Source organism: Diospyros lotus, chromosome 15 (assembly GCF_014633365.1).
Source record: "Diospyros lotus cultivar Yz01 chromosome 15, ASM1463336v1, whole genome shotgun sequence".
Taxonomy (NCBI): Eukaryota; Viridiplantae; Streptophyta; class Magnoliopsida; order Ericales; family Ebenaceae; genus Diospyros; species Diospyros lotus.
Window position 1 is genome coordinate 5,215,867 of NC_068352.1, and position 144,179 is coordinate 5,360,045.

At 32.0% G+C, this 144,179-nt stretch overlaps 6 protein-coding genes across 7 annotated transcripts; 5 read left to right on the top strand and 1 right to left on the bottom strand.

Annotated features, from left to right (window-relative positions):
* The first annotated feature begins 12,962 nt into the window (after nt 1-12,962).
* On the top strand, nt 12,963-94,176 carry LOC127792334 (uncharacterized). The gene is made up of 2 exons (XM_052322798.1): nt 12,963-13,065; nt 93,648-94,176. The coding sequence occupies exons 1-2, from the start codon at nt 13,013-13,015 to the stop codon at nt 94,174-94,176; spliced, it is 582 nt and encodes a 193-aa protein (XP_052178758.1). The 5' UTR covers nt 12,963-13,012.
* Nucleotides 29,050-75,732, top strand: LOC127791541 (uncharacterized). 2 transcript variants are annotated; one of them, XM_052321474.1, is made up of 2 exons: nt 29,050-29,173; nt 75,042-75,732. In XM_052321474.1, the coding sequence occupies exons 1-2, from the start codon at nt 29,121-29,123 to the stop codon at nt 75,619-75,621; spliced, it is 633 nt and encodes a 210-aa protein (XP_052177434.1). In that variant the 5' UTR covers nt 29,050-29,120; the 3' UTR covers nt 75,622-75,732. The 2 variants fall into 2 exon arrangements, with proteins under 2 accessions (XP_052177434.1, XP_052177433.1); XM_052321473.1 differs by lacking the exon at nt 29,050-29,173 and adding an exon at nt 62,755-62,887.
* An 11,264-nt stretch (nt 94,177-105,440) lies between the features above and the next one.
* Nucleotides 105,441-106,724, top strand: LOC127792335 (uncharacterized). The gene has a single exon (XM_052322799.1). The coding sequence runs from the start codon at nt 105,441-105,443 to the stop codon at nt 106,722-106,724; it is 1,284 nt and encodes a 427-aa protein (XP_052178759.1).
* Nucleotides 106,725-107,286: 562 nt separating this feature from the next.
* On the bottom strand, nt 107,287-109,266 carry LOC127792336 (glutathione S-transferase T3-like). Its single transcript, XM_052322800.1, has 3 exons — nt 109,126-109,266; nt 107,666-108,082; nt 107,287-107,583 (listed from the first exon to the last, which is right to left on the bottom strand). The coding sequence occupies exons 1-3, from the start codon at nt 109,264-109,266 to the stop codon at nt 107,287-107,289; spliced, it is 855 nt and encodes a 284-aa protein (XP_052178760.1).
* Nucleotides 109,267-130,954: 21,688 nt separating this feature from the next.
* Nucleotides 130,955-131,812, top strand: LOC127792387 (uncharacterized). Its single transcript, XM_052322863.1, has one exon. The coding sequence runs from the start codon at nt 131,020-131,022 to the stop codon at nt 131,701-131,703; it is 684 nt and encodes a 227-aa protein (XP_052178823.1). The 5' UTR covers nt 130,955-131,019; the 3' UTR covers nt 131,704-131,812.
* Nucleotides 131,813-142,347: 10,535 nt separating this feature from the next.
* Nucleotides 142,348-143,163, top strand: LOC127792338 (uncharacterized). Its single transcript, XM_052322803.1, has one exon. It carries the CDS (start codon nt 142,348-142,350, stop codon nt 143,161-143,163), a length of 816 nt encoding a protein of 271 aa, XP_052178763.1.
* The last annotated feature ends 1,016 nt before the right edge of the window (nt 143,164-144,179 follow it).

Sequence of the window (144,179 nt, forward strand, 5' to 3'; positions counted from 1 at the left end):
AATCATTACATTTCTGATATGTATATCCAAATCAAGACTCTAATACCAACACACTTAATATCTCAATACTTGTCATCCATACAAATATCTGACAAATGTTTCAGAGTTCAAATTTCGCTTATCGCAAGCTTAATGTTGAAATATATTAGTGATGATACTGGACCGATCACCGAGGTCTGTCTCGAAACAAGTATCTGCAAGGGCGGGGTCTTTAATTCCCCGGGAGAACTCCGACGCTCAAGTCAGTAGAAGAAGAATATCCGAAATGAAAAATCACACAATAGTCAGATGATCCATACCTGTAGAAGTTGACTGCTATTTAAAAATGACATAGAGTATACTCTGAAGAGATAAGATAACCTCTGAGTAATGGAGAAAATCTCGATTGACCGAATCAGCCTCGTTCAAAATCAAATATGGGTTGAAGATCTAGATGACACGTGGCGCATCCTGAGAGTGCCACGTGGCGGCAACGGGTTGATATACTCCGAGGGTAGTATAGTAATTTTGCCCTTAGTAAAATATCCCCTCATCAATTAGGTAGTTTTAATGTCGATTATTAAGGATAAACATCAAAACAAAAATGAATTTTGTAAGTAGATATGAACAGTATTAAGATCTGATATGCATAAATGTAATATAATCGATATCGTGCTTTCATTTAAGTAGAGGTGGACAATCGAAATCATCAAACATGAACTTGCTGGGATTGAATTAGCTTAACGATGTAGGAAAACCTACCACCCTCGACGATCACACCCAAAACTCGGATTGCAAACAAGAAAAAAAAAAAAAAAAAGATCACCAATTCTTCTTCCACAAACAACCAAAATCCCCACAATGATTGAAAAATGTCTTAAATATGATGCCCCAACGGGTTACTGACTCTAGCTAGACTGCCTCGTATAGAATAGGCCAAAAAATAAAACATAACCCAAACAAAAATAACGAAATTGTAAATAATCATAAAAGACAATTTTAAATGGTTGAAACATGACATCAGTAGCAGCTATGCTGCTTGTTCAATCCGGCTCGTCGAGCTACCCCAAAAGCATATATTATGGGCTGAAAACGGATATCGTATGCGAATCTTATGCCCATAATATCGAACATCGACCCTACGACTATATCTTCAACTTCTTTCCATCATCCTTGTCCGATACGCTAACCACTCGATCCACATCACTTAATTTGAATTCAAGGCAATTTTAATGAAATAGTTACATGAGTTTGGCCCACTTCACTTAATATGCGAAGCAACGTGACGGCAAACACAAACATCAATTTATGATGACAAAGTTATGGCAAGTGGAGAGTGGTCAAGCCCTAAAGAGAGTGCAATTTTGTTCACCCCCTTTAACGGGGTGAACATCACCCTCACAAAATTGTGAGGGTGAAAAAAGCAACGGAACGGCATTAAAATATTGATTGTCGTTCTGTTGCTTTTTCATCCTCACAAAAATTGTGAGGGTGATGTTCACCCCGTTAAAGGGGGTGAACAAAATCGCACTCCTAGAGAGATCACTTCCCCAGCCTTTAATGGAACAAAATTTTATGTTTAAACAAAAAGCGTTGATGGGCAATATAAAGATTTGTTTGGTTGTAGAAAATATTTATTTTAATTTTTATTAATAGTTAAATATTTTATTATAAACTAAAAAATTGATTTTTATTTTTTTATTTTTTACTGTGAATTAGAAATATCTTTTTTAATATTCTTTAAATTTTTTGATAACAAATATTATATCTTTAAGATATCTTTAATTATACAATTAGAGTTAAAAATTAAAAAATATTTTCGGAAACTAAACGAGCCTAAAGTTTTACGGAGGATTTGTTTTCGTCTTTGATTATGTTTGAGAATTTTAAGGATTGTTTGGTCGTTGATTTTATTCTTGTTTTTTTTTTTTTTGGCGTCTTTAATAAACCTTGAAAATATGATTATTTTTGTACAAAAATTATATTTTCAAAGTATACTGATTTATATAATTAACAAAAATATGTTTATGTTATTTTCTAAACTTTAGGTATTTTGAGATAATTTATTAAAAATTAATTTAGTAACTACTTCACCGCTTTCAAACATGAATTAGAAATATCTTTTTTAAAACTACAACCAAATGGAAATTAAGCCAAGTTTGGTCAACTGACCTAGTTTTAAAAATTATTTAATTAGAATAAACTTGATTCAAATTGCCCAAGTGTAAAGAACACAAATATATTTTTAAATAATTAAATTATTCTCAAAAACTATATAAAATAAGGACACTTAAGAATTTTATATGTTTCGATAAAAAATATAATCATTCTTTCCCAATATCAGGCCTGGACCTTTCATTAGGCCTATGAGGCGGTTGCCTCAGGGCCCATGAAAATTTGCGTATTTAGGGGCTCATAGATTAGAAATATCCCTATTTGTAAGGGCCCATTACCCAGGCCTAGCCTCCCACCCACTCCCTCTCTGCAAAACTTCGCAGCCCTTTTCCCTCTCTAACTTTCACTCACTGCCCTAGCCCTACCTCTCTCGCTCCGTCGCGCCTCGCCCTCGTCCTTGCTCTCGCCTCTCGCTGCTCTGTCGCAGGTCGCTTGCTGCTTCTTTCTCCTCTTATTGCTCCGTCGCCCATCGCCCTCTTACTCTCGCCTCTCGCTGCTCGGTCAGCGGTAGCTCGTCCTCGTCGGCTCGCCTCCCCCTTGCAGCAGATGGCTCGTTGCTCATCGCTCGCCTAGAAAGTATCGCCTCTCGCTGCTCAGTCCCTCGTGACCGGTGGCTGGGTGCCTCCTACTCCGTCGTTGGTGGCTTGCTGCCTCTCGAATGTACAAGGGTCAATTTTCCCATTTCACCCTAGGGCCCCAAAATCTCAGGTACAACACTACCCAATATCTTTAGTCATTCTCTTTAATGTCTTCTTCTTAGTGTTTTTTTTTTTATATAAATTTATTCTATTTCATCCATTTGTCTTAATTGTAACCTTTTCATTTCATTATTAAGATTGAAAATTTAATTCATGAAAGATGAAACATATAAAATAAAAATTTTGCGACAAAACATGAAACATATTTCAAACTTAACCACATCAAGGAAAGACCTTCTCAAGTTGCCTCCATGGGAAAATGAGATATGTTGGTCCATGAGTGAAGAAGGCTCTTGCTTCCCCTTATTGACTACTTTGAAGCAACTAGTTGATGGAGTAGTCGATAGCCCTTTGTATAGCTTGAAGCTTTGTTATCCATTAAAAAGAGTAGCATTGCAAAAGCATGAAAATAACACATAAGTAACATAGTATTAATGTCTTCCTTTGTATCATCCACTAGATAATATTGTTTGTAGATAAACATATAACCAAGACACCTCTTTCTTAATGCGTTTTGTGAGCTCACCCTTTATAAATGCAAAGAGATAACGACTTTCGTGCAGATCATTCATGTAATCCAATTATAATAGAAAAGGTCTCAACATCCCCTTCAAAAGTCCTAATCAATGGCAAGCAATCTATTCTTTTTTCTTTTATGAAATCCTCGTGAAACTTTTCTCTAGAGACACTTCAATGAGGTTCTTCTAGGTCAACAAATGCATTATTGGCCTTCATTTTTTATCATCATTCAAGGACTACAAGACTATGTTTAGTGGTTAATATCGCGACCCGTGACTCCCCAGCATCAAGAGCCAGTCGTTCACCATGGGTGCCTCTAGGTTCTTGTGGCTTTTTTGATCAAATGACTATGAATGTAGGTGTTTTTTTTATTCAGATCAATGGCTTGTTGAAAGAGTCATATGTTTGTCACTTAGAAAAAATATTTACCTCACATGAGCAAGCAAGGTATTGCAAAAGAAATGCTTAAAATATAACTTTACAATCCTTGAAATATATATTTTGGTGCATATGAACTCACACATTCAAGTTTAGTTCCTCTAGAACAACTCTAATTGAAAAAATTCTATCTCTCAATCTCCACATCCACTACCTCATCCTTTAAAATTATACCCATAGATGCAATCAATTTGCCACTAGTCAAACCAAATTTGAGGAGGAAATGGTAACAATGACATCCTTATATATGAGCAAAATTTAAACATTTATATAATTATGCATAGAAGTATTAAATGTGAAAAGAAAGCATAAATCTTATTGTGAATATATAAGCTAAGTAAATCTATTTTTGAGATAATAGTTTGGGTGGAAAACAAATTCTCACAAAATCGAAAAAAAATGCACAATTTGTCTTGTTTGCTTTAAGTGTTTTGTGTGTTTCCATTTTTCTAACCTTAAAAACAAAGAGTTCATTTCTTAAAAGAAAATAACAAATTATCCTCCTATTTTAAGGATCCATAAATTCCTCAATTTCTATTTACAACCAACTCATAACTCAAATACAGGGCTAAAATTTTGTCCCATAATTATACAACAACGGAAACAAATTAAATATAAATACACATCTCAGGGGCGTTTCCCTACATAATAAGCTTCAATCAATTAGATACAACAATTACAAAATCTAAGCCCCTAATCACAACTCACACTCCAAAGATATTTTCTATCGAGATTGCTCTATACACATAGCCACCTAAGATCGACAAGCCAAATGATCCAATCATGACATTAGCTCCCACACCTAAAATGATATTAAAAACAAGATGATGCACAAGACTCAACAAGCATAATAGAAAAATAAAGGTAAGACTGGGGACAAACCTACCACACTACATACACCCCACCAAATGTCGTGCAGTAAATGATAATGCTACACCATACCATGCATCAAGATGTCCGATGCACAACAAAGATAAATATACCAATGCACATAACCATTCTTGGGGTCCACATAAGAAATGCTCAACCTAGCGCCCAAGTCCTAACATACAAATCTGCCGCAGCCACGAACTGGTTGGCATAGGACACAACACAATCCATATGAGCCCGAGACTCCCACAACACAATCCATACCAACTCGAGGCTCCCATAACACAATCCACACCGGCCCGAGGCTCCCATCACAACCACATACTGAAGTTCCCAAGTCATAGCTATCTGGAGGCTAGGTTCTACTCATAGCTATCGAGGGTCAACTCCATACCATAATCCATATCAAACGGTAACCATGCAATGCAACAAATAATAAATGCAATGGGTTTTACAACATTAATGTGATGACAAGACCTCCATAAGCCAAACATCAGGCCATGCTACGTCTACATAAGAATTCACACAAATGAATGCTCTAATGCATATACTCACCCAACATACACAAGTCAGCACTTAGCAGGCTAACCATGTCATACTAATGCTCACACGCATACAAGCATGATCCCCAATGAATGCAACCCCAATCCCATGCATTGCAATGCCATGTGGTATGTCACATAATGACAGAGCCAGTCGACAGTGACCAAGCATCAGTCGATAATCTGTAACTAGGAACAACCAGTTGATAGTTGTCCTCGGCCCGATCGATGGTTCACTCTAGTGTCACTAAACGGTCAACACGCCACCTTACTAGACGACAGCTCATGCCCCCAGTTATTACGACTCACACCTATGGTAAACCATAAACACAACCAAATCTTGCAAACCCTTTAGGAATCTAGTCTCAAACTGGCTTGGCATCGTTCTCAAGGATATAGGGGCAGTACAACACTCCGTAAGCACTTACCAAATAAAACCCCAGAAGTCTTCTATTTAATTTAATTTAATTTACACAACAAATATCCATAACGCATATAAATCATTTATGGAACCAAATTGGGTTAAGGAAGGCGATGGAATCCGTAATTCAAAAGAGACTCGCAAAGGGAGTAAGGAGCTTACATTTAATTAATTGATTTTGGTATTTTTATGCCCACACATCATAAATCAATACACACTGTAAAATAGTATAATTTAGTAGAAAATTAATAAAATCGCCTTTTAAATTAAATTTCAACCATACAATATTTCTTAGATAATTTTCTTTAGCTAACTAATTAAACCTTGATTACACTTGAGTTTCTCTCACGAATTTCTTCAATTTTTTCTCCATTACACGCTGTTTCTTCTTCTCCAACTTTTCTCACTATTGCTACCTGATTTCATCGCCAAATGCTCCCAAAATCGGGAGTTAAATAGCTAAAAGAAGGAGGCCACTAGAAGCTTCCACATGGCAGCCCAGCACATCACCGCCTCTAGCCTGAAAATGACGCCGTTTTGGGTGACTCCTGCTTGCTGAAAAATTCTATCAAAATACCCCTCGTGCGCGTGCGCGTGCGCCCTAAGCTAGCTGCCTTACTCAAATTATATATACACTACATTAAACTTAAAGAAATCCTTAGCCCACTTTCGAAATTTACATTTAGACCCCATAACTTCTAAAAATTGCCACACACCCCAACTTAATAATAACACTTATATCCCAAATTTCCAACAATTACTTGCCCATTTCTTTTAATACAAAATAATTTAATGTTTCCCTTAACTCCATGAATATTCAATAATTATCTCAAGTACAATAATTATTTCTTCCACTAAATTGTTCAAATTCACACGAATCCAATAGATCACAAGTCACTTCAAATACAGAAATTAATAATTATTAACTATTCCTCAATTACCAAGATGTTACACCTATAAAACATGAAACAAATTACAAACACAAGAAGAGCTAGAAATGACAAAACAACAAGCAAAGCATACAAGCATATAGTTAGAGAACAAGTAATAAGATAGAATGTTCAACATAATTTCATGAAAAGAAAAGAGATCACAAAATAAGAGCACAAAAATTTGTATTTGGAATAACACAAAAAACAAAGGTAAATTGCAAAGAACACTTTTGAGGTTTAGCAAAATTGCAAGAACTTTCTAGACGTTTGAGAAATAGAAATAAACACCCCTATTGTTAAATAAAAGGATAAAAAGATCAATTTGTTGTTCATTCTCTCTCACTTTTTCTCATATTAAAAAATAAAAAATAATAGGTCATACTGGAGCTCACTTCCGTGTCAATGTTGACAATAAACTTATATGGGTTTGAGATGCTATGGGCCCAGAACTAGGTTTATTGTTGGTGTGTGACCCAGCAGATCTGGGTTTGAAGAAGATGGAAGAAAGAGAAAAAAGAGAAAGATAATAATAATAATAATAATAGTAAGTTAGAGAGATGTCGAGGGCAAGAGTGAGTGAAACTTTATCTCAAACCTAGATTTGGGTTTGAAAGAGAGAGAGATAGGGTAAAACAACAAGAAGAAGAAATTAGAGAAAGAGAGTGTGAAATTATTCATTTCTAACCCAAATATGGTATTTTAGTCATTTTATAAAGTTGAATGATGATCAATTAATGGCGGGGGAATTGCAACATATATAATATTAAAGTTTGGTGGGGGAATTGCAACATAATATTAAAGTTTAGGGATACTCTGTATTTTCTCAAATGTTAAAGATATTTTTTTATTATTATCCTAAACATCAGGGGTATCACGTGGAGTTTTTCCAAAAATAAAATGTCAAATTAAAGTTTCATATGACATTTGCTTTATGTTTTCTTTGATTATGCACTAGAATGGTCATGGATTAATAAATGAGTATCATTTACACAATTAAAATTAAAATAATTATGAAAAATTCATAGTTTAAGTCCTGGAGATAAAATTTGTTTGAGCATTTACTAAAATAAGCCTTAATTACCCTTTTTAAATTGAAATAAGTTAAAAAATTTCATATTTGAAGAACATTGAAATAATATATATTTTGAACATTTATTAAATAAGTAAATAGGAGACCTATTTCCATCCTTAATTATGCAATTCTTTTTTAGTGAAATTCACATTGATGAAAGTTCTTTTTGTAACTCTATCTCCTTTCATAGAGCACCTATTATTTTAGAATCATTAGTTTTCATCTAAGCAACTCCCAATAATTGATTCTAAGCTAGAAAATATTTGCTTGCCACTTTCAAGGATTAGATATAGTGTGTAAACCCACAAAATATGGGGTGTTTTTTTTATATTGTTTAAATATAACCAAACAAAAAATAGTGATTAAATTAATATAATTTAATTTGAATCTGTGCTAATTCAGGTTAGCCGAGATTCAATCACCCATTTTTTGCAAACACTTTGTCTTTTAACTCATTGCCTTTCTTGGTTATCATTGCAAATTAACAACCTCTCCTAGATTTCTAGAAAAATCTTTTGATTCTTGGATAAATTGACACTAGATCTATTGAGGAACTAACCCTTAGCTTTTTGTTTCAACCATTCTCGTACACTGACTTTTTGGCAAGACTTTGAATATCAACAAGAAATTAACTTGGCATTTTCATGTCATGAGGCAAACTTTGAATCCTCCGTGTTTATTTTGTTTCAAGTTTAGGTCATTGATTGAAACCCTAACTTTAATTGACAATGTTTTAATAATTTCATTGTATAATATTGGAATATTTTTTCTATTTAACCCCTTTCTTTTAATAAACTCTCATTATTTTTGTAACACTCTAAAAACCCTAACACATACATATATAATCTTTTACATGCACATGGACAAAACATTAACCTTTTTTAAATAAAAATATGACAATCTGATCCTTTTGATTTTGAAGTATGTTACATCATTGGTCACAATAGTCCTAATGATGGTCTCCAATCATCCGCGATCTCCATGAGGGAGACTAAAAATAACTTGATGTTCTCAAGCAATTTAAGGGCTTTGTGATATTGTTTTCTTTTTTTGGATACATGCTATCTTGCTTTATTTGCTACTTTGAGTTGCATCGGTTGGTGTTAAGTTTGTAATATGCTTAAAATTTTTCTACAAGTTACTTTGTTATGTTCTTATTTTTCATGAAATGAACTCCTCTATATTTGAAGGAAAATGATAAAGAAACACATATAAACCTAAATCCTTCTATTCTCTCTTTTTTTCGGTGAAGTCCAAGTCAAAAGAGAGTGAGTTTGGAGAGGATAAGTTAGAGGGCTCTTCATTTGAGGTTGGATCATTCCTCATCAAGGTGGGAAGCTTGCAAGTTTGTGATTTTCTAGCTCCTAAACTCATCCTAGTAAGTCCTCTACCCCCTTTCATAATACACAGAGCATTCATTGGCATAACATGTTGTTGGTTTTCTTATTAGGTGCATTATTGTCACTTTATTTTGTATAAATATCACGGGAGCATGTTGGGGGTTATGTGTGGGAGATCTTAATATGAGAATGACTGAGGTTAGAGGTCACAATCAATAAAGATTAGTGTGGGTTCTTGAGACCAGAATGCTCGAGGTTAATTAGGGGCTACCATCTTTGGAAATCTGGACGTTCTCGATCGTAGAGACCTTGAAAATGTGAATAATATGATTGGAGGTTGCATTTAATGGTTTTTGTACTCAGACTTACTAAGCTTGCAAAGCTCATGATTGCATATCTATCATTTCTAGATACTTGCAAAGGTATTTCGACTATCAGCTGAGCTCGTTAGAAGAGTACCATTTGTAGTTTAAGGTATTTGGTATTAAACCATGATGGGATGCTATTGTTTAGAACTTAAATGGGGTGATTGAAAGTAAGTCATGCATTGTATTATATTTTTATTAGAACTAGAATGTGTTGTGGAACTTTATGTGTAAGAATCATGGGAAAATGATTTTTCTACAATTAGTTTTGAATTTTCTTGTAAATCTTATCTAAATAATCCAAGATGAAATGCGGTGGGGGTATTAGTATGTTTTGGGGAGATATTGTCTTGATGGATCAGATATGGGTGATTTGATGAATCTGGGTAGATTTGGGCCCAACTAAGGAGCTAACAACATTAGAGAAAATAAAAGATGTAAGCAGACAGTTGGTCGAAAGGTGAGTCATGAGTTGTGGTGGTAATGGTGGATGGGGAGATTGGTTATCGATTGCTAGCAATTAAAGAAAGCCAACAATCGCGATGGCTATAGAAGACAAAAGTACGTTCACAACGGCAACTGGAGACGATCGACAATGATTAGAAGGGACGATTAGAGAAGTCAAATAGAAAACGATGGTGACGAAGGTAATAACATTGACAGAGAGATGAGAACAAAGGAGATGACCAAAGAAAATAAGCGAGAGTCAACTCATGATAATCGATCGATGGTAAAGGCAATATGACAGTGAAAAAGAATAGGATTAATGGCAGAGATGGCAGCAAACCAATCGGTGGTCGACGATGACAGCAACAATGGTGGCGGTGACGACAGTCTACTAGCAAAAAAATATATTCTTATGAAATATATATATATATATATTTAATGATTCGACAATATTTTGGTCTTACCTTCGATAGCTACTAAGTGCAGACTTATGATATTATAAAGGATTTGTTGTCGCTCGAATATAACAATAAATTTATTGATTGGAAACGTTATTTTTGAGTTACTTGGAGTCTGTTAAAAAAATAACAACTAGAAGGTATAGAAAAATTCTCGCACAAAAACTTCGATGCTTAAGTCAGACATTGAAGATTTAAATACTGTATTGAAATCAATGTCATAGATATAACTCTTTTGAAACGGTGGCTCATCTATTTACAGAAGAGCATGAAAAATTTCTAATTTATCTATAATTATCATTCTTTTAGAGGTCGCAGTCAATAAAGATTAGTGTAGGATTTCAAGACAAGAATGCTCGAGGTTAGGGGCTATCATCTTTGGAAATCCGGACATTCTTGGTCATAGAGACCTTGAACATGTGAATAATATGGTTGGAGGTTGCATTTAATGGTTTTTGTACTCAGACTTACTAAGCTTGCAAAGCTCATGGTTGCATATCTATCGTTTTTAGATACTTGTAAAGGTATTTCGACTATCAGAGCTCGTTAGAAGAGTATCATTTGTAGTTTAAGGTATTTGGTATTAAACCATGATGGGATGCTATTGTTTAGGACTTAAATGGGGTATTGAAAGTGAGTCATGCATTGTATTATATTTTTATTAGAACTAGAATGTGTTCTGGAACTTTATGCTTAAGAATCATGGGAAAATGATTTTTCTACAATTAGTTTTGAATTTTCTTGTAAATCTTATCTAAATAATCCAAGATGAAATGTGGTGGGGGTATTAGTATGTTTTGGGGAGATATGGTCTTGATGGATCAGATATGGGTGATTTGATGAATCTGGATAGATTTGAGGCCAACTAGATGTTGACAACATTACAGAAGATAAAATAATGAGCAGTCGGTTAGTCGAAAGGTGAGTCAATTGTGGTGGCAATGGTGGATAGGGAGACCGGCGATTGGTTGCTAGCGATTGAAGAAAGCCAACAATTGCGATGGCTATAGAAGACAAACAAACATTTACAATGACGGTTGGAGACGATTGACAATGATTAGAAGAGACGACTGGAGGAGTCAAAGAGAAAACGATGGTGACGAAGGTAATAACATTGACAGAGAGATGAGGACAAAGGAGATGACCAAAGAAAAGAAGCGAGAGTCAACTCATGATAATCAATTGATGGTAAAGGCAATATGATAGTGAAAAAGAATAGGATTAATGGTGGAGATGGCAGCAAGAGCGAAGCGGTGGTCGATGACGATAGCAACAATGGTGGCGGTGACGATAGTCTGCTACCAAAAAAAATATATTCTAATGAAATTCTAATGAAATATATGTATATATATATTTTTTGTTTTTAATGATTCGATAATATTTTGGTCTTACCTTCCACAACTACTAAGTGTAGACTTATGATATTATAAAGGATTTGTTATCGCTCAAATATAACAATGAATTTATTGATTGGAAATGTTGTTCTTGAGTTACTTGGAGTCTGTTAAAAAAATAACAACCAGAAGGTATAGAAAAATTTTCGCACAAAAACTTCGATACTCAAGTCAGGCATTGAAGATTTAAATGCTGTATTGAAATCAGTGTCATAGATGTAACTCTTTTGAAACGGCGACTTATCTATTTATAGAAGAGCATGAAAATTTTCTAATTTATCTAAAATTATGATTCTTTTAGATAATATTTATTCTAATATTTCGAAATCCATTAGAACTATGATTTTTATGGATAACGTTTATCTTAACATTCCAAAATTCATTATAATTAGGATCTTTATGGATAATATTTATTATTTTTGTACAATTTTCGGAGAGATTTTTAAATATTGCAGTTTTCTTATTCGTGATTTGTATTAGACCTTCCCTGATTAAATGAAAATTATACTTATTTTTAGTTTAAAAAATTATTTTAAATTTTAAATTTTTTTAATCTTTTAATGAATTTTTGACTATGACGTATCAAAACTCATTCAGGAGAGTTTTGTTAGATAATAATAGACTATCAAGCACTCAAATTAAGGTTCGTCTTCTACCAAATCCAGTGTCTTTCTAGCTCACTACTGTTTCAGGTATTTGGAAATGCTATGTTTTTTCGCTATAACCAGTAAATTCATAACATATGAAAAGAGAAAAATTAAAACATATTATAAGTAAGAAATAAAAGTATAAGATTAATAATACAAAACAGAGAATATAAGGAATCTAAGAACAAAAACTCTTATAAAACTACAAACTATATAAAATTTTATTTGTAGAAATTGAGAAATTTAAAAATAAAAAGACATATCCAGATAATATTTTAAATCAGACCACCTAAGACTTTAACCATATAAATGTTACCTTATTTGGGTCTTTTGTGGAGGGGAGTTTTGACTTTTTGTGTGATGTTTAAAGTATTTTATGTGTGAATTATTTGCTATGAAATTGATGAACAATAATTTATTGTAGAAAAATATCAAAAACTCCCTGTAAATAACGTGGCAACATCTGCCCATCACACAAACTGCCAAAGGACAATTTTGTCCCCCAAGTAACCTCAAAAAGCAGGTTTCCTGCCGCCACATTCCACGCTAACCAAGGGCATTCTTGTCAAACCATCCACTTCCGCACCGCACCTCAAGTCTCCCCTCTGTATATATAGGGCACCGCCCTTGAGCTTCTACGCCCACCAAAGTCTAGGCTTCTTCTTCCCCATAAGCAACTGTTTGTTTCTTAATTCTTTCAAAAATTAAGCTTACCATGGAGGATCAAGCTCAGTTCCAGAACTCACTGAGTCTGACTCAGCTGATGAGGTCTCAATTTCTGAGGAAGATCACACAGTTGCTACTCTCAGTGTCTGTGTTCTCCTTCATCTTCTCTTGTTCGGAATGGTATTATTCCTTCAAGGCCCAAATGCTGAGCCAAGCTGTGGACAAAAGCTGCATCTTCCTCATCTGTAATGGGATCCTGGTCTTGCTTGCTAAGACCTCTGGCTGCAACAGCCACCCCTTCAAGATGATTGCAGATAGAGAAGCTCCATTGCTGGAGATGGAGGACTCGTTTCTAGACAAGCAAGTCTCAGTGGAAGCTATGGAGCCTTCAGAGAATGCTTTAATAGAAGAAGAAGAAGAAGCTCCAAATGGGCTTCTGGTTAAAGAAGAAGAAGAAGAAGAAGAAGAAGAAGGTTCCAATGGGCTTCTGATAGAAGGAGAAGAAGAAGGGACTACAGAAAACAATGGCTTCCCAGATGAATTGGAAGGAGAAAATGAAGCGATGAGCACAGAAGAGTGGAACAAGAAGTTTGATGAGTTTATAAGGAGGATGAAGGAAGAATTCAGGGTTGGAGCTTGTAAGCAACAGTTAATCATGGCTTAGTAAATTAAACTTCCCTATTTAGGCACTGTAAAATATTAATTAAGTCCTATTATATATATATATAATTATGTATAATGTAACATTAATTAATCAATCATCTTTTCTTCCTCAATCTCTTTCCTCTTTTTTTTTGGCCATATGGAAATCTTCTTTTTGTTGTTGAGATTCAAAGTTTGAACTAAATCTATTTGATTTGAATCGAATAGTATATTTGAACTAATTAGTTAATATTTTAACTTTAACTAGTTTTCTTTTTGGTTTGAGATCAATTCAAAATTGAAAATAAATAATATTATTTATTAATAAGAAATAATAATATAATATATTAATACATAAATTGATTAATTTTTGTTTAAATTTTTTTGAAAATTTTTGTTTGGATAATATATAAATATATATATGCATATTTATGTAATTTTATATTAAAAATAAAAAAATATATAGAATAAAATTAAACTAAATATTCAAAATCAAACTAGACCGAATCCATTAATTAATAAAGAAATGATATATCGCTCGATGTGAGCTCCACCACCACCCACTTCCCCCTCACCCTTCGTACAAGTTCCCCGCCAATTATCCCCACATACACATATATATGTAATTTTTTTTATATTTTGTAAAATATTATTATAATTTATTATCTAAATAAATTATTACTTCTGTTCAGTTAGAATTATAGTTATTTTAATAATTATAATTATAATCATAATTAATAATTTATTTAATTTTTTAATCTTAATAAAATTTATATTTATTTTATTTTTCTTAATTATGTCTATTAAATAAAGGTGTAACTAAATCAATTAAATTATTCAAAAGACTTAACGTGATTTAATTGAGGGAATGACCAAATGGGGGGGGGGGGGGGGGGGGGGTTTAATTGAAGGGGGTCTTTAAGTCTATTACTGTGATCTAGTTGGGTTTTTTTTTTTAAAAAAAAAATTAGTCTTTTCAATTTGAATAATTCGATTAATTTTATCTCTTTGCCTCAATTAAATCACGTCAAATCCCTTTGAATAATTTGATCGAATCGATTACACCCTTGTCTAATAGACTTAATTGAAAAAAATATGAAATGAATATAAATTTTATTATAATTAAAAAAGTAAATACATTATTAATTATAATTATATTTATAATTTTTAAAATAACTATAATTCTAATTGAATAGGAGTTATAATTTCTAGTTCTTCATCAAAGTTACTCTGATTGATCATCGAAACTATAACTCTTAAATATTAATGTTGTTGTATAACTCCACAAATTTCTAATTAGATAGGAACGTAGTTACTAAGAGACTCTAACCTCGCATTCGATAAAAGATGTAATTAGATGTAATCAATGCTATCATGAAAATATGTAATTAGATTATTTGAATTATGGGATTAAGATTATTTATTATTTTATTTAATAAAAATTATGCATACTAAATAAACTTTAAATATGTTAAATAATTTATAAATTATGCACATTAAAAAAATTAATTAAGAAAATATCCATAATTTACTGAAATTTATGTTTATGGTCGAAATCCAAACCGTATGGGCACGTTGCCTTGGAATGATGCTCTTGAAGCAATACAGAGAGGCCACGTGTCAACTTATAAGCTTACGTTAGCATTTAAGTGCTATTAATTTCTGTCCATAGAATTTAGTGCTTTGATTGATATATATAACTACCAATTCTTAATTCAAGCCAAGCCAATACATTACAATTATATATATGGAAAATTGATTCTTTATTAAAATTGTACTTTAAAAATATATTATGATAATTATATTTTTATGCAGGATTGTTGGTCTTGTTTTATCATTATTATTAGAATGGTTAAAACATGTAATACCCTAAAAGTCTAAAGAATGATAGTATATATATATCGAGAATAAATAAGAAAAGAAATAACATTAACTGGATACTTTTTGAACTGAATATAGGTAAAGAACTCTGGAGTTAAGCGTACTTGAACTGAGGGAGCTCAAGAATGGGTGACTCTTGAGAAGTTCGTGTAGACCCAAATGGAGACAATGAAATACCCCAAAAGGGTAGAGAATGGTAATATATATCGAAAATAAATAAGGAAGGAAACAATACTAGCTGAATACCTTTTGGGCTGAATGTAGGTAAAAAACTCTAGGGTGTGCTTAAGATGGGGAAGCTCAATGATGGGTGACTTCCTGGGAAATTCGTGTAGGTCCATCGGAATAAGTTGTTCCGGTCTTTCCTATCGTTCAATGTGAAATTTTACAAAACATCTCAATTTTTTTTTATCAAAATTAAACATATTTTATTATAATTTGGATCAATAAATTTCTTCACAATCTTGATGGTTTCTGGTCGAAATTAGCCAGAAATTTTAATTTCGACCAAAATGAATAGCCTCATTTTGGTCGAAATCCATAAGGCTAGTCATTGAGATTAAAACTTCTAGGTCGAACATAGAGAGGCTTTATATTTAGGGGTGGGGGCAAAATCAAATATTATATATGCATATATATATATATTAATAGCTATATTATATATAATATTAATTATTAAGTGCCTTATATATATAATTCTGAAATAGAATGTCGAAATGCTTCGATATCGAAATAACTTAATTTAGTGAAAAATTCAAAATGACTAATCTTATGTAAAATAAATTTGAGAATAATATTATCATTATACAAAGACCACCAAAAATTTACCATCTTCATTTAAATTTATCAAAAGGAATAAAAACTAAACTAAGACCACCAAACACTGGGGTTAATTACACCAATATTAACTCAACTTTGTATTCTATTACTGTTTGGTCATTGAATTTTGAAATGTTACCTGTTAGTCACTAATATTTCAAAACGGTTACTGCTTAATCACTGAACTTTGAAACGTTATCTGTTAATCACTGATATTTCAAAATTGTTATTATTTAGTCACTGAACTTTAAAATGTTACTTATTAATTACTGATATTTCAAAACTGTTACTGCTTAATCACTGAACTTTAAAATATTACCTAGTAGTCATTGATATTTCAAAATCGTTTTTCACCTGTCACTTGATAGTCACTGAATTTTAAGTTCACGAGTGACGAATGAGGAACAGTTTTGAAATATTAGTGACTGACAGGTAATATTTTAAAGCTTAGTGTAACAGTTTTGAAATATCAGTAACTAATAGGTAACATTTTAAAGTTCAGTAACTAAACAGTAACAGTTTTGAAATATCAGTGACTAACAAGTAACATTTCAAAGTTCAGTGATTAAGTAGTAATCGTTTTAAAATATCAGTGACTAACAGGTAACATTTCAAATTTTAGTGACCAAATAATAATAGAATGCAAAGTTGTGTTATTATTGGTGTAATTAACCCCCAAACACTGTGTAGTAAGTCTTTATTTGAAATATTTGATTCTTTTTATTTGCATCGGCTACACCATTAGTTATTAAATAAGAATAATTAAAGATTTTATTCTTTAATAAATCTTTTTTCTCCTTATCATCAATCAATTTAATTTTTTCACCTTCAACAGATTTATCGTTTATTTTTTCATCAATAATTAAGTTTCTTGAACATACATAAAGTATATATATATATATATATATGACTACAAGATGAATGGGTACTTAGATTTTTGTTATTTTATTTTTAAATTTAGGTTTAATAAGGATACATGGGTTGGGTTTCAAGTCTTTTCAATTTTCAATTCTTTTATAGATTTGAATTGCTTTAATTCAAAATTGAATATTGAATACTACGAGGAGAATCGTGTAAATCTAACAACCTTAAATTCTCATTTTTGGAATTATCGTCCTTGCGCGATCTCTCGTCGTTCGTGTCTTTGATTTCGACATAAGAATAAATTACAGGTGAAGACTTTGTCTCATTGCGCAAGACAAGAAATCAAACTCCCGATCTACTAATGTGAATCCCACCTTATCATGACCCAATCATGACGTAAAACTTAAATTCTCACCCTTAAATGTATGAATATTGTAGAGTAAACAACTACTTAAATAATCAAAAGGGACCTTAATATATATAGTCAATTACCATCTTCATCATGGATATATGGAATTTATAAGAAGAATTATGTCGTAGAGGAGATGTATTATTTTTTCCTCAATAAATAGGGTAAGGTTGAGATTTCAAGAGATATATGGGGTTAGATTGACCTAACCCAACTCATGACTTCACCTACTAGATTAGGCATAATGTTATAATTGTAACTTGTTTAGGATTTATGAAGTTAATGATGCTTAAAATACCATCTAATAATCCTCATGACACCCTTTATAGTAGGGTCATTAATTCCTTTATCCCTTAAACTCAAAATAAAGAAAAGTGATGTGACAGTTCATGTGGAAATGCTTAATTGGTATTACATATCTATGTAAAGAATATAGAAAATAAAATCTATTAAACGCCATTTTATCTTCTTAAGGCAAATACTTCCACATGAGCTATCACATTACTGCTATTAACCTCTACTGATAATAAATAACATTACTTTTCATAATAGGTTCATGGAAATCCCAAGGAGAATGTCTTTAATTAAGAGACTTGAATTCAAAACCACTAAATTTTCTAATGTTTTAAGTTTTTATATTAATTTAAATATATTTATTTTTATATTAATTACATATTCAACATTTATAAATTAGACACAAACACATTAAAACCTATTTTTTTAAATAATACATTTGTTGTGTTCAAGAAAGCGAGACTAAGTCCAAGATAAGCCTAAAAGAAAGGAAACTCAATGAGAAAAACATGAGAGACCTTCTTGACAAAATAATTCTCGAGAGACTCTCACGAAGGCCACTCTTGGATAACTTCGAGAGACCTTCCTGAAGACCCTTATGCAGGCTTTTTCCAAATCTAAGAATACTTCAACTCACCTCCAATGTCTTTGTCTGAAAATTTAGAACATATGATGAGGATACGCTTTTACTTGTCAATTATAATCTCTATAAAGAATGAGTGATTGCTTTAATTGAGGTATGACTATAACACTACTCAAACTATACTAATTTAAGTATTAGGGAGTTCACACGAGAGACACCCTGCACCCTTGACTATCTTCTATTTTATAGGTCTCTTGAATACTAGAGGTTAAAAATGAACACTCTCCTATAATTATAAATTTATTATTGTATTTTGATAATAATAATACTATCTATTATTAATTTTTTTAAATACTTATAATTAATTAATATATTCTTTTTATCACTGAACTTTATAAGCCAAAGCTAATTTTATAAATTTTGTAAGTATCTTGTATAATTCAACTCAAAGCTAAATGGACCTTAAGCTGTCTTTCGGTGGTGGAAGATGTGGGATTTGGTGGGTGATGGGCGTGGGGATACTTACAAGGGACCATGAGACAGTGAGGCATTGATTAAAATTGATTTCCCATTTTTGTCTGCCACTCCCACAGCATTCCGAAGAATCGAACTCCCCTTTGACTTTTGGACCTAATTCTTTCTTTTTATAATTTATTTTTAAAAAAAATATTTTTTAAACATTTTATTTTTCCCATAAGTAATATTTTTACATTAATTATATATATTTAAAATATAAGTATTGTAATAAAAATTAATATTTAATATAAGTATGCAGATAAATTCTTTATGAGTCGAAATTCAAGACTTAACTCCTTGAATAGATATAAATAATTGCACAACTGATATAATTAAATCCACAACTTCACAATATCTCAACCTCTTAAACACTTATGACAAATTATTTATATTTATAAGACTCTAAAACTTTCATAATTAATTTTATTTTCCCTCTTGTGGTGGATGTACTTGTGCAAATAATTGTCATCCATTGCCTATTCTATTCTAGGACAATGATAGATCAATAAGAATTTAGCAAATAATATTAGGTGCTATAATTAGTAGGCCGACAAATCTACAAGTTTAGGTGGAAGAAGAGGTCAATCTACATATAAGTTGGAGTTCACAATGGTAAAATCCAAATTGGTCAATAGATAAGACATTGAGACAAAGCAAACCCAAATATACAAAGATACTATATAATGAAAATTTATGATCATAAACTACGAAGAATTTGAATCATTAATTTCTTGCATGCATCATTAGTTTGCCTGAGTATTTTATGATCATAAAATATCAATGCTTAGTTTAGCACTATACCCATTTACTTTTATATATAACTGTATCATTTTAACTCTGAAACATCCCATCATTACCACACCCATTCATCATTGAGGACAAAGTGAAACCCTACGACTCGCCCTTTACTGATAAGACAAGAACATATTCACCACCAACCATATTGACTACTTCAACCAACTGGCCACAGTAAGATGCGTAGCCTTTGTTGAAAGAGACCAATATGTGTGTATATATGTTGCCAGCTGCTAACACTGCAAGATGTCCACATGGCCGAGGAATCAGCAGCCTCTTTACACTTATGTGGTCGCCAACACCATGGCTTTCCTTTTCATCCCACTTATGTGGATTTCCATTCCAAACCAAAAGCATTGTGGTCTCTCCTGCCATCAACTTAATCTCTTGCTTAATCATTACATTTCTGATATGTACATCCAAATCAAGCCTCTAATACCAACACACGTAATATCCCAACATTTGTCATCCTTCCAAATCTGACAAATGTTTCGAATTCAAAATTCACTAACCGTAAGCTTAATGTTGAAATATATTAGGTAGTTTTAATGTCGATTATTAGGGATAAGTACTGAAACAAAAATAAATTTTGTAAGTAGATATGAACAATATCAAGATTAGATACACACAAATGTAATATAATCGATATGGTGCTTTCATTTAACGAAATAGTTACATGGGTTTGACTCGCTTCACTTAATATGCAAAGCAACACGACACCAAACACAAACATAAATTATGACAACAAAGTTATGGTAAGTGGAGAGATCCTCGCTTACCATAACTAGAAGGATCTAGACAACAAATTCTAATTAAATTATGACAACAAAGGATCTAGAAGGATCCTTCGGGAGAAAAAGAGAAGGGGGGCGGGGGGCGGTGGTGAGAAGATAGAGACATCAAACATATGTAATTGAAAATGACATAACTTCACTTCATTTGGCAATTAGGTTTGGGATTGATTGGAGAGATCACTTCACCAGCCTTTAATGGAACAAAATTTTATGTTTAAACAAAAAGGGTAGATGGGCAATATAAAGACTTGTTTGGTTGTAGAAAATATTTATTTTAATTTTTATTAATAGTTAAATATTTTATTATAAAATAATAAAATTATACTGTGAATTAGAAACGACTTTTTTAATATTTTCTAAATTTTTTGACAACAAATATTATATCTTTAATTATACAATTAGAGTTAAAACTTAAAAAATAATTTCTGAAACTAAACGAGCCTAAAGTTTTATGAAGGATTTCTTTTCGTCTTTGATTATGTTTGAGAATTTTAAGGATTGTTTGGTTGCTGATTTTATTGTTGTTTTTCTTTTTATTTTAGTGTTTTTAATAAAATTTTTGTAAACTTTGAAAATATGATTATTTTTTTACAAAAATTATATTTTCAAAGTATAATGATTTCTATAATTAACAAAAATGTGTTTATGTTATTTTCTAAACTTTAGATATTTTGAGATAATTTATTAAAAATTAATTTAGTAACTAGTTCACCGCTTTCAAACATGAGTACTAGTTTTAAAACTACAACCAAATGGAAATTAAGCCAAGTTTGGTCAAGTGAGCTAGTTTTAAAAATTATTTAATTAGAATAAAGTTGCTTCAAATTGCCCAAATGTAAAGAACACAAATATATTTTTAAAATAATTAAATTATTCTCAAAAAACTATATAAAACAAGGACACTTAAGAATTTTATATGTTTTGGATAAAAAAATATTGTCATATTCTCTCGCTATATCTTTAGTCAATCTCTTTAATGTCTTCCTCTTATAGTGTTTTTTTTTTTTTTTTATATACAAATTTATTCTATTTCATCCATTCATCTTAATTGTAACCTTTTCATTTCATCTAGTCTAATAACTGGGAAAAAGACATCCAAGTTTACAAATGCAAAATATCCTTTGCCGACATTTTAGCTATATTATTATTAAGATTGAAAATTTAATTCATGAAAGATGAAACATATAAAATAAAAATTTTTGCGACAAAACATGAAACATATTGCAAACTTAACCATGTCAATGAAAAACCTTCTCAAGTTGCCTCCATGCGAAAATGAGATATGTTGGTCCATGAGTGAAGAAGGGTCGTGCTTCCCCTTATCGACAACTTTGAAGCAACTAGTCGATGGACTAATCGATAGCCCTTTGTATAGCTTGAAGCTTTGTTATCCATTAAATGAGTAGCATAGCAAAAACATGAAAATAACACATAAGTAACATACTATATAATAATGTCTTTCTTTGTCTCATCCACTAGATAATATTGTTTGTAAATAAACATATAACCAAGGCACCTCTTTCTTAATGTGTTTTGTGAGCTCACCCTTTATAAATGCAAAGAGATAAGGGCTTTAGTGCAAATCTTTTGCACAATCCAATTATAATAGGAAATGTCTCAACATCTCCTTCAAAAGTCTTAATCAATGGCAAGCAATCCATTCTTTTTCCTTCTATGAAATCCTCATGAAACTTCTCTCTAGAGATGCTTTAACGAGGTTCTTCTATGTCCACAAATTCATTCTTGGCCATCATTTTTTATCATTATTTCTCTTATACTTTCTTGATATGGACATCAAGGACTAAAGGACTATTTAGTGGTTAATGTCACGGCCTGTGACTCCCCAACATCAAGAGCAAGTCGTTCATCATGGGTGTCTCTAGGTTTTTGTGGGTTTTCTGATCAAATGACAATTGATAAGTGTTTTTTTATACACTTATTTTGGTCTATAAACTTAGCATTTATACATTCATTGAGCATGATTTTTACTTGATTTTGTTCCATATATGGTTATGTAGATGTGGAGCATGTGTTGAATACACTTGGAGCAAAAAGAGTGATTTTGGTGCATGATGGGAGTGATATAAAGCTTGGAGGCAAGGTCGGGTATCAATGCAAAAGAAAGCAAAAGATTTTCAAGAGCCAAAAAGTGGAAGATGATAAAGCAAGAGGCTAAAGAAGAAGGCTAGTAGTCTTACAGCGAAATGCATACCGCTGTAGGACCGCTGTAAGATTTAGTTTCTGGAGCTCACGGGTCTACAGCGGAATGCATACCGCTGTAGGACTGCTTTAGGAATTAGTTTCTGGAGCTCACGGGTCTACAGCAACAAGCATATCGCGGTAGGGTTTAAAGCTTCGTGAAAAGGCCGTTTTAAGCCTGTTTTAATCCAAATAAAAGAGAGATAGACTCCTTCAAGGTGTATGACTTTGATAGCCTAAAGATGACTATATAAAGACTTATTCTTAAGGGATTTGAGAGTTTTTTTGGGGGGGCATGAAATGGAAGCGGACGAAAGATTGAAGACTCTTGGGTTGTATTTTTCTTTTCTTCTTTAATTCTTTGCTATGGATTCCAACTCTTTTCTTTTTCTTTTGATTGAGAGCATGCATAGCTAAGTGTTTATAGCTAGGGTGAATGATGAAACCTCGACTTCTAATGGTTTGATTTAAAGTTATTTGGTTTGCTATTTTCTTATCTATCCGGGTTGATTGTTTGTTATGTTTATAATGTTGTTTTGATGCTTGATCACCATTGAAACTTATTTGTGATTTGTATTGCTTTCGAGATATTCAATACGGATTAGATATGGTAGCAAACAACGTAGGGTCCGATAATAGGTAGAGATACCGTTATGCCCTATGAAATCATTGTGTGATGATCTCTGTGATTGAATACATGTTTATATGTTCGAAGGTTGACTAGAGATAGTTAATCTCATATATATACATAGAACTGAATGACCATCGAGAGAGGCTTTTGGTTGTAATTGGATTATCGATTTTCAACCTAAGATAAGGAATAACAACACCCGAGTAATGAATAATTGAATCATAGAAGGCCGACGGTGGATTCACTAACCCTAGTGCCTTAACTTTGAGAATTTTTGAATCAAAGAAATTGTTTTGTTTGCATCTTTTATTAGTAAACTAGTTTTCATTACAGTTGAAGTCTTTGTTAATGTGTGTGTTAGGTTAAGGTTAAATCAATTAGAGTAAACATCAAAAGTTAGTCCTCGTGGGTACGACACTCTATTCATCACTGTATTACTTGTCACGGTCCGTTTACTTGCGGGATAGAATTAGCCGGACAACAATGAATGTAGGTGTTTTCCTATCCAGATAGATGGCTTGTTTAAAGAGTCATATCTTTGTCGCTTAGAAAAAATATTGACCTCACATGAGCAAACGAAGTATTGCACAAGACATTCTTAAAATATAACTCTACAATCCTTGAAATATACATTTTGGTGCATATGAATTAACACATTCAAATTTAGTTCCTCTAGAATAACTCTGATTGCAAAAATTCTATCTCCCCATCCAGTACCTCATCCTTTAAAATTATACCTATAGATGCAAGAGAGAGAGATAATAATAATAATAATAATAATAATAATAATAATAATAAAGCTAGAGAGAGATTGAGGGCAAGAGTGAGTGAAACTTTATTTCTAATCTAGACTTGGGTTTGAGAGAGAAAAGAAGAAGAAGAAAGAAGGAATTAGAGATAGTGAATCTATTCATTTCTAACTCAAATATGGTATTTTTGTCATTTTATAAAGTTGAACGATGATTAATTAATGGTGGAGGAACTATAACATAATATTAAAATTCAGGGATACTCTGTATTTTCTCAAATGTTAAAGGTACTTTTTAGAATTATCCTAAACGTTAGGGGTATCATGTGGAGTTTTTCCAAAAATAAAAGGTCAAGTTAAAGTTACATATGACATTTACTCTATCTTTTCTTTGATTATGCACTAGAATAAATTAAAATAATTATGAAAAATTGATAGTTTAAATCATGGAGATAAAATTTGTTTGAGCATTTACTAAAATAAGCCCTAATTACCCTTTTAAAATTGAAATAAGTTTAAAATTTTCATATTTGAAGAACATTAAAATAATATATATTTTGAACATTTATTAAATAAGTAAATAGGAGACTTATTTCCATCTTTAATCATGCAATTCCTTTTTAGTAAAATTCACATTGATGAAAGTTTAATTTTTTTGTAACTCTATCTCCTTAATAGAGCACCCATCTTTTTAGAATCACTAGTTTTCATCTAAGCAACTCCCAATAATTGATTCTAAGATAGAAAATATTTGCTTTCCATTTTCAAGGATTAGATATAGTGTGTAAAATGCACAAAATATGGGTTTTCTTTTTGTATTATTTAAATATAACCAAACAAAAATAGTGATTAAATTAATATAATTTAATTTGAATCTAGGCTAATTCAGGTTAACCGAGATCTAGTTAACCACAAGCCTAATTGGACATATAGGTTTGTTAAAGGGCTCGAACCATAAGGGTCAAGTATATATAAATGAGGGGAAAGGCTAAGGTTTCCTTTACCTTCTACCCATTTTTTGCAAACACTTTGTCTTTTAACTCTCATTGCTTTTCTCGGTTATTATTGCAAATTAACGACCTTGCATGGATTTCTAGAAAAACCTTTTGATCCTTGGATAAATCGTCACTAGATCTATTGAAGAACTAACCCTTAGCTTTTTATTTCAACCATCCTCGTTGGCAAGCACTAACTTTCTTGTAAGACTTCGAACATCAACAAGAAATTAATTAACTTGGCATTTTCATACCATGAGGTAAACTTTTGAAACCTTTTATCTTTATTTTGTTTGATAATGTTGAGTGCTATGTTTCTTACCCCTAGGCTAGAGGTACGTTTAGGTCATTCATTGAAACCCTAACTCCAACTGCCAATGTTTTTATAATTTCATTGTATATTGGGAATATTTTTTCTATTTAACCCCATTTCTTTTAATAAACTTTCATTATTTTTGTAACACTCTAAAAACCCTAACACATACACACATAACCTTTTACGTGAACATGGGCAAAACATTTTAACCTTTTTTTAAATAAAAATATGACAATTTGATCCTTTTGATTTTGAAGTATGTTAAATCATTGGTCACAATAGTCCTAATGACGATCTTTATTCATCCACGATCTCCATGTGGGAGACTGAAAATAACTTGGTGTTCTCAAGCAATTTAAGGGCTTTGTGATATTGTTCTCTTTTTTGGATATATGTTATCTTGCTTTATTTGCTACTTTGAGTTGCTTTTCGTTGGTGTTAAGTTTGTAATATACTTAAAATTTTCCTACAAGTTACTTTGTTATGTTCTTATTTTTCAGGAAATGAACTCCTCTATATTTTAAGGAAAAGGAAAATGATAAAGAAACACATATATACCCAAATCTTTCTATTCTCTCTCTTTTTTTTTTTTTTGTGAAGTCCAAGTCAAAAGAAAGTGAGTTTGGAAAGGATAAGTTGGAAGGGCTCTTCATTTGAAGTTGGATCATTCCTCACCAAGGTCGGAAGTGGGAAGCTTACTAGTTTGTGATTTTCTAGCTCCTAAACTCATCCTAGTAAGTCCTCTACCCACTTTCATAATACATGGAGCATTCATTGGCATGACATGTTGTTGGTTTTCTTATTAGATGCATTATTGTCGCTTTATCTTGTATAAATATCATGGAAGCATGTTATGTGTGAGAGATTTTAAGATGAGAATGACTAAGGTTAGAGGTCGCAATCAATAAAGATTAGTGTGGGATCTTGAGACAAGAATGCTCCAGGTTAGGGGTTACTATCTTTGCAAATCTGGACATTCTCGGTTATAAAGACCTTGAAAATGTGAATAATATGGTTGGAGGCTGCATTTAATGGTTTTTGTACTCAGACTTACTAAGCTTGCAATGCTCATGCATGGTTGCATATCCATTATTTTTAGATACTTGCAAGGGTATTTCGACTATCGGAGCTCGTTAGGAGAGTACCATTTGTAGTTGGAGGGATTTGGTATTAATTAAACCATGATGGGATGCTATTGTTTAGGACTTAAATGGGGAAAGTGAGTCATGCATTGTATTATATTTTTATTACAACTAGAATATGTTGTGGAACTTTCAGCGTAAGAATCATGGGAAAATGAGTTTTCTACAAGTAGTTTTGAATTTTCTTGTAAATCTTATCTAAATAATTCAAAATGAAATGCGATGGGGTATCTGTATGTTTTGGGGAGATATGGTCTTGATGGTCTTGATGAATTTGGGTAGATTTGGGCCAAGATCAAAGCTTGAAGGACAACTAAGGAGTTGATGACACTGGAGAAGATAAAAGAGCTAGCTGACGATCGATCAAAAGGTGAGTCGATTGTGGTGGCAATGGTGGATGGGGAGGCCAACGATCGGTTGCTAGCGATTGAAGAAAGCCGACAATCGTAATGGCTGTAGAAGACAAACTAACATTCACAATAATGGTTGAAGAAGATCGACAATGATTGGAAGAGACGACTGAAGAAATCGAAGAGAATGATGGCGATGAAGGTAATAACGTCGATAGAGAGACGACAAAGGAGATGATCAAAGAAAAGAAACGAGAGTCAACTCACGATAATTGATCGATGGTGAAGGTGATATGATAGTGAAAAAAATAGGATTAATGTTGGAGATGGAAGCAAGACAAGCGGTGGTTGACGACAACAACAACAATGGTGGCGGTGACGACATTCTGCTAGCAAGAATATATATTCTTATGAAATATATATATTTTTTGTTTTTAATGATTCGATAATATTTTGATCTTACCTTTCACAGCTTTTAACTTAGTGCAAACTTATAATATCATAAACGATTTGTTGTCGCTTGAATATAACAATGAATTTATTGACTGAAAATGTTGTCCTTGAATTACCCGGAGTCTGTTAAAAAAAGAACAATTAGAAGGTACGATACAAGAAAATTCTCGTGCAAACACTTTTATACTTAAATCAGACATTGAAAAATTGAATGTTGTATTGAAATCAGTGTCAGAGATGTAACTCATTTGAAATGAGGGCTCATCTATTTATAGAGGAACATGAAAATTTTTTAATTTCTCTAAAATTATGATTCTTCTGATAATATTTATTATAATATTTCAAATATATTAGAATTATAATTTTTATAAATAACGTTTATTCTTACATTTCAAAATTCATTAGAATTAGAATCTTTATAGATAATACTTCTTTTTTTTTTTATAGAACTTATAGGGATTTTCGAATATAGAAGTTTTCTTATTTGTGACTTGTTCGGGATCTTCCCTAATTAAGAGAAAATTATACTTTTTTTAGTCTAAAAAATTATTTTAGACTTTTAGGTTTTTTTAATCTTTTAATAAATTTTTGACTATTATGCTTCAGAACTCATTAAGGAGGATTTTGCTAGAGAATAATAGACTAGACATGGCCAAAATTGAACCGGACCAGCGGTTCGAACCGGAACCGGACTGAACCGGCGAAATTCGGTCCGGTTCCGGTTCCGCAGTTCCGGTTCCGCGGAACCGGAACAACCCCCCCTCCGCCCGTGCAGCACCCCTCCCCCCCCCCCACCACCCCCCTCCCCCCCGTGCAGCACCCCTCCCCCCCAACGGTCCAAAATTGGACCGTTGGCAGCCAACGGTCCAATTCTAATTTTATTAATTTTTTTTTTAATTTTATAATTCCTATCTATATATACCCCTCCCTCCCCCCCTCATTTTTCACACTTTCTCTCTCTCTCTCTCTCTCTCTCAAGTCTCAAGCTATTATTCTCTCAATTTTGTCTCTCATTTAATATTTCAATTTCAATTTCTTCAATCTTCTCATTTTGTTATTTATCAATTTATTCAATTATATTGTTAATTATTTATTACTTGTTACCATATCCAAAATTGAATACAACAATATTTAAAAAAAATTAAAAAAATTCGGTTTGAACCGGAACCGGAACCGTTGACCGAACCGGCTCAAACCGTTGACCGAACCGGTCCAAACCGTTGACCGAACCGAAACCGGAACCGGAACCGAACCATCCCAAACCGCCCTTGGGCGGTTCGGTTCAGGTTCAAAGATTTCTTGAACCGGAACTGGCGGTTCATGAACCGTGGCCATGTCTATAATAGACTATCAAGTACTCAAATTAAGGTTCATCTTCAACCAAATCATTCATGGTTCCAAGTGGGCCCCAACCAATTCTCAATCATTCAGCCTAAAGCCAAGCCACTCTCAAATTGGTACCCATGAAGCTCACTACTGTTTCAAGCCACTCCCAAAGGACAATTTTGTCCCCCAAGTAACCTCAAAAAGCAGGTTCCTGCCACCACACTCCACACTAACAAAGGGCATTCTTGTCAAACCATCCACTTCCGCACCGCACCTCAGTCTCCCCTGTATATATATATAGGGCACCACCCTTGAGCTTCTTCGCCCACCAAATTCTAGCCTTCTTCTTCCCCCATAAGCAACTATTTATTTCTTAGTTCTTTCAAAAATTAAGCTTACCATGGAGGATCAAGCTCAGTTCCAGAACTCACTGAGTCTGACTCAGCTGATGAGGTCTCAATTTCTGAGGAAGATCACACAGTTGCTACTCTCAGTGTCTCTGTTCTCCTTCATCTTCTCTTGTTCAGAATGGTATTATTCCTTAGAGGCCCAAATGCCGATCCAAACTGTGGACAAAAGCTGCATCTTCCTCATCTGTAATGGGATCCTGGTCTTGCTTGCTAAGACAAATAATCTTTCTTTCTATCCCCATCTTTGTCAGGAAGAGAACTCCCACTACCTAAGCTTTCCACGCTTGTTTGTCTCTACGGCAACGTCGTTGTCGCTGGCTTGGCGCCGTGGTTCCTTATCGTCTTCAGTCATATTGGTGAATATCAAATCCGAATTCGTAGCTCTTCAATTTGGGAAGTCATTTTGTTTGTATTTTATGAAGAAAGAAGAAAAGGGAATGAAAAAAAATATCAAAGCAAAAGTCATATATTTTATTCAATTGTAAACTTTAATTTATACAACTAAAATGTAAATTGAAATGAGCATAAAGAGGAGAATAATATGGCATAATATCTAGCCAAAACAACTAACAAATAATATCAGATATTTGTTAATTTATTGGTTATGGATAATCCTATTTTATTTTGATTTCTTCAAACCATATCAGCAGCTACTAAGTCAAAATTCAACACATTTTCTACGTTGTTCGAAGATTCAGATCCGGGTCTCCATTGGCGATATTGTTCATTCGACTCTAATTCTTAGCATGTTATTGCATTGATTCTTACAATTTTCTATCAATTGCTTTGAGGTAGTTAACTTGTTTGGACTACTGCAAATATATATGTAAGGGCCCACTCTCGAATATTCCCGCTAGCATAGGATATTCGAAAGGAGGTCATCACAGAGATGATATAGAACAAATCATAATAAAACATACAACTCAATTTGTTACTAGCAGCGGAAACTAAGTTAAGATTCAATTACACTTCCAATATCTCAAGAGTTCGGGCTCAACGACCATACAAAATAGATAAGAGACTCTAATGTTAACTAACAAAATAAGAGTCATTTCATCTCAAGTCTCACCAAAATGCTAAACAGGATCTTTAAGTTAGGACGCGTCCCCGTACACCACTATCCTTAGGCCTTAGTCCCACTGGACTCGCCCCCAATAATAGCTTTCCCTTTACCTGGAATGGCAAAGAAGATCAAGTGAGCCACAAGGCTCAGCAAGTTCTAGGACAATAAACAATGATCATGAACCGAGAATAAGGTGACACCAAAATGAGAGTAATCCAGAACTCAACAATTGTATACAAGTATCACAATTTAAGAATTGATCAATTCCAAGTTAAATGCATCATGCCACCATGTACTATTTTGAAAATGTGCATATAAATTAATGTTAGTATCAAATCTCATAGGCTCGCAAGCCATCAATTCACACACGCCCAAGTGCATCATGTAAATAGAAACTCACAAATAAATATGGAGCCAACCTGCCGGGCTATGGCCATCTCATCCCGTGCCAGGTGCTCTAGGGTACCCTTTCCTTCCGCGCAAAATAATAGGTGCGCAAAGATAAATAATACAAAGTATCATAATATACACATGTTAAACATGTACGGAACATATCATGCATTCCTTTCCATATATATATATAGAATCCACGGAATTTCATCTCACAAATTATTGTCATACTTATACAAATAATTTCTTCCCATTCACATTATTGAGTAGCTTTTCGCTTACATCAAGCGTACACACGCTACAATAATTTATTCAAGAGTTCATTAAATCGATTACTAAGATTTATAATTTACCGGGTGCATAACAAGTATTCACATATATATATATACACGTATATTATTTATACATATACCTTGAGCTATTAAAATTTAGAACATCACCAACTATATAAGATATTTTCTATTATGATTATAATAGAAATATGTGGCCAAGGATAAGGTGCAACGCAGGGTCATTCCAATGGGCTTTTAATATATTGAATGGCTTGGAATATATATATGGACCTTGAATATTTATGTGGGTGGGCTTGAGTATTTATATAAGTGGGCTTGAATATGTACATAGAATTGCACTCTAATAGTATATATGAGTTTGCTTGGACATCCAGTAGCTTATCTTGGACGTGTGTAGATATATATATATATATATAGAATTTTAAATGGGTTTACATGGAGCATCCAGTGGGTATGGATATATAGACATATGGCTTCCAAATGTGAACAATGGTTGGACTTCACTTCTTTACAGTGGGTACTAATATATGTATATATATATATAAGTGAATGTAAATGGTTTCCAGTGGCTTGAACGTGTATATGTATACATATATATATATATTATATATGAATGTAAATTGGTTGCTTGGGGCAGGGCATTGGCTTGAACGTATCTGTAAATATAAATGTAAATGGGTTCATTTGGGGCAGGCATCCAGCAACTTGGGTGTGTATGTATATAAATATATATATATCTGCAAATGTGGGGTGACCGAACAGAAACAGAGCATGTTGTATATGCATATATACATCTTGGGTGGTTCAAATGGGCAAAAAGGAGCTTCCGGGTGTAACAGTGAGGGGAGAGAGAACCCCACTTGGATGGTTTTATTGATATATATATAGAGAGAGTGAAAGAGAGAGAGCTTCCAGTGAGCAGCTACTCTGCTACACACAAAAGTATATAAGTATGAAGATGTAAATGGGTCTACTGGGGACAGAGCATCTATGGCCGAACTGTGTATGCATATATATTTATATATATATATATGTAAATGTAGATGGGTTGGTTGGGACAAGGCATTCAACGGCTGATACAGCTACAACAATATATATATATATACAAATGGGTTTGCTATTCTGGTTAACGCATTCAACAGAGATGGTGCATATATATAAATATGTGTATATATACATCTCTATATAATTTAGCTGTTATGGATACAATGAATTAAGATTTGCATCCTTATCTACCAAGGAGCCATTCACTTGAAATAAATAGGGCGATCCGAGTCCCCACTGTAACTCAACAATTTTGTATGTATATGCTATTTACCTTACAGCATGCTAGCATGTTGCAAAATGCTAAGAAGTTGAGTACGAAATGTAGAGAGTGTGATAGAGGTTGAGTAAGAAACTTGCCTGATGAAGATGCAAGCAAGAAAAGCTCCACCAGCATAAAAATGGAAGGCAGCAGCGAGATGAACATAAAATGGAAGGGGAAGGTGAAGGTGAAGTATAAGAAGATGCTAGGGAGTGAGGAAAGGAATCAAACAGTGAAGAAAGGAAGGGTGATATGCACTTAAATTAGAAATTTTCTGCACACAGAAAAGCTGTGCAAATTGCACGCCAACTCTGAAATTTTACCAACATGCCCCTCTTCTCATATAATAGACAAAAATATTTAGGGGTTTTATTGACAAATGCTAACTTAATTTATTTTCTTATTTTTATTTTATTTATTATTGTTATTATTATTCTTATTTTAGTTTATTTTTATTACACCACCAATTTCATTATTTTTCAAGCTATTTATCACCATGGGCCTAAGCACAGCCCCATGTACTCCATATATATATATCAAGCCCACTAGGCTTGATTTCCCACCCTGGACAAACCCGTGATCTCGTTAACTAATTAATTGCGGCTCATTACATTATTTCTAAATTCAAAAAAAAATTAGACCCACACACTTATCTTCCGACCACATGAACTATAAAATAAAATTGTTCGACCTAAAATTATTTCTACGCCCTCAAAGAAATTTTATTAAATATTAAAATAATTAGACCTCACATTTAAAATACCATTAAACAAATGTTAAGTGTTAAAACATCTAGACCCACTTTAGGGCCGTTACAATATATCTATTATAGATTAAATAATAGATATTTAATGTATCAATTGCCTAGTCTTATATTTGGACAAAATAACATTTGATAACAGAAGTACTTGCGACTAACTTGATATGATTCTAATAATATATCCATCAAATATCTATTATAGATTAGATGAATACAAGAGTCTTTGTTTTTCTTATTTGTTTTGTGCTATTTACCTTTTAAATCTTCTTTGCTATGAGTTTCATGTATTTGATATGACATTGGTTATTGGCATCTTTTGTTTTGTTTGAACTAATCAAAAGGTCCATCCAGTGAGAAAATAATGACAATTCGGGTTGTGTCGGAAGTGGAATGGTATTTTGATTTATAGCTAGTCATGTGAATAAGTAAAAGATGGCCATGTATCCAAGAGAGAATGTAATAAATAATAGCGGGCAAGCCCCTTTCTCTTTACAGTTAATGAGAACTATTAAAAATTTGAAGTTTTCAAGCATTACAAATAGGTTCGTAAAGTGAGTGTTGGCCATCACCCCTAAGCATTATGGCCCTTTTCGGAAACCTTGGAAAATGTCATGCAAGTTTGGGGAGTAGAAGATGACTTACATGTTCCCCCTTTGCTTATGGTTCTCCTAGTAAAAATTTCCTAGACAACCTTCACTAGCATTTCCATGTCATGATTTGTGTTTCTTGTCTGAACCTGCAACATTGTTATCTGTTGCGCCGCAGTGGCTGCTAATGCCATCAACCGCTCATAATTTATCTCACTTGACTTGCATTTCAAATGCAACTGCTCCTAGTAAAAATAACATTGCTTACATCCAACCTATCTTGGGGTGACTCCATGGAACATGTCACTCCAATCTTGATCATACGAATCAAGCAATCATTTTTGTTACTGGCATTTCTTGAGCGGGTGGTTGCCCTCCTCCTCTCGTTGCTGGTCGAGGCAGCCACTTCTTCTTCATCATTGCACATGCACTACAAGAAATTCTGGATTTAGCGACGGATTTTTAGCGACGGACATTTCCTTTGCTATTTTGCGACGGAACAACGACGAAATTGCGACGGAATAAGAATTTTTTTTTTTTTGTAAAATTAGCAGCGGATTTTAGCGACGGAAAATAATTCCGTCGCAAAAAATAAAAAAATAATTTTTTAGCGACGGAAAAAGTAATCCATCGCTAGAATTAGCGACGGAAAATTATTTCCGTAGCTAAATTTTAATAATAATAAAAAAATAAAAAATAAATTAATTTTAGCGACGAAAACAGTAATCCATCGCTATAATTAGCGACGGAGAATTATTTCCGTCGCTAAATTTTAATAATAATAATAAAAATTAAAAAAATAAAAATTTTAATTTTAGCGACAGAAAAAAATTCCCTCGCAAAAAAATAAAAAAAATAAAAAATAATTTTTTAGCGACGGAAACAATAATCCATCGCTATAATTAGCGACGGAGAATTATTTCCGTCGCTAAATTTTAATAATAATAATAAAAAAAATAAAAATTTTAATTTTAGCGACGGAAAAAAATTCCCTCGCAAAAAAATTAAAAAAATAAAAAATAATTTTTTAGCGACGCAAACAGTAATCCATCGCTATAATTAGCGACGGAGAATTATTTCCGACGCTAAATTTTAATAATAATAATAAAAATTAAAAAATAAAAATTTTAATTTTAGCGACGGAAAAAAATTCCCTCGCAAAAAAATTAAAAAAATAAAAAATAATTTTTTAGCGACGCAAACAATAATCCATCGCTATAATTAGCGACGGGAAATTATTTCCGTAGCTAAATTTTAATAATAATAAAAAAAATTAAAAAATAAAAATTTTAATTTTAGCGACGGAAAAAAATTCCCACGCAAAAAAATAAGAAAAAATAAAAAAATAATTTTTTAGCGACGGAAACAGTCATCCATCGCTATAATTAGCGACGAAAAATTATTTTCATCGCTAAATTTTAATAATAATAAAAATAATAAAAATTAAATTTTTAATTTTAGTGAGAATATTAAATATTTAAATTTGGAATGAATATTTAAATATATAAATATTTAAATTTTATAAAAAATTAAATATACATTTAACCATGAGATGAATATTAAAAAATTAATTTATAAAATTTAAATAAATATATTAATATTAAAAATCATAATATTGCTAAATTCTAACTATATCAATTAATATATTTTATGTGCATAAAATAAAAAAATATTAAATGTATAATAATTAATTATTTTTAATATTTATTAAATGTGTACAAAATGTAAAAAACACTATATTTGAAAAATAAATAAAAAGTTTAAAAATCATAATATTAATGAAATTTTCTTTATTTTAAATTTTAGAAAACAAACATTATTTTAAATTAATTTTTTTTTATAAAAAATAAATAATATATATTTTTATGAAAAAATATCATTTTATTAAATTAAAAAAATAAAGTTTAATCAATTACAAAATGTAGATAAGTTAAAATTCACCAATAATGAGCAATTTTCATTTGAACAACATATGTTGAACTATCTTCAACTATATGTAAAATCAATTTTTTTTTTTTTTGGCGTTATGATATTTAATTTTTTTTTAAATTTACATTAGCTCTATGAAAAATGTATTATAAATTTATATTAAACCCCATCTCAAATTATCTATGCTAAATAAAAATGGTTTGAGATACATCATAAAAAAAAAAAGGAAGACAACTACCTTAACTATTAATCAATAATCACAATTTCACAACACAACAACAATCAACAAATTAAAGCCAACAAAAATATCACAACAATACGAAAACCTAAAAAATAACATACTTTACGGACCCAAAAAAAAATTAAAGTAAAAAGAAATTAAAACTACCGAATAGATGCAGTCTTGTCGAAGCAACGAAGCCCGAAGAAGATTGAAGTTGAAGCAAGAAGTGAGAAGGAAGTGAAGAAGAAGAACATGCAATAAATGAGCAGACAACTAGTGATGCAAATTACTCAGACAACTAGTGATGCAAATTACTGTGAGAGAGAGAGAGAAAGAGAGAGAAAATGGAGTTTAATTGAGAAGGAAAATGGGGTTTAGTGGGAGAGAAAAGGAAGTTTAGTGGGTTTAGAAATGTGGGAAAAGAATGGGAAAGATAAATTTTATATTTAATTATTTAGTAAAATAATACGTCGCAAAATTATAATTTTTTAAAACTATGGGGCCTCTAAAATTTGGAGGCCTAAGGCAGCCGCCTAGTTGGCTTCACTGTGGAGCTGGCTCTGTCTCTTTCTCTTTATAAATAGGAGAATTTTTCGCTAAGCTAAAAAGTTTAAAAATCATAATATATGGACGACATTGTGTCTTATACTTAATAATAATATCATATGTTACTATCTAATATAAGTGTTATGTATAAACATTAATGTTGACCAAGAAAAAAATAAATATATCTGTTTATTTGTGCTCTCTAATTTTGTCTCTGAGTTATAGATGAAATTTAACAATCTGAAATCTACTGTGTTGATCAGATGGGTTTTGCTATTAATATTGTTCTACTCTATAATTGAGAATCCTAAGTTCGGTGGATGTTTTGAATTTTTATTTTTTATATTTTTTTATAAAACTCAAAATTTACCCTAAAAATTTATAGATGTTATGTAGATTTCGTTTAATATAATTTTTATTTATAGAAAAATTAATTTTTTTAATATAACAAACTATTAATAAATAATACAATATATCAAATTAATTTTTAAATAAATATTAATTTTAAATACAATAATTTAAATTATTTTATTATCACATTTTAAATAATTTTAATAAAATTTTATTTAAATTACATTATTTTTATCAATTAAATAATTATTAATATTATTTTTATAAGTTATATTATTTTGTATATAATTAAAATATTAAAAAATAAAATAAATTCAAGAGCGCGGGAATCTTCCCGCGCTCTTTCTTGCCAAATCCCCCCCCCAAAAAATCCCTAATCCCCTCCCTTCCCCCCCAAAAATCCGTAACTCCCCCCCCCCCAAATCTCTAACCCTCTTTGGCTCTCTCACCCTCACCTCTCTCCCTCGCTCTCTCATCTTGCTTCTGCCTCGCCCTCCCCCACTTTCGTCTCTCGCTCTCACTCTCTGCTTCGTTCTCGCTCGCTGCCTCGCTCTCTCTAGCTGCCTCGCCATCGTCCTCGCTCTCGACTCGCCATCGCCTCTCAGTTGCTCGCCCTCACTGTCTCGCTCTCGCTCGCTCCTCACCCTCGCTCTCGCTGTCTCGCCCTCGACTCTCGCTCGCTGCTCGCCCTCGCCTCTCAGTTGCTCGCCCTCGCTATCTTGCTCTCACTCGCTGTCTCGCCCTCGTCTCTGGCTCGCGACTCGCCATCGCCTCTCAGTTGCTCGCTCTCGCTGTCTCGTTCTCGCTTGCTTCTCGCCCTCGTCTCTTGCTCGCTGCTCGCCCTCGCTGTCTCGCTCTCACTCGCTGCTCGCCCTCGCTGTCTCGCTCTCACTCGCTCCTCGCCCTCGCCTCTCAGTTGCTCGCCCTCGCCCTCGTCTCTCGCCCTCTCCCTCGCCCTCGTCTCTCGCTCGCGACAGCTCGCCCTCTTCTCTCGCTTGCTCGCTCGGTCGCGGCTCGCCCTCTCTCGCGGGTTTAATTATTTTTTTTAATTTTTTAGATATTTATTTTACATTTTATGTTAAATTTTGTAAATTTGTGATGTTTTCAGCATTAGTTTTTTTTGGTTTAATTTTTTTATTTTTCCTTCTTTTTTTTTTTTTTGCTGCTTATGTTAAATTTTATAGATTTGTAATGTTTGCTGTTGTGTTTATTCAATGAATTATTAAAAATATTCTTTGATTTCTTTTATATATATTTTTTATGTTATTTTATTAAAAATTTATATATTGTGTTGTTTTCTGTTCATATATTTTTTATGTTTTTTTTGGTGTGTTATTTTATTTGTTAATATATTTTATTTATTTTTAGTGAATTATTAGAAATGTTTCTTAGGATTGTATTTTATTATATTTTTGGTTATATTTAAAATTTAAATATTTAAGTATTAATTTTTAATATTAATTAATTATCTTATTTTTTAATAATTTTATGTTTGTTAGGATTGTAGTTTTTTTTTTCTAACGTGGTGAAAATATTTTTTTAATTTCTAATTATTATTATTTTTTTAGTTATTTTATTTTTAATTTTTTTTTATTTTTTAAGATATGTTAGCGACGGAATGAGACCGTCGCTAACTATTTTTTAATTTAATTTTATTTATTTTATATTAAAAAATAAAAAAAATTAAAAAATAGTGACGGAATATTCCGTCACTAAAATAAATTTTTATTTTTTTAATAATTTTTTTTTGAGAAAATAGCGACGGAAATTTCCGTCGCAAATTTAAAAAAAAAATTATATTTAGCAACGGAATTTTTTCGTCACTAATCCGTCGCTAAATTGGCGACAGATCCGTCGCAAAACTTTTTTTGCGACGATGATTTCAGCGACGGAAAAAATCTGTCGCTAATCCGTCGCTAAATTTATTTAGCGACGGATTTTTGGATTTAGCGACGGAATATTTCCGTCGCTAAATCCTAAATTTCTTGTAGTGATGAGTTTCGGATCCACAATATCCATCACATGGTCAGGTATGGCCATACTGGCAAAGGTGTGGCAAAGGTCGAGTACAAAGTAACAAACAGAGTAACAAATAGTAAACAAGAAAATTACAAGAAGTCACTGAATTTTTTATTTTTTATGATGGATGTGATCCCGTTGCTGAATTTTTAATTTTTATTTATTTTTATTTTTATTTTTTAGCGACGGGGTTATCTTGTCACTAAATTTTTATTTTTATTTAATTTTTTTAATTTTTTAACGATAGGCATAACCCGTCACTGAATTTTTAATTTTTATTTATTTATTTTTGTTTTTTAGCGATGAGCGTGACACCGTCGCTAAATTTTTAATTTTTATTTAATTTTATTTTTATTTTTAGCAACAGACGTGACCCATCACTGAATTTTTAATTTTTATTTAATATTTTTTTAATTTTTTAGACATAGGCGTATCTCCGTCGCTGAATTTTTAATTTTTATTTAATTTAATTTTTATTTTTTAGTGACGGGTGTGACCTCATCACTAAATAATTAAAAAAATAATTAAAAACTTTAGCGATGGGATAACCCCGTCACTAAAAAAGAAAAAAATTAATAAAAAATAAAATTTATTAATTATGTATTAAACAAATATTAAATAAAAATTAAAATTCTTTAGTATGCATATTTTATGTATTTTATTTACAAACCAAAATATGTAAATTGATATGATATTGTAAAATTTATAATAACAAATATGTATTAAACTAATTTTTAATCAAATAAAACTTAAATATTTAAAAAATTAATTAATTATAACATTTAAGTGGTACATTAATTGAGTTAAAAATTTATATTTTTTTTAAGTATTAATTTATGAATTTAAAAGATTTAAAATTTAAAATAAAATTAAAACGACTACATTTAAATTTAGTATATAATTAATATGTGCAGTATATATAATGAGAAGTCTTACAACTCGGACGATCGCGCACACGCGCACTCGCGCGAGGGACCTGGGATCAAAACTAATGAGGGGGGAAATGAGGATGCGCTGGGGGATTAATTCTAGCGTACACTTGGCGGCTTAAAGGGCGTCACTTGGCGCATGGGATTAATTATTTTATTTTTTTAAAATAAAAGTTAACGACAGAACTGTTTCCGTTGCTGATTGAAATTAATTTTAATGTTTAATTTTTTTATTATGTTCCATCGCTAAAATAATTTTTAATTTTTTAAATATTTTTTTATTTTTTATATTTTTAATCAACAACGAAAATTTCCGTCGCTAATTCCATCGCTAATTTGTTTTGTCACAAAATCCGTCACTAAAATTTAGTGATGCCTTTTTTAGCGACGAATTTTGATATTTTAGTGACGGATATTTTCGTCTCTAAATGTTATTTTTATTGTTCTCGAGAACAATTGAGGAGTTGGGAGAGCTTTAGTAAACAAATTTGTTAGTTGATGTTGAGATCCGATAGGAAGAAGCTTGATGTGGCCAGCAACCACTTTGTTCCGAATAAAATGGCAATCAAGCTCAATGTGTTTGGTATATTCATGAAAGACAGGGTTGTTGGCAATGTGCATGGCAGCTTGATTGTCGCAAAACAACAAAACAGGAGATAGAAGAGAAACATAAAAATCCACCAAAATCTGAGTAATCCAAGTAATCTCGCTGGCAGTAGAAGCTAAAGCACGGTACTGAGCTTTCAACTGAGGACCAAGGCATTATGGTTTGTTTCTTAGACTTCCACGAGACCAAAGAATCATCGAGAAATACATAATAATCGGTAACTGAATGGCATGTATCCAAACATGAACCCCAATCTGCATCCAAGAATGCCCGAAGTTGGAAAGAAGAAGAAGCTGAAAAAGATAAACCCTGACCCGGAGTGGATTTGAGGTACTGTAACAAGTGATGGATTGCATCTAAATGGGGCTTGCGAGGATGAGAGACAAATTGGTTAAGCTTATGAACTATGAATGTGATTTCAGGCCAAGAAATGGTAAGAACCGACCAATAAGACGTTGATAGACTGATGGATCCTCAACTAGCTCACCATCATGCATACTTAATTTAAGATTGTGAACCATAGGCAAATTAACAGGTTTACAACTAAGAAAATCAGTATCTTCTAAGAGCTGTAAGGTGTAATGTCTTTGAGAAAGAAATATCTCTCTTAGATTGAGCAATTTCAAGGCCAAGAAAATACCTCAATCGGCCAAGATCCTTTAGCTTAAATTGACTATGAAGAAAAGACTTAAGAGAGTATATAACAGTTAAATCCGAATCAATAATGATGATATCATCCACATAAATGAGAAGAGCCACAAAAGAAAGACCATTGCCTTTGGTAAACAAAGAATAATTAGATTTAGATTGCTGAAAACCAAACTTAATAAAAGCATGAGAAAATTTGGCAAACCATTGCTAGGAAGCTTGTTTCAAATCGTAGATGGATTTATTCAAATGACAAACTAACTTCTCCCCCTGAATAACAGAAACTGAAGGCTTATATCCAAGAGGTAAATTCATATATATTTCCTCAAACAAATCCCCATTTAAAAATACATTATTGACATCTAATTGAACAATGACCCATTGTTTCATAGTAGCTAGAGCAAGCAAAATTTTTACTGTAACAAGCTTTGCAACAAGAGAATAAGTGTCAAAAAAATCCAACCCCTTTTGTTGAGTATACTCATTTGCCACTAAACGAGCCTTATGCCTCTCTATGGAACCATCATCTTTATACTTAATTTTGTAAACCCACTTACAGCTAATGGTATGTTTATCAGGTGGAAGAGAGGTAACAGTCCAAGTGTTATTCAAATGCATGGCATCCAACTCAGCTGCCATGGCATCTTTCCAATGAGCAAATTGGACAGCTTGAAGACAGAATTGAGGCTTAAAATCAGAAGATACAGTTAGAAGGAAAGTGCTATGAGTAGGAGAAAATTGTAATAGGTGAGATAATGTTGTAAATGATATGAGGAATGGATTGTAGGAAGGGGATGATGAGTCAACAAGTTGCAATGGTAATCCTGAATATAAGAAGGAGGAATAATAACACGAGCAGATCTGCAAATAGGTGCATGAACCAAAATATCAGGAGAAGGATTGGGCATGATAGGCTGTCTTTCATCCAGATTATACAACACATTAGGTGAAGATGTAGAAGTAAACAAAGATGGTGGCTCAATAAGATAGGCAAGCAGTACCACATTGGGAAAGGGATCAACCAGCTTATTAGAGGTGGTAATAGAGTGGAAAGGAAAAATATTTTCATGAAACACCACATCTCTAGAAACAAACACAGATTTAGTGGTGAGATCATATAGTTTGATCCCTTAATACCTGGAGGATATCCCAAGAATATATAAGCTATGGCTCTAGGGAAAAATTTGTTTCGATGAGAGGGCAGTGTGGAAGCAAAACAAAGACTCCCAAAAACTTTGAAAAATGAGTAATCAACTGCAGTTTGATACAATAACTGATAAGGAGTATTATTCTGTAAAATAGGAACAGGTTTCCTATTTATTAAAAAAGTGGCAATTAGAATACAATCCCCCCAAAACTTGATAGGAATTCTGGACTGGAAAAATAGTGCCCTAGCTACATTAAGAAGGTGTTGGTGTTCCGGTGTTTCCTTTCCACTACTAAATTTTGTTTAGGTCGTTCAACACACGAAAATTGATGGAGGACACTCTTAGAGGCAAAATATTCAGTGAATTGTAACTCTGGGGCATTACCTGATTTGAATCTTTTAATCACCTTATTAAACTAAGGCTCAACTAAGGAGAAGAACTTGGGAATAATGATCCTAGCCTCAGATTTGTGTCTCATAAGAAAAACCCAAGTAAATCTGGTACAATCATCAACCAAAGTAAGAAAATAGCGATGTCCAGTATATGTTGGTATATGATAAGGACCCCAAGTATCACAATGCACAAGATCAAAAACACATGAGGATATATGATTATTTGAGACAAAAGAAAGCCTTCTTTGTTTAGCTAAAGGGCATATAGAACAGAAATCATGTCTAGCACCATGATAATGCAACTCATCCTTTAAAAGTTCTAGTTTTTGAAAGGATAAATGCCCTAGCCTATTATGCTAAGTATTCTTATCAACAACATGTGCAACAGTAAAGGTTTGAATACATCCCTTATTATTAGTCATCTTATCATCAAGGACATTAAGAAGGTACAAGCCTCCAACCAAATCACCCTTGCCAATCATCATCAAGTTGTGAGTGTCCTGAATAACACGTGCATGAGAAGAGAATTTAAGACTGATGTTATTCTTCCCAACCAATTTACTTACAGATACTAGGTTAAACTTGAATTTAGGAACATATAGAACATTCATTAGAGTAATGTGTGAGCTAAGCTTTACAGTACCAAAGAACTATACTGTTATTCGAGTATGATCACGAAGAATGATAGAACTGTTTTGAATAGGCCTGAACTCAACAAATGATGATTTATTAACACAAATATGGCTAGTGGCTCTAGAGTTTAAAATCCAACACTTAGGACTAAGTAACACATTGTCAGATATAGAGTGACATATACCTGAAATTTGACCAATAGAGTTATTAGGTTCTGTTGTTTTAACCATTGTTAGATGGGAATTCAACATGTTTAGTAGGTGCTGATATTGTCCTGGATTGAAGCACTGCATAAATCCCTGAATTTCCTGAGGATTACCATGACTTATATCAGAAACTTGGCTAACAACATTAAACTTAGCATTAAAATTGGTATGGTTAGGATTAAATTGTTATTTGGGCTTGTACCCTAGGGATATCCATGAAGCTTATAACATTTATCTATTGTGTGTCCATGATACCCACAATGGGTGCATATAGCTATTTCCTTTTTTAAAAATTTATTTTGATTAGGCTTATCCATGCCATGCTTAACAACCAAAGCAATAGGATCAAACACCTTAGAATTAAGAATTGTCCTTTGATTTTCTTCTTATACAACTAGGGCAAACAACTTGTTAATAGGAGGAATGGGATCCATCACTAATAATTGTCCCCTAACTTGTGCATAAGAATCATTTAGTCCCATCAAAAAGGACATCACATATTCAACTTGATAATGTTCAGATAAAGCCTTATTACCACTACATAAGCACCTCCCACACGAACACATAGCCTATAATTGCTAAGTTCTTCCCATAGTCTTAAGTTTTGTGAAATATGTACTCATTGACAACTGTCCTTGACTCAAGTTCATTAGTTCTCTCCTAAGTTGAAAAATTAGTGGACCATTACTTTGTTGAAATCTTTCATTTAAATCAATCTAGATATCATAAGCAGAATCAGAAAAAATTAAACTTGCAAATATCTTTTTTGAAATAGAGTTCAATATCCATGATGTCACCATATTGTTATTCGGAATCCAAGCATTGAGTAGAGAAGTATCACCTAATGGTCGAGTAATCGAACCATTAACAAATCCAAGTTTATTCTTTACCGATAACGCAATCCACATCAATATGCTCCAAGATGCATAGTTATCCCCTGTTAGTGGCTAAGACACCAAGATCAAGCCGGGGCGGTCTGAATGATGTAGGAAGAACGGACTCGTTTCGTTGTCAACAGTAAGATTACTCGAGGACGAGAGATCTGGATATGACGTTGCCATAAGGAGAGAAAGATCAAAGATCAGAGAACAAGAATACAAACAATAACGGAAGAGATCTGGAGATCGCAAGGTTCGCAATAGAAGAAAAAAATAGAATCAAAAAATTTGGAAATAGAATCAATAGATCTAAAAATTGCAAGATTCGAAATCGCGAAAATGAAACGAATGAGATACAAATCTCTGAACAAAAGAGATCGACCAAAAGAAAAAAAAACGACTACAGATCTCTAAAAAAATAGAGAATCGCAAGACTCACGTTGTCGGAGAATAACAAGGCTTCGGAGAAAAAGAAAAAGATTGCAGATCTCTGAAAGATAGAGAATCACAACTCACATCGTCGGAGAAAAAGGAAAAAGGAGATCGAACCTAGGGTTTTCTTTGTGCTCTGATACCATTTCACAATAAAGAGAGGAGATAAAATTATAAAATGCTCATTGGTCTTTCTCTTTATTGATCTTAGCTTAAATACCTAAAACTAATACCATGTTTAATGAATTACAAAATTGCCACTGAAGACACAACAACTAAAATACAAAGTACAAACTAACAAACAGTACAAAGTAACAAACAATAAACAAGAAAATTACAAAATACACTAAAATCTATTATTATATATATAATTTTGAAATGAAACGTCAAAATGCTCCGTATATCTTAATCCAGTGAAAAATATAATGTATCTTCTATATTATTATATAATTAAATATAATATTTTGGTGTTATAGAGCGATGTCAATAAATAGAAAATTTATCATCACATTAAATTTAATATTCATTTAAATTTTACATGAAAATATATAAAAATTAAATTATAACCCTTAATTACCATCTAATGACGTTTATTTAAAATTCTTTACTTTTTAAGTTACGCGTGCACGCTACGATCATATCTATTCTCTTAGATAAGCAAACATGTTACTTTGGTGTTTAAAACTTTGTTAATAAAGTGATTTTGCAAAATGCATTTAATATATTTTACTTAAAAAGAAATAAAAATTCACGCTATTAACATGATTTGAACTCAAGACCTTAGAATAAATAAATTTGAGAATAATATTATCACTGTACCGACACTCATCTACATTTAAATTTACTTAAAATAATAAAAATTAAACTAAGACCACCAAACACTGTGTAGTAAGTCTTTATTTGAAATATTTGATTCTTTTTATTTAATTTGCACGGGCTACACCCTTAGTTATTAAATAAGAATAATTAAAGATTTTATTCTTTAATTGTTCTTATTCTTAATTTTTTTTTATCTTTTTCCTCAGCATGAATCAATTTAATTTTTTCACCTTCAACAGATTTATCGTAAATTTTTCCATCAATAATTAAGTTTCTTGAACATACATAAAGTATATATATGATTACAAGATGAATAGGTACTTAGATTTTTCTTATTTTATTTCTAAATTTAAGTTTAATAAGGATGCATGGTTCTTTTTCAAGTCTTTTCAATTTTAAATTCTCTTGTAGATGTGAATTGATTTAATTCAAAATTAAATATCGAATCATACGAGTAGAATCGCGTAAATCTAGCAACCATGTTAGAGATAACATTAAATTCTCGTTCTTAAATTTATCTAATTACAACTATGTTAGAGATAACATTATATTTTAATTCTTAAATCTATGAATATTATAGGAACCTCAATATATATAGTCAATTACCATCTTTATCATCGATATATGGAATTTATGATCTAACCTAACTCGTGACTTCACCTACTAGATTAGGCATGATGTTATAATTGGCATCTTTCTTTAGGATTCATGAAGTTAATTACACTCAAAATACTATCTAATAATCCTCGTGACACCTTTTATAATAGGGTAATTGATTTATTTATCCCTTAAACTCAAGATAAATATCAGTGATGTAATAGTTCATATGAAAGTATTTAATTGACATTACACATCTATTTAAAAAATATAAAAAATAAAATTTATTGGGTACCCTCTCATCTTCTCAAGGCAAATACTTCTACATGAGTTGCCACACAAATTACCACTGTTCATCTTTACAGGAGATGAATAATCCCAATGATAATGTCTTTAAATAACAGAGTTGGAATTCAAAAACACTAAGACTGCGTTCTCTTTGCTTTTTAATTTTTAATTTTAAATTTTGAATTTATTTTTAATTTTTTGTTTTGATAGTCTATTTTTAGAAAATTAAAAATGAATTCTCTTTATCATTTTGAAAAACTATTTTTCAAAACAAAAAATTAAAAAACGCGTTCTATTTAAAATTTTGAAAATAATTTTTTAATGATATTTTATTAAATAATTTTGATAAATAAATAAATAATTTAATGTGATTATAAATTAATAAATAATTTAATAAATTGAATAAATAAATAAATTAACTTGAAAAAAAATAGTAAGTGCGATCATAATGTAATTATAAATAGGAAGCATTAAAATAAAAATTAAAAATGTGAACTAATATTACATAATGTGATTATAAATTATAAGATTGCATCATTAGAAAATGCGTTTATTTTAGAATTTTGAGAAAAAATATTTTATTTAATGAATTTAATTATTAAATAATAAAATTAACTATTTTTAATAAAATTTTACTATATTTATAAAACAATAAATTTAATTAATAAATTGTTGACATTTGAGTGATAATTGTATTAAATATTATTATACATAATACGTGTAATATACTTAATAATATATTATGTCTTATCCTATATTTTTAATTATAATACAAATATACTATATTTTTTTAATTTTAAATAAATATATAATTTTATTTTCAAAATTTAAGAATAATTCTATTTCTTCCTTCTTTTTTTTTCCTTTTTCTTTTTTAGAGCCAAAACGTGAAAAATAGATTTTGTTTTCCATGTTTTGGATTTAGAGATTGTTTTGATTGAAAACAACCGAAACAACATTTTGTTGTTTTGAATTTTCTTTATAAATTTTTTTCTTATTTTCGAAAATGTATTTTTGAAAATAATAAAGTAAACATATTTTTATTGTTTAAAAAAATTAAAAACTAAAAATAACTTGAAAATAACAAAAAAAACGCAACCTATTTTCTAATGTTTTAAGTTTTTATATTAATTTAAATATATTTATTTTTATATTAATTACATATTCAGTATTTATAAATTAAACACAAACACATTAAAACGTCTTTTTAAATAATACATTTGTTGTGTCCCAAAATGTGAGACTAAGTCCAAGATAGGCCTAAAAGAAATAAACTTGAATAGGAAAGTGTGGGAGACCTTCCTGATAGAATAATCCCAGAGACACTCTTCTGAAGTTCACTCTTGGATACCTTTGAGAGACCATCTTGAAGATCCTTATGTGGGTTTTTTCTAAATCCAAGAATACTTCAACTCACCTCCAATGTATCTGTTTGAAAATTTGAAACATATGATGAAGATACGTTTTCACTTGTCAAGTTCAAAATTTATAAAGAATGAGTGATTTTACCGTCAGGGCATAGGTTGAGCAGTCGGATGATCAATATATCGATGATAATACGGTGGGTTGCGAGTTCGATTCTCGCTCTGCGAAGGGTCAAATGTCCAACTTGCGATTTACCTCCCATGACATAATTGAGGGCACGAGCACCGAGGACTGCGCAAGGGCGTTCATCTCAAGATTGAGTAATTCCTCCAATTGAGGTATGACTATAACATTACATAAATTATACTTCTCTTTGATCTTGTATATTCTTTCATGGAGATTGATTTAAGGCTCACATAAGAGACACCCTGCACCCTTGACCATCTTCTATTTTATAGGTAAAATATTAGAGGTTGAAAATGAACACTGTCTTGCAATTACAAATTTATTATTGCATCTTGACAATAATAATATTTTCTATTATTAATTTTTTTAAATACTTATAATTAATTAATATATTCTTTTTATCATTGAACTTTATAAGCCAAAGCTAATTTTATAAATTTAGTAAGTATCTTGTATAATTCAACTCAAAGCTAAATCGACCTTCGGCTGTCTTTGGGTGGTGGAAGATGTGGGATTTGGTGGGTGATGGGCGTGGGGATACTTACAAGGGACCATGAGACAGTGAGGCATTGATTAAAATTGATTTCTCATTTTTGTCTGCCACTCCGACAGCATTCCGAAGAATCGAACCCCCTTTGACTTTTGGACCTAATTCTTTCTTTTTATAATTTATTTTTTTAAAAATATTTTTTAAGCATTTTATTTTTTCATTAATATTGACGTAACACTGTAAAATTATCAAAATGTTCCTTCAAAGAAACCAAACCAACCTCGCCACGTGTCAAAATTCAGTCCATAAGGGGGATGAGTCACGTCACTCTCCTATGGATCTTCTCCAAATTTGAAGGATTAACTCATGTTTAACTCCTACATCTTAATCCAGAAAGACTCAGGTTAAATTTAATAGATCTATTTCATTTAAATTATAATAGGAGATTTCTTTATCTAATAATAATTAAACTTAGGAATCCCAGAGCAAATCTTGAAAATTCCAACCATATCAGGAATAACTCTAATGTCTTGCTTCTATTAATTTATTTAAAGAGAAGACTTTTATAGGTAATTAAAATTATTTGACTGTACTGTACAGATTATAGATTAGTTTTGTATATATTATATTAATATCAAATATCATTCCAAATATCAAATATGTTTCTTTTGGGCGGTTTGGGTTGTATTAAATATTATATATTTTATTAATATAAAATATCATTCCAAATATATTCAAATCTCTTCCTTTGGGCGGTTTGAAATTTCTTTGATTTTGTGAATTTCAACCTTTGGGTTAAGTGTCAACATCATACTTTTGGCATTTCTACGGAGATGATTGATTCACAGCTGCAATTGTAATTGTTACCAGATTGATTGATTACAATATATATTATTTTTAATTTGTTGATTATATATATTTAAAATATGAGTATTGTAATAAAAAATAATATTTAATGTAAGTGTATAAATAAATTCATCCTGACTTAAAACTCATGACTTGATTCCTTAAATAGATACAGTCAATTGCACAATAAATAAAATTAAATGCATGACCTCACAATATCCCAACCTTTCAAACACATATAACCGACCGTTTGTACTTGTAGGATTTGAGACCTTTCCTAATTAGTTTTCTTTTCCCTCTTGTGGTGGATGTGCTTGGGCAAATAATTGTCCTCCATTGCCTATTCTATGACAATGATAGATCAATAAGAATTTAACAAATTATAGGTGCTATTAATAGGTGACAAATGTACAAGTTTAGGTGGCAGAAGATGTCAATCTAACACATAAGTTAAGCACCATATAAGTTGGAGTTGTAACTCAATCAATCACAATGGTAAAATCCAAATTGGGCAATAGATAAAACATCAAGACAAAGAAAACCCAAATATACAAAGATACTATATGATTGAAAATTTATGATCATAAGCTATGAAAATTTGAATCATTAATTTCTCGCATAAACCACTAGTTTGTTCTAGAATTATGCATATTAATGCTCAGTTTAGTCTATATATATATATATTTTAATTCAATAATATATATAATTTAGATTTGGTGTCCCGATAATCTTTATATAATTGATGTTATCTAAACACCATTCAAAAGTATTTATATTTTATTAATAGAGTTAAATCTACTCGAAACCAAACTCTAAACCCTAATCTTAGTCTCAAATCAAATTATAATCGCATCGCACATGCTCTATTGCTAGGACTCTTGGGTTTGATTTGGGCAAAGTGGGGTTTCTCGATCACAGATGATTTTGCAAACGCGATTGTGAATTATGATTGCACATGAAGTTTGATTTCGTCTCCAATTTTGGATTTGATCTCAGAAGGTCATTATTTTTATATTTTGACTATCTTCGATTATGAATCTTAAAGTATAATGACATTTTTGACGATTTTGAAACTAAACAAGCTAATTTTTCCATGAGAATAAAAATATAAGAGCGTATACGAATTTCTAAAACTAAGAGAGTCAATTTTAGATTCAGAATAAAATATATAAACTAGTAAAGATGCATAGCCTTTGTTGAAAGAGACCAATATGTGTGCATGTATGTCGCCAGCTGCTAACACTGAAAGATGTCCACATGGCCGAGGAATCAGCAGCCTCTTTACACTTATGTGGTCACCAACACCACAGCTTTCCTTTTCATCCTACTTATGCGGATTTCCATTCCAAACCAAAAGAATTGTGTTCTCTCCATGTCATCAACTTAATCTCTTGCTTAATCATTACATTTCTGATATGTATGTCCAAATCAAGCCTCTAATACCAACACACTTGACATCTCAACATTTGTCATCCATCCAAATCTGACAAATGTTTTGAATTCAAAATTCGCTAATCTGGGCTTAATGTTGAAATATATTAAGTAGTTTTGATGTCGATTATTAGGGATAAGTAACGAAATAAAAATAAATTTTATAAATAGATATGAACAATATCAAGATTAGGTATGCACAAATGTAATATAATCGATATGGTGCTTTCATTTAAGTGGAGGTGGACAATCGGAATCATCAAACATAGACTTGCTAGGATTGAATTAGATTAATTTGAATTCAAGGCAATTTTAATGGGTTTGACCCACTTCACTTAATATGCAAATTAAGCAACACGACACCAAACACAAACATAATTTATGATGACAAAGTTATGGTAAGTGGAGAGTGGTCTAGAAGGATCTTTTGGGAGAAAAAGAAAGGGGGGGGGGGGGGGGGGGGAGAATGGCCGGTGGTGGGAAGATAGAGACACCAAATATATAAAGTTGAAAATGACATAACTTCACTTCATTTTGCAATTAGGTTTGGGATTGATTGGAGGGTCAAGCCCTAGAAAGATCACTTCACCAGCCTTTAATGGAACAAAATTTTATGTTTAAACAAACAGGGTAGATGGGCAATATAAAGACTTGTTTGGTTGTAGAAAATATTTATTTTAATTTTTATTAATAGTATACTGTGAATTAGAAATGTCTTTTTTAATATTTTCTAAATTTTTTGATGACAAATATTATATCTTTAAGATATCTTTAATCATACAATTAGAGTTAAAAATTAAAAAATATTTTCTGAAACTAAACGAGCCTAAAGTTTTATGAAGGATTTGTTTTCGTCTTTGATTATGTTTGAAAATTTTAAGGATTGATTAGTTGTTGATTTTATTCTTGTTTTTCTTTTTTTTTTTATTTTGGTGTTTTTAATAAAATCTTTTTAAACTTTGAAAATATGATTATTTTTTTACAAAAATTATATTTTGAAAGTATAATGATTTCTATAATTAACAAAAATGTGTTTATGTTATCTTCTAAACTTGAGGTATTTTGAGATAATTTATTAAAAATTCATTTAGTAACTAGTTCACCCCTTTCAAACATGAATACAAGTTTTAAAACTACAACCAAATGGAAATTAAGCCAAGTTTGGTCAAGTGAGCTACTTTTAAAAATTATTTAATAAGAATAAAGTTGCTTCAAATTGCCCAAGTGTAAAGAACACAAATATATTTTTAAAATAATTAAATTATTCTCAAAAAACTATATAAAACAAGGACACTTAAGAATTTTATACGTTGTCAATAAAAAAAATAGTCATATTCTCTCGCTATATCTTTAGTCAATCCCTTTAATGTCTTCTTTTCTTAGTGTTTTTTTTATATAAATTTATTCTATTTCATCCGTTCGTCTTAATTGTAACCTTTTCATTTCATCTAGTCTAATCACTAGGAAAAAGACATCGATCCAAGTTTACAAATGCAGAATATCCTTTGCCGACATTTTAGCTATATCATTATTAAGATTGAAAATTTAATTCATGAAAGATGAAACATATAAAATAAAAATTTTGCAACAAAACATGAAACATTTTGCAAACTTAACCACGTCAAGGAAAAACCTTCTCAAGTTGCCTCCACGGGAAAGAAAATGAGATATGTTGCTCCATGAGTGAAGAAGGGTCCTGCTTCCCCTTATCGACAACTTTGAAGCAACTAGTTGATGGAGTAGTCGATAGCCTTTTGTATAGCTTGTAGCTTTGTTATCCATTAAAAGAGTAGCATAGCGAAAGCATGAAAATAACACATAAGTAACATACTATTAATGTCTTCCTTTGTCTCATCCACTAGATAATATTGTTTGCAGATAAACATATAACCAAGGCACCTCTTTCTAATTAATGTGTTTTGTGAGCTCACCCTTTAAATGCAAAGAGATAAGGGCTTTACTGCACATCATTCACGTAATCCAGTTATAATAGAAAAGGTCTCAACATCTCCTTCAAAAGTCCTAATCAATGGCAAGCAATCCATTCTTTTCTCTTCTATGAAATCCTCATGAAACTTCTTTCTAGAGATGCTTCTATGAGGTTCTCTTCTATGTCCACAAATGCATTCTTGGCCTTCATTTTTTTTATTTATCATCATTTCCCCTATACTTTCTTGACATGGATATCAAGGACTACAAGACTATGTTTAGTGGTCAATGTCACGGCCATGACTGCCCAGCATCAAGAGCCAGTCGTTCACCATGGGTGCCTCTAGGTTCTTGTGGGTTTTTTGATCAAATGACTATGAATGTAGGTGTTTTTCTATCTAGATCGATGGTTTGTTTAAAGAGTCATATGTTTGTCACTTGAAAAAAATATTGACCTCACATGAGCGAGCAAGCAAGGTATTGCACAAGACACATGCTTAAAATATAACTTTACAATCCTTGATATATACATTTTGGTGCATATGAACTAACACATTCAAATTTAGTTCCTCTAGAACAACTCTAATTGTAAAAATTCTATCTCCCAATCTCCACATCCACTACCTCATCCTTTAAAATTATAACAGTAGATGAGAGAGAAAGAGAGAGAGAGAGAGAGAATAATAATAATAATAATAATAATAATAATAATAATAATAATAATAATAAGTTAGAGAGAGATTGAGGGAAAGAGTGAGTGAAACTTTATTTCTAGCCTAGATTTGGGTTTGAGAGAGAGAGAGAAATAGAGAGAGAGAAGAAGAAGATGAAGAAGAAATTAGAAAGATATAGTGAAACTATTCATTTCTAACCCAAATTTGGTCTTTTAGTTATTTTATAAAGTTGAACGACGATTAATTAATGGCGGGGGGAACTGTAACATAATATTAAAACTCAGAAATACTCTATATTTTCTCAATTGTTAAAAGTATTTTTTATAATTATCCTAAATGTTAGGGGTATCATGTGGAGTTTTTCCAAAAAATAAAAAGTCAAGTTAAAATTACATGTGACACTTACTCTCTCTTTTCTTTGATTATGCACTAGAATAAATTAAAATAATTATGAAAAATTCATAGTTTAAATAATGGAGATAAAATTTATTTGAGCATTTACTAAAATAAACCCTAGTTACCCTTTTAAAATTGAAATAAGTTTAAAATTTCATATTTGAAGAACATTGAAATAATATATATTTTGAACATTTATTAAATAAGTAAATAGGAGACCTATTTCCATCCTTAATTATGCAATTCCTTTTTAGTAAAATTCACATTGATGAAAGTTTTTTTTGTAACTCTTTCTCCTTAATTTTATAGAGCACCCATCTTTTTAGAATCAATAGTTTTCATCTAAGCAACTCCCAATCATTGATTCTAAGCAAGAAAATATTTGCTTGCCACTTTCAAGGATTAGACATAATGTGTAAAACCCACAAAATATGGGGTGTTTTTTTTGTAAATTTAAATATAACCAAACAAAAATAGTGATTAAATTAATATAATTTAATTTGAATCTGGGCTAATTTAGGTTAGTCAAGATCCAATTAACCACAAGCCTAATCGAGTATATATAAATGAGGGGAAACCCTAGGGGTTTCTTTGCCTTGTACCCATTTTTTGCAAACACTGTCTTTAACTCTCATTGCCTTTCTTGGTTATCATTGCAAATTAAAGACCTCGCATGGATTTTTAGAAAAATCTTTTGATTGTTGGATAAATCAACACTAGATCTATTGAAGAACTAACACTTAGCTTCTTATTTTGACCATCCTCGTTGGCAGACACTGACTTTCTGGTAAGATTTCGAACATCAACAAGAAATTAGCTTGGCATTTTCATGCCATGAGGTAAACTTTGAAACCTCCATGTTTATTTTGTTTGATTATGTTGAGTGCTATGTTTCTTACCCCAGGCTAGAGGTAAGTTTAGGTCATTGATTGAAACCCTAACTCTTAACTGCCAATGTTTTTATAATTTCATTGTATATTGGAATATTTTTTCTATTTAACCCTCTTTCTTTTAATAAACTCTCATTATTTTTGTAACACTCTAAAAACCGTAACACATACATACATAACCTTTTACATGCATATGGACAAAACATTTTAACCTTTTTCAAATAAAAATATGACAATCTGATCCTTTTGATTTTAATGTACGTTAAAGCATTGGTCACAATAATCCTAATGATGGTCTCCAATCATACCGGATCTCCACGAGGGAGATTGAAAATAACTTGATGTTCTCAATCAAGTTGTTTAAACAAAATTTTATTTATTTTAAACAAATAAAATAAATATAAAGACTTACAATGTAAGTTATTATTAAAGAGTCATACGTTTGTCACTTGAAAAAAATATTGACCTCACATGAGCGAGCAAGAGAGGTATTGCACAAGACATGCTTAAAATATAACTTTACAATCCTTGAAATATATATTTTGGTGCATATGAACTAACACATTCAAATTTAGTTCCTCTAGAACAACTCTAATTGCAAAAATTCTATCTCTCAATCTCCACATCCACTACCTTATCCTTTAAAATTATACCCCTAGATGCAAGAGAGAGAGAGAGAGAGAGAGAGAGGAGAATAATAATAATAATAATAATAATAATAATAATAATAATAATAATAATAATAATAATAAGTTAGAGAGAGATTGAGGGAAAGAGTGAGTGAAACTTTATTTCTAGCCTAGATTTGGGTTTGAGAGAGAGAGAAATAGAGAGAGAGAAGAAGAAGATGAAGAAGAAATTAGAAAGATATAGTGAAACTATTCATTTCTAACCCAAATTTGGTCTTTTAGTTATTTTATAAAGTTGAACGACGATTAATTAATGGCGGGCGGAACTGTAACATAATATTAAAACTTAGAAATACTCTATATTTTCTCAATTGTTAAAAGTATTTTTTATAATTATCCTAAATGTTAGGGGTATCATGTGGAGTTTTTCCAAAAAATAAAAAGTCAAGTTAAAATTACATGTGACACTTACTCTCTCTTTTCTTTGATTATGCACTAGAATAAATTAAAATAATTATGAAAAATTCATAGTTTAAATAATGGAGATAAAATTTATTTGAGCATTTACTAAAATAAACCCTAGTTACCCTTTTAAAATTGAAATAAGTTCAAAATTTCATATTTGAAGAACATTGAAATAATATATATTTTGAACATTTATTAAATAAGTAAATAGGAGACCTATTTCCATCCTTAATTATGCAATTCCTTTTTAGTAAAATTCACATTGATGAAAGTTTTTTTTGTAACTCTTTCTCCTTAATTTTATAGAGCACCCATCTTTTTAGAATCAATAATTTTCATCTAAGCAACTCCCAATCATTGATTCTAAGCAAGAAAATATTTGCTTGCCACTTTCAAGGATTAGACATAATGTATAAAACCCACAAAATATGGGGTGTTTTTTTTGTAAATTTAAATATAACCAAACAAAAATAGTGATTAAATTAATATAATTTAATTTGAATCTGGGCTAATTTAGGTTAGTCAAGATCCAATTAACCACAAGCCTAATCGAGTATATATAAATGAGGGGAAACCCTAGGGGTTTCTTTGCCTTGTACCCATTTTTTGCAAACACTGTCTTTAACTCTCATTGCCTTTCTTGGTTATCATTGCAAATTAAAGACCTCGCATGGATTTTTAGAAAAATCTTTTGATTGTTGGATAAATCAACACTAGATCTATTGAAGAACTAACACTTAGCTTCTTATTTTGACCATCCTCGTTGGCAGACACTGACTTTCTGGTAAGACTTCGAACATCAACAAGAAATTAGCTTGGCATTTTCATGCCATGAGGTAAACTTTGAAACCTCCATGTTTATTTTGTTTGATTATGTTGAGTGCTATGTTTCTTACCCCAGGCTAGAGGTAAGTTTAGGTCATTGATTGAAACCCTAACTCTTAACTGCCAATGTTTTTATAATTTCATTGTATATTGGAATATTTTTTCTATTTAACCCTCTTTCTTTTAATAAACTCTCATTATTTTTGTAACACTCTAAAAACCGTAACACATACATACATAACCTTTTACATGCATATGGACAAAACATTTTAACCTTTTTCAAATAAAAATATGACAATCTGATCCTTTTGATTTTAATGTACGTTAAAGCATTGGTCACAATAATCCTAATGATGGTCTCCAATCATACCGGATCTCCACGAGGGAGATTGAAAATAACTTGATGTTCTCAATCAAGTTGTTTAAACAAAATTTTATTTATTTTAAACAAATAAAATAAATATAAAGACTTACAATGTAAGTTATTATTAAAGAGTCATACGTTTGTCACTTGAAAAAAATATTGACCTCACATGAGCGAGCAAGAGAGGTATTGCACAAGACATGCTTAAAATATAACTTTACAATCCTTGAAATATATATTTTGGTGCATATGAACTAACACATTCAAATTTAGTTCCTCTAGAACAACTCTAATTGCAAAAATTCTATCTCTCAATCTCCACATCCACTACCTTATCCTTTAAAATTATACCCCTAGATGCAAGAGAGAGAGAGAGAGAGAGAGAGAGAGAGAGAGAGGAGAATAATAATAATAATAATAATAATAATAATAAGTTAGAGAGAGATTGAGGGAAAGAGTGAGTGAAACTTTATTTCTAACCTAGATTTGGGTTTGAGAGAGAGAGAAATAGAGAAGAAGAAGAAGAAGAAATTAGAGAGAGAAAGTGAAACTATTCATTTCTAACCCAAATATGGTATTTTAGTCATTTTATAAAGTTGAACGATGATTAATTAATGGCGGAGGAACTGTAACATAATATTAAAACTCAGAAATACTCTCAATTTTCTCAAATGTTAAAAGTATTTTTTATAAATATCCTAAATGTTAGGGGTATCATGTAGAGTTTTTCCAAAAAATAAAAGGTCAAGTTAAAGTTACATGTGACATTTACTCTCTCTTTACTTTGATTATGCACTGGAATAAATTAAAATAATTTTGAAAAATTCATAGTTTAAATCATGGAGATAAAATTTATTTGAGCATTTACTAAAATAAGTCCTAATTACCCTTTTAAAATTGAAATAAGTTTAGAAATTTCATATTTGAAGAACATTGAAATAATATATATTTTGAACATTGATTAAATAAGTAAATAGGCGACCTATTTCCATTCCTTAATTATGCAATTTCTTTTTAGTAAACTTCACACTGATGAATTTTTTTTTTGTAACTCTTTCTCCATAATTTTATAGGGCGCACCCATCTTTTTAGAATCACTAGTTTTCATCTAAGCAACTCCCAATCATTGATTCTAAGCTAGAAATTTTTTTCTTGCCACTTTCAAGGATTAGACATAGTGTGTAAAACCCACAAAATATGGGATGTTTTTTTGTATTATTTAAATATAACCAAACAAAAATAGTGATTAAATTAATATAATTTAATTTGAATCTGGGCTAATTTAGGTTAGTCCAGATCCAATTAACCACATGCCTAATTGGGCATGTAGGTTTGTTGAAGGGCTTGACCCATAAGCGTCAAGTATATATAAATAAGGGGAACCCTAGGGGTTCCTTTTCCTTTTACCCATTTTTTGCAAACACTTTGTCTTTTAACTCTCATTGCCTTTCTTGGTTATGATTGCAAATTAACGACCTTGCATGGATTCTAGAAAAACCTTTTGATTGTTGGATAAATTGACACAACATCTATTGAGGAACTAACCCTTAGCTTTTTATTTTGACCATCCTAGTTGGTAGACACTGACTTTCTAGTAAGACTTCAAACATCAACAAGAAATTAGCCTGGCATTTTCATGCCACGAGGTAAACTTTGAAACCTCCATGTTTATTTTATTTGATTATGTTGAGTGCTATGTTTCTTACCCCAGGCTAGAGGTAAGTTTAGGTCATTGATTGAAACCCTAACTCTTAACTGCCAATGTTTTTATAATTTCATTGCATATTGGAATATTTTTTCTATTTAACCCTCTTTCTTTTAATAAACTCTCATTATTTTTGTAACACTCTAGAAACCCTAACACATACATACATAACCTTTTACATGCACATGGACAAAACATTTTAACCTTTTTTAAATAAAAATATGACAATCTGATCCTTTTGATTTTGAAGTATGTTAAATCATTGGTCACAATAGTCCTAATGACGGTCTCCAATCTTCCGCGATCTCCATGAGGGATACTGAAAATAACTTGATGTTCTCAAGCAAAAATGTGAATAATATGGTTTGAGGTTGCATTTAATGGTTTTTGTACTCAGACTTGCTAAGCTTGCAAAGCTCATGGTAGCATATCCATCATTTTTAGATACTTACAAGGGTATTTCGACTATCAGAGCTCGTTAGGAGAGTACCATTTGTAGTTTAAGGTATTTGGTATTAAACCATGATGGGATGCTATTGAATGGGGTGATTGACATTGAGTCATGCATTGTATTATATTTTTATTACAACTAGAATGTGTTTTGGAACTTTTAGCGTAAGAATCATGGGAAAATGATTTTTATACAATAAGTTTTGAATTTTCTTGTAAATTTTATCTAAATAATCCAAGATGAAATGTGATGGGGTATTGGTATGCTTTGGGGAGACATGGTCTTGATGGATCAGATATGGGTGACTTGATGAATCTGGGTAGATTTGGACCAAGATTAAAGCTTGAAAGACAATTGAGGAGTTGACAACACTAGAGAGGATAAAAGAGTGAGCTGGCGATCGATCGAAAGGTGAGTCGATTGTGGTGGCCAGAGCTGGCCCAACTGTAAGGCCAGATAGGCAGCTACCTAAGGCCCCCAATTTTGAAAGGCCCAAGTTTTAAAATTTTATTATTTTTTATATATTTTTTATTGTTTTAATAATAAATATTTTATTAAAAAATTAAATACAAAACACTAATTTTATATTCCCTTCACCATGCTCTTTGCCCAATTTTGTACTGTTGCTTTGCCCAATTTCACAGTATGTTCACATTTTTCAATTCTTAAGCCCACTCATTAAACCCACTTTTCATTTCTCCCTTTCTCTCTCTCAAACTCTCGCTTCCCATTTTCTCTCTTGCTTCAACACTCAACAACAACACATCTCTATTCTATAAGTTATATTCTTCTGCCTCTCGACTCCTCTCTCTCTCTCTCTCGCGCGCGCGCGCTTATTGTCACTGTTGGGCCGGTTGTCGACGGTCACTTCTATTCTTCTCGCTCGCTTGAGCCTTCAGGTTTCACCACTTTAGTAATAACGATCAGCATTTGTGTTGTTTGTTCGGTATGTGTTTTGATTTTTTTTTTTACTTTAACTTTTATTTATGGCTTTGTTGTTTTTTAAGCTTTCCAAGTGTTCTTGTGTGGGTATTTTTTTTGGCTTTGATTTGTTGTGAACTTGTAACTAGAATCATTAGATGCAGAGCCGACTCAATGAATTTTGATGGATGAGTTTTGGGTGTTTATTGTTTAGATTAAAATCATTAGATGCTATCCAATTTTAAGTATTTTTACTTTATACTTTTATTATTTTACGTACTCATTGCCATTTGATGTAGCAAATTTGGGAGGTAATTATTATTTAGTTTTTAAAGGCAAAAATATATAGCATAATTCGGATTATTTATGATATTAGAGTTGAACAAGTTTGCTTATCGATGATAAAAAAAAAAAAACAATATATATAATATAATTAATATTGTATATTTTATTTTTCGTCAAAAACATGCATTATCATGGAACTAATATTGGGTCTAATGATTCAAGCTACTTTTTAGCAACATGATTGGCTCAAACTCATTTAATCAACTATTTTTTTAAATAATTCAAACATAAATAATAGAAGAATATCCTCCTACACTCAAGAGATTATCTTATTTTGTAGTTGATTGAACTTTAATTTTTTTAATTTAATAAAATAATAAAGTTTTTTCATAAAAATATGTATTATTTATTTTTTTATAAAAAAATTAATACTCTTAAAAGGCTTCAATAATTTTTTATTTTTTTGCCTAAAGCCCCAAAATGTATTGAGCCAACTTTGGTGGTGGCAATGGCGGATAGGGAGGCTGACGATCGATTGCTAGTGATCGAAGAAAGTCGATAATCGTGATGGCTGTAGAAGACAAATATAAATGGTGGAGATGACAAAGAGATGATGACAAAGGAGATGACTAGAGAAAAGAAGCGAGAGTCAACTCACGATAATTGGTTGGTGGTGAAGGCAATATGACACTAAAAAGGAATAGGATTAATGGTGGAGATGGTAGCTTGTGAAGCATGGAAACGGCTTGGCGACGTCGTTTCAGTGTTTCTAAACCATTTCCCGTTTTGAAAATGGGAAAAATGGTCCGAAACGTTTTTGGGGCCGTTTGTGTAATTTTTTGAAAATTTTCGGGCCATTTCAAAATTTAAAGAACTCACCTGAAACGTTTTTCCAGCCCAGAAACGCATTTCAACGATTGTCTAGCTAGCTAGATCCCTACAAAAATTTTCTCCTCCATTTTCCCCTATTTTCTTCTTCTTCTTTGAGCGCCCTCATCGCGCCGCTATTTGCTTCCAGTCCTTCCATTGCCCTCGCCGCCAATCATTCTTAGCCTTCCATCGTTTGCTCCGGTGCTTCGTCACCTACTTCGGTGCTCCATCGTCCTTCGAGTTTTTCTAGCCATCGATCGTTCTTTCTCGGCTTTCCCATGTGAATATATATATATATATGTTTAACACTTAATTGTATGCGTATCAATATATATATGTAAAAATATATATAACTTAATAGTATATATAAGTTAACAGTTATATATATAGGAAAATATATATGTTAGTTCATATTATTAGTTCATATATTGTTGATAGTATATATAATTATTTGTTTTTAATTGCTAAGTCATGTAAGGATAATAGAACTTTTTAAATATTGTTGATGGTTGTTTGAATGTATTGTGAACTTTAAATTTATGTTTATTGTTTATGTTTGAGTATTTTTTATTTTTTACATTAAAAATTATATTTATAAAAAACTCCCTATACTTTTTAAATTTATAGTTTACCCCACGTTTTCATTTCCTACTTTTTTAGAAAAATACTATTTTTGCGTTTCCGTTTCCTGTTTCCGTTTTTGTGCAACCTAGATGGTAGCAAGCCAAGCATTGGTCGATGATGATACCAGCAACGGTGGCGGTGACGACGGTCTACTAGCAAGAAAATATATTCTTATGAAATATATATATATTTTTTGTTTTTAATGATTCTTACCTTCCATAGCTCTAACTAAGTGCAAACTTATAATATTATAAAGAATTTATTGTCGCTCAAATATAACAATCAATTTATTGACCAGAAATGTTGTCCTTGAGTTACTTGGAGTTTGTTAAAAAAAAAAAAAAACGATTAGAAAGTATAGGAAAATTCTTGCGCAAACATTTCAATATTTAAGTCAGACATTGAAAATTTGAATGTCATATTAAAATCAGTGTCAGAGATGTAACTCTTTAGAAACGAGGGCTCATCTATTTATAAAAGAGCATGGAAATTTTTTAATTTCTCTAAAATTATTATTTTTCTAGATAATATTTATTCTAATATTGTGAATATATTAGAATTAAAACTATGATTTTTATAGATAATGTTTATCCTAACATTTTAGAATCTATTAAAATTAAAATTTTTGTAGATAATGTTTATCTTTTTCGTAAAACTCTTGGTGGTGTTTTTTCTCTATAACTAAAGAAAAATTAATAATACAAAATCAAGAACACAAGGACTCTAAGGACGAAACCCTTTAAAAGTTGTAAATTATATTAAACTTTATTTGTAGAGATCAAAAAATTTAAAAAAAAAAAGACATATTCTGACAACATTTTAAATTAGATGAGCTAATTGTCTCACTTAACCCTTTAACCATAGAAATATTGCGTTATTTGGGCCTTTGTTGTGTGTCACGTTTATATTGCTTTGTGTGATGTTTAAAGTAATTTGTGCGAATTATTTAATATGAAATTGAATGATCAATATATTAATATAAACGTGACAATATATGATAAATAATTTATTGTACAAAATATCAAAAGCTCAGTGTAAATAACGTGGCAACATCTGCCCATCACACAAACTCCCAAAGGACAATTTTGTCCCCCAAGTAACCTCAAAAAGCAGTATCCTGCCACCACAGTCCACACTAACCAAGGGCATTCTTGTCAAACCATCCACTTCGGCACCGCACCTCAGTTTCCCCTGTATGTATATATAGGGCATCACCCATGAGATTCTTCGCCCACCAAATTCTAGCCTTCTAGCCTTCTTCTTCCCCCATAAGCAACTGTTTGTTTCTTATTTCTTTCAAAAATTAAGCTTACCATGGAGGATCAAGCTCAGTTCCTGAACTCACTGAGTCTGACTCAGCTGATGAGGTCTCAATTTCTGAGGAAGATCACACAGTTGCTACTCTCAGTGTCCGTGTTCTCCTTCATCTTCTCTTGTTCAGAATTAATGGTATTATTCCTTCAAGGCCCAAATGCTGAGCCAAGCTGTGGACAAAAACTGCATCTTCCTCATCTGTAATGGGATCCTGGTCTTGCTTGCTAAGACCTCTGGCTGCAACAGCCACCCCTTCAAGATGATCGCAGATAGAGAAGCTCCATTGCTGGAGATGGAGGACTCGTTTCTAGACAAGCAAGTCTCACTGGAAGCTATGGAGCCTTCAGAGAATGCTTTAATAGAAGAAGAAGAAGAAGAAACTCCAAATAGGCTTCTGGTTAAAAAAGAAGAAGAAGAAGCTCCAACTGGGCTTCTGGTTAAAAAAGAAGAAGAAGAAGAAGAAGAAAGAAGAAGAAGAAGAAGAAGAAGAAGAAGAAGCTCCCAATGGGCTTCTGATAGGAGGAGAAGAAGAAGGGACTGCAGGCAACAATGGCTTCCCAGATGAATTGGAAGGAGAAAATGAAGAGATGAGCACAGAAGAGTGGAACAAGAAGTTTGATGAGTTTATAAGGAGGATGAAGGAAGAATTCAGGATTGGAGCTTGTAAGCAACAGTTGATCATGGCTTAGTAAATTAAACTTCTATATTTAGGCTCTGTAAAATATTAATTAAGTCCTATTATATATATAATTATGTATAATGTAACATTAATTAATTAATCATCTATTCTTTCCTGAAATCTCTTTCCTCTTTTCTTTTTTTATTTTTTTGGTCATTTGAGAATTTTTTTGTTATTGTTGGAATTAAAATTTGGTTCGAATAGAAAAATATGAAACGATCGGTCAATATTTTAATGTAAATTAATTGGTTTAAAATTGAAAATCAATTGAAAATAAATAATATTATTTATTAATAATAAATAATAATATAATACATTAATGCATAAATTAGTTAATTTTTGTTTATATTTTTTGAAATTTTTATTTAGATAATATATAAATACATATATATACATATTTTTATAATTTTATATTAAAAAAAAAGATTCAAAATTAGACTAGACCGAATCCATTAGTTAGTGTGCCTTTCTAATTTTTCGTTAAAATCCACAAATTTTTAATTAGACAATAAGTAAAAATATAGACATACAAATATGATTAAATTAAATTTTACATAAGTAAAATAATTTATAAATTACGCACATTAAATAAGTTAATTAAGAAAATATTCATAATTTAATAAAATTAAGAAAATATTCATAATTTTTAATTTTTTAATTTTATACTTTGAATTAGAAACGTATTTTTCTTAATATTTTATAAATTTTTGATGACAAATATTATATCTTTGAGATATCTTTAGTTATACAATTAGAATTAAAAATTAAAAAATATTTTCCAAACTAAACGAGTCTAAAGTTTTATGAAGGATTTGTTTTTGTCTTTGATTATGTTTTAGAATGTTAAGGATTGTTTGGTTGTTGATTTTATTCTTGTTTTTTTTTTTTTTTTTTTTTTGGTGTTTTTAATAAAATTTTTGTAAACTTTGAAAATATTATTATTTTTGTACAAAATTTATATTTTGAAAGTATAATGATTTCTATAATTAACAAAAATATGTTTATGTTATTTTCTAAACTTGAGGTATTTTGAGATAATTTATTAAAATTTAATTTAGTAACTAGTTCACCGCTTTCAAACATAAATACAAGTTTTAAAACTACAACCAAATGGAAATTAAGCCAAGTTTGGTCAAGTGACCTAGTTTTAAAAATTATTTAATTAGAATAAAGTTGCTTCAAATTGCCCAAGTGTAAAGAACAAAAATATATTTTTAAAATAATTAAATTATTCTCAAAAAACTATATAAAACAAGGACACTTAAGAATTTTATACGTTGTCAATAAAAAAATATATAGTCATATTCTCTCGCTATATCAATCTCTTTAATGTCTTCTTTTCTTAGTTTTTTTTATATAAATTGATTCTATTTCATCGGGGAAAAAGACATCCAAGTTTACAAATGCAAAATATCCTTTGCCGACATTTTAGCTATATCATTATTAAGATTGAAAATTTAATTCATGAAAGATGAAACATATAAAATAAAAATTTGGCCATTTAACCAGTTTGCCCCCTGAACTTGAGGGAAACCTATTAGCCCCCTCAACTTTCAATTTAAGGTCTATTAGACATCTCAAAATTTAAAATCACCGTGTGTTGCACGCTCTTTTATTTAATATTAATTTTATTTTAATATAATATATATTTATAAATTATTATTTTATTATATATTGATATAATATATTTATATTGATGTCTAACTAATAAAATTTTATTATTAAATATTGATAAATTATATAATTATTTTATCATTACATGTTGATATAATATATATATATATTGATGTTCAACTGATAAAATTTTATCATTAGATATTGATAAATTATATATAATTATTTTATTATTAATATTGATAAATTATGTATAATTATTTATTAAATTTTATATTAATACTATATATATGTTTATATCTTATAGATAAAATTTTATCATTAAATGTTGATAAATTCTATATAATTATTTATTAAAATTTTATATTAATACACTATATATTGTATTAATATAAAATTTATCAACATACATATTGTATTAATATAAAATTTTAATAAAATAATTGTATATAATTTATCAATATCTAATGATAAAATATTTTCCGTTGAACATTAATATATATATTGTATCAACATATAATGATAAAATTTTATTAGCTAGACATCAATATAAATATATTATATCAATATATAATAAAATAATAATTTATAATTTAGAAATATATATTATATTAATATAAAATTAATATTAAATTAAAGAGCATGTAGTACACGGTGATTTTAAATATTGAGGTGTCTAATAGACCTTAAATTGAAAGTTGAGGGGATTAATAGGTTCCCCTCAAGTTCAGGGGGCAAACTGGTTAAATGGGCAAAGGTGGAGGGGCTAGATATGCCTTTAGCCTAAATTTTGCAACAAAACATGAAACATTTTGCAAACTTAACCACGTCAAGGAAAAGCCTTCTCAAGTTGCCTCCATGGGAAAGAAAATGAGATATGTTAGTCCATGAGTGAAGAAGGGTCCTGCTTCTCCTTATCGACAACTTTGAAGCAACTAGTTGGAGTAGTCGATAGCCTTTTGTATAGCTTGTAGCTTTGTTATCCATTAAAAGAGTAGCATAGCGAAAGCATGAAAATAACACATAAGTAACATACTATTAATGTCTTCCTTTGTCTCATCCACTAGATAATATTGTTTGCAGATAAACATATAACCAAGGCACCTCTTTCTAATTAATGTGTTTTGTGAGCTCACCCTTTAAATGCAAAGAGATAAGGGCTTTACTGCACATCATTCACGTAATCCAGTTATAATAGAAAAGGTCTCAACATCTCCTTCAAAAGTCCTAATCAATGGCAAGCAATCCATTCTTTTCTCTTCTATGAAATCCTCATGAAACTTCTCTCTAGAGATGCTTCTATGAGGTTCTCTTCTATGTCCACAAATGCATTCTTGGCCTTCGTTTTTTTTATTTATCATCATTTCCCCTATACTTTCTTGATATGGATATCAAGGAGTACAAAACTATGTTTAGTGGTCAATGTCACGGCCATGACTCCCCAGCATCAAGAGCAAGTCGTTCACCATGGGTGCCTCTAGGTTCTTGTGGGTTTTTTGATCAAATGACTATGAATGTAGGTGTTTTTCTATCTAGATCGATGGTTTGTTTAAAGAGTCATATGTTTGTCACTTGAAAAAAATGTTGACCTCACATGAGCGAGCAAGCAAGGTATTGCACAAGACACATGCTTAAAATATAACTTTACAATCCTTGAAATATACATTTTGGTGCATATGAACTAACACATTCAAATTTAGTTCCTCTAGAACAACTCTAATTGTAAAAATTCTATCTCCCAATCTCCACATCCACCACCTCATCCTTTAAAATTATACCCGTAGATGAGAGAGAGAAAAATAATAATAATAATAATAATAATAATAATAATAATAATAATAAGTTAGAGAGAGATTGAGGGAAAGAGTGAGTGAAACTTTATTTCTAGCCTAGATTTGGGTTTGAGAGAGAGAGAAATAGAGAGAGAGAAGAAGAAGATGAAGAAGAAATTAGAAAGATATAGTGAAACTATTCATTTCTAACCCAAATTTGGCTTTTTATTTATTTTATAAAGTTGAACGACGATTAATTAATGGCGGGGGAATTGTAACATAATATTAAAACTCAGAAATACTCTGTATTTTTTCAATTGTTAAAAGTATTTTTTATAATTATCCTAAATGTTAGGGGTATCATGTAGAGTTTTTCCAAAAAATAAAAAGTCAAGTTAAAGTTACATTTGACACTTACTCTCTCTTTTCTTTGATTATGCACTAGAATAAATTAAAATAATTATGAAAAATTCATAGTTTAAATAATGGAGATAAAATTTATTTGAGCATTTACTAAAATAAACCCTAATTACCTTTTTAAAATTGAAATAAGTTTAAAATTTCATATTTGAAGAACATTGAAATAATATATATTTTGAACATTTATTAAATAAGTAAATAGGAGACCTATTTCCATCCTTAATTATGCAATTCCTTTTTAGTAAAATTCACATTGATGAAAGTTTTTTTTGTAACTCTTTCTCCTTAATTTTATAGAGCACCCATCTTTTTAGAATCTCTAGTTTTCATCTAAGCAACTCCCAATCATTGATTCTAAGCTAGAAAATATTTGCTTGCCACTTTCAAGGATTAGACATAATGTGTAAAACCCACAAAATATGGGGTGTTTTTTTTGTAAATTTAAATATAACCAAAAAAAAATAGTGATTAAATTAATATAATTTAATTTGAATCTGGGCTAATTTAGGTTAGTCAAGATCCAATTAACCACAAGCCTAATCGAGTATATATAAATGAGGGGAAACCCTAGGTTTCTTTGCCTTGTACCCATTTTTTGCAGACACTGTCTTTTAACTCTCATTTCCTTTCTTGGTTATCATTGCAAATTAAAGACCTCGCATGGATTTCTAGAAAAATCTTTTGATTGTTGGATAAATCAACACTAGATCTATTGAGGAACTAACACTTAGCTTTTTATTTTGACCATCCTCGTTGGCAGACACTGACTTTCTGGTAAGACTTCGAACATCAACAAGAAATTAGCTTGGCATTTTCATGCCATGAGGTAAACTTTGAAACCTCCATGTTTATTTTGTTTGATTATGTTGAGTGCTATGTTTCTTACCCCAGGCTAGAGGTAAGTTTAGGTCATTGATTGAAACCCTAACTCTTAACTGCCAATGTTTTTATAATTTCATTGTATATTGGAATATTTTTTCTATTTAACCCTCTTTCTTTTAATAAACTCTCATTATTTTTGTAACACTCTAAAAACCGTAACACATACATACATAACCTTTTACATGCATATGGACAAAACATTTTAACCTTTTTTAAATAAAAATATGACAATCTGATCCTTTTGATTTTAAAGTACGTTAAAGCAATGGTCACAATAATCCTAATGATGGTCTCCAATCATCCGTGATCTCCATGAGGGAGATTGAAAATAACTTGATGTTCTCAATCAAGTTATTTAAACAAAATTTTATTTATTTTAAACAAATAAAATAAATATAAAGACTTACAATGTAAGTTATTATTAAAGAGTCATACGTTTGTCACTTGAAAAAAATATTGACCTCACATGAGCGAGCAAGAGAGGTATTGCACAAGACATGCTTAAAATATAACTTTACAATCCTTGAAATATATATTTTGGTGCATATGAACTAACATATTCAAATTTAGTTCCTCTAGAACAACTCTAATTGCAAAAATTCTATCTCTCAATCTCCACATCCACTACCTCATCCTTTAAAATTATACCCATAGATGCAAGAGAGAGAGAGAGAGAGAGAGAGAGGAGAATAATAATAATAATAATAATAATAATAATAATAAGTTAGAGAGAGATTGAGGGCAAGAGTGAGTGAAACTTTATTTCTAACCTAGATTTGGGTTTGAGAGAGAGAGAAATAGAGAGAGAGAAGAAGAAGAAGAAGAAGAAGAAGAAGAAATTAGAGAGAGAAAGTGAAACTATTCATTTCTAACCCAAATATGGTATTTTAGTCATTTTATAAAGTTGAGCGATGATTAATTAATGGCGGAGGAACTGTAACATAATGTTAAAACTCAGAAATATTCTCAATTTTCTCAAATGTTAAAAGTATTTTTTATAAATATCCTAAATGTTAGGGGTATCATGTAGAGTTTTTCCAAAAAATAAAAGGTCAAGTTAAAGTTACATGTGACATTTACTCTCTCTTTTCTTTGATTATGCACTGGAATAAATTAAAATAATTATGAAAAATTCATAGTTTAAATCATGGAGATAAAATTTATTTGAGCATTTACTAAAATAAGTCCTAATTACCCTTTTAAAATTGAAATAAGTTTAAAAATTTCATATTTGAAGAACATTGAAATAATATATATTTTGAACATTGATTAAATAAGTAAATAGGAGACCTATTTCCATCCTTAATTATGCAATTGCTTTTTAGTAAAATTCACACTGATGAATTTTTTTTTTGTAACTCTTTCTCTATAATTTTATAGGGCGCACCCATCTTTTTAGAATCACTAGTTTTCATCTAAGCAACTCCCAATCATTGATTCTAAGCTAGAAATTTTTTTCTTGCCACTTTCAAGGATTAGACATAGTGTGTAAAACCCACAAAATATGGGGTGTTTTTTTTGTATTATTTAAATATAACCAAACAAAAATAGTGATTAAATTAATATAATTTAATTTGAATCTGGGCTAATTTAGGTTAGTCCAGATCCAATTAACCACATGCCTAATTGGGCATGTAGGTTTGTTGAAGGGCTTGACCCATAAGCGTCAAGTATATATAAATAAGGGGAACCCTAGGGGTTCCTTTTCCTTTTACCCATTTTTTGCAAACACTTTGTCTTTTAAGTCTCATTGCCTTTCTTGGTTATCATTGCAAATTAACGACCTCGCATGGATTCTAGAAAAACCTTTTGATTGTTGGATAAATTGACACAACATCTATTGAGGAACTAACCCTTAGCTTTTTATTTTGACCATCCTAGTTGGTAGACACTGACTTTCTAGTAAGACTTCAAACATCAACAAGAAATTAGCTTGGCATTTTCATGCCATGAGGTAAACTTTGAAACCTCCATGTTTATTTTATTTGATTATGTTGAGTGCTATGTTTCTTACCCCAGGCTAGAGGTAAGTTTAGGTCATTGATTGAAACCCTAACTCTTAACTGCCAATGTTTTTATAATTTCATTGCATATTGGAATATTTTTTCTATTTAACCCTCTTTCTTTTAATAAATTCTCATTATTTTTGTAACACTCTAGAAACCCTAACACATACATACATACATAACCTTTTACATGCACGTGGACAAAACATTTTAACCTTTTTTAAATAAAAATATGACAATCTGATCCTTTTGATTTTGAAGTACGTTAAATCATTGGTCACAATAGTCCTAATGACGGTCTCTAATCTTCCGCGATCTCCATGAGGGATACTGAAAATAACTTGATGTTCTCAAGCAAAAATGTGAATAATATGGTTTGAGGTTGCATTTAATGGTTTTTGTACTCAGACTTGCTAAGCTTGCAAAGCTCATGGTAGCATATCCATCATTTTTAGATACTTACAAGGGTATTTCGACTATCAGAGCTCGTTAGGAGAGTACCATTTGTAGTTTAAGGTATTTGGTATTAAACCATGATGGGATGCTATTGAATGGGGTGATTGACATTGAGTCATGCATTGTATTATATTTTTATTACAACTAGAATGTGTTTTGGAACTTTTAGCGTAAGAATCATGGGAAAATGATTTTTATACAATAAGTTTTGAATTTTCTTGTAAATTTTATCTAAATAATCCAAGATGAAATGTGATGGGGTATTGGTATGTTTTGGGGAGACATGGTCTTGATGGATCAGATATGGGTGACTTGATGAATCTGGGTAGATTTGGACCAAGATTAAAGCTTGAAAGACAATTGAGGAGTTGACAACACTAGAGAGGATAAAAGAGTGAGCTGGTGATCGATCGAAAGGTGAGTCGATTGTGGTGGCCAAAGCTGGCCCAACTGTAAGGCCAGATAGGCAGCTACCTAAGGCCTCCAATTTTGAAAGACCCAAGTTTTAAAATTTTATTATTTTTTATATATTTTTTATTGTTCTAATAATAAATATTTTATTAAAAAATTAAATACAAAACACTAATTTTATATTCCCTTCACCATGCTCTTTGCCCAATTTTGTACTGTTGCTTTGCCCAATTTCACAGTATGTTCACATTTTTCAATTCTTAAGCCCACCAATTAAACCCACTTTTCATTTCTCCCTTTCTCTCTCTCAAACTCTCGCTTCCCATTTTCTCTCTCGCTTCAACACTCAACAACAACACATCTCTATTCTATAAGTTATATTCTTCTCCCTCTCGACTCCTCTCTCTCTCTCTCTCTCGCGCGCGCGCGCGCGCACGCTTATTGTCACTGTTGGGCCGGTTGTCGACGGTCACTTCTATTCTTCTCGCTCGCTTGAGCCTTCAGGTTTCACCACTTTAGTAACAACAATCAGCATTTGTGTTGTTTGTTCGGTATGTGTTTTGATTTTTTTTTTTTACTTTAACTTTTATTTATGGCTTTGTTGTTTTTTAAGCTTTCCAAGTGTTCTTGTGTGGGTATTTTTTTTGGCTTTGATTTGTTGTGAACTTGTAACTAGAATCATTAGATGCAGATCAATGAATTTTGATGGATGAGTTTTGGGTGTTTATTGTTTAGATTAAAATCATTAGATGCTATCCAATTTTAAGTATTTTTACTTTATACTTTTATTATTTTACGTACTCATTGCCATTTGATGTAGCAAATTTGGGAGGTAATTATTATTTAGTTTTTAAAGGCAAAAATATATAGCATAATTAGGATTATTTATGATATTAGAGTTGAACAAGTTTGCTTATCGATGATAAAAAAATAAAACAATATATATAATATAATTAATATTGTATATTTTTATTTTTCGTCAAAAACATGCATTATCATGGAACTAATATTGGCTCTAATGATTCAAGCTACTTTTTAGCAACATGATTGGCTCAAACTCATTTAATCAACTATTTTTTTAAATAATTCAAACATAAATAATAGAAGAATATCTCCTACACTCAAGAGATTATCTTATTTTGTAGTTGATTGAACTTTAATTTTTTTAATTTAATAAAATGATAAATTTTTTTCATAAAAATATGTATTATTTATTTTTTTATAAGAAAATTAATACTCTTAAAAGGCTTCAATAATTTTTTATTTTTTTGCCTAAAGCCCCAAAATGTATTGAGCCGACTTTGGGGGTGGCAATGGCGGATAGAGAGGCTGACGATCGATTGCTAGCGATTGAAGAAAGCCGACAATCATGATGGCTGTAGAAGACAAATATAAATGGTGGAGATGACAAAGAGATGATGACAAAGGAGATGACTAGAGAAAAGAAGCGAGAGTCAACTCACGATAATTGGTTGGTGGTGAAGGCAATATGACACTAAAAAGGAATAGGATTAATGGTGGAGATGGTAGCTTGTGAAGCATGGAAACGGCTTGGCGACGTCGTTTCGGTGTTTCTAAACCATTTCCCGTTTTGAAAATGGGAAAAATGGTCCGAAACATTTTTGGGGCCGTTTGTGTAATTTTTTGAAAATTTTCGGGCCATTTCAAAATTTAAAGAACTCACCTGAAACGTTTTTCCAGCCCAGAAACGCGTTTCAATGATTGTCCAGCTAGCTAGATCCCTACAAAAATTTTCTCCTCCATTTTCCCCTCTTTTCTTCTTCTTCTTTGAGCGCCCTCATCGCGCCGCTATTTGCTTCCAGTCCTTCGATCGCCCTCGCTGCCAGTCATTCTTAGCCTTCCATCATTTGCTTTGGTGCTCCATCACCTACTTCGGTGCTCCATCGTCCTTCGAGTTTTTCTAGCCATCGATCGTTCTTTCCTGGCTTTCCCATGTGAATATATATATATATATATATATGTTTAACACTTAACAGTATGCGTATCAATATATATATAAGTTAATAGTATATATAAGTTAACAGTTATATATATACGAAAATATATATGTTAGTTCATATTATTAGTTCATATATTGTTGATAGTATATATAATTATTTGTTTTTAATTGCTAAGTCATGTAAGGATAATAGAACTTTTTAAATATTGTTGATGGTTGTTTGAATGTATTGTGAACTTTAAATTTATGTTTATTTGAATACATTATAGAATTTATGTTTATTGTTTATGTTTGAGTATTTTTTATTTTTTACATTAAAAATTATATTTATAAAAAACTCCCTATACTTTTTAAATTTATAGTTTACCCCACGTTTCCATTTCCTATTTTTTTAAGAAAAATACTATTTTTGCCTTTCCGTTTCCTATTGGAAACGTTTTCTGTTTCCGTTTTCGTGCAACCTAGATGGCAGCAAGCCAAGCATTGGTCGATGATGATACCAGCAATGGTGGCGGTGACGACGGTCTACTAGCAAAAAAATATATTCTTATGAAATATATATATATTTTTTGTTTTTAATGATTCTTACCTTCCATAGCTCTAACTAAGTGCAAACTTATAATATTATAAAGAATTTATTGTCGCTCAAATATAACAATCAATTTATTGACTGGAAATGTTGTCCTTGAGTTACTTGGAGTTTGTTAAAAAAAAAAAAAAACGATTAGAAAATATAGGAAAATTCTCGCGCAAACATTTCAATACTTAAGTCAGACATTGAAAATTTGAATATCATATTAAAATCAGTGTCAGAGATGTAACTCTTTAGAAACGAAGACTCATCTATTTATAAAAGAGCATGAAATTTTTTTAATTTCTTTAAAATTATTATTTTTTTAGATAATATTTATTCTAATATTGTGAATATATTAGAATTAAAACTATGATTTTTATAGATAACGTTTATCCTAACATTTTAGAATCTATTAAAATTAAAATTTTTGTGGATAATGTTTATCTTTTTCGTAAAACTCTTGGTGGAGTTTTCGAATATTAAAGTTTTTTTTGTTTGTGATTTGTTCGGACCTTGCCTGAAAATGAGAGTTTTGTTAGAGAATAATAGATGATCTAAGTACTCAAATTAAGGTTCATCTTCTACCAAATCGTGTGTCTTTCTAGATTCATGGTTCCAGGTGGGCCCCAACCAATTCTCAATCATTCAGCCTAAAGCCGAAGTCACTCTCAAATTGGTACACATGAAGCTCACTACTGTTTCAGGTATTTGGAAATGCTATTTTTTTTCGCTATAACTAAAGAAAAATTAATAATACAAAATCAAGAACACAAGGACTCTAAGGACGAAACCCTTTAAAAGTTGTAAATTATATTAAACTTTATTTGTAGAGATAAAAAAATTTAAAAATAAAGAGACATATTCTGACAACATTTTAAATTAGATGAGCTAATTGTCTCACCTAACCCTTTAACCATAGAAATATTGCGTTATTTGGGCCCTTTGTTGGGGGGGGGGGGGGGGGCAGTTTAGACTTTGTGTGATGTTTAAAGTAATTTGTGTGAGTTATTTAGTATGAAATTGAATCAATAATATATTAATATTAACGAGACAATATATGATAAATAATTTATTGTACAAAATATCAACAACTCAGTGTAAATAACGTGGCAACATCTGCCCATCACACAAACTCCCAGAGGACAATTTTGTTCCCCAAGTAACCTCAAAAAGCAGTTTCCTGCCACCACACTCCACACTAACCAAGGGCATTCTTGTCAAACCATCCACTTCCGCTCCGCTCCGCACCTCAGTCTCCCCTCTGTATATATAGGGCACCACCCATGAGATTCTTCGCCCACCAAATTCTAGCCTTCTAGCCTTCTTCTTCCCCCATAAGCAACTGTTTGTTTCTTATTTCTTTCAAAAATTAAGCTTACTATGGAGGATCAAGCTCAGTTACAGAACTCACCGAGTCTGACTCAGCTGATGAGGTCTCAATTTCTGAGGAAGATCACACAGTTGCTACTCTCAGTGTCTGTGTTCTCCTTCATCTTCTCTTGTTCAGAATGGTATTATTCCTTCAAGGCCCAAATGCTGAGCCAAGCTGTGGACAAAAACTGTATCTTCCTCATCTGTAATGGGATCCTGGTCTTGCTTGCTAAGACCTCTGGCTGCAACAGACACCCCTTCAAGATGATCGCAGATAGAGAAGCTCCATTGCTGGAGATGGAGGACTCGTTTCTAGACAAGCAAGTCTCAGTGGAAGCTATGGAGCCTTCAGAGAATGCTTTAATAGAAGAAGAAGAAGAAGAAGAAGAAGAAGAAGCTCCAAATGGGCTTCTGGTTAAAGAAGAAGAAGAAGAAGAAGAAGAAGAAGAAGCTTCCAATGGGCTTCTGATAGAAGGAGAAGAAGGGGGGACTGCAGGCAACAATGGCTTCCCAGATGAATTGGAAGGGGAAAATGAAGCGATGAGCACAGAAGAGTGGAACAAGAAGTTTGATGAGTTTATAAGGAGGATGAAGGAAGAATTCAGGGTTGGAGCTTGTAAGCAACAGTTGATCATGGCTTAGTAAATTAAACTTCTATATTTAGGCTCTGTAAAATATTAATTAAGTCCTATTATATATATAATTATGTATAATGTAACATTAATTAATTAATCATCTTTTCTTTCCTCAAATCTCTTTCCTCTTTTCTTTTTTTTTTTGGTCATTTGAGAATTTTTTTGTTATTGTTGGAATTAAAATTTGGTTCGAATAGAAAAATATGAAACGATCGGTCAATATTTTAATGTAAATTAATTGGTTTAAAATTGAAAATCAATTGAAAATAAATAATATTATTTATTAATAATAAATAATAATATAATACATTAATGCATAAATTAGTTAATTTTTGTTTATATTTTTTGAAAAAATTTATTTAGATAATATATAAATACATATTTTTATAATTTTATATTAAAAAAAAAAAGATTCAAAATCAGACTAGACCAAATCCATTAGTTAGTGTGCCTTTCTAATTTTTCTTTAAAAGTTTATTGTAGTTGGTCGAAGCCACAACTCTTAAACATTAACCTTATTGAAAGCCTTAAACAAATTTTTAATTAGACAATAAGATAATTATTGAAATATAGACATACAAATATGATTGAATTAAATTTTACATAAGTAAAATAATTTATAAATTACGCACATTAAATAAGTTAATTAAGAAAATATTCATAATTTAATAAAATTTATGTTGATGGTCGAAATCCAAACCTTATGAACACGTTCTCTTTGAATGATGTTCTTGTTGTAACACAGAGAGGCCACGTGTCAACTTATAAGGTTACGTTAGCATTTAAGTGCTGTTTCTGTCTATAGAATTCAGTGCTCTGATTGATATATTCAGATATAGGAAGGAGGCTTTATATTTAGGGGTGGGGTAAAATCAAATATTATATATGCGTATATATATATTAATAGCTATATTATATATAATATTAATTATTAAGTGTTTTATATATACACACATATATAATATTATATATAGAATTTTGAAAATAACTTAATCCAGTGAAAAATTCGAAATGAATTTGAGAATAATATTATCACTATACCGACACTCATCTTCATTTAAATTTACTAAAAGGAATAAAAACTAAATTAAGACCACCAAACACCATGTAGTGAGTCTTTATTTGAAATATTTGATTCTTTTTATTTATACGGGCTACATCATTAGTTATTAAATAAGAATAATTAAAGATTTTGTTCTTTAATTGTTCTCGTTCTTAATTTGTTTTTTTTATCTTTTTTCTCCTTAGCATCAATCAATTTAATTTGCTCACCTTCACCAGATTTATGGTTTATTTTTCCATCAATAATTAAGTTTCTTGAACATAAATAAAGTGTATACATATACATATGATTACAAGATGAATGGGTACTTAGATTTTTTTTATTTTATTTATAAATTTAAGTTTAATAAGGATACATCGGTTCGGTTTCAAGTGTTTTCAATTTTCATTTCTCTTATAGAATCGAATTGATTTAATTCAAAATTGAATATCTAATGGTACGAGTAGAATCATGTAAATCTAACGATCATATTAGAAATAATATTAAATTCTCATTCTTCAATTTATCTAACAACCATGTTAGAGATAACATTAAATTCTAATTCTTAAATCTATGAATATTATAGAGACCTCAATAGATATAGTCAGTTACCATCTTCATCACCGATATATGGAATTTATAAAAGGGTAAGGTTGAGATTTCAAGAGACATATGTGGTTAGATTGACCTAACCCAACTCATGGCTTCACCTACAAGATTAGGCATGATGTTATAATTGGCAACTTTGTTTAGCATTGATGAAGTTAATTACACTCAAAATACCATCTAATAATCCTCGTGACACCCTTTCTAGTAGGGTCATTAATTCATTTACCCCTTAAAGTCAAGATAAACAGCGGTGATATGACAGTTTATGTGAAAGTGTTTAATTGATGACATTATATCTATTTAAAGAATATAAAAAATAAAATCTCTTAGGCTCCTTTTTATCTTCTCAAGACAAATACTTCTACGTGAACTGTCACATTACCGCTGTTTATTTCTACTGTAGATGAATAACATTTATTTTCATAATATATAGACTCACGCAAATCAAATGAACTGCCACATTATCGCTATTCATCTCTACTAGAGATGAATAGCATTTATTTTCATAATAGGCTCACGCAAATCCCAAGGAAAATGTCTTTAATTAAGAGACTTTAATTCGAAACCACTAATTTTCTAATGTTTTAAGTTTTTATATTAATTTAAATATATTTATTTTTATATTAATTACATATTTAGTATTTACAAATTAGACACAAACACATTAAAACCTATGTTTTAAATAATACATTTGTTATGTCCAAGAAAGTGAGACTAAGTCCAATATAGGCCTAAAAGAAAGAAATTCAAAGAGGAAAGCGTGTGAGATCTTCCTCGTAGAATAATCCGTGACAATCCCTCCCGAAAGCCACTTTTGGATACCTCCGAGAGACCGTCATGAAGACCTTTATGTGGGCTTTTTCTAAATCCAAGAATACTTTAACTCATCTCTAATATCTCTACCTAAAAATTTAGAATATATGATGAGGATATGCTTCCATTTGTCAACTTCAACCTCTATAAAAAATGAATGATTATTCGATTGAGGTATGACTATAATACTACTTAAATTATACTTTTTTTTTATCTTATATACTCCTTCATAAAAATTGATTTAAATATTGGAGGGCTCATATGAGAGACACCCCGCACCACTAACAATCTTCTGTTTTACACGTCTCTCGAATACTAGAGGTTGAAGACGAACTCTGAAGATGAATACTCTCTTGAATTACAAATTTATTATTGTATCTTGATAATAATATTATTATTTATTATTAATTTTTTAAATACTTATAATTAATTAATATATTCTAAATAATTATTAATTAATTATTATTAATTCCTTAAATAGATATAAATAATTACATAATAAATAAAATTAAACCCACAACCTCATAATATCCTAATATTTCAAATATATACAACGGATCATTTGTACTTGCAAAACCTTTCTTAATTAGTACGACCATTCTTAATTAGTTTTCTTTTCCCTCTTGAGGTGAATGTACTTGTGCAAATAATTGTCATCCATTGCCTATTCTAGGGCAATGATAAATTAATAAGAATTTAGCAAATAATAGGAGCTATTAATAGGCGACAAATGTACGAGTTTAGGTGGAAGAAGATCTCAATCTAACACATAAGTTAAGCACCATATAAGTTGGAGTTGTAACTCAATCCATCACAATCTAAAATCCAAATTGGTCAATAGATAAAGTATCGAGACAAAGAAAACCCAAATATACAAAAATACTATATGATTGAAAATTTATGATCATAAGCTATGAAGAATTTGAATCATTAATTTCTTGCATACATCATTAGTTTGCAGAATATTATGCATATCAATGCTTAGTTTAATTTATATATATATTTTTTAATTCAATAAATAATATACATATAATTTAAATTTGGCATCCCGATAACCCTTATATAATGGATGTTATCTAAACACCATTTAAAAGTGTTTATATCTTATTAATAGAGTTAAATCTACTCCAAACCAAACTCTAAACCCCAAACAGAGTCTCAAATTAAATTATAATCGCATTGCACATACTATGTGGCTAGGACTTTTGGGTTTGATTTGGGAAAAGTAGGGTTTTTCGATCGCAAATGATTTTGCAAACGAGATTGTGAATTATGATTGCACATGAAGTTTGATTTGGTCTCGGAAGGTCATTATTTTTATATTTTGACTATGAATCTTAAAGTACGAGAACATATTTGACGATTTTCAAACTAAACGAGCTATTTTTATCACGAGAATAAAAGCACAAGAGCGTATACGATTTTCTAAAAATAAGAGAGTCAGTTTAGATCCAGAATAAAATATATAAACTAGTTTAGCACTATACCCATTTATTTTTATATATAATTATATCATTTTAACCAGTAACTTATTCACCACCCATTCATCATTGAGGACAAGAGTGAAACCCTGCGACTCTCCCTTCACTGCTAAGACAAGAACATATTCACCACCAACCAAATTGACTACTTCAACCAACTGGCCACAGTAAGATGCATAGCCTTTCTTGAAAGAGACCAATATGTGTGTATATATGTTGACACTGCAAGATTGTCCACATGGCCGATGAATCAGCAGCCTCTTTACACTTATGTGGTCGCCGAAACCATAGCTTTCCTTTTCATCCCACTTATGTGGATTTCCATTCCAAACCAAAAGCATTGTGGTCTCTCCTGCCATCAACTTAATCTCTTGCTTAATCATTACATTTCTGATATGTACGTATATCCAAATCAAGCCTCTAATACCAACACAAGTAATATCTCAACATTTGTCATCCTTCCAAATCTGACAAATGTTTGAATTCAAAATTCACTAATCGAAAGCTTAATGTTGAAATATATTAGGTAGTTTTGATGTCAATTATAATGGATGAGTATCGAAACAAAAAGTCTCCATGGCATAGGTCGAACAGTTGAACAAGTGATATGTTGATATCAGTTCCATTTCTCACCTCGTTCAGTGAGGCAAAGCCTCACACTTATGATTTATCTCTTCTAGCGTAACGACGGTCATCCCAAGTATAAAAAAAAATGAATTTTGTGAGTAGATACGAACAATATCAAGATCAGATATGCACAAATGTAATATAATCGATATAGTGCTTTCATTTAAGTGGAGGTGGACAATTAGAACATCAAACATGAACTTGCTAGGATTGAATTAGATTAATTTGAATTCAAGGCAATTTTAACGAAATAGTTACATGGGTTTGACCCACTTCACTTAATATGAGAAGCAACGCGACACCAAACGCAAACATATTTTATGATGGCAAAGTTATGGTAAATGGAGAGTGGTCTAGAAGGATCCTTTGGGAGCAAGGGGGGGGGGGGGGGGGGGGGGGGGGGGGGGGGATAGGGACACCAAACATATAAAGTTGAAACTGACATAACTTCACTTCATTTTGCAATTAGGTTTGGGATTCATTGGAGGGTCAAGCCCTAGAAAGATCATTTCACCAGCCTTTAATGGAACAAAATTTTATGTTTAAAAAAAGAGGGTAGAGATGGGCAATATAAAGACTTGTTTGTTGTAGAAATATTTATTTTAATTTTTATTAATAGTTAAATGTTTTATTATAAAATAAAAAAATAATTTTAATTTTTTAATTTTATACTTTGAATTAGAAACGTATTTTTTTTAATATTTTATAAATTTTTGATGACAAATATTATATCTTTGAGATATCTTTAGTTATACAATTAGAGTTAAAAATTAAAAAATATTTTCCAAAACTAAACGAGTCTAAAGTTTTATGAAGGATTTGTTTTTGTCTTTGATTATGTTTTAGAATGTTAAGGATTGTTTGGTTGTTGATTTTATTCTTTTTTTTTTTTTTGTGGTGTTTTTAATAAAATTTTTGTAAACTTTGAAAATATGATTATTTTTGTACAAAATTTATATTTTGAAAGTATAATGATTTCTATAATTAACGAAAATATGTTTATGTTATTTTCTAAACTTGAGGTATTTTGAGATAATTTATTAAAGATTAATTTAGTAACTAGTTCACCGCTTTCAAACATGAATACAAGTTTTAAAACTACAACCAAATGGAAATTAAGCCAAGTTTGGTCAATTGACCTAGTTTTAAAAATTATTTAATTAGAATAAAGTTTCTCAAAATTGCGCAAGTGTAAAGAACACAAATATATTTTTAAAATATTTAAATTATTCTAAAAAAAAGTATATAAAACAATATAGTCATATTCTCTCGCTATATCTTTAGTCAATCTCTTTAATGTCTTATTTTCTTAGTGTTTTTTTTATATAAATTTATTCTATTTCATCCGTTCGTCTTAATTGTAACCTTTTAATTTCATCTAGTCTAATCACCGGGAAAAAGACATCCTTTGCTGACATTTTAGCTATATCATTATTAAGATTGAAAATTTAATTCATGAAAGATGAAACATATAAAATAAAAATTTTGTGACAAAACATGAAACATTTTGCAAACTTAATCGCGTCAAGGAGAGAAAATGAGATATGTTGGTCCATGAGTGAAGAAGGGTCTTGCTTCCCCTTATCGACAACTTAATTTGAAGCAACCATTGTTGATGGAGTAGTTGATAGCCCTTTGTATAGCTTGAAGCTTTGTTATCCACTAAAAGAGTAGCATAGCAAAAGCATAAAAATAACACATAAGTAACATACTATTAATGTCTTCCTTTGTGTCGTTCACTTAGACAATTGTAACATCTTGCATCGAGTGATAGGAAATATCAGAATAACTTAACTTGATGGGTCTACTTGAACTTTCCAAGGGTCACCCATCCTTAAACTTTCTCAGCTTAACCACGCTTAACCTGGGAGTTTTTTACCTACATTCAACCCGGCCAAAAGGTATCCAGTTGGTATTGTTTCATTCCTTACTTATACTCGATATATACTACCATTCTCTAGGCTCTTAGGGTATTACATTCTCCCTCCTTGAGCATATGACGTCATCGTTATGTGACCTTACAACTGGTCCCAACTTTCCCCTGTCCAGTGTCCCCAGTCCAGTACCCCCAACCTTGGACTAGTACACGGTCCCCAGTCTAGTACCCCCAGCCTTTGGCTAGTATACGGTCCCAACATACAGTCCGGGTTGCTATGATACCACCTATAACATTTCGTATCGAGCGATAGGAATGATCAGAACAACTTAACCTGATAGGTCTACTCGAACTTTCGAAGGGTCACCCATCCTTAAACTTCCTCAACTTAAACACGCTTAACCTGGGAGTTCTTTACCTACATTCAACTCAAAAGATATCCTTCTGGTGTTATTACCTTACTTATCCTCGATATATACTATTATTCTCTAAGCTCTTAGGGTATTACAACAATACTGTTTGTAAATAAACATATAACCAAGGCACCTTTTTCTTAATGTGTTTTGTGAGTTCGCCTTTTATAAATGCAAAGAGATAAGGGCTTTAGTGTAGATCATTCATTGAATCCAATTATAATAGAAAAAGTCTCAACATCTCCAAAATCCTAATCAATAGCTAGCAATCCATTCTTTTTTTTCTTCTATGAAATCCTTATAAAACTTCTCTAGAGACTCTTTAATGAGGTTTTTCGATGTCCACAAATGCATTCTTGGCCTTCATTTTTATCATCATTTCTCCTATACTTTCTTGATATGGATATCAAGGACCACTATAAAAAAATTGGCATTTAGCGGCTGTTTTTAACTGCCGCTAAATCAGTCGTCGCGGAGCATTTAGCAGCGGCTTTGACCAACCGCTAGAATAACCACCGCAAATCATATTTTTTGTGGCAGTTTTTAAACCGTGGCAAAATTAGTGATTTAGCGACGATTTTTAAAATATTTAGCGGTGGTTTTTGAATGGCTGTAAAAATTATAAAAAAATTAAAATTTTTAATTTTAGCGGCGAATTTTAGAATCGTCACAAAAATTAAAAGAAAATTAAAATTTTTAATTTTAGCAGTGGTTCTAAAAACTGCCGCTAAAATTAAAACAAAATTAAAAATTTAATTTGTCCCATGTGGCCAGCTCGCTCGCGCCTAGCCTCTTGGACTCGCCCACCCGTGCGTGCCATGCCCGCACCCAGCCGCTTGGACCCGCCCGCGCCTGCCCAGCCACATGGTCGCATGTCCGCGCGCTACGTGGCGATGCTGGAAATTAAATTTTCAGCCTCCTCTTCCCCAATTTCGAACCTACAACCTCCCCTATTCGTGTGCGCAGACGAAACCGTCTGATTTGCCAAGCCCCCTTGTTATATAACCTCGTATATAAATTATATACCAAAACAACCACTATTTTTTAGAATTATATTTTATATTTTTTAATATAAATTAAAAAATATTAATTAATTTATTATTTTTTAAAAGAGTAAAGGAATAAATTAAAAATAAATTAATTGAATTAAATTAACTAAATTAATTGATTAAAAAATAAAAAAGATTTTATATATTTTTTTAAATTATTTAAATTTTGATAAATTTATTTTTATTTTTATTGTTTTTAAATTAAAATTTTTAATTAATTTTGAAATTAATTTAAATTAAATTTTAAATATCTTTTTAAGATTTTATATTTCTTTTTATTAATTTAATATTTAATTATTTTCTTAAATAAAATTCAAATGTTAATTTAATTTTAATTTTTAATTATTTAATTATTTTTCAATTTAGCAGCGGTTTCTCAAAAACTGCCTCTAAATTCAATTTTTAATGAATTTTGGGGCGATTTTGAGAAACCGTAGCAAATGTTAATTTAATTTTAATTTTAAATTATTTAATTATTTTTGAATTTAGCGACGATTTTGAAGAATCGTCACTAAATTAAATTTTTTAATGAATTTGAAAACCGTCGCAAATATTAATTTAATTTAGCGGTGATTTCTCAAAAATTATTGCTAAATTCAAGTTTTAGTCAATTTTGCGACGGTTTTGAAAAACCGCCGCAAATGTATTTTAATTTTAATTATTTAATTATTTTTTAATTTAGGGAAATTTTTAATTATTTAATTTTTTTTTAATTTTTTTTTAATTATTTAATTATTTTCTAAATTTAGTGACGATTTTTTGAAAACCGCCGCAAAATTAAATGTTTTAATGAATTTTGCGACGATTTTTCAAAACCATCACTAAAAGCGTATTTTGCGGTGCTTTACAAACCATTGTAAAATTTCATGTTTTGTGACGATTTTAAAAATCGTGACTAAAAATTAATTTTTTTGTAATGAACTACAAGGCTATGTTTAGTGGTTAATGTCATATATAGCTCGTGATTCCCCAGCATCAAGAGCAAGTCGTTCACCATGAGTGCCTCTAGGTTCTAGCTGGTTTTCTAATCAAATGACTATGAATGTAGGAGTTTTTCTATCCAAATCGATGACTTGTTTAAATAGTCATGTGCTTGTCACTTAGAAAAAATATTGACCTCACATGAGCAAGTGAGGTATTGCACAAGACATGCTTAAAATGTAACTCCTTGAAATATACATTTTGGTGCATATGAACTGATACATTCAAATTTAGTTCCTCTAGAACAACTCTAATTGCAAAAATTCTATCTCCCAATCTCCACATCCACTACCTCATCCTTTAAATTTATACCCATAGATGCAATCAATGTGCCACTAGTCAAACCAAATTTGCGGAGGAAATGGTAACAATTACATCCTTATATATGAACAAAATTTAAAGATTTATATAATTATGCATAGAAGTATTAAATATGGAAAGAAAGAATAAATCTTATTGTGAATATATATAAGCTAAGTAAATCTATTTTTGAGATAATAGTTTGGGTGGAAAACAATTTCTCACAAAATGGGAAAAAATGCACGATTTGTCTTATTCACATTAAGGGCCTGTTTGATTGGCCATATTTTCCATGGAAAATAGCTATTTTCCATGGAAATTCTAGTTTTGGTAGTGTTTGATTAGCAATATTTTCTAGGTAGTTTCAATTCTCATTTTTGATCACGTGACCCCCAATTCCCACTTTTGCTGGAAAATCAATTCTTAGGGGGTGGCTGGGAAAAGAAATTCCAGGAAGAAGAAGAAGAAAAGCTGAAGCACGAAGGAAAGGAAGAGAGGAAGCGCAGTCGGCGATGGCAGCCATGTCCAGTAAAGATCGGCCATCGACGATGGGCAACGAAGATGGCAGCGGTGAGGATGGCCGCTGCAACCGGCGCTGGTGGCGATGGGGGGAGGCAGGGAGAAGAACTGGGTTTGGGAGGGAGGGAGAGAGAGAGAGAGAAGGCTCCAGCAATGACGACGATGGGAGAAGGTAGCGATGGCGGCGATGCTTGCACCAGCGATGGCGGCCATGGGAGAAGGCAGCGATGGCGGCGATGCTTGCTCCAGCGATGGCGGCCATGGGAGAAGGCAGCGATGGCGGCGATGAGAGAAGACATGGCAGCATGGTTTGGTGCTGCTGGATCTCTCCATTCTCCAGTGAAGAACTGGGTTTGGGAGGCAGGGGAAAGAGAGAGAGAGAGATAGGAGAAGGAGGGGAGAAGACAGGGGTGGGTTTGGGGAGAAAATTACACAGAAAACAAAATTCAATCAAACACTTCTACTTCATAATTTCCATGTAAATAAGTTCTAGGCAATTGAATTGCCTAGAACTTATTTTCTTTCTATGTAAATTTCATGGTTGCAATCAAACAGGCCCTAAGTGTTTTGTGTGTTTCCATTTTTCTAACCTTAAAAACAAAAAGTTCATTTCTTAAAACAAAATAACAAATTATCCTCCTATAAAACATGATACTAATTACAAACGTAAGAAGAGAACAAGTAATAAGAAAGAATGTTCAACATAATTGCATGATAAGAAAAGAGATCGCAAAATAAGAGCACAAAAATTTGTATTTGGAATAACATAAAAAATAAAGGTAAATTGCAAAGAACACCCCTGAGGTTTGGCAAAATTGCAAGAACCTTCTAGATGTTTGAGAAATAGAAATAAACACCCCTATTGTTAAATAAAAGGATAAAAAGACCAATTTGTCATTCATTCTCTCTTTTTTTTTTTCTCATTTTGAAAAATAAAAAATAATACGCCATATTGGAGCCCACTTCCGTGTCTGTGTTGATGATAAACCTATATGGGTTTGAGATGCTATGAGCCGAAATCTAAGTTCATTGTTGGTGTGTGAACCCAAATCTAAGTTTGAAGAAGAGGGAGAGAAAAAGAAAAAAAAAAGAAAGATAATAATAATAATAATAATAATAATAAGTTAGAGAGAGGCTGAGGACAAAAGTGAGTGACACTATATCTTAAAACCTGGATTTGGGTTTGAGAGAGAGAAAGAGATAAAGAGAGTAAAAGAAGAATAAATAAGAGAGAGAAAGTGAAACTATTCATTTCTAATCCAAATATGGTATTTTAGTCATTTTATAAAGTTGAACAATGATCAATTAATGGCGGGGGAATTGTAACATAACATTAAAGTTCTATTTTTTCTCAAATGTTGAAGATATTTTTTATAATTATCATAAATGTCAAGGATATCAAGTGGAGTTTTCTTAAAAATAAAAGGTCAAGTCAAAGTAGGGGCAGATTCAAGAATGGATCTAGGGGAGGACTACTGCCAGATTTATTAGTGATTTTAGCCCCCCTCCCCTCTCAAATAGTCCAAATTCCAAGAAAGATTTGAGGAGGGATTGAGGCTGGCACAAGCTACAGCCATGCTTGCCCCCCTAGATCCACCCCTGAGTAAAGTTACATATGACATTTACTTTATGTTTTCTTTGATTATGCACTAGAATGGTCATGGATTAATAAATGAGTATCCTTTACACAATTAAAGTTAAAATAATTATGAAACATTCATAGTTTAAATCATGGAGATAGAATTTATTTGAGCATTTTCTAAAATAAGCCCTAATTACCCTTTGAAAATTGAAATAAGTTAAAAAATTTCATATTTAAAGAACATCGAAATAATATATATTTTGAACATTTATTAAATATGTAAATAGGAGACCTATTTCCATCCTTAATTATGCAATTCCTTTTTAGTAAAATTTACATTGATGTAAGTTCTTTTTGTAACTCTATCTCCTTTTATAGAGCACCCATCTTTTTAGAATCACTAATTTTCATCCAAACAACTCCATGATTCTAAGCTAGAAAATATTTACTTGCCACTTTCAAGGATTAGATGTAGCGTATAAAACCCACAAAATATGGGGTGTTTTTTGTTTGTATTATTTAAATATAACCAAACAAATTGAAAAATAGTGATTAAATTAATATAATATAATTTAAAATAAAATTAAATTTTAATCTAGTCTAATTCAGGTTAGCCAAGATCCAATTAACCACAAGCCTAACTGGGCATGGAGGTTTGTTGAAGGGCTCGACCCCTAAGGGTTGAGTATATATAAATGAGGGGAAACCCTAGGGGTTTCTTTGCCTTTTACCCATTTTTTGCAAACACTTTGTCTTTTAACTCTCATTACCTTTCTTGGTTATCATTGCAAATTAACGACCTTGCATGGATTTCTTGAAAAACCTTTCGATTCTTGGATAAATCGACACTAGATCTATTGAGGAACTAACCCTTAGCTTTTTATTTCGACCATTCTCGTTGGCAGACATCAACTTTCTTGTAAGACTTCCAACATATATCAATAAGAAATTAACCTGACATTTTCATGCCATGAGGTAAACTTTGAAACCTCCGTGTTTATTTTGTTTGATTATGTTGAGTGCTATGTTTGTTGCCCCTAGGCTAGAGGTATAAGTTTAGGTCATTGATTGAAACCCTAACTCCAACTGCCAATCTGCCAATGTTTTTATATAATTTCATTGTATATTGGATATATTTTTTCTATTTAACCCCCTTTCTTTTAATAAACTATCATTATTTTTGTAACACTCTAAAACCCTAACACATACATATATAACTTTTTACATGCACATGGACAAAACATGTTAACCTTTTTAAAATAAAAATATGACAATATGATCCTTTTGATTTTAAAGTATGTTAAATCATTGGTCACAATAGTCCTAATGACGGTCTCCAATCATCTGCAATCTCCATGAGGGAGACTGAAAATAACTTGATGTTCTCAAGCAATTTAAGGGCTTTGTGATATTGTTCTCTTTTTTTGGATATATGCCATCTTGCTTTATTTGCTACTTTGAGTTGCTTCTGGTTGGTGTTAAGTTTGTAATATGCTTAAAAGTTTTCTACAATGTGCTTTGTTATGTTCTTATTTTTCATGAAATGAACTCATCTATATTTTAATGAAAATGATAAAGAAACACATATAAACCCCAATCCTTCTATTCTCTCTCTCTCTCTTTTTTTTTTTTTTTTTGTGAAGTGCAAGTCAAAAAGAGAGTGAGTTTGGAGAGGATAAGTTGGAGACGGCTCCTCATTTGAAGTTGGATCATTCCACGTCAAGGTCCCAGCTTACTATTTGCGATTTTCTAGCTCCTAAACTCATCCTAGTTGTAACGCCCCCAGCATCTTCAAAGCGTTGTATTATATGTTAGGATTTTTTTTTTTTTATTACATGAATCAAACTAAAATTCTCAACACACTTGTATAGCAATAACATTCCCAAAATTAGAATAAGGAAATGAAATACATAATCATTAGTGGAACGAGAATTGGAACCTTAATAACCATAACATACATGGGTCCATACATATCGTCTGTCCGTCACGTTATTACAATAACCATTAAAAATAACATAAATAAACGAAACGACTAGAACTTAGCCCTGCATAGGGCTCACAATAACCTCTATCACGATCATACTTCAACCACACCCTTGTCTTTCAGGCTGCTTGACTCGCCTGGAATGTGAAATATTCCAAGAACATACATCCAACATTAGAAGATGAATCTTCTAAATGAGGGTTAAAATGACAGTTACATGAATACATGATGCAATAACGTGAATGAACATATGCCTAGTGTAACTTCCCTAGCCCACTAGCCCGGCACGAAACTCTAGGCAGAATCTCGACCTACTTTTAGGATAATCCTAACGTTGTTCCATATATCATTTGCCCTTAGGGAATTACGACTATACTATGGCGACATTCCAATCCCATGCCCGAGTATCAATATGCCAATAATATCATGTCATGCAAAAATCATAATCCATCAATGCAACAATACATGTATAAATATGACAAAATGCTCATATAATACATATAACTTAGCCACTATCGTGGCTATCATGCTCAACATAGACAATACATAACATGTATAAACTTTTGGAGTAAAATCACTCACCTTTAACTTAAGATTCAAACCACATTGAATAACGTGTACTGCCTCGTTTTGCATGCTAAGTCTTGAGAGTCGCACAATCACTCAATTTGAGCCACAAAATACCCTATTCATCATATTCATTCAAATAAATATTAAACCCTATTTTTTCTTAATTTATTTTTATTTTTAATTTTCTCTAATTTTCACAATTCATTTTTCCTCAAAAATTGCAAAATAAATATTTCCTTCAGCATTTCCCAAAAATTTTTCCTTCAATAATTCATAAAATGAAATCCTTGATTTTTTGAAATTTTTTGAATTTTTTTTTGATTTTTCTTTTCTTTTTTCTTTTTTTTTCTATTTTTCTTACCTCTCACTTGTAGTCATGCGCCCGCAGCCACTCACCTAGCACATGTGCCTCACGCGCCACCTCTATTTCGTCTTCCCCAACGAACTGCTTGCTGTCGCCGCTTAGTTCCACCTCCGATGGTTGATCGGACTCCACCCCGTTGAAGCCTTTCTTGAGTCGATCCTAGGAGCACCCTCTGATGGCCGAACCACCCGCCGGAAGAGGCTGAATCGGTTGATTTTCAGACCACCTCCGCTGCCTGCTTGATTTTCCGATCAACATTCAATTAAACCCCCTCAAATTGACATGAAACTTCACCAAAGTTTCTAGAATCGATCCTCATCAACTCAAGAGCAAAAGCCTCTTATTCTTGATGCTCGATTTGCTCTCTAACGTGCTTGATTTCGAGCTTAAATTTTGAAAGAAATTGGCCACTTTGAACACCTTTTTATACTCAAAATCGATCCCTTAAATGATGAATCTCGCTTTACCCAAAGCCACTAACACTTTCCTGTGCCTTAGATCTGTCCAAACCCATCGAAAAATGGCCCCAAAAATCGAGTTACAGTGGCCAACTTTTAGCCAATTTTTTGGCCATTTCGATCCCTTTTGTAGGCCATGGATCGCTCTAGGCCAAGCCCAGAGGTCCCATAACCCTTTTCCTCAAGTTTCCCATGGCTGAAAGCGGTGATAGAATGGGTGGCCGGAAGCTTGGTCGGCCATGGCTGCCCAACCTTTTTCTGAAATTGCACTTTCACCCTCCTAACTTTTGAAATACATTTTTGGCCCTTTCCACAAGGCCCCTTAATTTTTTAAAACTTCCGTTGTGACCCTCACATTCTACACTTCTCATTTGACCCCCAAAGTTTCGGAAATAATATTGTTTCGACCATCCTCGGGAATTTTCAAAAATTACACTTTGGCCCAGATTTATGTTTTTATTGTGAAACCCCCTTGTTTAATCCCAAAATCACTTAAGGGTCATTTAATAGAGTAAATTTAACTCGTTTTAGGGTTCTGTTGACTTTTTAGAAGCCCCTTACATTAATTCAGTTTTTCAGCCTGATTCAAAGCTGTACCAAAAACTGTCTCTGATCCAATTTATTTCAATGCCATAAATCATATCTCAAGGTGTTCGTTAGGGATACACCTATCTCCTTAGGTACTAAGCTTTCGGTTATTCCCTCTGGCAGATTCGGCCATTTTCTCAAGCTATTTTGATACCGATTCTTTTGAAACTTCATATTTCTTTCCATATTCTTATTTTAAAATAACCCCAAAGTTTTGGGTATTACACTAGTAAAACCTCTACCCCCTTTCATAATACATGAAGCATTCATTGGCACGACATGTTATTGGTTTTCTTATTAGGCGCATTATTGTCGCTTTATCTTGCATAAATATCATGGGAGCATGTTGGAGTTATGTGTGGGAGGTCTTAAGATGAGAATTATCGAGGTTAGGGGTTCGCAATCAATAAGGATTAGTGTGGGATCTCGAGACAAGAATGCTCGAAGTTAGGGGCTACTATCTTTGGAAATCTGGACATTCTCAATCAGTGTCAGAGATGTAACAATCTTTTGTTTGGTGGGCGACTCTAGCTTGCTCATTCAGTGATCTCTACTATCTATGTGTATTGGGCTTCGATATTTATTCTTCCAAAGTTAATGAGTAAGGACATTGAGCAATTGGTGTGCAACTGGTCTAATATTGAGGGAAAAATCCTTTTCTGGTGCAACAGCCCCACGTTCCATGGCATCATTTGGTTTGGTCCCACTATGGTATTCCAATCCATATGTTTATTTTTTGGTTGGCAGTTCGAGAAATGTTATCTACTCTTGATCATATTAACTTGTACTTGTCTTTTTTGAATAAATGATTCCTTTGCAAGGCGGAGCCAGAGAATCACAGGCACTTGTTCTTCGATATATTGCCCTTTTTCTCGTCAAGTGGTGTAGTGCTTTCGTAGATCAAAGAAATTCAAATGGCCTTGGCATCGCTAGGAGACTAGGGTGTCTTGAGTGGTGGCTAGATGGAGAGGGAAGGATCTATGGCAGGTGGCTAATCGATTGACTCTTCATGTGTTGGTGTACTTTATTTGGAGAGAATACAACAACAAATACTTCAGTGATCAAGAGAGGTCCGCATCATAATTGGAGTATCAGATCTAGTGTGTTGTATGGGCTCGTCTGGCCACTATTCGCTTCCAGACATCTCTTCAGATATAGTCATCTTAAATTTAGTGGCGTGATGCTAGTGATGATTTTACTAATCTATTAACTCTGTCTAGGTTAGTCGTACGTTATGATATAAGAGATTTAAATATTTGAGCTTTTGGCGATTAGGATGTTAACATTTTAGAGTATATAGGGTTACGATTGCGATTCTACATAATAAGAATCAAAATGTCTAGAATAATGGTTAAAGCATAAAGGGTTTAAATACATATTGGATTCTCACTATATATCTAGAGATGGGTGAGAATTTTTCGTTTTTGGGTCTCGAAATTAATTTAAGTGGGATTCTAACTGTTCGATAAATAACCAGAGCTAAGCATTGCAGGATGGCAGATAATCTCTTTGAGAAGCCAAGAGGGTTTTCTACTATATGAAAGTCATTCAGTGAGTCTTTGCACTACTTTCCAAGGGACAGTTCCCGCAGATAATCCACACAAACCGAAAGCTTTGGCTTTTTTTTTTTTTTATCCTTTAGGATAATGCTGATAAGACGAGCTACATATGTAATTAATTCTCACATGAACATTAAAAATTTATATGTAACCGGGATCATCTCACGAACCATTTTTCTCCACATACGCCATATTGCATTGCATAATATTTGCTTGTCAGTATCGAACAATGGACAGGTAGTCTCTATTATTGGACAATGGACAAGTAGTCTCTATTGTTTGGACTGAGTTCGTCACTTGTCTTGTACGGAAGATGGTTAAGTCAAGGGTGTCCCTTGTCTTGCACGGACGGAGTTTTGTCTCTATTATTGATTGTATGTGTACTGGGGCCAGGCCATATTGGCTTATGTCACTGCAGTTGATCGTCGAGTGTTTTTTCGTACACATGATCAAGCTCGCTACTGTTTCAGGTATTTGGAAATGCTATGCTTTTTTCGCTATAACCGGTAAATTCATAACATATAAAAGAAGAAACGAGCAACATTAAAGGATATTATAAATAAGAAATAAAAGTATAAGAAAAATTAATAATACAAAACAAAGAACACAAGAACTCTAAGGACAAAAAAACCTTAAAATCTTACAAACTATATAAAATTTTACCCATAGAGAGCAAAAAACTTAGAAATAAAAAAATATATTCAGTCAATATTTTAAATCAGATGAGCCAACTGTCCCAGCTAACGTTTTAACCACATAAATGTTACGTTATTTGGGCCTCTTGTGGAGGGGAGTTTTGATTTTTTGTGTGACGTTTAAAGTAATTTATGTGTGAATTATTTAGTATGAAATTGAATGAATAATATATTAATATCAAAAACTCCGTGTAAATAACGTGGCAACATCTGCCCATCACACAAACTCCCAAAGGACAATTTTGTCCCCCAAGTAACCTCAAAAAGCAGGTTCCCTGCCACCACACTCCACACTAACCAAGGGCATTCTTGTCAAACCATCCACTTCCCCACCGCTCCTCAGTCTCCCCTGTATATATATATATAGGGCACCACCCTTGACCTTCTTCGCCCACCAAATTCTAGCTAGCCTTCTTCTTCCCCCACAAGCAACTGTTTGTTTCTTAGTTCTTTCAAAAATTAAGCTTACCATGGAGGATCAAGCTCAGTTCCTGAACTCACTGAGTCTGACTCAGCTGATGAGGTCTCCATTTCTGAGGAAGATCACACAGTTGCTACTCTCAGTGTCTGTGTTCTCCTTCATCTTCTCTTGTTCAGGATGGTATTATTCCTTCAAGGCCCAAATGCTGAGCCAAGCTGTGGACAAAAACTGCATCTTCCTCATCTGTAATGGGATCCTGGTCTTGGTTGCTAAGACCTCTGGCTGCAACAGCCACCCCTTCAAGATGATCGCAGATAGAGAAGCACTATTGCTGGAGATGGAGGACTCCTTTCTAGACAAGCAAGTCTCACTGGAAGCTATGGAGCCTTCAGAGAATGCTTTAATAGAAGAAGAAGAAGAAGAAGAAGCAGCAGCAGCAGCAGCTCCCAATGGGCTTCTGATTGAAGGAGAAGAAGGGACTGCAGGCAACAATGGCTTCCCAGATGAATTGGAAGGAGAAAATGAAGCGATGAGCACAGAAGAGTGGAACAAGAAGTTTGATGAGTTTATAAGGAGGATGAAGGAAGAATTCAGGATTGAACCTTGTGAGCAACAGTTGATCATGGCTTAGTAAATTAAACTTCTCTATTTAGGCTCTGTAAAATCTTGTTATATATATATATATGTATATGTACATGCATATGAAAAATTATAAGCTTACGTTACCATTTAAGTGCTATTTCTGTCCAAAGAATTCAGTGCTTCGATTGATATATTCAACTACCAATTCTTCAAGCCAAGCCACTTCATTACAATTATATATATGAAAAATTGATTCTTTATTAAAATTGTACTTTAAGAATATATTATGATAATTATATTTTTATGCAAGATTGTCGATACTATTCGACTCTTATCAGAATGGTCAAAACGTCTCAATTTTCGATCAAAACTAGAACATAATTCATTATAATTCGTATCAACAAAGTTCTTCACGATTTAGGTGATTTCTAGTTAAAACTGGTTAAAATTTTTAATTTCAGCCGAAATAGTAAGATGGGTTGGGAATCCCAGAAGACTAGTAATTGAGATTGAAACTTCTAGTTCAGATATAAAAAGAGGCTTTATATTTAGGGGTGGGGGTAAAATCAAATATTATATTTGTGTTTATATATTAATAGCTATATTATATATAATATTAATTATTAAGTGCTTTATATATATACACATATATAATATTATATATAGAATTTTGAAACGAAACGTCGAAATGCTCCGATACTGAAATAACTTAATCCAGTGAAAAATTTGAAATGACTAGCCTTATGTAAAATAAATTTGAGAATACTATATCATTTAAATTTACTAAAAGGAATAAAAACTGAATTAAGACCATCAAACACCGTGTAGTGAGTCTTTATTTGAAATATTTGATTCTTTTTAGTTGTTAAATAAAAATAATTAAAGATTTATTCTTTAATTGTTCTCGTTCTTAATTTATTTTTATTTTTTTATCTTTTTTCTCCTTAGCATCAATCAATTTAATTTTTTCACCTTCACCAGATTTATCGTTTATTTTTCCATCAATAATTAAGTTCCTTAAACATACATAAAGTGTATACATATACATATGATTACAAGATGAATGGGTACTTAGATTTTTCTTATTTTATTTCTAAATTCAAGTTTAATAAGGATACATCGGTTCGGTTTCAAGTGTTTTCAATTTTCAATTCTCTTATAGAATCGAATTGATTTAATTCAAAATTGAATATCTAATGGTACGAGTAGAATCATGAAAATCTAACAATCATATTAGAAATAATATTAAATTCTCATTCTTCAATTTATCTAACAACCATGTATATTGAGGTCCCTAAAATATTGTGAAGGAGATGTATTATTTTCAATTCTCTTATAGATTCGAATTGATTTAATTCAAAATTTGAATATCAAATCCTGAGTAGAATCATGTAAATCTAACAACCATATTAGAAATAACATTAAATTCTCATTCTTAAATTTATCTAACAATCATGTTAGAGATAACATTAAATTCTAATTCTTAAATTTATGAATATTATAGGGACCTCAATATAGTCAGTTACCATCTTCTTCACCAATATATGAAATTTATAAGAAGAATCATGTTGTGAAGGAGATGTATTATTTTTTCCTCGATAAAAAGGGTAAGGTTGAGATTTCAAGAGACATCTATGGTTAGATTGACCAAACCCAACTCATGACTTCACCTATGAGATTAGGCATGATGTTATAATTGTCAACTTTGTTTAGGATTGATGAAGTTAATTACACTCAAAATACCATCTAATAATCCTCGTGACACCTTTTATAATAGTGTCATTAATTCCTTTACCCCTTAAAGTCAAGATAAATAGCGGTGATGTAGTAGTTCATGTGGAAATATTTAATTAACATTATACATTTATTTAAAGAATATAAAAAATAAAATCTATTAGGCTCCTTTTTATCTTCTCAAGAAAAACACTTCCATATGAACTGCCACATTACTGCTGTTCATCTCTATTGGAGATTAATAGCATTTGGTTTCATAATAGGCTCATGTAAATCACATGAACTGCCACATTGTCTTTGTTCATCTCTATTAGAGATGAATAACATTTATTTTCATAATAGGCTCACGCAAATCCCAAGGAGAATGTCTTTAATTAAGAAACTTGAATTTGAAATCACTAAATTTTCAAATATTTTAATTTTTTATATTAATTTAAATATATTTATTTTTATATTAATTACATATTCAGTATTTATAAATTAGACACAAACACATTAAAACCTAGTTTTAAATAATACATTTATTGTGTCAAAGAAAGTGAGACTAAGACCAATATAGGCCTAAAAGAAAGAAATTCAAATAGAAAAGCGTGGGAGATCTTCTCGGCAGAATAATGCCTGACAGTCCCTCCCGAAGGCCACTTTTGGATACCTCTTAGAGACCCTCATGAAGACCCTTATGTGGGCTTTTTCCAAATCCAAGAATATTTTAACTCATCTCCAATGTCTTTATGTAATACCCTGAAACGTCAGGAATATATAAGCATAATTAGAATTTTAGTGTTTATTAGTAAATTTAATAGAGTTAGGTATGTATAAATTTATTTATATTGTATAAAATATATAGTTTAAACATAGTTAAAATACCAAAAATTATAAGGTTTATGTATTAAAAATTAGAATTTTCTTTCAATATTTTAAAGTGTTATAAATTCATATATATATATATATGTAAAAAAAAAAATCAGAAAAATCAAATCAGAAGCAGGCGCGATGGCCATGCTCGGGTTGCGCCTGCAACGCAAAATCAGAGGGCAAGGGGGAGGGTAAGGCCGAAATGGCCGTCGAGATGGTTCTTAGGACACGTGGGTGCCCTTGATGGGACAACTCGTGATCAATTTGGGCTATAAATAGCCTCGTTTGAGCAGTCCACTGCATCAAAATTGTTACTTCAAGAAGCGGGTGATTAGGGTAGTGTTTGAGAGATTGGTGAGTAGGGTTTTAATCCTTTTGTCGTGGGTAAGATTTTTAGAGCGTTTGGTGGCCAACGGAGCAGAGGAAAAGAAGAATCAGAGCTCGTCGAAAAATCGCGCCTTCACCAGAGTTGAGCCTTCAAATGCCAAAACGAGGTATTTTTTTATGCTTTTTCAAAATTTTAAGGCCATTTTCGGTGTCAGGAGGTCAGATTTAGGGGGGAAGGAAGTTTGTTTCGAAACTTGGAGAAGCCAAAGAGTTGCCGGCGGCGAAACAGTCGCCGGAGAAGACGACCTAGTTAGGTCGGGCACGTGGCAGCACACGCCAGTGCGTGGGGAGGCGGCGCGTAGGCTGCACGCGCACGCCAAGTGGAAAATAAAGAAAAAAAAAAGAAAATGAAAAAAAATAAAATAAAATAGGAGGAATTTTGCAAAAATTTGGAAAAATTCCAGAAAATCTAGAATTCAATTTATACCTTATTTTGGAAAAAAAAATAGAAAATGTTAAAATAATTAATTATTTGGTATTTTGTTGTTATGGAAAATAGAGAAAAAATAGGAACTTAATTTGAAAAATTACAAGAAAATTCCAGAAGACTAGAAATGTTATTTTAAGAATATTAGTGAAGAAAAATTGGGTTAATAAGGGTTTAGATATTTATTATGAATGTTTGAGGAAATTAGGCCTAGAAATAAGGAAAAATTATGAGAATTTATGAGAAAAATAGGAAATTGATATTTTGAATCAAATTTAATGTTTAGGAACCTTTGAGGCCCAAGGATTGAGAAATGGCTCATGTAGCACATCCCTCGAGATCGACAAGCGTTTCGAGGAAGCATAATTTGTAAAAAGTAAGTGTATTTCTATATTTTGATTGGATATATGTGTTATAAGTAGATAAGTACTTGGTGACATGCGAGTAATTTATGCTTTAAACCCCGACCCTTGGGGATGTTTCCATCATATTAGCATTCCCTGATATGTATCCATCACGTAAACTGCATACATGACTATGAAATGCATATGTACACAATAATACCCCCAATCACGTGCATAGTGGCCATTTAGGTGTACGAACTGACACCACTATTTTATCAAGGGTGCCCTCATACACCCCGGCTTCGAAAGAGGTAGCCATAAAAATAGTGAGTAGCATAAATGGTGTAGTTGACCCCTACAATGAAGTAAGACATTGCATTCACGCATGATATAACATTTTGTGCCTTACTTAGATGGTTCATCATCTAATACGGGTTATGTCCCTAGAACATTTAACGTTCCAGTCAGGACTTGTAACAACTCGAGTTGTTGAGGAATGAACAAGTCGTACCATGTTTTGCTACAGCATAAATATTTCAAGTATTATATACTATGTTAGAACAAGAACCTATGTTTTAAGTTATATTTTGAAAGATCATGTATTGTATCGAGTCTTGTAGAATTTTGTATTACGAACCATGTTCGGATATCAATATATGAGATGCTATGATCAGATTCGATTTCAGCTTCCGCTTTATAAGATTCTATTTAAATCTAGTGTATGAATTGTTTAGCCTGGCACTATATAGGTTTAAGGGAATTTCGGGAATGATGCACGTCAAAAGAAAAAAAAAAAAAAATAAGTCCCAAATTTCCTAAGATATAACATGCTTTGGATAAGTGGGGTGTTACACTCTATCTGAAAATTTAGAACATATGATCAGGATACGCTTCCACTTGTCAACTTCAACCTCTATAAAGAATGAGTGATTCCTTCGATTGAAGTATGACTATAACACTACTCAAACTATACTTTTTTTGATCTTATATACTTTCGTAGAGACTGATTTAAATATCAAAGGACTCACACAAGAGACATCTCACACCACTGGCCATCTTTTGTTTTACAAGTTTCCCATATATTAGTGGCCGAAGATGAACACTTTTTGCAATCACAAATTTATTATTGTATCTTGATAACAATAATGTTTTCTATTATTAATTTTTTTAAATAATTATAATTAATTAATATATTCTTTTTATCATTGAACTTTATAAGTCAAAGCTAACTTTATAAATTTAGTAAGTATCTTGTATAATTCAACTCAAAGCTAAATCGACCTTAAGCTGTCTTTGGGTGGTGGAAGATGTGGGATTTGGTGGGTGATGGGCGTGGGGATACTTACAAACAAGGGGCCATGAGACGTGGGATTTGACTTTTGGACCTAATTCTTTCTTTTTATAATTTATTTTTTTAAAAGTATTTTTAAACATTTTATTTTTCCATAAGTACTATTTTTATATTAATATTGGCGTAACATTGTAAAATTATCAAAATGTTCCTTCAAAGTAGCCAAACCAACCTCACCACGTGTCAAAATTCAGCCCTTAAGGGGGATGAATCGCGTCTATGGGTCTTCACCAAATCTAAAGGATTAACCACATTTAACTCCTAGATCTCAATTTGGAAGCACTCATGTTAAGTTTAATAGATTTATTCTATTTAAATTATAATAAAATATTTTGTTATTTGATAACAATTAAACTTAGGAATTCCAGAGAAAATCTCGAGAATTCCATCCATACAAGGAATAACTCTAATGTGTCGCCTCTTTCAATTTAATTAAAAATAAAACTTTTATAAGCAATTAAAATCATTTGACTATAAATTCCTCATTTCTCTTTTAATATTCCATTACTAAATTGAGTGTCGAAGATCATATCAAGGAACTTAGCCCCACCTCATTCTCTTGTAGGTGTAATCCCCGAACGAGGTTTGGATCTCAAGATCTAATTTCCAAGACAATACATGATGATTGATAATGGATCTCAATATCTAACTTTCAAGGCAATACATGATGATTGATAATTTATTGTATCATTAAATGTATTATATTATATATTATGAGCTAGCCTTAATTTATTGTTCAAACCTAACGTGGCAATAGATCGAGGGGGTGTAGGCCCAAATTATAGGGTAAGACCCAATTGAGTCTCCCCAGTGATATATTTTCACGTCAACGTTCGGATAATAAATCAGTTTTGTATATATTATATTAATATAAAATATCATTCCAAATATCAAGTATCTTCCTTTTGGGTAGGGGTGTTCAAAAAAATTGGTGCACCGCAAAAACCAGTCGAACCGAACCGAACCAAACCAAATCGAACCAAACGGTTTCTTTATTTTTTGCGGTCAAAAACGGTTTGGATTCTGTCCAAACCGCGCGGTTTGCGGTTTGGACAGTTGGCGGTTTGGTTTTAAATAGAATCACCCAAGAAAATAATAAAAAAAATTATTATTATTATAAAAATCTAATAATTGGCAGCCCCATCCTATTTATTATTATTTGGTTTTGTCTTTATTTTTTGCTCCTATTTATTTACATTTAATTGTCTTTATTTACCAATATTTGTGTTTTTAGTTACTATTATTAAATATATTTTTTAGTGATTTTAAGTAGTATTTCAAACCGCAGTAAATCGCACCAAACCAGACCGCAAATGCGGTCTGGTTTGGTGCGGTTTGGCCGGACCCAAACCAGATCGCGATTTGGTTTAGTTGAAAAACTGCACTAACGATTTGGCGTGCTGAAAATGATTCAGACCTGGCAAACCGAACCGCGAACACCCCTACTTTTGGGCGGTTTAATATTTCATTGATTTTGTGAATTTCAACCTTTGGGTTGTATTATATTATATATTATGTTAATAGAAAATATCATTCCAAATATATTCAAATCCCTTCCTTTGGGCCGTTTGAAATTTCATTGATTTTGTGAATTTCAATCTTTGGGTTAAGCATCAACATCATAATTTTGGCATTTCTAAGGATATGAAATTGATTTTGTTAATTTCAACCTTTGGGTTAAGCATCAACATCATATTTTTGGCATTTCTAAGGATATTGCTTCACAGCTGCAATTGTAATTGTACCCGATTGATTGATTACAATATATATTATTTTTAATTCATTAATTATATATATTTAAAATATAAATATTATAATAAAAAATAATATTTAATGTAACTGTTTAGACAAATTCGTCACGAATCGAAACTCGAGACTTAATTCCTTGAATAGATACAAATAATTGCACAATAAATATAATTCAAGCCACAACTTCACAATATCCTAATCTTTCTTAATTAGTTTTATTTTCCCTCTTGTGGTGGATGTACTTGTACAAATAATTGTCCTCCATTACCTATTCTATGGCAATGATAGATCAATAAGAATTTAGCAAATAATAGGTGCTATTAATAGGTCGGCAAATGTACAAGCTTAGGTGGAAGAAGACGTCAATCTAACACATAATTTAATCTCCATATAAGTTGGAGTTGTAACTCAATCGATCACAATGTAAAATCAAATTGATAGATCACAAAGAAAACCCAAATATACAAAGATACTGTATGGTTGAAAATTTATAACCATAAGCTACGAAGAATTTGAATCATTAATTTCTTGCATGCATCATTAGTTTGCCCGAGTATTATGCATATCAATGCTTAGTTTAGTCTATATATATATATATATATATATTTGATTTAATAAATAATATATATAATTCATATTTGATGTCACAATAACCCTTATATAATGGATGTTATCCAAATACTATTCAAAGGTGTTTATATCTTATTAATAGAGTTAAATTTACTCCAAACAAATTAAAACTCTGAATTTCAAACTCAGTCTCAAATCAAATTATAATCACATCACACATGCTATGTTGCTAGGACTCTTGGATTTGATTTGGGCAATGTAGGGTTTTTCGATTGCAAATGATTTTGCAAACGCAATTGTGAATTATGATTGCACATGAAATTTGATTTGGTCTCCAATTTGGATTCGATCTTGAAATGTCATGATTTTTATATTTCAACTATCTTTTGCCATGAATCTTAAAGTACGAGAATATATTTGACAGTTTTGAAACTAAACAAACTAATTTTACCACGAGAATAAAAGCAAAAAATCATATACAAGTTTCTAAAAATAAGAGAATCAATTTTAGATCCAGAATAAAATATATAAACTAGTTTAGCACTATACCCGTTTATTTTTATATATTATTTTATCATTTTAACTTATTTTCATAACTCGAACCCGTATGAACATCCCATCATTACCACACCCATTCATCATTGAGGACAACAGTGAAACCCTACGACTCTCCCTTCACAGCTAAGACAATAACATATTCACCACCAACCAAATTGACTGCTTCAACCAACTGACCACAGTAAGATATGCATAGCCTTTGTTGAAAGAGACCAATATGTGTGTATATATGCTGACACTGCAAGATGTCCACATGGCCGAGGAATCTGCAGCCTCTTTACACTTATGTGGTCGCCAAAACCATAGCTTTCCTTTTCATCCCACTTATGTGTGGATTTCCATTCCAAACCAAAAGAATTGTGGTCGCTTCATGTCATCAACTTAATCTCTTGCTTAATCATTACCTTTCTGATATGTATATTCAAACACACTTAATATCTCAACATTTGTCATCCATCCAAATCTGAGAAATGTTTCGAGTTCAGATTTTGCTAATCGTAAGTTTGTTGTTGAAATATATTAGGTAGCTTTGTTGTCGATTATTAGGGATAAGTATCGAAACAAAAATAAATTTTATAGGTAGATATGAACAATATCAAGATCATATGCACAAATGTAATATAATTGATATGGTGTTTTCATTTAAGTGGAGGTGGACAATCGGAATCATCAAACAAGAACTTGCTAGGATTGAATTAGATTAATTTCAATTCAAGGCAATTTTAACGAAATAGTTATATGGGTTTGGCCCACTTCACTTAATATGCGAATAATTATTCTAAAAAACTATATAAAATAAGGACACTTAAGAATTTTATATGTTTTCAATAAAAAATAGTCATTCTCTCGCTATATCTTTAGTCATTCTCTTTATTCTTAGTGTTTTTTTTAAATAAATTTATTCTATTTCATCCATTCATCTTAATTGTAACATTTTCATTTCATCTAGTTTAATCATTGAGAAAAAAAATTCAAGTTTACAAAGGCAAAATATCCTTTGCCGACATTTTAATTTATGAAAGATGAAACAGATTGCAAACTTAACCACGTCAAGGAAAAACCTTCTCAAGTTGACTCCCTGGGAAAATGAGATATGTTGGTCCATGAGTGAAGAAGGGTCTTGCTTCCCCTTATCGAACACTTAATTTGAAGCAACCAGTTGGAGTAGTTAATTATATGTATAGCTTGAAGCTTTGTTTATCCATTAAAAGAGTAGCATAGCAAAAGCATGAAAATAACACATAAGTAACATACTATTAATGTTTTCTTTTGCCTTGTCCACCTAGACAATTGTAACATCTCGCATCGAGCGATAGAAATGACTGGAACAACTTAATTTGATGGACCTACTCGAACTTCCAGGGGTCATCCATTCTTAAACTTCCCCAGTTCAAGCATACTTAATCTGAGAGTTTTTTGCCTACATTCAACCCAAAAGGTATTCAGCTAGTGTTATTTCATTTCTTATATATCCTCGATATATACTACCCACACATATTATACGTTGGTATTTACCTACACATAATGGTAATATGTGTGGGTGATTAAATTAGACAAATTCGTTACATTATTCACGTTTATTATGTGTGGGTAAAGTGATATACCCACACTTTTTTTGAAGAAAATTTTTTTCTCCACTTTCAGAGATTGGTGGAATATTTCTCAATAAAATTTTAGCTGATGTGGCATTTTTTTTTTTATTATATTGCTCACACATATTAATAAATATTATGCATGTGTAGGTAATTGTTTATAAACTTACTCACACATAATTACAAATGATATATATGTGTGGGTATCCACATGTGTTAGCTGATGTGTCATTTTTTTAGATTATATTGCCCACATTTATTAATAAATGTTACACATGTGTGGATAATTATTTATAAACTTACCCATACATAATTACAAATGTTATATATGTGTGGGTATCCACGTATCTATGATTTTGTACTTAAATTACAAAACTAAGTCATTTTAATTTTTATAATTTAAAATAATTTATTTTTTATTTTATTTACAAATACAAATAATAAACCTAAAACTAAATCTCTACACTAAAATTCCCCTTCCCTAAAATTAAATCCTTACCCGGTTTCTAATTTCTAAAATCCCTCTTTTGCTCGTTAAGTTCTTTTACTCATCTGCTCATTTCTAAAATCCCTAAAACTAAAGCTTAATAAATACACGATACCATTAACCTCATAAAAAGTTCTTATAGGAACAAAGACGAATTTGGGAACCTCTAGACCTTTTTTTGTCCTTTGCAACGTTTCTCATACCAATTAGTTTTCAAGTTTATCTCGATCTCTTTTAATCTTGTTTATGATCCCATCTCATTTCTTCTCTTCTCTTATCTTCTTTATCTTTTTTCTAGTTTTTTTGTGTTTAGGGTTATATTTATAGTTTTTTCCTATTAAATATATTTTCGCTAATTCTAACAAGAAAAGAATTATTAAGATTTAACTAACACTATTATAAACAATTCCTAACATAATTCTGTAAATGTACGAATATAATTATTAAGCTATTATGATTAAGCATTAATTATTTTTTGATAATACAATATATTAAAAAATATGAACATATTAAAAAAAATACAATATATCAAACTAATTTATTATAACTATTAGATTTATTATATAATTAAATTTTTAAATAAATATTAATTTGATGCAATAATTTAAATTATTTTATTATCATGTTTTAGATGATTATCATAAATTATAATTTAAATTATTTAATAATTTTCATAATTTAAATCATTTTATCAATTATCATAATATTAAATTATTTTATTTTTATCAATTAAATAATTATTAATATTATTTTCATAAATTATTTTATTTTTTATTTAATAACTAAATATTTAAACAAAAAAAAAAACTAAAATGTTTGTCGGAGAAGTCCCGCCTCTTTCTTGGCAAATTCCTAAATCACAAATTGCTCTAAGAGCATCTGCAAGGGGGAGTGCCATTTTGGAGTGCTAAATTATCATTTTACAACTTTGAATAGTGTTATGCCACTTCTAAATTCTACATCTGCTCCAATGATAGGTTGCAAATAGGGGTGTCATTTTAATATATTATATTTTTTATTAAAAAATATAATTAAAATTTTAAATTTTCAAATTCAAATTTCAAATTTTGACTGCTGAAATTTAAATTTCAAAATTCAACCATTAAATTTGAAATTTTAAAATTTAACCGCCAAAATAAAAATTCAAAAATTTCAAATTCATCTATAAATATGATAATCTTTCCCATGTTTTCATTCATCTATATTACATTATCTCTTTAAAATCATTCATCCTCTCATATTTGCATTCATCCATCGATATGAATCGTTATCCTAATATTTTAGGAGGGATCCTCAATATTGAGGAAGAAGATGATGATCAATTCGATACATTGTATGATTCAACCAGAAGGTCAGAAGGGTTTAGTCGTGGACGGGTAAGAAGGCATCGTGGTCGTGGTTCTATTCTAGGCCGTAGAACAATTAATCGTGGTAGAGTTGAAGGCCACGAAAGACTCTACCGCGACTATTTTGCAACCCCTTATGTATATGAAGGGTTTTTTCGAAGGAGATTCCGAATGAGTCGTCCTTTTTTTCTTCGAATTGCAAATGAAGTTGAACAACACGATACACATTTCATCCAAACAATAGATGCCGATGGAGTTCTTGGTTTGTCATCCCTACAGAAGATAACAACTGCTTACAGAATTCTTGCTTACAGAACATCGACAGATTTTGTGGATGAATACATTAGAATTGGAGAAAACACTGCCATACTTAGTCTAAGATGGTTTGTGAAAACTGTTATTGCAATGTTTAGCGACCATTACTTGAGGCCACCAAACAATAGTGATATTACTCGATTGCTACAAATAGAGGAACAACGTGGCTTTCCCGGAATGTTAGGGAATATTGATTGCATGCATTGGAAGTGGAAAAATTGTCTGACCGCATGGCAAGGTATGTATACTGGTCATTGTCATGAACCAACAATCATTTTGGAAGCTGTGGCTTCTCAAGATCTTTGGATATGGCATGCATTCTTTGGGCTTCCTAGTTCGCTGAATGACATAAATGTTCTAGATAGGTCCCCTATTTTTGCATTATTAGCAAATGGTCATGCTCCTCTAGTAAACTATACAATTAATGGCCATGAGTATACAATGGGATATTATCTAGCTGATGGTATTTATCCAAACTGGTCAACATTTGTAAAAACAATTCCCTGCCCACAAGGTTTGAAGAAAAAATATTTTGCTAAAGCACAGGAGTCGGCAAGAAAAGATGTAGAGCGGGCATTTAGGGTACTTCAAGCCCGTTTTGCAATCGTGCGTGAACCAATACGCTTTTGGGATGAAGAAACACTTGCAGATATTATGAAAGCGTGCATAATAATGCATAACATGGTCATTGAGGATGAAGGAGATATTGGTAACAATGACTTTGATGGAAGTGATGCAAATCCTCCTGTAGAAGTGTCGCATGCGTATACACCAGAATTGGAAGACTTCATGCAAACCCATTTTCAGATTAGGGACAGTGTAACTCATTCTCAACTACAATCAGATCTTATTGAGCATTTGTGGGAACGCCATGGCGAATAATAATTTTCCCAATTGTAATTTCAAGTTGTATTTTCAATTTCAATTTCAAGTTGTATTTCCAATTCCAATTTCAATTTTAAGTTGTATTTTCAATTCCAATTTCAATTTCAAGTTGTATTTCAATTTCACAAGTACTTTCATAGCAATCAAAGTCCAACTTCAATTTCAAGATTTTTTAGTCAATTTCAAAAGTACTTTCATAGCAATCAAACTTAATACATAGTTTTTCATGAATAATAACAACATAATAAATAATGACTAAAAAGTAAAACCCCGCTTTTTCATAATCTCCATCTTCAAGTTATTCCAATATGTTGCAGAAATTGGGTCCATACCAATAGTGTCAGTTTCCATGATCTTTATTTCATATTGCCATTCATTATTCTTTTCTTCAACTTTTACCTTCTTTTTTTGAACTTCTAATTGCATTTCTTCAATTTCTAACTGTTTATGATGTTGCTCCAATACTATCTCCTATTGAGCAAATATTTTCTCATGCCGCTCCGCTTTTTGTCTTTCCACTTCCATTCTTTGATTCCAGTGGTGATAATATAGTATATCTTCAACCCCGATTTGATTCTCTTTTGTTTTTAAGTTGTTTCTTCGAAGCTTTTTTGCCTAATGGCCTATTGAGGTTGGGAGTAGACGATGGTTCAATATCATCCCCTAAATGTGGAGTTGAATAACAAGATTCAACATGATTTGATTCAGCAGGACTACCAGTTGAATGGTTTTTTGCTTTCTTATTGTTGGTGAGATTATCAGTCCATCTCTGCTCCATTTTCAAAATATTCCAACAATGCTCATATTGAAATGGTCTTCCAATAATCTTAGCAAACATTTCTTTTGCTTCATCAACCTGAAAAATATATGAAATCATTAAATCAATAGTCCAAATATTAAATCATAGTAGCGTCTATCTAAAAGAACTCAATCCTTACATTATTTTGCTCAGTGTGTCCACTTTGTCGCAGTCTTTCAATTTGCCTATAAAAATCGACAAATTTAGCACATTTTGCATTTATATCATCAGTCCAATGGCTTTTAATAGAAGCTTGCGAACGTTCTTCTTGATTGCCTCCATGAAGCTCTACGTATTTCAATACTCTATGCCAGAAAGCACCACCTTGTTGTTCATTTCCAGTAATTGCATCTTTATTCGTGTTAAGCCACGCAGACACAATTAATTTATCTTCTTCTTGAGAGAAGTTCTTTGTCTTTTGCGATTTTCTCACTCTTGAAACAACTTCATCTTGTACTGGCTCCAATACTGCGGGATTGGGCTGCATAATATCATCATATAAATCGGTGTTACTCATAACCAAATCAATGAAAGAACTGTCAAATTGAGAATCCATCTAAAAAATAATTAAAAAAATATTATCAATTTAAAGAATGAGCATAAAATAATAAATTAAAATAAATTCTAACAATTAACTAAAATAATTATTTTAAATTAAAATCAAAATATATAATTCTAACCCAAAAATATCAATTTAAATTCTAACAATTAACTAGAATAAAAACATTTATATATATGATTAATAATCAATTAACTAAAACAAAACATAACAATTAACTATAATTAATATATATAATTATAATAATTAACTTTGAATAATTGTTTTACAACTCCCCACATACTGTTTAAATATTTATAATTAATTAATATATATTTATATATAACATACGTTGGAAATATTTATAATTAATTTATATATATATATTATAACATACTTGGGCGCTCCAGAACCTTCCTCTCACAAATCAATTGTAAACATTTATAATCATTATATATATATATATTATAACATATTTGGGCGCCTCTAGAACCTTTCTCTCTGGAAATCAATTGTAAACATTTATAATCATTATATATATATATATTATAACATACCTTGGTGCCTCCAGAAGCTTCTCATCTACAAATCAATTGCTCCCCTCGCCCTTAACGCAATCCAGAAGTCTTTTTCTTCTCTATAAATCAATTGTAGCTGCTCACAGCTCGCCCTCTCACCCTTGATGTAATCCAGAAACTTTATTCTTCTTTGCAAATCAATTGCTTCTGCTCACGGCTCGCTCTCGCCTTCCCCTTCGCAGGCGCTGCTTGCCCTCACCTTGTTCTTCTTCTTACTCAGTGCTGCTCGCCCTCGTAGAAGCCTCTGGTTTATCTTGCTCTGCTCGCCTCCTCTGTTCAGGTAATTATATATATATATAATCTAAAATATAGCCGTTGGTCTCTTGACCGTTGGTAAATGCAATCTCTGATTTTCTCTTTCCAAAAATTACAAAAATGGCATCGAATGAGAGAAGTTGTCATTTTACAAACTCATATGCCACTCCCGTTGGAGTGGACATTTTATGTTTTCGGGTGCCATTTCGGCAATTATGCCAATGGCACCCCCAATGGCAACTCCCGTTGGAGTTGCTCTAAACCCCCAATTACTGTTAACTCCCTACCTTCTCTACCCCATTGCCTCCGGTACCTCAATGCTGTCGTGACCTCCTTGCTGCCTCTACGCCCGTCACCTTCAGAGCACATCTACTGGTCGTTGTCCTCATCGTTTCCATCTCCTCGCTGCCTCAATGTCATCGCCACCACTGTAGCCTCTTCAACGCCCCCTTAATGTCGCCGTTGCCTCCAACTAGTGAAGTGGTATGGATGTAATCATTGTTTACTTATTCTATCAACAGCCAACAGGTTTTAAACTTGTCTTTCGTATCTAGATAATATATATATATATATATATATCAACATATTATTCTGGTTTTCAATGCGTTTTAAGTTTGTTTAAATTTTTCAATTTAGAGACACACTCCATATTGCAATGTTTGCAAAGATTTATATGATTTACAGTTTGCAACTTTGAATTTGTTTCCTTCCCTTGTCCTTTCATTTCATAGTTTTTCTCAATCCAACACGAACTATGGTTTTCTATATATCATTTTCACTTACCTTAGCCTCGACAAATTCATGAATTTTAATGTTTCATGATTATTTTGAATATCATGATGAACACAAATCGTCTGTTCAAGGACCTTTTCAATTTCAGTAGAAGCACAAGCCTTGAATTTAGCCAATTTGATTTCCATTCTGAGAACATTTTTAACCCCTCCAAAAAAAAAAAAAAAAAAGAAATGATGTTTTGATATGTTTTGATTGGAGCTTAGAGCTTTCCAAGCCATCTTTATCATCAAAAGAAATCCCCGCTAACAGCGGTTGTTCAAAATGGACCAAAATAGTAAAAAATAAGCAAAGAAAAAAAAAGAATGTTCAAAGGCAGAATGAGGCATAATCTTCTTGGTAATAAAGCAAATCAACAAAGCTAAAGAGAAACTTAAAGTGTAAGTGTAACTGTAATTGTTTTGTTACAGTGTAAGTGTAATTTTAGGATCAATTTTAGATATGTTTTGTTATGTTACTATTCAATGTTATGATATGTTTTGTTATGTTACTATTTAGGGAATTTGCAACATGTTAAACTTTAGTTTTATGGTATTTGTTTTGTTTATGTTATAAATCGATAATACGATGAGGAATTTGGGATTTTGTAGAATTGATAATAATGCTATATGTTGCAATTTTTTATGGTGATTTTGTTGTTTATTTTTTTGTTGCAGTTTTTGAATTGATTATTCTAGGTTATTTTTTGGTCTTTTGCTTTGAGCTCTAGTATTTTTTTTATGGGTTAGGCTTGATGGTTTAATTTCTTTTTAAAATGGATGTTAGTAAAGGATCTTCAATATTGGGTTAGTTCTATAGTCATGAATTTTAGATGGTTAAATAAATGGAATTGCTAATGCAATGGATCTTTTGATCTTCAATAAAAAAAGGATTTATTTACTAACATTCCTTTGTGTTAACGGTCGTATATTTATTTACTTAATATATCTCAATGTGTTACTTTTGTCTAGAGTGTGAAAAGATACAGAATATGGATTGTAAATGGGTAAAGAACTCGAATATGGTATCTCCTTAGTTTGTGGCAAGGATAGAAAAGCTTATAATTGTTGCAAAACAGAGTTTGAATTCTGGGGGTTAACTCTATACCCATGCTTCAACTATGCTAATAGGAGGTTGCAAAGCATAGATGTCATTAAAGCTCATTTGATTAGAAACGGAATTGATGACTCGTACACACAATGGGTGTATCATGGTAAGAAAGAACTTGAGGAGGAAGAAGGTGTGGGTAACGAGGAATTCTTCAATGAGTAATTTGATGGATTGGGAGAAGGATTGCACAATGTAGTTGGTGTTGATGACCTTTTTAACTTTGGGCCTACGAGTGACTTCGTTGGAAATGAATGCCCAGCTATTGAAGAGGCCCATTATGAGAAGTTATATGAAGCTTTATATAATCCTGTATATAACAGATGTGAAAACTTCTCTACTTTGACCTTTGTTTTGAAGCTAATGAACATAAAAGTGATGAACAAATGGAGTGATAATTCATTTGAGATGCTATTGAAGCTAATCCAGAGGTGCTCCCAAAGGGTAATAATTGTCCAAAGAACTATTATGACACTAGAAGATTGCTTTGTGACGTCGGTTTGGGTTACTAGCATATTGAGATGTTTGTCTATATGATTGTGCTCTGTTCTATGCTGAGCATAGCAATACTACAATATGTCTTGTTTGTAAATATAGTCGCTATGTTTGCAATAAGATTTTGCATAAGAGGCTGTGATACTTCCCTATCACGCCTCGTCTGAAGCAGTTAATTATATAGCTCATGACACACAACTAGAGATATGCGTTGGCATAAAGAAGTTTGTGCGAAAGAGCCTGGAGTGTTATGTCATCCCGCTGATGGGAAGACTTGGAAGCACTTTGATGAGTTGTACCCTGACTGTGCTACTAATTCAAGGAATGTACGATTGGGGTTAATTAACTTCAAATGGGTTCAATCCATTTAGCAATATGCTGACAACACATAGTATGTGGCCAGTCATTTTGATGCCTTATAACATGTCGCCTTGGTGTTCAATGCATAAGAGCAACTACCTCTTAATGTTGTTGATTCTGGGACCAAAGTCCCCTGGTAAGGACTTTGATGTATTTCTAAGGCTGCTTGTGGATGAGCTTAAAGTTCTATGGTGTAACGGGATTCAAGCATATGATGAATACTCCTGATCAAGTTTCACTCTTTGTGCAACAGTTATGTGGACAATTAGTGACTTCCTTGCTTATATTTACTTGTTCGGGTGGAGCACCATGGGTAAATTGGCATGTCCAATATGCCTTGAGGATACTCGTTCCAAACAAATTCGGGGAAAACAATGTTATATAGGGAACATATGCTTCTTAAGTAAAACACACCCATGGCGAAGGAGTACGGAGTATGATAGAAAACCAGAAAGAAAGGGACCACCTCGTTAATTTTTCGGTGATGATATTTTGTTGCAGTTAGAGGAGGTACCTATATGCACCCCTATTTGAACTACCATATTGGTTAAAGCTATTGATGCGTCATAATTTGATGCTATGCATATTGAAAAACAATGTTTGTGATAATATTGTTGGGACCTTATTGAATGATCCCATGAAGTCGAAGGATACTGTGAAGGCACGTTTAGACTTGGAATATCTTAACATTCATAAAGAATTATGGATGAGGGACTGGAATGAAAAATTTGATAAACCTCATGCAAATTACACATTGAGTAAATTAGATTGTGAGGGCTTTTGTGACTTTATCAAGTCAGTCCGCTTTATGGATGAGTATACTTCCAACATCAGTCAATGTGTGATAGACTCTCATATGCTTGGAGGGATGAAAACACACAATTGCCATGTATTTCTCCAAAAAATACTACCAGTGGCCATTCTCCCACACTTAGATAAGAAAATACATGCCACGTTGATTGAGTTTTGTTAATTCTTTCAAAAATTAAGTGCCAAGACTCTATATGTCAACGAACTTGAGAAAATGAAGACAATGATTGTTATCATACTGTGCAAACTTGAAAAGATATTTCCATTGGCATTCTTTACAATCATGGTTCACTTATATGTGCATTTACCTGAACAAGCATTGTGGGGTGGACCAATCAGTTCGAGATGGATGTTTGGCATTGAACATCGCATAGGTACATGCAAGGGATACGTTCGTAACTTTGCATGCCTTGATAGTTCCATTACTGAAGCATATGTTGTTGATGAGGTTGTGGCATTTCTATCTTGTTATTTGCATAGTATTGAGAGAAGATTCCCATGTCTAGAACGTAATTGGAATGTACCTAGTACACAACATAAGATGGAGTTATTCAACAACAAGGTTCATACGATGAGGGCCTCTAAATTTGGTAAGCTAGGGATTTATGGGCATGTGGTGCAATGATACATTTTGAATAACTGCGGAGACGGACTTGATGGTTACATAAAGTGAGTTGGGCACATGCATATGAAATATTTTTAAAATGTAATTAATGGTTCATTCTAAAATACGTAATCACCCATTGTTTCATTATAGTGAGCATAAAGAAGTATTTTGTTTGAGAAATGTGCGAGAAGAAGATTTTGAAATCATACAAAAACATGAATTTCCTTCTTGGTTTAAGAACAAGGTTAAAATATCATATATATATATATTATTTTATTTTTTTATAATTTGTCTAAAATTATTATCTCTAATATTAACTATGTACAAATGACTAATTTTAGAGTCAATGGCGATCCTAAAGCAATTGATGATTTGTACTCATTGTCACAATATGCGGATGATCATTACACAATTTGGCATAGTTGCATTGTCAACAATGTTAGATTTCGCTGCAAAGAACGTGATGAAAAGTTCAAGACACAATGTAGTGGAGTTTGTACATGGGTGATTATGAGAGTGGCGATATCACATATTATGGTGCTCTACTTGAAATTTTAAAATTAGATTTCATCTATCAACTTACGGTATTTATGTTTCGTTACAAGTGGTACAATACTGATCCGAAAGGAAAAAAATAGTGGTTAATAATAATTTGGCATCACTTGACATTACATCTAATTGGTCTACTGAAGATCCGTTTCTAATGACGACTCTAATGACCTAGATCTTGATGATGATGCATGATTACCTTGTTTGATTAGGTTATTAAAAATTAACCATATTTTAAAATAAATTTATTATTCTTAGTTTGATTACGTATTAATTTATATTAGTATACAGTTCTTGCATGGCTATTGGAGGGCGAAGGGGTGGACGAAGAAGAGGGATGGGTTGGAGGACAGACAAAGCCTATTGCTGCCCCTACTACATCACATTCTGGTTTGTTACATTTAGAGTTATTGTTGATTTCATTATTTTTCCAACACTTATCTTTGGTGCTTACATGCATATTCATTTTTATATAGGAGAACATGTTGGAGGACAGACAGATCCTATTGCTGCCCCCACTACATCACATTCTGGTTTGCTGCATTTAGATTTATTGCTAATTTCATTAGTTTTCCAACACTTATCTTTGGTGCTTACATACATATTCATTTTTATATAGGAGGATAGACAGAGCATATTGTTGCCCCCACTACATCTCCATCAATGGAGCCTATTACAGTCCCATTTCCATCAGATATCGCACATTTTGGTTTGCCAACTATCACAATCTGGTTTGCTGCATTTAGATTTATTGTTGATTTTATTATGAGTTTATTTTTTTATAATGTTAGGTTTCATATAATAAATTGCCAAGTATAACAAAGTTTCTATTTCTAAGAAATTAAGATTTGAGTCATGATTAGATTAAAGTATAACAAAGTCAGAATTCAATCAATTTTTGTTTCTAACATTTTTAGTTGCAAATGTGGATGTGCACACCTCATCTCGATTAGCAGCTGCAGATGTGGACGCACCTAAAGGTTCAAATGTACGCGGGAGTACTTATGGACAAAGTGCTCAGAAGGTGAAGAAACATGCTAAGGGAAGATTGACTGTGGAGTTCAATTTTAATCTTACATGCAAGCTATTTGTGACAATGCAGAGATATCTAATAATGAAATTGGGTACATTGTACGTAAGAATTGTAGCTTTCGGTATAAGAAGTGGAGGTGTGTACCTTTGACAATTAAAGCACTGCTTCGTCACAAACTTCTTGTAAGTAAATCATCATTTTATTACTTTTACTTTGTATATTTATATGTTTTCTTATTCCTAACATTATATGATTTCTTTTATTTTGTAGATTGTTTTTGATATTAACATTGAGGATAAGAATGTCCAAAAGGTCAACGATAAACAAATGTAACGAGCTTAGAGAGGCCACAAATATAAGTTGCATGCTTACTTCAAAGAAATTGGAGGACAGGAAGATCCAATTAAGGCCAAGAGTAAGTGCCAGGAGGAAGTGAGCCAAGAGGATATTGGGTTTACCTTTGTGATTTTTGGACAAATCCTATTTTTATGGTAATACTTATAACTATTTTTCAGGATTCTTCTTTTTTATTAAGGAAAATATATATTTATTAATGAATTGTTAATTTTTAAAGGAAACGATCATGGAAGAATGCTAACTCTCGTGCAAAACGAAAGTGGGAATTTAGAAATGGTTTTAGGAGTACAGTGCGTCATCACATTGTTCGTGGAGTTGACTTGGATGCTCCGATAGGACATATTGAGACTTGGCGTCTGAGACATTGGCATTCCCAACACAGTTGGTCGTCTCGAGAGTTAGGGCTAAATATATAAGTATATTATTTTTTTTTTCCCTAAGTTAAAGGTTCTGATATAAGGGTTGGTTGGCAGGTTTTTGTTTTCTGTATTTTCTCAAATATTAAAGATATTTTTATAATTATCCTAAATGTCAGGGTATCACGTGGAGTTTTTCCAAATATAAGTGCTCAAGTTAAAGTTACATATGACATTTACTTTATGTTTTCTTTGATTATGCACTAGAATGGTCATGAATTAATAAATGAGTTTCATTTACACAATTAAAATTAAAATAATTATAAAAAATTCATAGTTTAAATCATGGAGATAAAATTTATTTGAGCATTTACTAAAATAAAACCTAATTACCCTTTTAAAATTGAAATAAGTAAAAAGTTTCATATTTGAAGAACATCGAAATAATATATATTTTGAACATTTATTAAATAAGTAAATAGGAGACCAATTTCCATCCTTAATTATGCAATTCCTTTTCAGTAAAATTCACATTGAGGAAAGTTCTTTTTGTAACTCCATCTCATTTTACAAAGCACCTATCTTTTAAGAATCACTAGTTTTCATCTAAGCAACTCCCAATAATTGATTCTAAGCTAGAAAATATTTGCTTGCCACTTTCAAGGATTAGATATAGTGTAAAACCCACAAAATATGGGTTGTTTTTTTTTTTTGTATTATTTAAATATAACCAAACAAAAATACTAATTAAATTAATATAATTTAATTTGAATCTAGGCTAATTTAGGTTAGCCGAGATCCAATTAACCACAAGCCTAATTGGGCATGTAGGTTTGTTGAAGGGCTCAACCCATAAGGGTCGAGTATATATAAATGAGGGGAAACCCTAGGGGTTCCTTTGCGTTCTACCCATTTTTTGAAAACACTTTGTCTTTAACTCTCATTGCCTTTCTTGGTTATCATTGCAAATTAAAGACCTTACATGGATTTCTAGTAAAACCTTTTGATTCTTGGGTAAATTGACACTAGATTTATTGAGGAACTAACCCTTAGCTTTTTATTTCGACCATTCTCGTTGGCAGACACTGACTTTCTGGTAAGACTTCGAACATCGACAAGAAATTAACTTGGCATTTTCATGCCATAAGGTAAACTTTGAAACCTCCGTGTTTATTTTGTTTGATTATGATGAGTGCTATGTTTCTTGCCCCTAGGGTAGATGTAAGTTTAGGTCATTGATTAAAACCCTAACTTTAACTGCCAATGTTTTTAAAGTTTCATTGTTTTTGGATTTTTTTTTCTATTTAACCCCATTTTTTTTAATAAACTCTCATTATTTTTGTAACACTTTAAAAACTCTAACACATACATATATAACCTTTGACATGCACATGGAAAAAACATTTTAACCTTTTTTAAATAAAAATATGACAATTTGATCCTTTTGATTTTGAAGTATGATAAATCATTGGTCACAATATTCCTAATGACGGTCTCTAATCATCCACGATCTCCATAAGGGAGACTGAAAATAACTTGATGTTTTCAAGCAATTTAAGGGCTTTGTGATATTGTTCTTTTTTCTGGAGATATGCAATCTTGCTTTATTTGCTACTTTGAGTTGCTTCTAGTTGGTGTTAAGTTTGTAATGTAACACCCCGCTCTCCTAGATCAAAATCTCGTATGGTATACAACCGAAACCATCTTATTCATAACTTTAAAGTTAAACCAACATTTACATAACGTCATCAAAATAAACAACATAATTGAAAATGGCATACTATAAACTATCCACTAATCGCCGTCACTCCTCGGCAATCCCTTTTCTTTTTGCACCGCTACCTTTACCTGGAACGTTTGAATATTCCAAGGACATAGTCCATATTAGATGATGAATCATCTAAGTGAGAGCTTAAAACACGTTTTCATGAATGTATACAAGACATGAACAAACCGACACAACCCGACAACCCCTAGCCCAAGAGAATCCCACACAGCGCTTAACCCTACCATGGGGAAAGAGAAATCTCTCTATAAAGGTAACATCACCACACCGACACATTGACACAACACGGTCCTAGCTTAAGAGGGGCAAGGTCAACGCACCTCCCCAACACCTCGGGAACAATCGTTACCATTCTTGGCCCAGGAGAGTCACATCAACGCAAGAACCCAACTTACCACAATTATGTCAGGGATTACGTTTCCACTCAAAAGCATTCAGGAACCATTACCCAATTCCAACTCATATCCCATATAAACCACTAGTCGTTCTAGTACAGCTTCCCTAGCCATACGGCCTGGCACAAAAACCTAGGTAGCTATCCCGGCATGCACACTAGCACTAGATACCCCTATACATTATTTCGTCAACACCTTTGGGGAATTACGACTACACTATCCAGACAACATTCCCGCCTGACATCCTATATGAACCACACAACATGCATGACAATGCCACATATCACCACCCAATGCACATGTACAAAACATTTAGGGACAAACCTCCCTCATGAAACCAACCGTCACTGGTTACCGTTCGCATGCAACAAAACTATTTTGCATGAAATCATAACACGTTTAGGTAAAACAAATACCAAGTTTTTAAGATAGAACTACTCACAATAAATCAAGTTTTGGGGGTGGACACTCACAATAAACCAAATTTAGGGTAAAACTACTCACAATAAATCAAGTTTTGGAGGCGAACACTGACTTCAAACGTATTTAGAATGCCTCGATTCTCGTGCATGATCTCAATTTGTGTGTCAAACCTCAAACACCTGTACTTATACTCAACCTTGAGCCACGATACTCCCTAAACATTATATTTATTTAAAGGAGCATCAAAATCCAATTTTCTTTAATTTTCCATATTTTCCTTCATTTTCTCCTAGTTTTCACCTTGATAATTCCAAAATAATTATTTTCTCAAACATTTTCTAAAATCTTTCAACATGATAATTCCTAAAATAATTTTAGAAAAATATTAAAATAAATTCCAGAAAAAACCCTTATCCCACGTGCCCTCACATGCTAATCGCGTGTCTGCGAGTGAAGTGTGGCGCATGCAGCTCATTCGCCGTTCTTTTTCCTAGCTTCCGATCGCCGGTGACTGCTCTGATTGCCGATCTGATCACACCCTCTTGAAGCCCTTCCTCAGTCAATCCTAATGGCACCACTTGTTGCCCGAATACTCACTAGAAAAGGCCCCAAACGGTCGGTTACAGGTACCCTTGGCGTCCGCCTCGAGCGTCCGACAAAGCTTCAAAACAGCTTTAAACGAACACCAAATGCTCCGAAAATGATGCCCACACACCAAGAAGAAAAAGCCCTCTATTGGTTTCCCTCGATTCGCCCTCAAACTCGAATAATTTTATGCAAAAATCTTGAAACTCTCAACCCCTTTTTATAGCCAAAAATCGGCCATAACTCGACCAATCAGTGGCCAAGGCTTGGCCCCCAAGCTTCCAAGCGCCATATATGACCTTCCCCAACCTTCCCCCAGCCGTCTCATCGCTGAAAAATGGCTCCACGTGCGGCAACCATTTTTGCACTGTTCACACTGTATTTTACTTTATTACACTTCAACCCCCTTGTTTCTTCAAATCTCATTTTGCCCCTTTCCTTGAAGCCCCTGATCTTTCTAACAATATCACTAAAGCCCACAAGTTTTGTACTCTTCATTTCATCCTCGAAATTTTTTAAAAACTATCCTTTTGATCTCCCTCGGGTAAAATTAGCAAATTACACTTAGGCCCGGCCGTTGATTGATTTCACCCTAAATCCATTTGTTTCAACCCAAAATCGTTCAAGGGTTGTTCCATATATAAAATCTAAGTCCTTAAGACACTTCGTTGACTTTTCAAAATTCTCTTATGTTGATTCGATTTTTCAACTCGATCCATAACTATACCGAAAATCCTTCCTAATCCAATTTCTTTTGACACCAAAAATCATGACTTGAATCACTCGTTGATACTATTCCATTTTTTCTAAACATCTAGGGTCTGAGGCACTCCCTGTAGTTGATTTGGTTACTTAAAATTGTGATAGTGTACCCTATAGCCTTATTCTTTCAAAAATTCCACTTATACCATTCGTAAAATTCCATTTATAACCTCAAGAATTTCCTGAGTATTACATGTAATATGCTTAAAATTTTTCTACAAGTTACTTTGTTATGTTCTTATTTTTATGAAATGAACCCCTCTATATTTTAAGGAAAAAGAAAATGATAAAGAAACACATATAAACTCAAATCCTTCTATTATCTCTTTTTTTGGTGAAGTGCAAGTCGAAATAGAGTGAGTTTGGAAATGATAAGTTGGAAGGCTCTTCATTTGAAGTTGGATCATTTCTTATCAAGGTGGGAAGCTTACTAGTTTGTGATTATCTAGCTCCTAAACTCATCCTAGTAAGTCATCTACCCCCTTTCATAACACATGGAGCATTCATTGGCATGACATGTTGTTGGTTTTCTTATTAGGTGCATTATTGTCACTTTATTTTGTATAAATATCATGGGAGCATGTTAGGGTTATGTGTGGGAGGTCTTAAGATGAGAATGACTAAGGTTAGAGGTCGCAATCAATAAAGATTAGTGTGGGATCTCGAGACAAGAATGCTCGAGGTTAGGGGCTACCATCTTTGGAAATCTAGACTTTCTCGGTCATAGAGACCTTCAAAATGTGAATAATATGGTTAGAGGTTGCATTTAATGGTTTTTGTACTCAGACTTACTATGTAATGACCTATTTTTTATGAATTAATATAGATTTAGTTGTAAGGAATAAATTAAAAATATTAAAATTAATGTATTTTTTATCATGAGAGTTTTAGTAATTATCCGAAATTATAGGGGTTAAATGTAATTTCAAAAAATGTGGCCATATCATGTTAAATATAAGTTGTGCATAATATTAATTGAGGGAGCTTGTAGGCAAGATGACACACGTGCTAGAGGGGGGCTAGGGGAGATCGCGTGTTCGATTCCTTACGTGGCCCTGTCGCGCGCCAAGCAGGTGCCAACTGCTACCACCTATCCAAATAGCCCTACCATGTGTCCAAACCTCATTTTTCCACTAGAATTTGATACCTTTTGCCCCCACGTTGCTTCTACAACATTCCTTCTCCTTGGCCTATATATATGGGATGAATGCTTGAGTGAAATGAGAGAATTTTGGGAGAGATTGGGAAGATTTTGGTAGCGTGGGGACTTGGGCTGTGACGTTAAAAACCTTGGTACATTTTAGGAGTTAAGGGAAAATATCTAAGGCAAGTTCATGCCTCTTAACTTTTTATTTTGCAAGTTTAGTTACTTTCTTTGCAAAGACATGCTTTTATTTTTGCAAGTCATTTCTCAGTACTCTACAAGTTATTTCCCTTTTCTAGTAAATTATTTCATGGTTCTCATTTATACCTACTAAGTCTCAAATAGGGTTTTGTATCACCCTATCTTCCTTTGGGAATGATGCCTTATTGAGGACATGTAAGGGTTTAATGTTGTCTTGCATAGGTTCTGTTCTCTCATGTATGTTGTCTCGGGTAATTGTATGTCAGTTATATATGATTAGTCATTATAATATGCATGGTGTGATGATATATAAAGCATGTACACAAAAATGGATTTAGAATTGGAAATAATCACAATGATTTATTACCCAAAAATTAAAGCAAGACAGAACTGCTATAGTAAAATTATAGTATTCTAGACATAATTCAACAAGGCTGTTATGGGTACAAATCATAATCAAAAAATTCAAATCCTATACCAAAACAAATACTATGATGTTTAGTTTAAAAAGAAACAAACGGATTGCAAATCAGATATAACCACAGAAAGTTATGCCCCAAAAATATAAGCATGGTCAGATTACACAAAAACATAAATTTTAGATTCAAGTAGGTATTTCATAGGGAACTTATAGGCTCAATACTTGGCCAAATAATCCAAATAATATATAAAAATGAAGCTTAAGAAGTCTAGTTTACAACCCAACAAACAGATCTCAACTTCGATATAACTATAAAAAGTTATGGCCAAAAAATACAACCTACGCAATTTGGCCAAAAATTTAATAACTTCGAAATAAAAGAAATGAAAGGAATGGAACTTGCATAACAAAAGGAGCTGCAAGAACTTGCATAACATTAAGAGATGAAACGAACTTGCACATAAATGGAGAAGAGAAGAGAACTTGCATATCAAGAAGAGATGCAATGAGAACTTGCATAACATCAAGAGAGGAAAGGAACTTGCACATAAATGGAGAAAAGAAGAGAAGAGAAGAGAAGAAAACTTGCATAACAAAAGAGATGCAAGGAGAATTTTCCTTCTTTTGATGAAGAGAAACCAAGAAGAAGAAGCCTTCCCTCAAATCTAAAAAAATCCACCTTGAAGCTTCAAGTCAAGAGATGATGAAGATGAAAATGGAGAAGAAGAAAACCAAGAAGAAGGAAAATTGTAGTGGCCCTCTCCCGAATAATCCCACTAGCATAGGAAATCCAAAAGAAAGTCGTCACAAAATGGATACAGAAATAATAACTCAGATTTATCACCAATTTTTTTTTTTTTACTTGCTCACTGATCATTAGGAGTCAAAATAAAACATCTCCACTTTTGCTCACTATCAATAGGAGCTCAAAATAAATATTATACACCATTTACATTATCATCTTGGGCTTACTTGTAACACCCGGTGTAACCGGTGTTAAGAGAGCAGGAAAGGAAGTAAGTAAACTTCCAAAAATGCCCTTGAGGAAGTGATGATCCTTGAGATTGAGAATGCCCATGAGAAGGGTATTTTGGTAATTTGGATAGAGAAATCCAATAAAGAGTATTTTGATAAATTAAAAATAATTCCTATGTGGAATTGGGTGTGTAAGTGAATAAAAATCCCAATTTGGTATTTATGTGGAGATATATGGGATTAATAAATTCAGAAAGAGTATTTGGGAATTTTAGAATTTAATTCCATAAAGGAAATTTAATTTTGGAAATAGGGAAAATGGTGGATATTAAATTATTTGAGGAGAATAATTATATTTTCCCTAAGTTGTGAATTAATGTGGTAATGCCACTTGGAGAGATGAGATTAAACTTGGAAGCCAAGGTTAGTGTCTTGTTGTGATACTTGGCATTTTGTGGTTCAAGTGTAATTGGGTGAATTAATTAAATGCAAAAGAAATGTTAAATGGTCTTTCAAGCATTTAATAAGAGGCATGATTATATGGATTAAAGAAAATCCAAAAAAAAATTGTAAATGGTCATCATTAATGCCTTGAAAAATATGAGATTTAAATAAATCTAATGAAAAAAGAGAAAATAGTCACCCATTAATGCTTGGAAAATTGTGGGATTTATTTAAATGAGAAAGAAAGTATTATGTCTTTCAAGTGGTCTCTCATGTGATGGGGTGAAATTAGTCAAATTAAATATATGAGAAATGGCTAATTTTGGTATTGGAAGACTACATGATCCAAAGGTTGGGATCAAGTCTTGAAAATATGGGGATTTAATAAATTGGAAAAGCCTTGAATTATGTCTTTCAAGGTTGATGGCATGAAAATTTCTCAAATTAAATAAATAGAAAAGAAAATCTATTTATGGAATGGAAGACTTGATCCAATGGTGGAGATTAAGCCTTAAAAATCTAATGGTTGAGATGATTCAAGAGAAGTGGCATGGATTGCCACATGTAAAGGAATTTGAATGGTTGAGATCTAGTCTTCAAAAGTAAATGAAATCTAATGGTGGAATGGCATGTGGAAGCATGGAAAAAGATTCAAGTGCATGTTATGACTTATGGAAGTCTATCTTGTTATGTTTAACTAGTGGTGAACCTGTGTGATATATGGGAGAGTTTAATTTAAAAATAAAAAATAAATTTATTATTTTAAATAATTTTAATAAAATTGATAATTATAATTTTTTTAATCTTTAATCATGTTGAAAAAATTTAAGTTTACTTAATTATTCACTATTCAATATGTTAATGGAGAACACTTTTAATTCAATATACTTATAATTTTTTTTATTATATTATATTTATTTATAAATAAATATTATAAAATCTATAATATTTCAACTTAAAGACGTTCGTTATTTTCTATTTATTATATTATAATTATAAATATAAATTAAAACTCTTAAATATGAGTAAGAATAAGTTTTTTCAATAATAACAAAATTTTAAAAAAATGCATTTTGATTTCTTCCATAGTCTTAAAAATATGATACCTTAAATATTAATTAGCATTGAAAAACCCTAGTATTTGACAACCTTAAATAATTTTTTATGAATTTGTTAAGACATCACATTTTCAAGACTATAATATAATTATTAAAGTAATTAATAATTAATTAATCACTACCTTTGATTTAATGCAAATTTTTGAGCGAAGAAATTCACCATTGATTGACACTTGGCAAAATACTTTATTTGACTATCATATTTTAATATTATATAAATATACATAGAATAAAGATATAAAAATAATATTTTAAATAAATAGATAATTTTCTATGACTTAATTAATAGTTTAAATTGTCTATTAATATTTCTCATAATACTCATGCAAATTTAATACAAAACAATTAGCATTGAAAAACTCGTATATTTAAAATTTATTATTAATTTTACAATAATTAGTACATATTATTTTAAAACAATTGAAAGATTTAAATTATTAATGCAAATTATAAAATGTAAATTATTAATGCAATAAGTATTAAACGCAAACATTAATGCAAGTTTTGGGAAAAAAATTTATTACTACTTATTATTTCAAAGCAATTGAAAGATTTAAATTATTAATGCAAATTACAAAATGCAAATTATTAATGCAATCAGTATTAATTGTAAATCATTAATGCAAGTTTTGGAGGGAAATTTCTTTTTTCAAAACTATCTTACTTTTATATATATAAAGATTATGGGATGTAATTTCATTTGTTTGGTGATGGCTTGTTAAAGCCCAAGAGCATGTGTGTATTTTATATTTTGGGAATGTATGTTTCCATTCAAAAATGAGGCATTGGATTATGGCCTATGGCATGTTGAAGCCTAAGCTTTGGTGAAGTTATATTTTTTTGAAGTTATGTGGAAGCCTTAAGTATGTTGTAATAAATAAAAATAAGAGGATTTTATTTATGAAATGAGGCTTTGGAATGAGAAAAGTGAAGGATTTGAGGAAAATTAAGGGTGTATATTTTCTGGAAAATTTGGGGTTTTATAGCCCAAAGAAAAAAAAAAGAAAAAAAAAAAGGGAGTGAAGGAGCAGTAGGAGGCTGCTGGAAGCAGCCAGCAGCAGCCCCGCGCGAGTAGGCAGGGCCGCGTGGGCGTGGGCAGGCGCGCAAGGCCGGGTGCGGGCAGGCGCGTGGGCGAGCGCACGGGAGGCCGCGCGGGCGCGCGCGGCATGCGTGGCCAGCCCGCGCAGCCAGCGCCCAGCGGGGCCCCGAGCGACCCCGGGCGCGCCAACGGACCCCGCCGTCTAATTTTTTTTTTTAAATTTGGACTTTTGGGGGATTTTGGGCCATTTCTTAATTGATTTTGGGCCCCGGAGGAATTTTCAAAATAAATGGATTTTTGGGCATTTTTTGAGAAAATGCCAAAATATTGGAAAAATTAAAAAATTGAGTTTTTCCTTCAAATTTGGTAATCAATCAATGGATTGATTTAAATGGTGATTTTATAGAGCCCGGTGAAAATTCTTGAATGGAAAATAATTAAAAATAATTGAGAAAATGGCGATTGGGCGTTTGAAGGAGATTTTCTTTATTAGCCTATGTGGTATGGTTAAAGCCCAATTTTGCTAGTGAATCCTGGGTTTAAATGAAGGGAAGGACGAGCCTAGTTCCCACCTAGGGCGTTTCTTCTTGAAACATGGTCCGCCCTTCACCTAAGGCCGAGCAGGTGGACAATTCGGGTGATTGTTCACGAGTAACACTCGTAAGTGGGAGCGGGGCGTTACATTACTGCCCATACATTTTTCAAATAAAAGGGCACTAAGGTTCTAACAATAAATTGAACCCTCTATTTCTTGCCCTTAACGTTACACCCATGGATCTTGAGACTGGGACATCCCTGTACACATCTAAATCCGGGCTTTAGCCTTACTAAACTCGCCCTCAGTAATTGCTATTCCCTTACCTGGAATAACAGGGATAAACAAGGTGAGCCACAAGGCTTAGCAAGTATATATTACAACAAACAGGGCAATAGAGTCAAGGCATGGATAAACCAAAGTGGAATAGACCCGACTTCCCAAGTACGATTACAATTTCCCATTAGATCCCATCATTATTATCATTCTCATGCCATTGTCATTATGCATTTCATGCATCATTTTATTTCTCAATCATTATTATCATCCCCAGGCCATTGTCATTATGCATTTTATGCATCATTTATTTCTCTTGAATACATAATTTCCATGCAACACATCAGCCCTCAAAGCCTTTCATTCACATGCATGCATACATATACATAGAAAAATCATTTAGCCATTCATTTAGCTTGAGCATCGCCTACCGAGTTTTATGGCCACCTCACTCGCATCAGGCGCTCTTTAAGATATCATTTTCTCATCCTGCGGTACATAGCCGCCGTGCAAAATAATAGGTACGCAAATGATAATACCATGTAATGCTCATGAATGTTTCAAGTAAACATATCGAACATGTTTCATTATTAGAAATGTTCTTATCATAATCATCATGCGCACTTAGACATTTCAAGATTATATCCTCACATGAGCCAATGATATTTTCATTACATGATTTAGCATCATTCATTGGGATTCATTTCCATACCATAAATAATAATACCATGCAATGCTCATGAAGGTTTTAAGTAAACATATCGAACATGCTTCGTTATTAGAAATGTTCTTATCATGATCATCATGCGCACTTAGACATTTCAAGAATATATCCTCACATGAGCCAATGATATTTTCATCACATGATTTAGCATCATTCATTGGGATTCATTTCCATACCATTTCTCAAGGTCAAACAAGTTGATTACATGAATTCATCATTAAAAACTCATGATTTTCATTTTCAATTCTCACCATTAATTAACTTCCCCATTTTTGAAACACCTACATATTCGCGAGATGATTTTGAAGCCAACTAAAACATCACAAGAGCTTTAGGGAAGAATTACAAACTTTAGAAAAGAATTGGACCAAAAAGAAAGAATTAATGCATTCTGTTAGTTGGCCGAATAAAAGAGTGTGTTAACCAACTATCAATCGATGAAGGAGACTTAGTCGACTAAATAGGGGCTTGGTCGACCGAGTAAAACACTTAGTGGACTAATAGAAGCCAAATTACCCACTTGGTCTACCGACTGAAACACTTGGTCGACTAACAGAAGCTAAAATACCCACTTGGTCGACCGATTGAAACACTTGGTTGATCAGTTGAAAACTTGATCGACTAACAAAAACCAAAATACTCACTTGGTCGACCGAAGCATAAATTTGGTTGACTAACAGAACCTCACACCCTCACTTAGTCAACAGAATGAGGACTTAGTCGACTAACAGAGGTCTGAAACTCAAAAATAACAACGACAATCCACAAAACTCAACATCCGAAGCAAGATATACCAAAACCTTGCTTCTCTAACATTCCTAATCAATCAAGTGTCATTCCTTTGAGAATTTAGGGTGAGCTAGACCCTAACGACAACTCTCAAAAAGACCCATCAATGATAAAACATTAAGTTTAAAGAAATGAAAAAATAATCCACCAATCAATATAGGCTCAAGAGTAGATCTTCTAAGAAGATAGAAGATTCGAAGACAAAGGAACCAAGAAGGAAACCAACTTGACCCAAGAGAGAAAGAACCGAAGCTTGCATTAACAAGGAAAATCAACATAAACTTGCATTGAAACAACATAGAAGGAATAAGACCTTGCATTTAGAATGAGATCTTGCCTCCAAAAAGAAACAAGGAGGTAAGGGAACTTGCCATGTAAAAGAAATAGAGTAGAAACTTGCATAACCAAAAAGAAATGCTAGAAGAACTTGCCTTAACGATGCTCAATCCAAAGAGAAGAACAACTAGTTGCAACTTCCATCCTTGAAGCCTCAATGGAGATTGACAATGGAAGAAGAAAGAAAGAAAGAAGAAGAAGAAGATGATAGATCGGGAGAGGAAGGAAGGAAAGAGAAAAGAAGACGAGGAAAAGAAAGAAGCATGGGGGAAGAATGGTCGCCATCAGCTTTCCAACCACCGCCTTGGCCAAATTACCACTTTGCCCATCTCCTTTACACACCCACCACAACTCATTAGACCCATTTTGGTCTTTTGCCTCATTTTCTTTTCTTTTCCATTTTTCTTTTTACCCAATATCACTCATAAATTCATTTATAATAACACCCATTTATGAAATTCCCATTTCACCCTTACTTTTCACACACACAATGAACAAACTTCAAGCCCTCATCAGTCTTCTCATAATTCATTCATTTTGATTAATTAAAATACACAACTCTTTATGCTCATGGACCCAATACCCATTTCATTAGCCCAACACAATGGCCCTAATATATATTCTTAGGCCCAAAGGCTTCACAACCTCATTCTTAAATAAAACACAACCCAAAACAAATGGTTTCAACCCAAATTTTCTTTAAAAGCCTGATCCTTTAAATTAGGCACCTATTTCTTGAGACTAATTTATCACACATAATAAATCATAATTCAAGAAAAGCTCTAGACCCACTAACGGGTCGTTACAAAAATACTTTTCGAGAGAGGGGAAGGAGAGAGAAGAACAATGATTAAGAGACAAAGGAGAGGAAAATGGAGAAACAGATGGTCATATGTCTCCCCCAATCATCCCCTTGCCAAATGACCATTTTGCCCTTCACTTGTACACACAACCACAATTATTCTCATGCCGTTTTTGGACATTTCATAATTAATTACATTTCTATTTAAATTTATCTCACCCATTTGCAAATGGGTTCAAGTCCTACCCATTAATCCAAATCATTTAATTAGGCCCAACTCACCTAAGGCCCAAAGAATTTATTTTCCAACTTGACCCAACCCATTTTATTTTAAATATACAACCCACTTATGGTTTAGGCCCAATCCATTTAAAATAGATTTTATTTAAATTTTTAGCTATCCCAACCCTTTGGGCTTTTCACATTAGCCCCCACGCTATTCATTAAACTCAACCTATTTTATTAAATTTTCAATCCTTTAAATTTCTTTATAAACCAAGATATATATATATATATTTATACACCAAAATAAAATAAAATAAAAACATTAATCATGACATAGATCCAATAACGAGTCGTTATAGTAAGAATCATGGGAAAATGATTTTTCTACAATTAGTTTTGAATTTTCTTGTAAATCTTATCTAAATAATCCAAGATGAAATGCAATGAGGGTATTGGTATGTTTTGGAAGATATGGTCTTGATGGATTAGATATGGGTGATTTGATGAATCTGGGTAGATTTGGCCCAAGATCAAAGCTTGAAGGACAACTGAGGAGTTGACAACACTGGAGAAGATAAAAGAGTGAGACGACGGTCGGTCGAAAGGTGAGTCGATTATGGCAATAATGGCAGATAGAGAGGCCGACGATCAGTTGCTAGCAACTGAAGAAAGCCAAAAATCATAATGGTTGTAGAAGACAAAAGAACGTTCACAATGATAGCCAGAGATGATCGACAGTGACTGGAAGAAAGAATTGGAGAAATCGAAGAGAAAACGATGGCAACGAAGGTAATAATGTCGATAGAAAGAATTTGACAAAGGAGATGACTAGAGAAAAGAAGCGAGAGTTAACTCACAATAATTGGTCGATGCTGAAGGCGAAATGATAGCGAAAAAGAATAAGATTAATGGAGGAGATAGCAGCAACCCAAGCGATGGTCGAAGACGACAGCAGCAATGGTGGCGGTGATGATGGTCGACTAGCAAAAAAATATATTCTTATGAAATATATATATTTTTGTTTTTAATGATTTGATAATATTTTGATCTTACCTTGGCAACCCTAACTAAGTGCAGACTTATAATATTATAAAGGATTTGTTATTGCTCAAATAAAATAATAAATTTAATGACTGTAAACGTTGTCCTTGAATTACTTGGAATTTGTTAAAAAAAAAACGATTAGAAGGTACAAGAAATGTAACAGTCTAGGCGACCACCTTCAAAAGGTTCATGCCTAGCCAACACATATATATAAGCCTAGGACTCCCCCCAAGTGGACTGATGTGGTATTCACACACTACAGTAACACACACCATCTTGCCTACGCTACAGTGGTATCAGGGCCGACTCTCGGGTCCAGTGATGGTGGGGATGTGCAATGGTGACAGTGCACCCTTAAAGGGGGATGACGTGTGTAACTGTAGCATGTGAAACCCACATTGGTCCGCTTGGAGGGAGTCCTGGGCTTATATGTGCTAACTAGGCATCAACCTTTTGAAGGTGGTTGCCTAGGCTTATATGATTATTATGGATAACTTTTATCCTAACATTTCAAAATCCATTAGAATTAGAATCTATATGGATATAATATTTATCTTTTTTGTAAAACTCTCGAAAGGATTTTCAAATATTGAAGTTTTCTTGTTTGTGATTTGTTCGAGACCTTCGCTGAATAAGTGAAGATTATACTTTTTTTAGTCTAAAAAATTATTTTAAAATTTTAATTTTTTTTAATCTTTTAATGAATTTTTAACTATGACGTATCATTCAGGAGAGTTTTGCTAGAGAATAATAGACTATCAAGTACTCAAATTAAGGTTCATCTTCTACCCAATCCTATGTCTTTTCTAGATTCATGGTTCCAGGTAGGCCACAACCAATTCTCAATCATTCAGCCTAAAGCCAAGTCACTCTCAAATTGGTACACATGAAGCTCACTACTGTTTCAGATATTTGGAAATGCTATGTTTTTTTGGTTATAACCAGTAAATTCATAACATATAAACAGAGAAACCAGCAATATTAAAGCACGTTATAAGTAAGAAATAAAAGTATTTCCTGTAAAGATTCTAAGATTCTAAGCAAACTTAATAATACAAAACAGAGAACAGAAATATTCTAAGAACAAAAACCCTTAAAAAGCTACAAACTATATAAAACTTTACCTATAAAGATCGAGAAACTTAAAAAATAAAAAGACACATCCAGACAACATTTTAAATTATTAGAGCCAACTATCTCACCTAACGCTTTAACCACATAAATGTTATATTATTTGGGCCCTTTGTGGTGGGGAGTTTTGACTTTTTGTATGATGTTTAAAGTAATTTATGTGTGAATTATTTAGTATGAAATTGAATGAACGATATATTAATATTAACGAGACAATATATGATAAATAATTTATTGTACAAAATATCAAAAACTCCGTGAAAATAACGTGGCAACATCTGCCCATCACACAAACTCCCAAAGGACAATTTTGTCCCCCAAGTAACCTCAAAAAGCAGGTTTCCTGCCACCACACTCCACATTAACCAAGGGCATTCTTGTCAAACCATCCACTTCCCCACCTCAGTCCCCTCTGTATATATAGGGCACCACCCTTTAGCTTCTTCGCCCACCAAATTCTAGCCTTCTAGCCTTCTTCTTCCCCCATAAGCAACTGTTTGTTTCTTAATTTTTTCAAAAATTATGCTTACCATGGAGGATCAAGCTCGGTTCCAGAACTCACTGAGTCTGACTCAGCTGATGAGGTCTCTATTTCTGAGGAAGATCACACAGTTGCTACTCTCAGTGTCTGTGTTCTCCTTCATCTTCTCTTGTTCAGAATGGTATTATTCCTTCAAGGCCCCAATGCTGAGCCAAGCTGTGGACAAAAACTGCATCTTCCTCATCTGTAATGGGATCCTGGTCTTGCTTGCTAAGACCTCTGGCTGCAACAGCCACCCCTTCAAGATGATCGAAGATAGAGAAGCTCCATTGCTGGAGATGGAGGACTCGTTTCTAGACAAGCAAGTCTCACTGGAAGCTATGGAGCCTTCAGAGAATGCTTTAATAGAAGAAGAAGAAGCTCCAAATGGGCTTCTGGTTAAATTAGAAGAAGAAGAAGACGAAGAAGAAGAAGAAGAAGAAGAAGAAGAAGCTCCAAATGGGCTTCTGGTTAAAGAAGAAGAAGAAGAAGAAGCTTCCAATGGGCTTCTGATAGAAGGAGAAGAAGAAGGGACTACAGAAAACAATGGCTTCCCAGATGAATTGGAAGGAGAAAATGAAGCGATGAGCACAGAAGAGTGGAACAAGAAGTTTGATGAGTTTATAAGGAGGATGAAGGAAGAATTCAGGATTGAAGCTTGTGAGCAACAGTTGATCATGGCTTAGTAAATTAAACTTCTCTATTTAGGCTCTGTAAAATATTAATTAAGTCCTATTATATATATAATTATGTATAATGTAACATTAATTAATTAATCATCTTTTCTTTCCTCAATCTCTTTCCTCTTTTTTTTTTTTTTTTTCGTTTTGGCCATATGATAATCTTCTTCTTGGTGTTGGGATTAAATTTTTGTTCGAATTGAAAGGTCTGTATGAAACGATCGATCAATATTTTAACGTCAATTGATTGCTTGAAAATTGAAAATCAATTGAAAATAAATAATATTATTTATTAATAATAAATAATAATATAATACATTAATGCGTAAATTGGTTGATTTTTGTTTACATTTTTTGAAAATTTTTGTTTGGATAATATATAAATACATATATATGCATATTTTTGTAATTTTATTTTTAAAATAAAAAAATATTCAAAATCAGACTAGGTTGAATCCATTAGGTGGTGTTCTCTTTGTGTTTTAATTTTTAGTTTTGAGTTTTGAATTCATTTTCAGTTTTGTGTTTTGAGTGTCTGTTTTGAAAATTTTAAAAACGCGTTCTTTTTGTCATTCTGAAAATTATTTCTCAAAATAGAAAACTGAAAAACGCGTTTACTTTAAAATTTTGTAAAATGTTATTTTATGATATTTTATTTAAAAAAATTGATTCAAAGTAAATTATAAATATTTATTAATAAGTTATAAATTTAATTTAAAAAATTTAAAATATAATATTAGATATAACTAATAATTTAATCATATATAATGTATTAAAATTACAAAATACTTCCTAAAATTATTTTTGATTTGACTCAACTATTCATTTCATAATAAATTTCTTTTATCAACAAATTGAAATTATCTACAGATTTAGATTATCACAACATAAATATTAAAAAAAATTATAAATCATAAAAGTTAAGGAAGGAAGAATGGCAGAGGTCGTGTGAGGCGGTGAATGAAGGAAGAAATGGTAGAGGCGATGAGGGAAGGAAGAAATGGCAAAGGGCGGTGGCTGTGGCGGGCGTGGACGGCGGATCTGGGCGTGGCGGTGGCGGGCGTGGATGATGGATCTGGATGAGGCGGTTGCGGAAGGAAGAAATGGCAGAGGCGGTTGCGGAAGGAAGAAAAGGCAGAGGTGGTGGCGGAATGAAGAAATGGCAGAGGGCGATGGCGATGGCGATAGCGTGGACGGCGGATCTGGGCGTGGCGGTGGCGATGGCGGGCATGGACGATGGATTTGGGCGTGGCGGTGGCGGGCGTGGATGGCAGTGATGGCAGTGGCGACCGAGCTTGAAGAGAAAGCGAAGGGAGATGAGAGCTGGAAGAGAAGAGGCCGAGCTTGAAGAGAAGGAGAAGAGAGAAGAGAGCTGGAAGAGAAGAGGACCGAGAGGCGTTTTCCGTGTTTTAGAATTTTTCGCTGGTTTTCACTGAAAACGGCCAAAACGCGATTTTGCTGTTTTGAGTTTTGTGTGTAAATTTTTTTTGTGTTTTGAAAAATGCATTTTTGAGAATGGGTAAGTAAACGCGTTTTGGGTGTTTTGAAAAATCGAAAACAGAAAACAGCTCGAAAACAACAAAGAGAACAGGCCCTTAGTTTTTGTATCTTTCTAATTTTTCATTAAAAAGCTATTGTGGTTGATCGAAACAATAATTCTTAAATATTAACGTTGTTGAATAACTTCACAAATTTCTAATTAGACGGGAACATAATTATCAAAAGATATGGACATACAAATATAATTAAATTAAAATTTAAATATGTAAAATAATTTATAAATTACGCACATTAAAACAAATTAATTAGGAAAATACCCATGATTTACTGAAATTTATGTTTATGCTCTTGATGTAACACAGAGAGGGCACGTGTCAACTTATAAGCTTACGTTAGCATTTAAGTGCTGTTTCTGTCCATAGAATTCAGTGCTTTGATTGAGATATTCAACTACCAATTCTTCAACGCAAGCCACTTCATTACAATTATATATATGTGGAAAATTAATTCTTTATTAAAATTGTACTTTAAAAATATATTATAATAATTATATTTTTATGCAGAATTATTGGTACTATTTTATCATTTTCAGAATGGTCAAAACGTGTCAATCTTTTTCACAATCTTGCTCGAAACTGGCCAAAAAATTTAATTTCAACCAAAATGATGGGAATCCATAAGAGTTGTAGAGGCCCCTAGTTAGGGACCCACAACAAGATGACCTAAGACTCAAAACCTATTAGAACATTGCATACCCTTATTGACAACAAAAACTATACTCATACATTCTTACTCATATACAACATAATGGTGCTCACATGCTCACAAAAAAAGTAACTCAATATTACATATCACATTAGGACTCATAAATCCACCATGACTTAATTTTTACGCATCCCAAAATATCCCCAATGACCTTTAGTTGAGACGGCTCTGTACACACCGCTACCTCATGGATCCTGATTCACTTGGCTCACCCTCTACTTTAGTCTTACTTTTACTTGGAATGATGCAAGTAAACATAAGCCACAAGACCTAACAAGTATAACTGGAAGAAAAGAACATAAGAGTCATGAATATCAAGAAGCAAAAGAAACATGAATGCTATTTAAGATACTTTCACATGATAAAATGATGATACATGCATCCATGGTCATATGCAATACTTTTTAGAACTATAATCATGGGACTGAAGTCCAACTTTGAGCTCAACACTTTCTCTACGAATATATCCTACGGACTCGTCCGTTGTGTAGATCTTGAGGCCTTTACATATTTTTAAAAACTGTTTTCATACATATGCTTCATGCATTATCATAACATGCATATTCGCAATAACTTCTCATAAATAACAAGCATGCAATTAACGAAGTAATAGGGCACCATTCGTGCAAGACAACATCAAACTCTTGTATGTCCACAATAAAGTATCATTCCCAAGAAATGATAGAGTAATACAAAACCCTATTTGAGACTCAATAAGTATAAATGTAAATCATGGGATAATTTACTAGTAAAGAGGAAATAACTTGTAAAATAGGAAATAACTTGTAATTTTTGAAAATTAAGAAGTAGAATCTTGCAATAACAAGAGATAAATATGGAACTTGCAATTTAAAACATAAACTTGAGGAAAGATGAATTTAACTTGTAAAACAAGAGAAGAACTTGTAAAATAGTAATAGGAACTTGCAATTTAGAAAATTAAAAGGTAGGATCGTGCAATAGCAAGAAATAGAGAACAACACTTAAAATTTAAACATAACTTGAGCAAAAAGGGTTGAACTTGTAAAATAGAAGCTGAACTTGCAATTTAGAAAATTAAAAGGTAGGATCGTGTAATAGTAAGAAATAGAGAACAACCCTTGAAATTTAAACATAATTTGAGCAAAGAGGGTTGAACTTGCAAGCGTGAACTTGAGAAAAGGGAGAAGCTAAACTTGCATATTAATAAGAAAACTGAGATCTTGTCTCTTAATTAAAACAAAGAGGAAGAAGAACTTACCTTTAAATGACTGATTCTCGTCCTTATCAAACTCTTGCTGAAAAATAATGAGATCATGACTTTAAAATAACTAGACTTAACCACATAAAATCTATAATAAAGCATATCGTACTTCTACTAAATAACTAGTTTAAGTAGATTTTCTACCTCAAGCTGCCAATAACTCAATAGCATAACATCAATACTCTCAAAATTTCCAAATTAATTAAATAAATCTATGGTAGTAATTCTACTAAAATCTTCCAATGAATTTCCACTAGATTATTTTACTAAGTTAAGTCATTAATTTCGCTAATACACTACATTCACTAATTCCCAACCCTATTTGTCAAATTAATTCGCTAATTGATTAACTTCAAAACTTAATTAATGATAAACTAATATTAATCATACCTTATTGCAAAACTCCTCCTCAAGTTCACGAGCACTACTTCCCTTCCTCCTACAATTGCACACCCCTGCTCTCTATTTATACTTCCAATTTGATGCCCTCAATTCAATTCAATGCAACTCTACTTCAATTCAATGCAACTCTACTGAACTATTCTCTGCACCATTCATCATTAAATTCTCTGCAAAGTCCTTCCATTTATTCCCTGCAATGCTCCTTATTAAAGAGCATCATCATTAAATTTATTCCCTCAAATTCCAAGAATTTTATATTAAAATTAGAGAACTAAGGGGGGGTGTGGCGGAAAAGGAAAAGGGGCAGCCCAGTGGCTGCCACCTGGCGCAGCTAGAAGGGCTGCGCGGCCATGCCGTGCACATGGGCACCATGCAGTGCCTTGAAATAGCATCGTTTGGTGCCTTGCTGGGAGCAAAATCTTAACTTAATCTCCTTCCCCCCCTTCCAAAGATTCGAACGTGCACCCTCAGCCAGGAAGCCCTCGCGCATGACCACTTCACTTACTGTCACATTTGATTATTATATCACCAATTTAATTCTTAAGCTAATTTTCTCCCCTCCAAGTTTCATTATTTCATTTACGCCCCAATTGTCCCAACATCCACTAATTTAATTCACTTCATTACTTCCACAATGGCTTCCAATTAATTTAATTTATTGCCTTAATTCCTCATTTTCTCAAAACATCATAAATACTATCCTCCCTAAATCTCCAAATATTTAATAAAAACCTCAAATACCATAAATAATTAAATTTCTCTGAAGTTTTCAAATAATAACGTCAAATAATTATAAATACATTATTTTTACTTCCAACAACATACCAAATTTAATATAAAGTTCACATAATTCAATAAATCACCCTAAAACCCATGAATTAAATATTTTCTTTAAATCCTCAAATATTCAATAATCATTTTAAACGTCAAAATTAAAAATTGCTAATTAACTAAATTTTCGGGATGTTACAAGAGTAGTCATTGAGATTGAAACTTCTAATTCAGATATAAAGAAAGATTTTAAATTTAGGGGTGGGGGAAAATTAAATATTATATATGTGTATAATATATATTAATATCTATATTATATATAATATTAATTATTAAATACTTATATATATATGTATATATAATATTATATATATAATTTATATATATTTTGAAACGAAACGTAGAAATGCTCTGGTACCGAAATATATCTTAATCTAGTGAAAAATATAATGTATCTTCTATATTATTATATAATTAAATATAATATTACATTAAAACGTCTTTTTAAATAATACATTTGTTGTGTACCAAAAAGTGAGACTAAGTCCAAGATAGACCTACAAGAAAGAAACTAGAAAAGGAAAGCGCGGGAGACCTTCTTGATAGAATAATCCTCGAGAGACTCTTTTGGAGGCCATTCTTGGATACCTTTGAGAAACTCTCCTAAGGACCCTTATGCGGGTTTTTTTCAAAATCCAAGAATACTTCAACTCACCTCCAAAGTAACTTGAAAATTTGAAACATATGATGAAGATACATTTTCACTTGTCAACTTCAACATCTATAAAAAATGAGTGATTCCTCTTATTGAGGTATGACTATAAAATTACTTGAACTATATACTTCTCTTGATCTTATATATTCTTTTGTAGAGATTGATTTAGAGCTCACACGAAAGACATCTCGCACCCCTAACCATCTTCTGTTTTACAAATCTCTCGAATACTAGAGGTCGAAAATGAACAATCTCTCGCAATTATATATTTATTATTGTATCTTGACAATAATAACATTATTCATTATTTATTTTTTTAAATACTTATAATTAATTAATATATTCTTTTTATCATTGAACTTTATAAGTCAAAGCTAATTTTATAAATTTAGTAAGTATCTTGTATAATTCAGCTCAAAGCTAAATCGACCTTAAGCTGTCTTTGGGTGGTGGAAGATGTGGGATTTGGTGGGGGATGGGCGTGGGGATACTTACAAAGGACCATGAGATGTGGGATTTGACTTTTGGACCTAATTCTCTCTTTTTATATTTTTTTTTTCAAAAATTTTTTTTAAACATTTTATTTTTTCATAAGTGATATTTTTACAATAAGTGATATTGGTGGGGGATGGGCGTGAGCATTCATTGGCATGACATGTTGGTTTGTTTATTAGGTGCATTATTGTCACTTTATTTTGAATAAATATCATGGGAGCATGTTTGAGCTATGTGCAGGATATCTTAAGATGGGAATGACCGAGGTTAGGGGTCACAATCAATAAAGATTATTGTGGGATCTTGAGACAAGAATGCTCGAGATTTAGGGGCTACCATCTTTGGAAATTCGAACATTCTCCATCATAGAGACCTTGAAAATGTGAATAATGTGGTTGGAGGTTGCATTTAATGGTTTTTGTACTCAAACTTACTAAGCTTGCAAAGCTCATGGTTGCATATCCATCATTTTTAGATACTTGCAAGGGTATTTCGACTATCAGAGCTCGTTAGAGGAGTATCATTTGTGGTTTAAGGTATTTGGTATTAAACCAAGATGGGATGCTATTCTTTAGGACTTAAATGGGGTGATTGAAAGTGAGTCATGAATTGTATTATATTTTTATTACAATTAGAATGTGTTGTGGAACTTTCAGCATAAGAATCATGGGAAAAAGATTTTTCTACAATTAGTTTTGAATTTTCTTGTAAATCTTTATCTAAATAATCCAAGATGAAATGCGATGAGGTGTTGGTATGTTTTGGGGAGATCTGGTCTTGATGGATTAGATATGGGTGATCTGATGAATCTGGGTAGATTTGTGCCAAGATCAAATCTTGAAGGACAACTAAGGGGTTTATGGCACTAGAAAAGATAAAAGAGTGAGCTAACGATTTGTCGAAAGGTGAGTCGATTGTGGCGGCAATGATGGATAGGGAGGTCAACAATCGGTTGCTAGAGATTGAAGAAGGCTAACAATCGCAATGGCTATAGAAGGCGAAGGGACACAACGATGGCCAGAGACGATCAATGATGACTAGAAGAGACGACTGGAGAAATAAAAGACAAAACAATGGTAACAAAAGCGATGACAAAAGAGATGACCAAAGAAAAGAAGTGAGGGTCAACTCACGATAATCGGTCGATGGCAGCAAGCTAGACAATAGTCAACGACAATAGCAACAATGGTGGTTGCAGTGGTGGTGACGATGACAGTCTGCTAGAAAACCCTAGAATATGGTTAATAATTGTAGATCCGACGGTTGAGATTGAAAAGTTGTTGATGGTTTGATCCAATGGAAAGAATACCAGTTTGTAAGAATTTTGGATCGAAAACAATCCACAAATAAATCATTAACCACACAAATGAACATAGAATTTAATGTGGAAAACCCAACTTGGGAAAAACGAGTAGAAAGAATAAAATATCATTTAGATGATATTACTAATACAATAGTGATATTGTTGCAACAATTTTAGGGTATTGGGTACCTATTTATAGATTTACCACTCATGTATGAATGTATACAAGAAAGGATTAACATATATACATCTATATCTTGATCAAAAGATGAGCCACGAAAATAAGTTTTCAATTGTAGATGAAGTCCCAATCACAATTAAATTTGAATTATGTGTCACAATTATAATAGAATATTGAGGGTATTTTAGAATTTCAAAAATGTTAGCATGATGTAACTAACGATACAAGAAAAATATTACATGGTAACTAACTTTAAGGGAGATTTGTGCTATTTTTCAAAAAAGAGATGTGACCAATGTATTTTAGTCAAATCTCAAGTACGATTTGTGAAAATTACATTAAAAACTAAACATACACTAAACTAAATGTGTACATATATATAAAGATTTAGAAATATATACATATACATATATAAACTAAATAAATATATAAAGTTATTTAATGTTTTAAAAAATACCAACAGATACAAAGATTACTGTCAACAATGATGCTAGGGGTATAAGTACAACCTCTTGTGATGGGTCACAAACCCATCATAGGGTTTTAGAAAGAGAGTGTGTGTGACAGAAGATAAGAAATAAGAGAGAAAGAATGAGAGCCGGGTAAGAATTATTTGCTTCTTGTACTTTCAAAAATTAAAGAATCGTTTGGTTAGGTTGAGAGATAAAGTGCATCACAATTAATAAAGTCGATAGAGGTATTGGTCAAATTTCAAGGGACCAAATGTAATTTATCTTTTTTTTTGTCAGTCATTTGTTAGTTTATTTAATATACATAATCTGTGAAGTACTGGATCAGATCGGCACTGGGTCTTGTTGTTTTATGTGGAAAGGGGCAGTGGGTTCTATTGTTCTAATGAGGGTACAATCGCATGCAAAAGTTGGTGTAACAAACATCCCTAGTTAATGTTGATTACGTCATCATATAATGACGTAAGAAATATTATCTTCTTATAATAAAATTATATTATTCAAAATTTATAAGGGGGAGAATAACTAAGATTTACCAAATTCAAATTTATTAACAATGCTGCCTATTACTAATTTACAAATTTAATAATCATAAAAAAATTATTTAATAAGACGTTTACACTGTCCATTGTTTTGGGTTGATCAAATGTCACGATATTTTTACTTTAGATACCACTAAGGTGGTGGTAGTTCAGTTGGTAGATAACACTTCCTTAAATCATAAGATTAAATTTTAAATACAAAATTCGTTTTTAGGAAACAAAATTTGATTGTGGTGTGGGACACGTGAGCTATCAGTATTGTATAAACATAAAGTTCAAAAACTTTTCACATAAATCTAAACACATCACAAATAAAAATAAATCTAGAACAATGCATTAGATATAGGTTTTCGGTAGGAAGCTAGATTTCGGGGTTTGGGGGAAAGAAAAAAAGAAGTGTACAAAGAGTGGAGAGGAAAAATTTATGATTATTGTTGTCGTGAAAGAGAATCACCAATATTATTGCCATAAGCTACTTCAAGAACTACTCCCTCCCCCACCCCTCAATGATTGATCTCTCTCTCTCTCTCCTCTTCTCACTTCAAGGTGATACAATCCCTTTTTATTGATGGGGTTCAACAACCCCTTGCAAGAGTAAGAAATGTCAAAGCAATTGTTTTAGTTTTCATATTAGTTTTTAAAATATATTTTTGAAAATGTATTTTACACATATATTTAGTTTTATAGAGTTTTGTTCAGGGGCGGACCTAGCCCATGGGCAGGGTGGGCTGGAGCCCCCCCAATTTTTTTTAAAAAGTAGGCTTTTTAGTATTAAAAAATAATTTTTTTTTTCAAATCTGACAACTAACTAACCAGCCCAACTATTAATTTTTTTTCAAATTTGACAACCAACCAACCAGCCCAAGCCCAAATACATTATTATTACTTAACCCAAACCTAAAATCCCTAATTTTATAACCTAAACTATTGGTACAAATTGGCTTCTGCAGAGAGAGCACAGCGCCGATCTTCATCTTCTTCTTCAATCTTCCCTCAGCAGTCCACAATCAATCAGCTTTAGTTTTTGCTTCCACTTCTTCTAAAATCAAGATTTCTCATGTAAGCCATTTATTATATCTATTTCTTCTATTTATATATTTCAAAATCTATTTTTTCTACTTTTTCAATCAATCTTCGTTGATGCTTCCGCTTTAGCTTTCTGTTTTCTTTCTTTCAACTTTAGCTTTCTGTTTTTATTTTGGCTAAGCAAATAACATCTCCATTGAATAAATAAATAAATTTGTTTTCTTTCTGTTTTTATTTTGGCTAAGCAAATAACATCTCCATTGAACTTTAGCTTTCTGTTTTCTTTCTTTCAACTTTAGCCCAAATAAATAAATTTGTTTCTGTTAAGAGCCTAAGGATATTTGGTAAAATTAATAATATACAAGAATTAATTTATTTCAGCAATAATTAATTTATTACTGAAATAATATATAAGACTAAAGGTAAGTTAATTTATTTGATTATGTTCTATTTTGTTTTGACTAGTTTAACACTTATTATGGGTTTATGAATTAGGATTTTAGGGTTTAACTATGCATTTAGCTTTTTGTTAATTGCTATTTAACTACTGCTACTGCATTTAGTTAGGAATTGCCTTAACTGAGATTTGTTAATTCTCTTGGCTGGGATTTGTTTATTGTGATTGAATATTTGAATTACCTTGGTTGTGATTTTGTTAATTGTTATTTACAGGTATATTAAAATGCACAATTGAAATATCTTCCAATACTTCACTAAGAAAACCGATAATCAACCATCAAGTAACCCAAATGGTCCCCGCAATGCTCCTTCTTCAAGTTCTATATCACCATCCAAAACTAAAAGATCCAAGCCTTTAGATGAATGTACTATTGAGCCACTTGAAAGTAAAACCTCATATTATGAACGTGATCCTAGAAAACGAATCCCAATATCACAATATCCATTAGATAAACAAGATGAGGTTCGAAGAGCATATATCAATATGGGACCGTGTCAACCTATTTATGAGTATCCTCATGTAAAATTTGGGGTTCAAAATCGTCGATTTCAATCCACTTGGTTCACACAACATCCATGGCTTGAGTTTTCTGTGGAGAAAGAAAATGTATTTTGTTTTCCCTGTTATTTATTTGAAAGTAATACATCACAATCTGAAACATTCACTGTCAAGGGGTTCAAAAATTAGAAGAGAGATAATTGTAAAGATTGTCCGCTAAAAAAACATGAAGGAGATAGTAATTCACTACATTACATTGTTATGGAAAAATGGGAAAACATGAGAAATCCAAGTCAATATATTGAGAGAAGGATACACAAACAGACTGAAAAAGAAAAGAAACAGAATTGTTTGCTTTTAAAGACCTCCATAGAGAGTGTGAAGTGGTTAGCATTGCAAGGTTGTGCATTTAGAGGACATGATGAGTCTACTGAGTCTATTAACCGTGGGAATTATATTGAATTAATCAAATTGCACGGAAGAGCAAACAAAGAAATTGATGATGTTGTTCCAGAAAATGCAGCTAAAAATGCCAAGTACACATCACCACGTATTCAGAAAGAGATATTACAAATTATTGCTGATTGTCTGCAACATAAAATTTGTGAAGAAATTGGAGATGCTAAATTTTGTATTCTTGTTGATGAAGCAGTTGATGAATCACATAAAGAACAAATGGCTATTGTTTTGAGATATGTTGATGGTGATTTATTTGTTAGAGAACGATTTTTTGAAGTTGTGGGTGTTAAAGATACAAATGCTTTGACTTTGAAAAAAGAGATATGTATTGTATTAAACCAATACAATCTGTTGGTTACAAATTTACAAGGTCAGGGGTATGATGGTGCTAGCAACATGCGGGGGGAATGGAATGGACTGCAAGCATTATTTCTTAGAGAATGTCCATCTGCTTATTACATTCATTGTTTTGCTCATCGTCTACAGTTAGCTTTAGTTGTAGTAGCTAAGGATGTACATGATGTGTGGCTATTCTTTCAATCATTAAGTTCTATTGTCAACTTTGTTGGTGTTTCTGCTAAGCGTCATTCTCAATTAAAGTTAATTCGAGAGGATGAAATTGTAGATTTATATTAGCAGGAGAAGTTCAAACTGGTACTGGGGCTAATCAGGTTTGTACTTTGCAACGAGCTGGAGCTACTCATTGGAGTTCACATTTTGCCTCTGTTAAAAGATTGATTGAGATGTTTGGTTCTACTTGTACGCTTCTTGCAAATCTTATTAATGAGGGGTCGAACAATAATATACGTGGGGAGGCTAAGGGTGCTTTGAAAGTTATGAAAACATTTGAGTTTGTATTTATCTTGTTGTTAATGCATGAAGTGTTGGAAAAATCTGATATTTTGCGTCAAGCATTGCAAATGAAAGATCAAGACATTTTGAATGCAATGAATTTTGTCTCAACTACAAAGCTTCTTCTTCAAGAAATGCGTGATGATCGGTGGGAAAGTTTTATTTGGTATGTGGTGCAATTTTGTAGAAGTAATGATGTTGATGTGCCAGAATTAACTGATCATTATATGGATGGTACAAGACGTTCTTGTCAACAGAAAAATAATATTACAGTGGAGGACTACTATCACTTTCAAATATTCAATGTTGTAATAGATTTTCAGTTGATGGAGTTGAATAATAGATTTAGAGAGAAAACAATAGAACTTCTTAAGTTATGCGAGGCTTTAAGTCTTACAAATGGTTTCAAATCATTCTCTATAGATGCTATTTGTGGTTTAGCTGAGGAATTTTATCCTTTGGATTTTAATAATGAAGAAATAAGTGATTTGAGGAGATAGTTGGATCACTACAAGTTTGATATAATTCAGCATTCGCAGTTTCTGAATCTTAATTCTCTTCCTCAATTATGTCGGATGTTGGTTGAAACGAATAGGTCATATCATTATTTCTTGATTGATAGATTGATTCGTTTAGTATTAACTCTTCCAGTTTCTACAGCAATAACAAAACGAGCTTTTTCAGGGATGAAACTCATCAAATCATCACTTCGCAATAAAATAGAGAATGACTTTCTAGCAAACGTCATGACTATCTACATTGAGAGAGAGATTGCTCTTGGCATTGATACAAAAGTACTC

Coding starts and splice junctions, on each gene's coding strand:
- LOC127792334 (XM_052322798.1), top strand. CDS start 13,013: ATGGAGGATCAAGCTCAGTTCCAGAACTCACTGAGTCTGACTCAGCTG. Junction 13,066..93,647: donor AGTCTGACTCAGCTGATGAG/GTCTCAATTTCT, acceptor TCAGCTGATGAG/GTCTCCATTTCTGAGGAAGA.
- LOC127791541 (XM_052321474.1), top strand. CDS start 29,121: ATGGAGGATCAAGCTCAGTTCCAGAACTCACTGAGTCTGACTCAGCTG. Junction 29,174..75,041: donor AGTCTGACTCAGCTGATGAG/GTCTCAATTTCT, acceptor TCAGCTGATGAG/GTCTCAATTTCTGAGGAAGA.
- LOC127792335 (XM_052322799.1), top strand. CDS start 105,441: ATGAATCGTTATCCTAATATTTTAGGAGGGATCCTCAATATTGAGGAA.
- LOC127792336 (XM_052322800.1), bottom strand. CDS start 109,266: ATGTGCTCTGAAGGTGACGGGCGTAGAGGCAGCAAGGAGGTCACGACA. Junction 108,083..109,125: donor AACGGGAGTTGCCATTGGGG/GTGCCATTGGCA, acceptor ATTATTTTTTAG/ATGGATTCTCAATTTGACAG. Junction 107,584..107,665: donor GACACACTGAGCAAAATAAT/GTAAGGATTGAG, acceptor TATATTTTTCAG/GTTGATGAAGCAAAAGAAAT.
- LOC127792387 (XM_052322863.1), top strand. CDS start 131,020: ATGCTTACCATGGAGGATCAAGCTCGGTTCCAGAACTCACTGAGTCTG.
- LOC127792338 (XM_052322803.1), top strand. CDS start 142,348: ATGAGAAATCCAAGTCAATATATTGAGAGAAGGATACACAAACAGACT.